This window comes from Rattus norvegicus, chromosome 10 (genome assembly GCF_036323735.1).
Source record: "Rattus norvegicus strain BN/NHsdMcwi chromosome 10, GRCr8, whole genome shotgun sequence".
Classification (NCBI taxonomy): domain Eukaryota; kingdom Metazoa; phylum Chordata; class Mammalia; order Rodentia; family Muridae; genus Rattus; species Rattus norvegicus.
The window spans coordinates 92,477,777-92,621,955 of NC_086028.1; the positions used below are offsets into that span (position 1 = coordinate 92,477,777).

A 144,179-nucleotide genomic window follows, 5' to 3' on the forward strand; every position below is an offset into this window, starting at 1 on the left:
AGCAGCAATAATGACAGAATGTGTGGCCAGGCAGGGCAATGTGTTTCGGAGCCTGAGGGGTGTGTGTGTCAAGAATCAAGGCCAACCTAAGCTACAGGAAACAGTCTCAGAAAAGATGCTGGGTGAGGTGGAACGCACTTTTAACTTCAGCACCTGAGGGGGGAGAAGCAGGTGGATCTCTGAGTTCTAGGACAGCCAGGGCTCCACAGAGAGCCCTGTGCATGGGAGAGCCATGTGTAACATGGTAACTGTTGCCTCTTTGGCCTCAGGCACCGTAGTAAATAAAGCTGAGGGGTTCTATTTTGTGGTTAAGCATTACTAAGGGATTTTCTTTTTCTTTTTTGGTATCTTTTGGTTTGAGAAAAGTTGCATAGAGCCTTTGGCTGGTACTTGCTATGGAAGCCAGATTGGCTCCATACCTTTGGAGCTCCTAGGATGAGCAAAGGGTTTTGCAGGCTCTCTGTAACTGCATCACAAATCCCCAGTTTAAGGTCTTTTAGAGAATTTTCCATAGATGAAATGTGTCCAAATTATTTAATATATTTTTCTTTGGAATGCTAAGTTATGATAGTTTAAGCCTGTAATGCCAGCACTCAGGAGGCAGAGAATAATCAAAGTTATCCTTGGTGAGGCCAGCCTGGGCTACTCAAGACCTTGTTCTAGAAAGGGGTAGCGGAGACATGAATAGTTAAGAATCCTGCTGTTTTTGTCCCAACTGGAGTCCCGTTCCCAGCATCCACACCAGGTAGCTCTCACCAGTCCCTCACCTCTAGGGCACCTCACCCCCTCCTTCCGGCTCCCTTGGGGCACCTGCCTACATACCTCCCTGCAGACACATATACAGGAAAACGAACAGCAGACCCTCAAGTTCAATATACTTGGAGGTCAGGCCACTTGTTGTAGAGAGTGTCTGAATAAAAATAAAAGCCATTTTTCAAGGTTGAATCTGCAAGACAAGGCTAGTGAGGCTTAGTCAAGGTCTGTTAGCCATGGGCTAGGGACAGAAAAGAACCCTGGTGATTCCAGGCTAGCAAAAGGTTGGAGGCATCATTTTTTTTTTTTTTAAACAATATTCACACAGGACCTTGGCTGCAATTTCTAATTTTATAGAAAAATTTAATGAGCAAGTCATTGTTATCTCTAATCCTTTTTCCCATTGATAGATTCCCCTAGCCCCCACCCACTTCATGGATCAGTGCTCCAAAAGCCTGAAGGGCCCCTTTGTGCCTATGTACATACACATTAGTCCCTCAGCTGCCTTCAAGAGGAATTCAACAGCATCTGTCCTTCAAATACAGCTGTGACTTCCAGGAGGGGAAAAGGACGTGTTTTTCCTTTTGGTAGGGAAGGGTCTGTGAGACAACTCCCAGTCCCCTTTTGGTGTAAGACAGCTTTTAAAAACTGTCTCTAGGGGGCTGGGGATTTAGCTCAGCGGTAGAGCGCTTGCCTAGCAAGCGCAAGGCCCTGGTTCGGTCCCCAGCTCCGAAAAAAAGAAAAAGAAATAAAAAAAACAAAAACAAAAAAACCTGTCTCTAGAATGTCAGATGGCATTTTGCAAGGTTCTTCTGAAACTATCTGAATGTATGTGCAAGACTTCTTGCCTGCCATTTTCAGGGCCACCCTCTTGGCTTGTGCACGGTCTCTTCTAGTCTGAAAACACAGCACTGTGTTAGTTGAAATTTAGTTTACACTGGATCAAGGGGTGTGCTCTTCTCAGAATCTCACTCTGTGTACTTAAAAACTCCTCAAATGACTCCAGATGCCAGACCTCTCCTCCCAGTGTCCTTTATGCCCCCACTGCTCTCCCTTAGCTATTACTTCATTCAGGGGAGAACAACACTCCACCACGTTAAAGACACTGCCTGGAAACTTGCCCCCACCAGGAAAAGAGTGAGTTCTGGGGGCTGGAGAGATGGCTCAGCAGTTAAAATCGCTGGCTGCACTTGTTCTTACAGAGGACCTGGGTTCAGTTCCCAGCATCCACACGGTGGCTTAAATCAGTAAACTCCATTTTCAAAGGATCCAGTATTATTTTCTGACCTCCCAAGGACTTTCAGACACACACATGGTGCACATACATACGCACAGGTAAAACACTCATACACGTACAAATAAATAAAACTTACAACAACAAGAACTGTCAACAACAAGTGCTGTCATTCTGAGTGTGCAGCCACCAGGTTGGCTCCCACCAGAACCGCGAGAACCGAGATCTGACCTGACACAGATGGACGGAGACAGGGAAAGAAGTTTTATTTGCAGATCTTAAGAGGGAAGGTTACAAAGAGCAGCAGCACATTGTCAGGGTCCCTACACAGCACTCCAGGCCACGCCAAATAGAAAAAGGTCATTTTGACTGTAGAAAACATCTCCAAAGGATCACAATTTCTTGGACCTAGCATAGCACAGTAAATACAAACCCTGAAGAATTTGCACAGGAGAAAAAAAAGCTTTAGCGCTATTATGAAAATATCTCTTAAGAAATGGCCGGAAATTGTGAGTTTGGAGATGGACACAGGAAATGCTAAAAAATACTTTTAGCCAAAGAAATCTATCAAAGCAAAGAAGTACAACTTACAGGCACAGAGGGTGAGCAGAGACACCCTAGCCACATCACAAATGCTCAGCGGACCATTTGGTCTGCCGAAGCAGACAGCTGAACCCTTTATTGAGTAGCAGAAGTATGTCAAATGAGATTTGTAGAAAAGCAGCTTTTGAAATAAGAATGTACGTTTTCCAAAAATTCCTTCTGAAAGACTAAAACTCTATAGTCTGATAAAATTATAAAATGTCTTTATATGGTGATAGAAATCGCAAAAGTCTTTATACCATTAATTACACAAATAAGAAATTAACATCTTCCTGGTCTCAGAAATCCACACACCCCCCCCCCTTTTTCTGTACAACTTGGCAATGCCAACAGCTTCAGAAAATATAGCAAACATTGAACCAACCAACCATTGTTTCATTAGAAACTGCACAGAATCCAATGTCAAAAACATTACTTTATTTTTTTAGGATGAAATGTCCTATCACGTACAAAAAAATTATTTAGAATTTGCTACAATTTGTTAAAAACATAGCAATCTATTGCCTACAGGTAGGAAAGCTCTTGCTGGAACAAGCTTAAGTGATTAAGCCCATATATACTTAGATATATAAATAGATGGTAAGGACAGGAATACTGGGCCGGGGAGATGCAGAATCCCTTTAAATCATTAGGATGTAGAATTCTTGCATCAGCACAATGCTTACAACATGGGACATTTGTCCTTTTGTAAACTAAAAGGACAGAACAGCCTGTATTTAACTACTTCCACCTTAATAGCTTAAGAAAATCTTTGTGACCATACTGAGCAGCTAAGTCTCTTTAGTTGTAAGCATAGGCTAAAGTGACATTTTATGTACAGAGGGAGGAGCAGGGCTTCGACAGAACCTGTACACCTGAGCCTGTCTTGAGAAAGAACTGCAACTGTTGCCACAGTTTCCTTTGAAGAAACTAAGGGCTGTGGAAGGCTTTGCATAGCAGGGTGACACCAAACAGCACAGAGAAGACTTTTAAGAAAAACAAGAACTAGGTAGATTCTAGAACCCAGCAGGACAAGGCTAATATGGGACTAGTGCAAAATCTAGGAGAACATCCCCGAGGCCGCCTGATCCAATTCCCGCTGTTTTTCACAACACAGCAAGCAGCTCACAGGGGAGGGGGAGAGTACTTGCAGGAGGAGCATGCAGGGTAAGCCTGTCTGCTCTGTCCTCTACCCTGCTCTACTGCAACAAACAGAACCCAAAGGAACCCAGCCAGCAAACACCCTTCATCCCACACAGGGAGCTGCCTGTGACTGGGAATTTGCCTATAATTACAGAAGGGGGGATGAAGGCAACTTGTTCCGTGGCATACTCCGGTTACTACAGGTATGACCAAGTGATGCAGGGGGCCAGCTCCCTAGAGATTTCCTCTGATGTGGTGACAAGGGACTTAGGAAAGGAAGGGCCTCTGCTATTCTGGAAAAATCCAGGTCTGCCTGTCATTCCTGGTCCACCCCTTCCCCTGTCCCCACAAAGGCTTACAGGGAATCATAGCGCACATTCAAAGAGACCTCTGTCTGTGGGAGAAAAATTATCTCCATTTATTTCGATTCATATACATCCATAGTTGAATTTTAATACAAAAAGAAAAAAATTAGAATCTGACAAATGTTTACAAACAAGATACCTTCAAATAGATTTTGCTCATTTAGCCTGGTGCGGAGTAAATGACAATTTGTACTGGTGTATTCAAGGCAACGGAGTCTCAAGTCCAGGACCACTTAGCCCAACCTTCCTGCAAGCTTCATTTGTGTCTCCCGTGACCAATAAGCTCATTGCTGATTCCCAGTTGTGTGTGCACGTGTGTCCATAGCAGCTCCTTTCATAGAAAGAAAAGACACCTAGAGGTCGCCTTGGACTTCACCTATGGAATCATGATAGGACATAGGGTGGATACACGGAACCAGGGCTGGATTTTTATAAGAAAAAATAATTAGCTGACAAATGAGGGCAGCAATAAAAAAGCGTCTTTTTTGCAACAATAAATAAATACAGTCAGAAAGTTTTCTGTGAGACTCTAAACAGCTTCTTCACTGAAGAGCAGATGTGGCATCCCACGGGGTTACATTTGACCCCATAGTATCTTTTTTTTTCTTGCTTTTTCTTTTTTTTTTTTTTTCAATAAACAAAGCTTCCTGCTTCTGCCACAACAGTAAAGCCATTTGCTCTCGACAAGACAACGGTGCCGTTGACTTTGCTTTTCCTTTGTCCGTTGGACAAAATTGGCCAAGAACACAACTGGACTGTTGTGACCAATATGAAGGAGGCTACGGTCAAGTCTTGTCAGGGTAGCCTGACTGAAAACATCTGGCGCTTTAATTTAAATAGTTCAGAGCGCCAGACTTGCTGTGTCTAGCTTAGGTGACACGCTGAGTCCTAAGGAGCTGTAGACTGCAGCTTGTTGTTATGAGACCTACAGAATACAGAAAAAAGGGGACAATTAAGCACCCTTCGTTTGTGAAGCAATGACACTTTGTGTGGATGCCAAGGCCAGCCTGGGGGAGCAGCCGTGCTCTCTCCCTCATCCTTGGCAAGCAAATAGAAGAAAGTTAACATTTAAGAAATCTTTAAACTATAGTAGTAAAACTTTTCACTGTACAGTAAACATGGTAGCTCACTGGAAAAAGCCAATGTTTAAAAATATATGTATATATGTGAATATATATTGTTTATTAAGATTACACCATTTTCAACACATGGGACAAATAAGTCATTTACAGAAGCGTCGCTGCAGTGAAGGGTGTGCCTGTCTATTTACAACGGTGCAGACAACAGAAAGCCCCACCAGAAGACAACGGTAATATTAACATCACATTTCTGTCCAGGTCCAGAAAGTCTTCCTCTTTTCACAGCTTTATTCACAACTTCCGAAGGAACCAAGTTACTATACAGGTAGCAGGACTAACTCAGGACTCTATCCCGCAGTGCGGGAAGTACGACATCCTCGGCATTCACAATTCTTTAAACGTTGTCCAACGTGGCTGCCAGAATAAAACTCTTATGTATCTATATATCTGTATTTAACATTAAAAAATTATATTAACTAGTTTCAACTTTTGGGAGGGGGATTTTGAATTAGGCAATCACGTGGTACAATAAAGTGACCCCAACATCCAGTTCTGATTCCAGTTAAAAATTCAGACTAAAGATATCACAATCTGCAAGAAAAGAAAGAACACGGATGGTATAAATGATGAATCAGAACAAAGTCATGAGAATAATGTGCACACAATCTCGGAGATCACAAATCAAAAATGGGAGGTGTGGTCAGGGTAACTGCAGGACTGGAGGAGGGCTTAAGGATCACTTCACTACGCCAGCCTCAACCAGGAGAGCACGAAACTCTTCACACTGAATGCATGGAGCACAACTGAGGCAGCTTCTAAAGTCAGCTCTGATGTCTGTAAATGCACACCAAGGCTTTCCCATACAGAGAGCCATGGGAAACTTGTTGGCATGAGGTGGTCCCTTACTCCTGGAGGTCAATGTTACCATGTGAGCTTACCGAAGCCCTGGGTTTGATATCAGACACACTCGTGCGCGCGCACACACACACACCTCTCACATACCTCTCACACACACCACACAAGGCATACCCCACCTCACACCCCCCCCACATACCCCCACACACATACACACACACACACACACAGACACACACAGACACAGACACACACACACCCCTCTCTCTCACACACCCCAGTATGTTGCTAAGCCTTTGTATCTTCTTCAAACCCTTTGGATTTGCTACAAGCTCCAGAACTGCCTTTTCCCTCCCTCGACATCCCCTTTGGGAGTCTGCCTACACATTTGGCAGCTCAGGTGGGACTCAGAGCACCCAGCCTTTCCAAGTTTTCAAAGGCACTTTTGAAAGTTTGATCAGAGGACTAACTGCACAGGGTGATGGGAAAGCACCCTCGTTAGGGAGCTGTGGCCCTGCACTGCTCCCTGGGCCTGGACCAAAATCTCTCTTTTCCCTCTTCCGCACAGCTGCACTTCCTCAGGGCTATCTCAGCAACTGTGTTTGTTTTGGCCAAGGAGAAATGAGCTCACTTCCCCACTCCCCCTGCTTTCCTCTTTGAGCCCTTTTATTTCCCTGGAACTTGCGGGTCTGTCTGCGGTACCTCCTCGGGCTGGCTTGGGAGCTGAAGCCTGTTCTCTGCAACCCCTCAGCATTTGTTGAGAGAGGGGAGTCTTACCCTCACTGTTCTCTCTCTAGGCTCACAGTGTACTCTTTTGGACTCTGACAATCACCTAACAGCCGAACCCCTTTCTCTCCCTAGGTACTGCTGTCTTGGCATATTCTATTGCTGTCCTCTGGCTGGACACCTGCTATGTATACTGCCTTTGTAAATGTCCCCTAGGTCTTAGATATTCTGTTGCTGGGACCTCCTGTTTCCTGGACCAAAGGCCTTTTGCTTTTTGAGACAAGGTCTCACTCTGTAGCTGAGATTAAAGATGTGTGCTACCAAGGGAGGAGCTGCCATGCACCAAAGGCCTTTCTGCTAGTGCATGTGGTAAGCCGTGAAGGCCCTTTCCTAACACCACTAAGTGTCCTGCTCTCACTCTGAACTGTCTTAATGTCTGCACACATGTAAGCTGGCACCATGTTTCCTGAAGAACTGGGATGTCGTCTCCCTGTCTACCAAGGTCGGTCATTCGTCTAGCCCTTGCTACTCACAGGTGTACTGTTCTACCTTCTGGAAGCTTCTTTTAGCTTTAGCTCTTGGAAACTTCACGGCACAGTGTGTATGGTGCTTGCTTTCCACCTGCCCCCTTGCCTTGGCAAACTGATCAGCGCTGTCTCTCTACAAGGATGCAAACTGCAGAGCGGAGGCTTCCTCACTCCCCAGCATCCCCATGGCAGCACTGAGGGTTCCTGATGGCCGGACTCACTGACCAGTGGTCCTGCACAGTCACTTCCCGACAGTGATCTTTTGGTAATGTCCTGTCTTGTCTGCTCTTCTGGACTTTTCACCAAGTACCAGGCACAGTAATGATTTTCATGATGTAAACACTCATCCCATACGGTTTTCTTTCCCAATCTTTCTACCTTAGTGAGGCATTGCTTTGTCTCCATAACCTGTTCACCAGGATGCAGAAGACAGTCTCTTGGGTCATGCTTCAGGGGGGGTGTTGTCTATAAAAAGTTCTTGTTCTTTCTGGGCTTTACTTTGCTGCTCCACCCTGGACCTTTCCTTGCTGATGCAGGCTTTCCTGCAGGCTGTCCCCAGGTATCAGCTATCTTCAGCAGAAGGGGTAACAGACTGGGTGTCCACATGGCCGGTACTATGATGCAGCCAGAGCTAACTGATGGGCTGCTGCTTCTCTGAATGTGAGTGCCAGCTACTCTTGCTTTAGAAGGAGTTTTTTAGTGTTCCGAGTGAGATTCTGGGAATGATTCATTCTTTATCGGGAATGCTGGCCTGCCCACTGTAGTAAGGCAAGCAGACTCTGGCTTCCATGTGCTAGATGCCAGTCCTGCCTCCAACACAGATCCAAGGATCTTAAGTCACTTTTCTCTGTGGTCTTCTATTAAACTTTGGGATTATCATATGTGACGTTCTCTGCGATTAGGTTTGCACTGGACTCATAAACTGATCCTTTGCTCCCATCTGCCAACTACTGATAGACTTCAATGTACTCTTTTATTTTTCTTTTTTTCTTTTTTCTGGAGCTGGGGACCGAAGCCAGGGCCTTGCGCTCTACCACTGAGCTAAATCCCCAACCACCAATGTACTCTTTATTACTTTATATAGACCTTACTATGCACATTCCTACACTGTGTCTAAAATACAGCTCTTGCAATGGGAGAAGAAAGACAAAACAGACTCAAGACTTTGCTCAGAGGGAGATTATGAGGCAGGATACTGTGCCAGTGCGTTCACCCGGCCTTGAGAAGCTTGAGCATGCTAATGCTGTCCTTGAGCTTCACCCTGGGCTCATGACACCAACTCTAATATTCGGTATTGAATCTTTTAAGAATAACTTAGATGATGCATAGAGGCCCAGGTCCCCAGCACATCCAAGGTCTCTATGACCTGACCGTCTAGGACTGACTGAGCAGGTGGGGATGTGGGTATGGTGAATGATGACCCTCATGGCTACAGAACAGAACAGTGATGGGGGAACCTGAGAGGCACCAAGCTCTACAAGAGGAAGAACTTCATGGGCTTGAGATGGGGGCTGAGGCTGAGAAACAGAAGGGAATGAAGGTCACAATAACAAAATCTCATGCAGAGTTGCTCAATGTTTTTATGGTTTAAAAAAACTGAGGACTTAAAAAAAAAAAAAAAAAAAAACTGAGGACTTACAGTCTACACGGCCTAGAAAAACACCTAGAAAAGCAGCATTTGATGATTTCTAAGATGCAGCACAAGTAACCCCAGGAGTATGCAAAGCCCTCTTGCTAGATTTCTCCTTGGGGGGGCTCCAGGAGAGCAGCATGAGTCCAGGAGAATCATCATGAGTCCTGCAAACAGACTCTGTGGACAGCATTTCACATAATGACTTCATTTTAACCACATTACTAGACATAGGCCTTTCTCAATACTCTGTCTGCTCCCATCCTGAAGGGTAGATCACAATGCCATAATCTTTCTTGTTTGTTTGTTGTGACAGGGTCTCACTATGAAGACCAGTTTGGCCTGGAACTCTCTAAGCAGACCAGGCTGGTCTCAAACTCACCAACTCTTCTGACGGCCTCCTCTAGGATTAAAGGTGTGCACTCCCACGTCTGGTGTAGTACTACAGCCTTGACTTTGTAGGTACAGTAAATCTTATGGAACAAACTCACTGTGGACACTTCACTGGCCGGCCTTCGGTAGGAGAGTATAGAGTTTGGAGAGTAACGTGGTTCAGGATCCTGAACACCCGTGCTTACCTGCTGGCCTTGAATCCTTTTAGTTTCTGTACAAAGAATGATTCAAGAACTTCTGCACACTGGTAAAAAGGGGAATCACTGGGATTGTAGTAACGGCAGTTATCAAAAATTTTGGTCATATCTGCCACGAACTCTGTCAGCTTTTCATAATACCGTTTTTGTATTCTTTCTTCCATGGTGGCAAGGTCTTAAAAACACAAAACATAAAATATTTTTGAAGTTTTAAGGTTTTCCCAATGTGATCATGTCCCGCAGCTCTCATGAACTCAACATATATTTACATTGAGTCTTTTTAATACTGCTACTCCACGTCTGGAGGCCAGTTTGCTGTTCATGAGGAATATTCTGCTTTTGGTTCTAAGACAGTAATCCTGCTGCTGCTAAGAAGGCTTTTTCATATTTAATAAAGTACACAGAGCAATGGCCATTCATTCAACCGCTTACAGTAAAGAAATCATGCCAACTGGCTCTATGTATAGGGAAGTAGCCTTGGTTTGCTTTGACAGACAGGTTTTCTCTTTATAGCTCTGGCTATCCTAGAACTCATTCTGTAGACCAGGCTGGCCTGGAACTCAGAGATCTGCCTGCCTCTGTGTTCCAGATGCTGGGATTAAAGGGATGCACCAGCACGCCCAGAAGGAACTGTCTTTCTCTTTAAAATAGCAAACACAAATGAGTAGGCAGACTAAGGAAAACTACAATTCAGAACCATGAGCACAGCCACCTCTGGACATAACCAGCAGAGTGGCATCAGGACCTTTAGTAAGACCGTGCTACTTGCCTCGAAGCAAACCACCATTTTTGTTTGTTTCCAAGACAGGGCTTCACTGTGTAGCCCTGGCTGTCCTGGAATTCACTCTGTAGACTAGGCTGGCTTCAAAGTCAGAGCTCCACCTTCCTCTGCCTCCTGAGTGCTGAGCAACCCACCATTTTAAAGTTACTCCATACCATGTAGATATGCATATTTATGAACTTTTAGTAAATACACAACTGTGTCTAGGAATGGCGGACACCAATAATCCCAGCACCCAAGAGGATGAGGCAGGAAGATTATATGTTCTGGGGCAGCCAGGACTACAGAGCGTGACCCTATTTCCAAACAATAAGAAGGGAGTGGGGGATGACTAGAATATAATGTTTATTGACACTGTGTTCCTAGTGTTAACAAAGGGAACGAAGCACCTTGACTCTTTGATAAAGGTAGGACAGTGGCTCACGCCTGTCAGCCAAGCATGCTGGGAACTGATGAGCATTGCTTGGGGTGGGAGAAGGCCAAGCTGGACTACAGAATAAAATCTGTCTCAAAAACCTCCAGATGAAAATAATTTAAAAAGTTGAGGTTGGCTAATAAATTAAGAAATGTTCACCTTCTCAGATACCGTGTATGTACGTGTACTGAGCAGGAGCCGTAGGGAGAAGGGAGGCAGATCCTTTGATGCGACCCACCATGAATCTGGGTGCTGAGAACTGAAGCCCAGTCTGCTGGCAGAGCACCGGCTGTCCTACCTGCCCGGCCACCTCTCCAGCTCCAGTAACTCCAACTTGTAGACAACAAAGCTGAAGAGACTGACCCATCGCTATCCTGGGCCAACACTGTCCTGCCAGCTACCTGCTCGGCCCTCAGATGGCTCTAATGGACTCTTCCCTTCCATCCCTCTATCCTCTCCTCTTTAAGAATATTTTGCTGGCTTTAAAGATACAACCCCTCTATCAGCTAAAGGGAGGTTTTGTTGCTTTAGTTTTGAAACTTCTGCAGCTGGTACATTATTCTGAAATAATATATCATATAATATAATATAACATAATGTAATATAATAATATCAGGTTGCTGCCCATCCTCATGCCATCAGTGATAGCTGCTCTCCTAATGCTTTCTCTCCACTGCCGGCGCGGGGTCTGCTATGCGTCAGGCTGGGCTCGCTGACTGCATTCACTGCACAGCTACACAGCTCTCTACTCACACAGCATCTGACACAGAGGCTCCTAGGCCGACAGCCAGTTCATTCCCAGTGTTTGGCCATCACAAACATACATACACTTGTCTCCACATTAAGCTGCTGGCTCAAAGGCATGCGTATGTAAATTTAATAGATTTTCTGAGGTGGTGGCTTTCCTCCAACCCCAGCACTTGGGAGTGCAATTCAGGGCTGAGCCAGCCTGGACTAAGAGTACCTATGAAACCCAGCTTCAAAAGACACTTCAAGTGAGCATCCAGAGTGACCGAGAGTTATACTGCTGCCTGCACTTGCAAGATACTGTCAGCAGCTTCACGGATGATAGAACATCGACGAGACTTCTCCTGAAATGTGTCTTCCTATTCAGTTTAAGCACTTACCCATTGGCTCTTTAATAACACCATAATAATCTGGTGCATCATTGGGATCTACCGGTTCAAGGAAAGGCCACGCCATCTTATGGGCCTACAACAGAGAACAAGTATCACAGCTGTCAGTGGAAGCACTAACACACACACACACACACACGCACGCACGCACACGCACGCGCACGCACACCTATATATGTATGTCATATTATATGCAACATATACACTGCTACTATTCAGCTGCCCCACTGGATCTACAAACCTTTAAAATTCAAGTGAGCTTTACACTGGAGAAGTGAAACTGTCCACACAAGGTGGCTTGGGGGAGAGTCACAGATTTCCTTAAATGAGCACAATTTACAGTCAAAACCCTCCAAAGTAGCTCTGAGGCCCTTGGTGACGGGAGTGGGCCACCAGCAGGAGGGGCCCGAAGCCCACACGCTGGTTTCTATGTGATGACTGCCAGCTGTGGGAGGCTGGCACACCATCCCTTCAGCACGCTGGGTGCTCTCCCTGCTGGGTAATGAGGTGGTAGAGATGGATGTTAAACAGCACTCGGCCAGGCACCGACTGGGGACTCCTTCCCAGCTCTCCTGACTATGACTATGGAGACAGCAGAGATTTATTATAACGTCCTATCTCGACACCCATCTCTAAGACTCCCAATCTTCCCCATTCTTTCATTTTTAGTGAGAAAATAATCAGACTTGAGTCAAACGGCTTTCTCATGCCTATGTGATGTGGTTTTCACTGAAGTGAAAGCAAATGGTGAACACCCTCGTCAGTGTCAGACGGGCAACAGCAGAGGTGGCACCTTTAGTAAGCTTTGTGTCACCGGCACCTGCAAAAAGTGCACTTTGTCCAGCCCCTCAGTCGGGGGGCAGGGAGACAGCCAAGTGTGCTCACTGGAGAATGGGACCTTCAAACCTGTGTCCACAATGAGGCAGGCTTGGCTTTGTGGTCAGATGCAGCAGTCAGCAGCCTCTCACCTGTAAGGAGCGCAGCACCCTCTTCAAGCCCTCATAATCCTTCTCTGTGAGTGGTGTGAGCACTGTCATGGCGTCCTCTGTTGACTGGCACTGTGGACAGACATACTCGTCGATGAGCTCTGCCTCACTTTGCAGAATGCCAACACAGCGCCCATGGAACCAATTCTGACACCGGTCACAGCCGATATAAAATCTGCAAGATCCAAGATGGAGACGTGAGGCTAAAGGACTGGTTGCTTCTTCTCAGACTTCACTTTACCCATCATGCAACTGGACACAGGCTAACCCTTGGGGCATAAGATAATTTTAGCAGTATGGTTGTTTTACTACTCTTCAGAGTGACATCCCAATGTGTTAACCAGGTACTTTAGATGTTAAGAACAGTTGTAAACATGTTAAAAAGTACTGTGTGCTAATGGGGAACCAATCTGAAGCAAAGTGTGAAATGTTTGATTGATTTTAAAGCTCAAATAAGGCCCCAAACATCTTTCGACTAGTGTCACATCAGATGAGCACTGAAAATCAGTGAGCTAGTAACCGCCCCAGCTCTTCCCAAAGGGTGCGTCTCTAGTTCTACAGGGCACCCCTCAGACACACGGGCTGTTTTCCTTACGTTACTTTGTGACATTGGAGAGTCAAATCTACCGTCATAACCACAGTTCCCCCAGGGCAACTCAATCATTCACTAGGAAGCAACATACATTTCGAAGGAGAGGGAAAGAGGGAAAGAAGAAAACCGGAAAGGTTTGTCACGTAGGTGTATAGACACAGCAGAGAAGCAGACCCTGCTTTTCATTAGTAGGTAGTGACCAATCGAGCAATGCGGCTTCCTGAATTGTCAAACAGATGCTCTTATCAACTCACTGTGACTCATCATAAGGTGTCCTGCAGATACAGTACAATTCCTCACTGCTGCCCTCTTGTGCCCGCTTACAATCATTACAGATGTACACATCCATTTTCTTAGCCTCCTTCTCTGTGATGCCAACACAGTCTCCATGATACCAGTTAGTACAAAGGTCACAGCCAATATAGAACCTAAAAGCATTCACAACGGAAATGACACTGTAGTTGTCATTCTGAGCTGCATGGTGTGTAAATCTGTCTTCTCTACCCTGACTCGCTTTCTTACAGGATAATATATGAGTCAATGAGTCAGCTAAACACTCTGAATGCAACCAGTCTACCAGTGGCAAACACAGCATCTGACCCTGTACCAAGGGTGGACACATCAGCACTCACATCCATTTCAGCAAACACACTGTTTAGTGAATATGGGTCTTAAAAACATACTGGAACTTGAAAAAAAAATTAACAACACACAGATGGTAATGGCTTCCTTTTAATGAATGTGTGTGAAACTGTAACAGGCACAGAAACCAAAGCCAAAGAATCAAAGACTTACATCTGTCAAACCTATTCTACAGAAGCCATTTCAATACCAGGGCTATTTCTTAGATAGGTTTGAAAATGTATCTCACAAACTTAAATTGGAAACAAAGCAGAGTGGAAACACCAAGGAGAAGTTACGTACAGGAGCATGCAGGCCAGCCAGGGGAGAGGACAAATGCTCACACGTGATATGGAGGAGACTAGGAGAGGTCCATGTATGTAGTCATTCCTGGTGACAGAGCTTGGCGAGGGGAGTGTGTGAGGGGGTAGGGAAGAGCCCAGGCTTTGACACAGGGTCCTGGGAAAAGCCCAGCAGCTCCCTAAATTATCTCTGTCCCTGCCGGTGGGAGCTGTGCAGGCCTGCGTCCCTCACAGGCAACCAGGCTGGCCTTGCCACCACTGGTAATCTTTCATTCTACCAAGCTGTTTCTGGTGATTTAACCTAGGGGAATGCTTCATGACCGTGAGGGAGTGAGTAGTACACAGTGATGTGCTTCAACCTATTCCAAGGGACCCTCTCTTTTGAACTGTGAGGCCCACACTCCCTGCCTCAGGTGAGGACCTGTTGACATATTTTAAATGTTGCCTCTTTAAGGTGCTATGTACGCTGGAAGGAACTTCAGAACCCGAGTTTCCAATTTTTAATAACTTTCCTTAGAAGCTATCGGCTCAATGCTCACACCAGGCCTGTTTGGTAGGGGGCGGTGAATGAACCTGCTGTGTGGAAATGTCAATGGAAAACCGAAAAAAAAAAAGTGAACCAGCCATAAAATCACGGGCAGCCTCCACAGAACGAGCACATGTGTGTGTGCGCCTCATTTTAAGCAATGTCAGGATCCCAAGAAGGTTGCGCCAAGGTTTGTGTTAGCAGCTCACAGCTGACCTATTAGAAAGTTCCCCGTCGTCCTTGGTGTGACACCTGTGTTTCAGGAGTCCTCTAAGGTATTTTACTTAAAGTGAGGCACACGGACTTGTATAGACTAGGGGGAGAAATTAGTTCACAGGGTACCACTCTTTCCATGATGGATAACCACTGATGATGGAGGGACACACAGTAGACGTGAAGATGGCTACACTCTGCGGAGCTGGCTCGACAGGGAGCATGTCTCCCAGCAGAGTGTCCGGCTGACCATTTGTAAACTGATGGTGATTGAGGACCCATGGAGTGGTCTCCACATGCACAGACAGTAAGAATTCCTGACTCTCTTTTTTAAAAGTACAGTTAAAAACTTTTTGGTCCTGTAAAATGATACTGTGACTTGGCAGCTTACAAACACTGCCCTACATCTGCATGTTCCAAACAGAAGTTAAAGACATCACTGAATAATGTAATGACAAAAGGGGGGGGGGGGGAGAAAACCAAGAAAGTATATTTATGGACTAACATCTCTAAATATCTCATTTATGTCACCAAATATAAGTCATGACTGTCAAAAGCAGCTTCCAATTGCCACGCTCATCAGGTTTTGAGTGTGAAACTCACGAAAAAAGGAACACTTCATGGATTTTGTTTTTGGCTTTTGATTCTAAATAGTGTAAACATAGACAATACTAACTTGCAACTTCTTTCTTTTCTTTTTTCTTTTTTTTAAACAGGGAACTGATGATGCCTCCTTGGGCCATCCATTTTAGGACAGACTCTGGGCTTTGGCCATCATAGAAAGGAGACCAAGGAGAGCTGGGATGGTGCCTCTGCAAGACGCAGTGCTGGCAGAAAGGAGCGAGTCTACAAAGAGCTTTGGGAAAGCAGAGAGGCCACAGCAAGCTTGTTTTTGACAGGAAAGGATATGAGGACAAGCAAGACCCGTGAGCATGTGGAACAGCACCCTTACTGCACTGATGCTAAGCCCAGCCTCACACTGGCTCGCCCTCTCCCCGTGCTGCCAACTGCTCACACTACTACTAAGCAGGGGGAGGCACGTACTTGGACTCATCGTATGGCGTCTTGCAGATGCAGTATAGCCTGGTATCCTTCTTGGCCTCCTTTGAGGTGGTGGAGATCATCTTCTTCTTCTTGGACTTAGAGTCCTTCTCCTCCTCTCGCTTCCTCTTCTGGGAAGTGACAGGCAGTGGGGCAGTGGGGTGGCCTGCAGGTGGCAGACTGTGTGTGGAGGGAGGCGGAGAAGGAGGAGCTGGAGGGGCTGCCGGTGCTGGTGCTGGTGCTGGCACTGGTGCTGGCACTGAGGGTGTGGGCCCTGCGGCAGCATTGGCCTGTACCACCTGTGCCATCTCTCTCTCTCGTTTCATTTTCAGGTCTCTCTTCAGCTCTTCCTGTGGTCAATCGAGGACAAACAAATGATCACCAGGGTTACATGGTGGAGCCACTTGGACAGGCTGGACATTACCTCCATTGCCAAATAGCTCTTTTTGTTTGTTTTGCTTTTCAAGACAGGGTTTCTCTGTGCAGCCCTGGCTGTCCTTGAACTCAGAGATCTGCCTGGTTCTGCCTGGTTCTGGACAGCAGTGAACAGAAAAAAGAGATAGATTGTCCTTGTTTACCACACTTTGTTTAGAATTAAGATAGGAAACCCAGGCAACAAAATATATTATTTTCTAACTGGGTTCGCAGTCCCAGCACTCAAGAGGTGGAAACAGTTGGATCAGAAGTTAAAGGTCTGCTCTGTAGCACAGTGAGTGTAGGCCTGGCTTACTTGGGACCCTATCTCAAAACAACACCCCCTCACACCCAACAAGCAACCCATCAAAAAGATACTATTTTCTCTATACATTGGGGTATACACTGAGATCGTGGGCTTGTGGGAGGGTTCAGTGGGCACAAGTGCTTGTGACTGACTCCTGAGTTCAATGAGCAGAGCACACAACAAGGCAGACGGAGGTAGGAGCTCATCAGCAGTCCCGGCGTCCTACAGAGGTGAGAGGAGAGGCAGACGCACCAGGGTCTATGGACACACGCACGCACATTTTCTAGAGTATAGTTAACTCTATTTCCCCTTAAAACAAGCAAAAGAAGCCAGGTGTAGTGGCACACAACTTTAACACTAGCACTTGGGAAGCAGAGCTAGAAGTGAGTTCAAGGCCAGCCTGGTCTGTGTAGTACCATGATTTTTTTTTTTTTTAAGATTTATTTATTTATTATATATAAGTACACTGTAGCTGTCTTCAAATACACCAGAAGAAGGCATCAGATCTCTTTACAGATGGTTGTGAGCCACCATGTGGTTGCTGGGAATTGAACTCATGACCTGTGGAAGAGCAGTCTTAGTCGGGTGCTCTTAACTGCTGAGCCAGATCTCCAGCCCGCCATGATTCTTTTTTTTTTTTTTGGTTCTTTTTTTTCGGAGCTGGGGACCGAACCCAGGGCCTTGTGCTTCCTAGGCAAGCGTTCTACCACTGAGCTAAATTCCCAACCCGCCCGCCATGATTCTTGATTGGTAGTTTACAACCCCTTTTCACAGGGGTTGCATATCAGACTTTTACATTATGATTTACAACAGTAGTAAGATTACAGTTATGAAGTAGCAACAAAAATAATATTATGTTTAGGGATCACCACAATATGAGGAACTGTATTAAAGGGTCACAGCATTGGGAAGGTTGAGAACTACTGAGTTCCAAGACAATCAGGTACACAGTGAGACCTATCTCTAAACCAAACTAACCCAACCAGCCAGCCACCCAGCTAGCCAGCCAGCCAGCCAGCCAGCCAGCCAACCAACCAACCAAACAACCAAACAACCAGCCAGCCAACCAAACAAACAACCAACCAACCAACCAACCAAAACCAAAAGGATTGTTGGCTCAGTATGAATCTCTTGTGAATTCAAGGCCAGCCTGGTCTACACAGAGAGTTCCAGGAGGAGCCAGGACTACATAGAGAAAACTTGTCTCAAAAAATCCAAAGGAGGGGCTGGAGAGATGGCTCAGTGGTTCAGAGCACTGACTGCTCTTCCAGAGGTCCCGAGTTCAATTCCCAGCAACCACATTAGTGGCTCAAAACCATCTGTAAAGAAATCCAATGCCCTCTTCTGGTGTGACTGAAGACAGCAACAGCGTATTCATATACATAAAATAAATATTAAAAACAAAACAAAACGGGCTGGAGAGATAGCTCAGCAGTTAAGAGCACGGACTGCTCTTCCAGAGGTCCTGAGTTCAAATCCCAGCAACCACATGGTGGCTCATAACCATCTGTAATGGGATCCCATGCCCTCTTCTGGTGTGTCTGAAGACAGCTACAGTGCACTCATACATAAAATAAATTAAAAAAAAAGAAAAGAAAACAGCGTTGGCACAAACAAAACAAAGCAAAACAGGAGAAAGCTGCCCAGTGAGAGCCTGCGCTCACCGAGTCCCGTGAGGGCAATGTGTCCGACTACTTGTCTCAGTTGTTGCTGCTTTACCTCTGTCTTGATGGACTTAAATAGAGCAGGCTCCTTCTTCCCAAACAAACACACAAACGTCCTCTGACTGACCTCAGAGTTGTACTTAGTTAGAGTCACTCTTAAAAGTCTAATCCACCTTGTCTCACAAGAACAGCAGCACTAATCTTACAGTCCTTCCTGGGCACGGTGGCACCGGCCTGCAATCCTAGCATTCACGGGGCTGAGGTAGGAGACCAAGGAGCATGAGGCCAGTCCTAGACTAAGCAGAGATCCCATCTGAAATAGACCTAAAGGCAGCTTTATGTAGATATTTGTAAAAAGATAAAAGGAAAAAAAGGGCAAACCATACTAAGAACTGCGATCCAAAATCTCAAAAACAGCAACTGTGGTTTTTTCCTCAGTATTTTTGTATTTTCTGTTTTTCATTTAAATTTTGACATTTCAATTGTATATGTTTTTATTTTTTTGAGACATGATCTCACTACGTAGACCTAGCTATCCTGAAACGTGTTCTGTAGACCAGGCTTGTCCTTGAACTAGGAGATCCAAGTGCCTTTGCCCTTGAGTGTTGGGGTTAAAGGTGTGTACTGGCACTGCGCTGGCCCTGAACAGTCTTTTTTTTTTTTTTTTAAAGATTTATTTATTTATTTATTATATATAAGTACACTGTGGCTGTCTTCAGATACACCAGAAGAGGGCATCAGATCTCTTTACAGATGGTTGTGAGCCACCATGTGGTTGCTGGGAATTGAACTCATGACCTCTGGAAGAGCGGTCGGGCACTCTTAACCGCTGAGCCATCTCTCCAGCCCCCAACCCTGAACAGTCTTAATGTCAAGATTCCAGGCTATGTAATGTTGTTTGTTGGTCTGATAGGTATTTTCTTAAACCGTACAAGGTATCATCCTACGGATGCTATCAATACCCTGCTTCCTTTTTCAGAAAGCTGTGCAAATATGCATGACTGGATTAGCAGTGCCTACTGGGCGACTTTTAGGTTAGGAAAAATTGTCTTCATAAGCAGGCGCTTGTTTCCCTACATTGGTATACACCGTCGTCTTCACTCAGCACAGAAGACAGGTCAGGCCTCTGCACTGGATGTCAGAAGACAGAAAGAGCCACGCAACTCAAAAGCCATGCATGTCCTCTACTCTCCAAGCTACAAGTGCAAATGTACATCTAGAAAGCAAGTTGGGATTTTAGGCTTAAGCAGCGATGGAGGGGAAGGTGTGTGAGGTTCTGGGCCCACCTGCACTTGCATCTGTAGCTCTTTGTCCAGGAGCGCTCTCTTTTTCAGGATCTCGGCCTTGAGCTGCTCCTTGTGTTTGAACAGCAGAGCAGAGAGCTTGCTGGCATTCTGTTTGCTCCGCTTCTGCTCCACACTCTCCTCCCGCTTGCGCTTCTTGGCCGCCTGCTTTTCTTCTTTATCTATCTTATCCAGAATATACTTCATCACCTGGTTACAGACAATCATTCTAGAGAAAAACACACAACCTCTGTAACGCTGTCTATTCCACCCAGAAAAGTAAGGCACGATTTGTCTACACCCCTAGATGATGTGCAAACTGAGTGCAGAATTTCAAGGAGCAACGGACTGTGAGCCACTCCTGGCACTAACTTGGGTGAGACCAAAGCGAAAGCGGACTCTCCTACCTTTGATTTTCTTCTCTTTCCGCTGGAGTCATGGTCTTTTTCTGTTTTAAATGCTCTATCACAGCGTTATGCTTCATCACCACCTTGAGAAGAGATAAATCCATAAATGCACATTTTATAATAAATACAGGTAAGTTAGCACACAGCAAGAAATAACAACACACGCTGATGTTTGAACTGGTGAGGGAAGGCTAACTAATATAACCAGAACAGAAGGTGCTAGGTGGTCCTAGGGCCTCATCATGCACCAAATACTGAATTAAGCCAAGCTCAACATTGCTTGTTCTCTGTGATACACTGAATATAGGGATAGTTTTTCAAATAAATATCAAGACACAAAGAAACTGACCAAGTTGTCTGAGATTAAACAGTAAATAACACAGCCCCAGATTTCACTGTCACCCACTGTGCTAGCATCAAGACTTTCAAGAGTGCCCTGCCCCATACAGAGATCTGGAAGACAGGTATCCCAGGTTACAGCGCAAATATTACAAGAGCTGGGATTTGAACGTATCAGAGGACTTACGTTCATAAGTATTAACTTACACCTTCACACTTACATACATGGCAGGATCTGGTCCTAACACTCCCATGTGGCTATAATGAGAGGAGTTTTAACTTGGATACAGCTCAGGGAGCAAACAGCAGTTCAGCGCTCAGTACCTCTGGCCTAGTGCTGACCGAGGCACATGGCTGCTGACAGAATTATCCTCAGTAAGACCGCAGGTCACCAACTTCGATTTGGCAGAGCTCTAATGGTCTGAAGTGACTTACTGCACCCAGACACCACTCCAGGATGCCCCTGCTACACCACAACACCTTACATGGAACTACCAACAAACATCTGATTTAAGACATTTTTACAAAGGTGTGGCAAGTCAATGCAAATGAATTGTCTGCCCACAATTTGCTTAGTCGATAGGCAAATGAAGGACTGACACTTGCAAATCAAATGACTTCAAGTGAATAGCTACACTGTGGTGGGAGCCTTAGCACTCAGTTTTCTACCAGGGAAATGTGGTTTCTCATAAGCACTGATGCCACATGTCCAACAAGAAGTCCCAGGCCAGGCCCGGCAAGCAGTGTTTCTGCTCTTCCAAGGTCACCCACCAGTGACTGTGTATCATTACGGAAGCCTAACACAACCAAACCACTAAGTCTACTGCACAGCACAGTAATTCACGCTACTGAACATGCTGCTTTGACTTAATGACTTTACCTGTTTCTGAATGATTTCACTTTGGTTAGAAGCTTGGAGGGTGTGCTCACGCTCCATTTCTATCTGCTGCTTCTTCTTCTGCTGCTGATCCCTGAGTTGCTGAACCCTTTGCAACTGCTCTCGCACACTGGCTGCCTGCACTGTGAGCACACTCTGAGCGTGCTGGGCCTGCGCAGCACTGTTCTGCTGAACGTGAACGGGCAACTGCAGTTTGATCTGCTGGGGCGCACCACCTTGCTGAGCCTGTATCTGAGCCACAACCTGCGACTGGATCTGAGAGAGAACCTGGACTTGCTGGAGCTGAGGCACAGCGATGACTTGGGGCTGTGGCTGCTGTGTTTGTGGCTGAGGACGGGATGGGGATGGAACAGTAACCTGATTTAATGTCTGTCCTGATGAAAGAGTTTGAGTTGAAGACTGTACCTGGGGCTGTGACTGTGGCTGGCCTTGGGAAGGTGCCTGCAGAGATGTGGGGGGCGGAATTGGAATCGGCTGTGAGGCTGTAGTCTGAACCTGGGGTTGCTGTCCAGGAGTCACTTGGGATGGAGTTGATGGACGTATTCGAGTCAGTGGTGGGCTCTGGACACGAACTGGAGACTGTCCTTGTACACTGCTCTGAGGCTGACACTGTGTTGCAACCAGGGGTTTAGATGACTGTGCTTGGGAGGGCTGTGTTTCAGAAGGGACATGGGACGAGGCAGCTGGCTGGGTCTGGACTTCAGGCTGAGCTGGGGGCTGGGGCTGGGGCTGGGGCTGTGCTGCAGGCTGAGCAGGCTGTGGCTGGGCTTCTGCAGGACTCACACTTGATGACTGAGTTGGTGCCAGGGTTGTGGCTGGTTGTACCTGGGTCTGGGGAGATAATTTACTCTGTTTTTGTTCACCTGAGCCTGTAAAAAAGAAAGACAAAATGGTTTCTGGATGTGAGACTGGGAGACTATGGTGAAAGAAGACTCTGAAGGGAATTTCCTCAACTGAGGAGCTGGGACGTCCCTGATGTCCTCTGTGTGTGTCAGCTGGGCGCTCAGGAGCACCTGTCAAGGGTCACTCTTCCGCTAGGACATGGAAACGAGCACTGAGAGCTTGGAGAAGGCTTACAAAGAGGTCTGGGCCTGCAGCTCTCAAGCACCGTTCTCTCTAAGGAGCCCTCATCTTCATGGCTCCACCAAGGCTGGAGCAGGAGAGCAGGCACAGGGACCACGGCATCCGTTACTCTGTTCCTCCCGCCTTTCTATTATTTTTGCTTTGTGTTGATTGGGAAGTGAGTCTAGGAATAAGGCATGAAGCACAGAGGCTGACCACATGGCTGTTATGCTGGCTGGAGGCCGCATACCCGGCCCTGTGTGAACCCAGCATCAAGTGCAGAGCCAGCATGTCTACCTGTAGCTGTTGCATTAGTGCTGCTGCTGCTGCTGCTGCTGCTGACGGCCGTGACTGGTGTTGACAGTGGGGTAAAGAGGAAACGCTGAACGGTGCCATTCGGCATCGCGGCCTGCATGAGCTGCTGCCCTGGCCCTGGGAGGACCGTCATCCCCTGAGGTATCAGCTGCAACTGTCCAGTAGTCTGACCTTGTCCTTGAATCACTACTGTCAAACCTTGGTTGCCGCCCTGTGGGAAAAGCAGACAACACGGAACATGCAGTGTTCAAATCACAAATCACAAAGCTGAATGAAATCATTTATGTTACATCCTCACCGCGAGAACCCCAGGGGCAAAACTCACTCCTACTTTCACGTCTGGATATAGGTTAGAGCCATCATGTTCAGGTCAAAACTCTAATTTCAATCAATTGACTAAATTTTAGGAGTTTGGGTCTCACTGGTATCCCAGGATAACCTGGAACGCACCGTTGACTTAAGCCATTACTCCTGATTCTTACTTTAAGCCACTTTTATTTATTAATGTTATTTTATACTTTTCAAACATCTTTACATGTAGTCTCACTCCAGTCTCACACAGATTCAGTGCTTAGCAGAGCAAATCTTACCCTATGCCCTAATCACTCGTTCTCAATGACTCAGAAGCAGCAAGGTGTGCATACATGTAAAGGTAGCCTGACCCAACATATTAACACCCGCCTCAAAAAAACCAAGGGCTGGGACAGTGTCTCTGCAGCCGAGAGCCAACCTGCAATTCTCATGGCCCTAAACCCAACTCTCGGAGCCACAGAAAGAAAAAATCCCCTAGCTTAAAGGTGCTGAAAACTGAGCAGGTGTTCTGGGGTCTGCGTTTGTTCCCGTGCAGTATGAACACGTCAAATGTCCTATGCACTGTTAAGTGTTCCAAACGGCTGAATCCAGGTCTTTTCTCTGGGAAGGCATGCTACTGCCCAGTTGTGTTTCTTCACGGATCAGAAACAGAATGTGAGAACACAAGAGTCAGGGGAACTAGAAACCAGGGTTCTACATGTACAGACTGTTTAAAGCCTAGTGCTCAAGCACAGGGTTAGGAAGGAGACAGCTCTCCATGCTAGGAAGGCTGCACTTGGCTCCATAACCTCTGCCTTCCTTCCTATAGCATTCTGTGGGTGACCAAAACTCCACAAATGCCAGGTTTAAGTAACTGTTACAAGCAGCGTGGTGATGACTATGCTGTACCCAAGAATGGGATGTGCTCTGCTGAAGTTCTTTTCCCAGAGGACATGGCTGTCCTCACGGTTTAAACATTGTATCTCTTAAGAATATTACTTCCTAGATCACTGAGCCTCCCACAACAGAAGCAACATCCATGGGCTAGAGAGTTAGCTCAGTGTTAGAGCACTTATTCTTGTGAGGACCCAAGTTCAATTCCCAGCACCTACACAGTGGCTCACAACTGCTTGAAACTCCAGTCACGGACAATTCCATGTCCCTTCCATCAGCAACAGGCATGCACATACATGCAAGCGAAACACTACCACATATGAAATAATAAACCTTAGAAAGAAGCAACATTCATTTAAAATCAATGGGAACGGCCCCTTTGGGTAAAATGAAGCAGGTCCCCTATAGGGGGGTGGGGATGGCGGCATGCCTTTGTTTTGCCAGTTTCTGAAGCCTATACACACACAACCAAATTGTATATTCTTGTTTTAAAATCCCAACTGCAGGGTTTGAGAGATGGCTCAGTAGTTCAGTGCACTGGCTGATCTTCCAGAGGTCCTGAGTTCAATTCCCAGCACCTATATGATAGTTTACAACCATCTATAATGGGATCTGATGTCCTCTTCTAGTGTATCTGAAGATAGCAAGTGTAATCATATACATAAAATAAAACAAAAACGGGGGGGGGGGGGGAGGATGGGGAGGGGAACACCGATAAAGAAGGGGAGGGGGGAGGGGATGTTTGCCCGGAAACCGGGAAAGGGAATAACACTCAAAATGTATATAAGAAATACTCAAGTTCCGGGGACTAAGCCACTACCTAGAGACTATACATGGACTGACCCTGGACTCTGACCTCATAGGTAGCAATGAATATCCTAGTAAGAGCACCAGTGGAAGGGGAAGCCCTGGGTCCTGCTAAGACTGAACCCCCAGTGAACTAGACTGTTGGGGGGAGGGCGGCAATGGGGGGAGGGTTGGGAGGGGAACACCCATAAGGAAGGGGAGGGGGGAGGGGGATGTTTGCCCGGAAACCAAAGAATTATTATTACGTATTAAATAAATTAAAAAAAAAAAGAAAAAAAAATTTCATTAAGTTGAACCTTTAAAATTATTTAACATAAGGTTGTTCCATATTAGGAATCAATAACTTAATCTTTTATCAACAGGAAAATGACTTAGAGTAAAAAAATACAACATATACATATTGGGAAGTGTTTGGTTCTAATAATGCCATGTTTCAAGCTACAAATGTTTGAAATTGAAAGCCGGTCAATGATACTATGTTTTCTTAAGTATTGAATAAATACTACAATAAAAACAATTCACAAAAAGTAAAAAAAAAAAAAAAAAAGAAATACTCAAGTTAATAAATAAATAAATAAATAAAAAAGCCCCTTCTGTGAAGCTGTAGTTAGCTCATTTCCGTCCTGCAGTAACTACCACACAGACATTTGGTCACTCTAAGTTACTGATTCTCACAAACCATGCTGCTGAGTATCTGTTCCAGTGCACACCGTCACTCACACCAATCCCTCAAGCACACACACGCAATCCTGCACAGCATCAAGACTGCGAGAAATGGCTTAACTAACGGGGTTACACGTCAGCTAGATGAGCCAAAGCCTCCCCAGTGACCCTGGGTAACTCTTCCTTGATGAACATTCAGTTTAGACCAACCTCTTAGGTAAATGGCTATTATACAGACTTTCCTCACGGTCCAGTGGGATTTTCTGAGTTTTGATCACTTAAATTTCTTCCTCCTTCTTCAAGCTCAGTTGATCTTTTTACTCCTGGCTTCTTCCCTTTCAGGGATGCGTTTACATGTGCACTTTGCTGGAAACTGAACGAACTGCCTCACGTGTGCTAGGCAAATTCTCACCATTGAGCTACATATACTCCCAGCCCTGGACTTATCTTTTTTTTTCTCTCTTTTCTTTTTTTTCGGAGCTGGGGACCGAACCCAGGGCCTTGTGCTTGCTAGGCAAGCGCTCTACCACTGAGCCAAATCCCCAACCCCTGGACTTATCTTTTGTTGATTTGTACTAATTAAAAAAAAATACTTAGTGTGTGTGTGACTGGATGGGGGTTACCCACACATAGGTCAGGTGAGAACCTCAGGGTCCAGTCTTTGCCTATCAACTTGTCTGAGAGAGGGCTGCTACTGCTCTCTGCTGGCCAATGCACTTCTGGAGCCGGTCTCTGCACTATTGTGTGGCTTTTGAGGGTTCTCCAAGTCCCAACGAGCTTTACCGCCTGAGCCTCTTCCCTGCCCCTTGCTAAGTATCTGCAACCTTTGGGTGACAGCTCCAGCTGGGCATACTTTCTGGGTAACATCTGTGGTTGGGTGTGCTGTTTTCTTATTTTGACCATCCTCACTATAGTAGCTTCATAAACTGGAGTTCAAGTCTGCTTCATTCTATTTCTCAGTGAGATTCAACTTAGAGGCTGTGTAGCTCTAACACTTCATTTGGAGTCTCACTACGGTAAGTCTCACTAGGTTGCCCTAGATGGCTCTGAACTCATTCTGTACTTTAATCAGGTGTATATTACCTGCTATTTATTCTGTTGCAGGTTCTGGAGCAGCTGAGACTTCTCAGGTATGAGGCTAGGTGCAGCTGGGACCCCTGTCCGCCTCTGTTGTCCTAACAACTGAATCCAGGACCATGCACATACCAGGCAAGGTTTGTACCAACTGAGTTGTATCTGAGGCTCTGGGGTTTTTATTTTTCATGAAACTCCATTTATAAATTTAATTAGGTAATTAACAGTTCTTGCAACAGGGTACATCCCTTTGTAGCCCAAGCTGTTTTGGAACTTGCAAGCTTCCTAGCACTCGCTCCTGAGTGTATATGGTCAGCAGTTTCTGTGTGTTTAGACAGTTATGGGGCTGGGCAGCCCAGCAGGGAGCACTTGTTTAGAATCTGAAAGACTTTTGTTTTGACCCCAACACAAGGGAGGGAGGGAAAGAGAAAAAGGGTTAAAGAAAAGAAAGTAGTTAGGAGTGGTGACAGGAGCTTTAGGAGACAGAGGCAGGTAGATTGCTGGGAATTCAAGAATATACTGGTTTGTTTATACAGTAAGTTCCAGGACACTGCAGAGCGACCCTGTCTCAGGAGAGACAAAAGTGAGAAGTGGGCCCATTGTCTCTGTAATGCAAAAATAAGAAAAATGAATGAATGAATGAAAGAACAAATGAACTGATGGATGGGGACATATTTCTTCTGGTAGAGAGTCTGCCTAGCAGGCACAGCCTCGGGTCCAACCCACAGCATCTTATAAACCGGGTAGGTATGCGGGCAAACACCTCTAGCTCCTCAAGTACACAGCTCTATCAGAGGATATATGAAACCTTGTCTCAAAATAAAATAACGAGGGGCTGGGGATTTAGCTCAGTGGTAGAGCGCTTACCTAGGAAGCGCAAGGCCCTGGGTTCGGTCCCCAGCTCCGAAAAAAGGAACCAAAAAAAAAATAAAATAAAATAACGAGAGAATGAAGAGAAGAACACTGAATTTACCACCAGGAATGAGGCACAAGGCACTGCTCCAAGTTCATGGTTTCCAGTGTGTGGCCAAGCAGGCTGGTATTCCTGACAGAAGCGCTAGTCTCTCCTCAGTAGTCTGCAAGGTTAGCATCAACATGACAGCCCACTCACAGACCGGCAACAGAGACCACGACTGAAGTGTATCAGAAGCGCTGCAGGAAGCCTCTTTGGTTGTTTTGGCCTTCTTGGGAAAGGGTCTGGCACAGCCCAGGCTGGCCTTGAACTTGCCAGGTTTCTGTTCCCAAGTGCTGGGATTAGGGGCACATGCCAGCACACAGGATTTATGCAGTGATGCAGATCCAACCCAGAGCTCTGTGGTATTACATAAGCACTCCACAGCCATGCTGTATCTCTGGTGTCTTCTTGGTTTGCTTTTAGCATGTGTGTATACAGTGTATGTGCTTGCTCATGTGTGCACACATGAAGGTCAGAGGATGACACTGGGTGTCTTCCTCTTACCACCTTATTTTTTAACATTTATTTATTTCCATGTATGTCTGCCAGCTTGCCTGAGTTTATGAGCACCATGTATGTGCAAAAGAGCACTTGGAAAGCAGAAGAGGGTACTAGAGCCCTAGATCTGTGAGGAAGCTGGAAATGAGCCTGTGTCCACCTCTCCTGGAGCAGGAAGCACTCCTAACACCTGAGCCATCTCTCTAGCCTGTTCCACCTCATGTGAAAAGACAGAGTCAGCTGAATGTGGAGCTCATCATGTCTGCTACCCTGGCTGGACAGTGAGCTCCCAAGACCCACTTTAAACGTTAATTTTTACCTTTAAGTTGTACAGACATGTATCTTTGCACATGTATGGAGGTGCTCACAGAGCTCAGAAGGTATCAAATCCCTGAAGATGGAGTTACTACTGGAAGCCACAACTGACCTGGGAGCCGGAAACTGAGCTTGGGTCCTCTGAAGTACGTGCTCTTTGCTGCTGAGCCATTTCCAGCCCTCGCAGCTGACTTTTTTGTGGGTGGTGGGGATGGAGCCCAGCACATAAGCTAATACTCCCGCTCTGTCGCCACAGAGAGCTATTGCTCTGCACTCCATCCTGTGATTCCCAGCAAGGGCCACAAACAGTAGACTTTTGAGAGCTTTGGGTTTTGATAGGAAAAGACTAGCCAACAATATGGAACGATATAAGTGATCAGTTTAATGCATTCAGAACCTGCTTTGCTTTTTTTCCTATGAAAATTGCCCAATGAACAACATTTTGGTAATTAAAAGGCTTATCCCTTTCATTAGTACAACATCTAACCCGAGGAATCTCAAGGCCAGACATTATGCTGTCATTAGTAAGTTCAACTCCAGGAGGCAGATGCACCCGGTGTGCATGGAAGTCAGAATGGGGTGTGGATCCCTTGAACCTGAGTTACAGGTTGCTGTAGGTGCCTGGAGCTCAACCGAGATCCTTGGCAGGAGCCACCAATGCTTGAACCTTTGAGCCATCTCCTCAGCCCCAACCAGCCATTCCTTAAAGTAGGTAGACTTCACATTTTACCTCAGATCAAATGTAAACTTCAGGAAAAATAAGGCTACCTCTCCAGTTTAAAGCCAAGTTACTTACGTGGCCCTGCGTTAACTGGGTGAGCTGAGCCATGGTGAGCTTCACTTGCCCTTGCTGAGGACGAGGGCTGTGTGGGGCTGAAGGCTGCAGAGTGCCAGCCGCTGCTCCTGGAGTTAAGCCCTTTTGCACAGGTGCTGAAGAAGCCGTACTGGAAGCAGAAATGGCAGTGGAAACAGGCTGTCCCCGGATGATTTGAGTGACCACTTGTTGGGGTGCACCTACACAAACAACAGATAACAACAAGACAGCCCCATCACTCACACACCACTAGCACGCACTTTGGACTAAGATAGTTTGACACCTCAGATGAATGCAGTTCATTTCAACCTTCCAATAGACATTTGAATATCAATAACCCAAGATGAGTTCAAACACAGGACCATAGCCAGTCCTACTAACTTTATATAGAGTTAAAAAATGACAGGCCAGGCCAGGCTGTGTGGCTTGTGCCTACAATCCCAGCACTCAGGAGACAGAAGCAGGCAGATCTCTGTGAATTCAAGGCCACTTTGGTCAACACAGTGAGTTCTAGGACAGTTGGGGCTACATAGAGACCCTATCTTGAAACAAAAATCTGTTCTTTAGGCTGTAAAAGTTCTCAAGTGCAATGGCCTTTGGCAACTATTTGTGTGTTTGCTTGGGGACAATGGTCTGAGGTTTGCAGGCCTCGTGCCATGAGGAAAGTTTGCTTTATTGCTTTTTCCCTGCCTATTCGCTCCACATGACCCACCAGACTTACTTGTGAGTGCTTGAGGAGCTCAGGGCCATGCCCTGTGTACCACAGCTTGGGGATTTAACATTTTAGCACATGGTACTGCTAACTAGCAGAAACACCGCAAAGAGACCGGTCCTGGGGGCTGCAGAGAGAGCTTTGTGACTAAGAGGACGTGCTGTTCTTGTAGAGGATCCCAGCACCCCTATGGTGGCTCACAACTGTCTGTTACTCCAACTCCAGGGATGCACCTCAGTGAGCACCATCCGTGCACATGATGCAGAAACATTGATTCAGTCAAAGCACTCATACAGGTACAGTGAAATAAACCTAAAAAGCCTGGTTCAGGTCAGTTACATGAAAGTCACTGAGATAATCCAATACACACATGTTCTCTTTCAACTATCACTAACTGTACATTCAGCCACGTGTCTTTCACTGATGAGCCTCCTCTGTTTTTGGATTTTTCCCTCAATCTTTTTATCTTCAACTGCCCCACACTCCCATCCCCACGCCAGGGTCCAAAGACAGGGCCTTACTCACACACACAAAAAAAGATCTACCATCAAATGCCAGGCCCAAGTCATAGTCTTTGACATTTACTATGGTGGTTTGAACCAGCTTCCATTATCTGTGATTGAGGGTCTGGCACTGCCTTTGTAACTCACACGATGTAAGTGCTGCGCTGCACTGCTCTATGCTGCTCTGCTCTGCTCTGCTCTGCGCTGCACTGCTCTGTTCTGCGCTGCTCTGCTCTGCTCTGCGCTGTTCTGCTCTGCTCTCTGAAATGCTCTGCACTGCACTGCTCTGCTCTGCTCTGCTCTGCTCTGCACTGCACTGCTCTGCTCTGCTCTCTGCACTGCTCTGCTCTGCACTGCTCTGCTCTGCACTGCTTTGCTCTGCTCTGCACTGCACTGCTCTGCACTGCTCTGCTCTGCTCTGCTCTGCTCTGCTCTGCTCTGCTCTATGCTGCTCTGCTCTGCGCTGCTCTGTGCTGCTCTTCAATGTCTGAATGCTATGCTTTACGTTTATTAGTGGTCTGGTTCACTCATGCTGTAAGCAAACTTGAATTTACTTTGTCTATCTTTTTCAGGGAAAAGGACATACACTATCTGTGATCCCACCATGGATTAGAAATTTAGGGTGTCATGTGTTGTAATTCAAATCGGCATTCTCTAACACAGAGAGGCACGCCACAGCTGCCTAGCTGTGCTGTCCAGGCCCTGAAGCAGTTCTATCGCGTGCGTGCGTGAGTACCTGGCTGCATCGTCACTGGTGTTCGGATGACCGCCTTCCCTAGTGCTGGCTGCTGGAGTGGCGCTCTAATCACAGTCATGCCAGGGCGGATCTGAGGCCCTGTGATCACCTGTGCAGGAGCAAAGGACAAGGAATTAAACCCATTCAGCAGCGCAGCAGCGCTCACTCTTACTGCCAGTGCTTGGGAGACAGAGGCAGGCAGATGTCTCAGTTTGAGGCCAGCCTGGTCTACAGAGTGAGTTCCAAGACCACCAGGGCTCCACAGAGACACCCTGTCTCAAAACAAAAACAAAACAAACAACAACAATGACAACAAAAGAATGAAAACTGCTTTGAAATTAGAACTCCAGGGTTTCTCTCCTAAAGCCATGGCTGTCCTGGAACTTACAAAGATCCACTTGCCTCTGCCTGCCCACTGTTACATTTGAAATTGCATTCGGTGTTGGTATAAAGGTGGAATTTTTAAGCCAGAAACTTGAGAGGCTGAGTTCTAGAACCTGGAGACTATAATAAGTAAACAAAAATTCAATATCCTTTCACAGTTTAAGAAGCAACAGTGAGCACATGACTTCAGTTTTATAATTAGAGCCAGAACATTTTGACTTTAAGTTTTCCCATGAAGCTAGTGCCAAAGAAGTGTTTTATCTCATATGTGCACATACTGGTTGGCATACAGTATATTCCAATGTTTCTTTCTGATCAGAAAGAACCCAGATGAACTAAAGCACAGGTGGGAGGGGCTACCAGACTGACAGGAAGAGTGGCATATTCCTGTGCTGTTCATCAAGTCACACACAATCTAATCTAGGGAATATTGGCAAATATCAATTACTTACAAACAATACCAATATACAACTAAACACATGCCAAATTAACGCATCATGTATAATTTTGGTTTATTAAAAGTATAAAAAATTGGGTTGGGGATTTAGCTCAGTGCGCAAGGCCCTGGGTTCGGTCCCCAACTCTGAAAAAAAATATATAAAAAATTATCTAAATCTAAATACTTCACAGATGAAATCATAATAAAGGAAGATGAGGTGAACTGGTATTGGAAGAGGCCACTAGTATGTCACTTTGACAACAATATTCCTCAGCAGAGAAATCCTGTGGTAAATCGTGAATGCTTACCTGTGAAGTGGTAGTGGTTCCCGCGGAGGCTGAGGTATTGGGCCTAATTGTGACGGTTGCAGTCCTGGGCTGGAATGAAGTAAAGGTTTGCTGGCTTGGACCTGCGGTCGATGGAATGATACCCAGGACCTTCTGCTGTACCTGGACCACACCTTCAAGAGAGATGAAGACATGAACCACACTAGCCCTCAAGGAAAGGCGTGAGGTGCTGCTGGTGTCTGAGGAGGAACTACGTGTGGTGGGTTGCAGAGTGGGCTACACAGAATGTGACACCTGACGACTGAACCAGTGAGGAGGAGATGGAGGATGGCGACAGCATGATCTGGCGGAGGTGAACTCAGACTGCGCGGTTGCTTCCCTTACCTCCTTGTGTTGCCGGCACATTTACAGCGACAATCTTGCTGTTTGCAGGAAGTGGCAGTTTGGTAATTACTTTTCCTGCCATAGTGACGGGACTGCCTGTAATGTGGAGCGTCTGACCTGTGCTGGCAATGGTGGTAGCGGAGGTGGCAGCTGTGCTGGTGGCTAATGGGTATAAGACATTTAATAAGCTTTAGACTTTAAATAACCAGCAGCGCAGTGGCTTCTAGGAAGGGCACCGATGCACGAAATATGGCGCACTCTGTATTTAACAGAAACATTCCTCCTGCTCCAAGTGCGCTCGCTCACTCCCTCGCTCGCTCGCTATGTGGATACTGAAGGTGAGGACTGCACAAAGAGCAGCTCCGACAAATGACCGTCCAGCCTGCCTGTGCAAGCCACTCTCTCGGGAAAGAAGGTTAGAAATGCTTTTCCCCACCCAGAATAAAAGCAATACTCCATTCATCCCTGTTCTACCTGAGTTGGACTGGCCTTGCTTCACCCATGTGGCAAAAGTCTGGTGGAAGTTCTTGTTTTGCTGGAATGTGACTGTGGCAGGAGAGCCAACTTTTGTGGCCAGCACCATCTTTGTTCCAGGGGTGACCGAGCCACTTAAGGGAGCCACCATCACCTTCTGAGCTGGAGAGACAGTGCTGCTTGTGCTGTTTGTTGGGGACGTGGTAGACGCTGCGATGACTGCAGGCTTCTGCTGCTCCAAACGTTTCTGAGAGTCAAGGAGAGGAAATGTGAACCCCAGTTCTCCACGGCAAACCCCATTCTGCGGGATTTCCTAGATGTTCAACTTTCAAAAGGAAAACACCCCTGTCGAAAGTTACCCCAGATCCTTTATGAAGGCTCTATTCCCAGAGTCTACATCATTAGAAATTGATCATAAATAAGAAATTTAAACGATCAAAATGTTCCATACAATACCCAATGTTCAGAGTGAGAACGGCATGGGACATCTTACTGGAGACAGGACACCTATGACTCAGACAGAGCAGGGACAAAGGGGTGGCTCTGACTCATGGCAGTACGAGCTTAGATTGTCCAACCATAAACAGCAAGATAGTACTTTTTATTATTACTACTCAGGTCAGCAAACTCATCATCAAGCTAAATGGAAAATTCTAAGTAGTTTAGACTTTGTTACTGTTATTTATAGTCAGGGTCTCACTCTGTAACCCAAATTGGCCTGGAACTAATGCCGTGTGGTCTTAAATGTGGAGCAATCCTTCTGCTTCAGTTTCCTGAGTACTGGAAATACTTCGTGTTCTATGTAATTAAAAGGTACTTTAACTGCTTTGTACAGAAGGGGGAAATCTCATCATCAGACACCGGGTTACTAGGGATACAACTCAGTTGGTAGAGTGCTTGCCCGGCATGCACAAGGCCCTGGGGTCATTATTCTGCACTGCAAAAAATAAAAATGAAAATAAATAAATTCCTTTAATCCCAACACTGCTGGGCAGAGGGAGGCAGTTCTTTGTAAGTCTGAGGGCAGCTCTGTGTATAGAGTTCTGGGACAGCTGGGACTACACAAAGAACCACTGTGCCAAACAAAACAGGTACAAAAGACAACTTGCACGTTTCAAATTAAAGAGCGCTGGGATTTATCCACAGAGGTCAAATAAGCCACAACCAGGCTTCCGCACGTCAAGCATTAGGTAAGACTGGGTGCCTGAGCGGTATACCTCATGTCACCAAGTCAGTTAGCTGGAAGAAAGTCAGGCTCAGAGAGGCGACAGGATGTGCAAGGGGCCCAAGGACACAGCGTTTGCTCACGAGGACGCCTGAGATGCAGAGCAAGACTGTGTCTCAAAACCACAAAGAAGAGCTGGACATGGTGGCTCATGCCTGTAACTGAAGTACATGGGAGACAGAGGCAGGAGGACTACCATGAGTTTGAGGCCAGCTTGCCCTACACACTGAGGTATGGGAGAGCCTGAGCTACTGCGAGACATTGTTCCGGACTCCACTGAACCTAAATCCCAGGGCATCACCTCCCTCTGCAATCAGCCATTCTGCTTGGACTGCTTTTGCAGACAGCCCATATACATAAAGAGAGTTTGAAGTATTGCTTATCAATGCTTATTTTCAAAAGAGAAGCAGCTTTGTTCTGCACACTTAGAGCCATCATCTGATCCAATTAGTTCAGAGGGAAATAGAAGCAAAGAAACAGAACACATAATCACAGTATTTCACAAGGAGAAAACGCATTAAGAATGTGAAGAACTTGAAAACAAATGAAGAGGCGCTACATTGGGCTGCGCTGCAGAGGTGACAAAACACAGCATAAAGATGAAGGACAGGACAACTAGCCAGTTGCTATAGGAACAGATGCTTATGATTTTCTGTGCATTTCCAATAGGGCTATTTCCCCAAATTTCAAGTGAATAGAAAGATGCATACTAAATTGAAAGACATGTCAGTTTGAAAAACGTCCCTTATAAAACCCTGACACCTAAAAAATAAGTGTTTTTAAAATATATGCAGCTTGGGCTGGAGATATGCTCAGTACAGGGCTGCCCTTAAAGGGGCCAGGGCTTGTTCTCAGAGTGGTACAGTCATCTGTAACTCCAGTTCCAGGCATCTCACTCCCTCTTCTAGACATCAGGACCAGGAATGCACCATCGTGCACAGAGACAAGCAGGAAAAACACCCATACCTACAAACAAATGTTTAACTATGCCAACAGTTCTGTTTTTAAAACCCCATGCTACTTTATCTATGTTCTCTAGATTTACACTTTCAGGAGAAGCAAGTGCTACAATCTGATTCTTGGATACAGTACACTGGTCACCATATGGGATGCTGAAAATCCAGCAAACGACTTTGTGAGCATTGATTCCAATCAAGCCAGAGCCTGGGCGAAGTTTACTTCTTCACAGGCTGCACTGGAGGAAAGAGCCTTTAGAAAGGACGCAGGGACTGTAAGAGCAATCGCCAGGACTCAGCACCTGCAATGGTGTGCTCGGTTTGCAGAACCGCAGGTTCACGTATCACTGAGATTCTTTCAAAAAGGAGACATGAGGTACACTTTAAATATTCCATGTGAATACATAATCCCGGGCTTCTCCTTGGCCACAAAGGCCGATGTGCTGTGCAGTGCCTCCCCTGAGAGAAGCCTGCTGTCTACTGACCTTCGTCTGCTGCTCCACGGCTTGAGCCTTTTCTTTCTCCACTCTGTAGGGAAAAGGAGAACTCATCAGCATCTGTTTACAAATGACACCTGGCTGACTCAGCAACACAGAGGCGGGGACTATTTCTCTTTTTAAGGAAAGTTTAAGATAACTTAAAAATAACAAATATAGGGGCTGGGGATTTAGCTCAGTGGTAGAGCGCTTACCTAGGAAGCGCAAGGCCCTGGGTTCAGTCCCCAGCTCCGAAAAAAAAGAACAAAAAAAAAAAAAAAAAAAAAAAAAAAACAAATATAAAACACTAACACACTAAAATTAAGAAACGAGGCTTAAATCAACTACCCAGAGCTAACACATAGAATCAAAGGGTAGAGGAAAACAATGAGAATGAGTGGCGGGAACTACGCTGTGACAGGGGCTAACCATTACCTCTCAGCAAAAGCCCTGATCTCCCAGAGCTCCAGCTCCTCCTCGGCCACCCAGCTTTCAATGACGACAGGGCCTGTTTGCTTGGGTGTCTCCGGTCTCTTTGGCCGCAGGGCACTTGATCGAAGGCCTTTCCGCTGAGGTGTGGGTGTTTCTAGTGAAAGAAATCAGATCGTTTTCAGCAATATTGTTCCTATGGAGTTCTTCTGACATCTATTTCATGAGGCATGGTGGTTGGCAAATGACATCTTTTAATTTGAGATACATATCCCAGGATGCCACCACCAGCCAAACTTTTCGCTTTAAAGTGCCAGATATTGCCAAATCCTTGAGACCACACAGGCCAGACGGTCTACACTGCACGTCTGGACCGCAGTGCCCAAGTGCCAGCAGCACCCACAGATGGCTCCGTGCACTGACTGGCTGCTCCCCCAGAGGACCCAGGCTCAATTTCCAGCACCCACATGGGAGCCACCACTGTCTGTTACTTCAGTTCCAGGGGATCTGACACCTTCACACAGACATACATACAGGCAAAACACCAGTCCACATAAAGATGATTAAATCATCTTTTAAAAGCATGAGTGGAAAACCAAACTCTGTGAACTGCATGCAGCCATGTTCCGATGAAACCACTTGTGAGAGCCGAACAGTGGTCACGGCTCCTCAGACATGGCAGACTAATCCTGGGGAAGGCATGTAAGCCTCACACGACCTTCCTCTCTGTCTGGAACTCTGTTCCCTATCCTCTCTCCACATGTGAGTAAGAGCAATTCACTGCTGAGACTGTAACAATTTCTGTCAAGGGTTTAGCATGTTGGCATTTTTTTAGCTGTGACCCTGGGGAAGAGAGTAGCAAGCTCCTGGCAATAACCCTCTCCAGAGATAACATGAGGCTGCTCTTCCTTGCCTCTCAAGGAAGCAAGGCTGGTAACCATGTAGGTGCTGGGAACTGAAGCAGGTCCTCTGCAAGAGAGAGCAATAAGCACTCGTAACTGCTGGGCCATCTCTCTCGCCCTTAGTCCACTTTTTGAAGAAGTCTCACTCTGTAGGTCTGTAGGCCAGGCTAGTCCAGGACTCACAGCAATCTCCTGTCCTGGAGGTTGTCAATACAGGAGCAGTATGTACCGTCAGGTAGGTAGCCAAACCTCCATAAATAGAACACGAGAGGCCAGCAACGATGCGTTTTCTTCTACCTCTTACCTTTTGGTGCTTCTGGAACTCCAATGGGGCAAATGATCTTCCTGATACAATACTCAGACCGGATGCCATAGGGACCCACGTCGCGCCTCTTAATTATCTCTGTGGTGGTGATTTCAGTTTCAGATGTTTCTGTGGGAACACGATTTACACACTGTTAAGAACCACCTGAAATATGAGGAAACCTAGAAGACGTACCACTTGGTGCTTTGTTAGAGGCGTGAGTCTGAAATGACCTGGGTTATTATAACCAGAGCATCACTGCTTGATGACAGCGGCCGAGTGTCTCTGGTCCTCCAGCGGCTTCTCTCGGGTGGTGTTTGTCCTTCAGTGATGGCTCCCACTGTGCTGCTAAGGCGGGTCATTCCTTTCCTTTCTGACACAAGGGTTTCACTCTATAGCCTAAGGTGGCCTAGAACTCAGTGGCGCCCAGAAAGGCAGCAAATTTGTGGCAACCCTTCTGCCTCAGCATAAGTAGCAGGAAGAAAAAAAATTAAGTGGAAAAAACCAATGATATACTGTCCAAGTTTATTTCCAGAAGCAGCACCTAATCAAAGCAAGGCCTGAGGGGGGCTCCAGGGCTCAGGACTGTCCGGTGACTGGCTGAGCGACTGCTTTGGGTAACGACCATCGTGTGAACATTTAGGTGAGTGTACGTGTGCTGACTGACCTATCATCTGAACCTTGATTTTATGGCACCCAGAAAACTTAAGGGTAAACTTCTATAAAATAAGGTAAGTATCTAATAAATTCAGTGAGCAGCACATGATTTTATTTTATTGCACTGCTAGGGGTCAAACCCAGAGCCTTGCATATGCTAGGCAAGTGCTACAGCCATAGACCCAGACCCACTTTAAGTTTCTTGGGTTGGTTTTTTTTTGGAGACAGTTCTTCTAGCTGGTCTTGAGCTGAGCAGCCCAAGCGGGTCATGAATTAGATCCTCTTGCCTCAGCCTCCTAAGGAGATGGCATTGTAAACCTGTGCGGCCAGGTCTGGCTACCTTTTTGGCTACCCAATCTCATATAATCTTAGTTGGCCCTTTTTGGACCATTCATTCTCCCGCTTCCTGCCCCTCGGTATGAATGTTTCAAGCATGCACCACCAGAACCAGGTTACACAACACAACGCAGGTCCTCATGCATGAGATATGTATGCACTTCAGCCTGCAACTAAGCTACATCCTTAGCCTGCATCTTTAAACTTAAAAGTGCAATTCCCTTACCTGTCCGTGTAGACCCTCCTCCTGGCGGAGCCTTGGCTGCCATGTCATCCCATCTCAAACTGGCCCACAGTAACCGTAGCATCAGGCTCACTCCTGCTAAGGACTTTACCGTTTGAAGTCTATACCTGAAAGGACAGCCCAGATCAACTACATACAAACACACAGCTTTCACACTCTCTTCGCTTCCTCTCTGAACCTGTAGGACATGTTTCTGGCACTGACTGGGACCTCAGTACCTGTGACTTGTAGACTCAGGCATTACAGCCTTTAAAGTAACACCTTTGGGTTTCCAGGATAATGTGCTCTTAACAATTTTAAATCATTGAGACTCATTTCCAATGCCACAGAAATAAAATGTAAGGTATTTTATCTTAAGACTGAAAAGACAACTTATAAAGATCTTTATATTATTCTATAAAATATCTGCATGAAAAATACAGGAAAAAACAAAACAAGTAACCATGTTACTAAATTTGATAGGAGCCTTGAAGAAAAATCATGATAAAATAGTTTTTGCTAAAACAAAACAAAAACCTAAAAATGTTTATATTTTCTCAAAGAGTAAAACAAAACTAAAACACTCTGCAGAACCTTTTCTAATTGAACAGAATTCTGAGGTTCAAGGTAGCTTTTCCAAACATGAACCCCTGCTCATAAGTACAGCAAATACTGTGAGCGTAGCAATGCTAGCTAAGTTTGGCGCCTGTGAAGAAATCCATTACCAGAAGCGTCCATTCCCGCATCAGCTACTCAAATGAAAAGAAGGGACCCTGGACTCGTGTTCTCCCTTAAGCAACTGTAAAGTTGCTGAACATATCTTTCTTTTTTGCACCAACACTAAAAATGCATCTGAAAGTTAGTTTACTCAATTTCAATGAATATTTTATCCGCAAACGGAATTCACTGTGACATCTCTTTGCAGCGGCCAGCAGCTGTCAATTCCTATTAACACCTTCATAATTACATTTCCCTTTGGATATTTTCACATTACATGACATGAACACATTGGCTGAATGCAGTACAGAGGAAGCTTATCTAATGAAAATCGTTCCCTCCACTATCAGACAGAAGAAACCCGGGACAATTCTGCACGGGAATGGTAATGCTTTCTGTTACTATCATGTGAGGAAATGAACGGTTGCAGCACCCCTGTCAATTCCTAGCTCTACCTGGGAAACGTTTGCCTCGCCTTAATATCCCAAGCCTCCTTGACCCTGGACAGAGTCTTTAAAGTAGTGGCAAGAAGTTGAATAGTGTAGGGATAACCCAAGAGGGAGAAAGTGTCTGTCACTTTCAGGCCACACCCACAGAGAGTCTTGTGGAAGTCTGGTATGGCAGAAGGAGAACAAGCTTTGCTTTTCTTCTTTTCTTTTTCCCCAAGACAGGGCTTCTCCATGTAGCCCTGACTGTTCTGAATTTGTAGACCAGGCTGGCCTCAAACTCACATAGATCTGCCTGCCTCTGCCTCCCCGTGCTGGGACTAAAGGCGCGCACTACCACCTCTGGCAAGAGCAAGTACTTCTTATTCTCTCTTCCTCCTCTACTTGTTCTCTAGGGTCAAACAATAGCTTCAAATCCCCTCTCTGCCTGCCTTGCCTCACACATAAGACCCTCTTACCCACACTGCACTGAGGACAGAACCCAGAGTCCTAACAGTGATCGATACCCCCCAAAGCAACCCTATTTAAAATGCAGGCAATATCAGTGGATAAACACATCTCACTAGTTATCAGTCTGCTGATTCATTCACTACTCATTCATACAAACAATGGAGTGAGTCAATGTGTCAAGACTGTGAAGGAAGCTGAGATACAGAGATGTGTGGTAGAATCCACCTGCTAAGAGCTGTAAGAAAGGAAAGTACTTAGGTCTGCCATAGGCTAAAGCACGTGGTAATCAGATGACAGCACGTTTGGCTGACTGAAGGCAAGGGACACACATGTGTACACACACACACACACACACACACACACACACACACACACACACGAGAAGGAGCTAAGTGTGCAAAACCACACCACACACTTCTGGCATGCTACATCCTGTTATTATGGCTAGAGGGAGGGGGGTGGGTACAAATGGCAATGCCTGGAGAAGAAAGCCATGCCAAGGGGAAGGCAGAGGAGACTAGATACTACGGCTTCCTGCTCTCTTTGGGTTCCTCAGATGACTGCCACTCTCCTCCCTTCCCTGCAGTAGTCAGCAAGTCCCTCAATCACTCAGAATAGTCCCAGCAGAGGCAGGCACGTTAGCAGGACCCCTCCAGCAGCATTATGGAGAAGAACCACCAGTTGAAAAAGACAGTGACACGGAGTCATGCCAGGAAAACAAAGAGAAGGAACAGTTATGCACAGAGGTCAAAATTTATTGTACAAGTGTTAACTTTCCTATCGTGCTCAGCTTTAACATTACATCTGAAACTATGCATCATACATGCAGCTGGGCATCCGTGTAGTCTTAACTACTTATGAGGCTGAGGTGAGAGGGCAGGAATTTGAGACCAGCCTGGGCTGCAGAGCGAGACCCACAAGAACTATCCCTCAACAAATAAATAAGTAAACACAGAAGATTCAAGGGTTAGTATAAAAACAGACTTTACAAGAATCACTTTTGTGACAAAGTTTTTGTAAGTGCCCTAAAATCAAGAATAACACACATTTTTACTCATGATTCCATTTATCAGAAGCAATAGATGCTTATTTCAACTTTGACAACTAAGAATGACCAGGAAGGAATTTCTTTCCGTTATAAAATGAGACTGACAAGCAAACAGATGCGATGCCTGTCAGCATGCATCGGACATTGAAGTCAAGGTGGCGACACTGCAGCCATGCACAGGGCTCTGGTGCCCAGGCTCTGAGCAGTGTCCCCCAGCAGAACCACCTCTCACTTCAGAACACAGGGAGCAGAAAGGCCAGCCCCCTGCCTGCGGGGATCTTAGCTCAGCCACTTGTACGTACACAGTAACTTTTCCAGTGGGAAAGAAGTTACCTGCAGGGCTGTCAAGGATGCACTTTGGGCCGCTCTCAGTGAAGAAAGCGGAAAAGTGCAGAGCCATCCTACAACTCCATGAACTGCAATGAAGAGATCCTGGGTTCCCTGCAGGATTCTGCAAATCCTTCATTGCAGGCCCTGCAGAGAAAGTGTACTTTTCAGCTGTCTCTAGTGCATGTGCATGGGGTGACGACATCTTACTTCAAACCAACGACGAGGCATAAAATGAGCTCAGACAAACAACGAGAGAGAGGTCACTGGACTGAATGACTCCTTAGGGAAAACTGGCACTTACACTGGTTGTGTGGCCCTGGCTGACCCTAGCTAGCTGACGTAGTATGAAGGACATAAAGAAGGATGATGTTAACAGAAGCTGGAAATACTATGGCACTGAAAGGAAGTCTGGCACCACAGACAAAGGAAGTGCGCCACATCGTGTTGGAACGGTCGCGTAAAACCAACGGCAGCCAAAGCGCCCTGCCCACAGGCCCTGTTCCTCCTGCTTTGCTCATCCACTCAACCGGGGGGGAAAGATAGAGATGGGGGCATGAAAGGGACAGCACATGGACACACGTGTGAAATGCAAACAGCATATAAAGTGCTGGGCTGGGGTCTGGAAGACTTGGCCTCTATGGCCATGGGCAAATCACTACACCATAGACAATTTCTGAGCCCCCTTCCTAGTAACCAATGACTAACGACTATCTAACTAACACAGAGGGCCCAGAGCATTCTAAGTAAAATTAATTCTAAATAAGACATTCCTAAGGAAATGATAGTTTATCTTTCTGTCATAAATAACCAAGAACTCTAACACATACAAATAAATGTCACTAGGAAGGTCTAACATGATGGGCCTTATGAATTTACAGGCACGCTTTTTATGAATCCCGGGAAGTAATAACCCAATTCTGTGGTTGTCACGGTGCAGAGCAAACAGCATGCAGAAACTGGAAAGTTAGACTGTAGAGTAAGCTTGGCCTGTTCCTGTGGTCTCATGCATGCTAACGAATCCTTTACATTTTTGGCAAGTCCGTGGCTGTGGGTAAATTAGTCCCACGTACTGGCGGAGCTAGCAGCTTTCTGTATCTCATCTCATCACTAGCCCTGGCCGTTACAGATGTGAGCCCTATCTTCTGGCATCTCATTTTACTTAAAACAAACGCTTTAAAAAGCACCTCCCCTGCCCCGACAGCAACATTCTGAGGTACATACCTCCACGTGATGCCAAAGGTTGGTCTGGGAGAAGGGTATGGCCAGATATCCAAGGCGGGCTTTGCATTATAATTAAAGCACGGGACTTCCCGGATGCCTCCTTTTCTGGCCAGCTTTTTCAAGTCATCATTAGGCAACACGAATATGCTCTTTTTGCTGCTCTTGGTAACGAACTTCCTATAGGACGGCAGGGCTGTCCCTGAACGGGTCTTCTTGGGTCTTGAGAACTTCATGAGCTTTACTCGGTCTCTTGTGGAGTATTCTCTGCTCACTGTCATAGACGTCACCAGTGTGCTTCCTGCAGTGCTCAGGGAGTCTGTCACTGTTGTGGTGACCACGGTTTTACTCTGCTCCTTTACAGAGACGGTATCCACATCGCTGTCTGGGGACGGTGTGGAGAGCTTTGTCACAGTGGTGGTGGTAGTTGTGACAGTGGATCTGGCACAGTTTTCTGTGGAAGAAACCACAGTTTGCTTGTCCCCTTTTGCTACCTTAATGACAGTTTTTGATTCTGTGGCAACAGTGGATGTCATTGTGGTGACTTCTGTGATGACCGTCTTTCTTTGGGATTCTCCATTGACATTCTCATCTTTGCTGGAAGGTAGACCGTTTTCATCCATGACGTCTTTACCGAGGTTAGAGTCCTCTCCAGTAGTAATGGGAGACGGGGTAACTTTCTTAACCTCTGGACCTTCAGTTTCCATATCTTCTACCTGATTAAGTGAGTTCCGATCTGGACAAGGGGCTGGGGGTATGATTACCTGGGTACTGGCAGAGTCTTTGGTGGATGGTAGGGTATGGAGGCCATCTTGGTGATTACCTTTGGCATCTGAAGAACTCAGTGAATACGAGTTGGTTTCTGAAGTGTTTTGTTCACTGAACTCTTCCATAATGATGTCGCCGTTAACAAACGGCTTCACAGCAGATTCCTTCCCAGCCAGTGACTTGATATTTCCAGGGATGACTTTATTGATATTATTGACCTTTGGTTCAACGGCACCACTCATGACTTTACCATCAGAGACATCCTTCATGCCCGGTCCCTTCAGATACCCCTTAGCTTTACTATCTTTGCCATTTATTTGAAATTTATTTGCTTTCTGTCCTCTCTTTTCAGACTCTCGGGCTTCACTGTTCTTTCTGTCAGCGCTGTGTCTTAGGCTAACTTGGTCGGCACATCTGTTAACTGCTCTCTCCTCTGGCTTTTGATGCTGGCCCAGTTTCTTACCATTTGCTTCAGTTACCTTACCCTGTAGTCTGTTGTCACAATTTTCAGTGGACTTAGAAACTAACTGACATTTTGTCGGCTCCGTACTTTCCATGCCTTGGTCTGGAGTTATGAACCGTTTAGAGGTGGTGTCATTGCTATTCTGAACAACCATATCTTCTTCACTGCTGTCCCGCATATACATAGTACCAGAGTTATTTTCCAAAGTGCTATTATATTCAGAGTCACCACCTAGTCTCCCATCCAAGTCCATTGCTTTCGGGAAAGCCCGGGCATCTCTGTCACGGGGACTTTTAGGGACTGGTGCAGGTAAAGTACTCTTGGAAGAAGATGACACAGCAGTGCTACAATCGTCCTGTGGGAGCGGCTTCTTGCTCTTACAGATCAGAGTGCTACCCTCATCTGCACTGGTTGGTTTAGAGTCATCAGTCAAAGAGTCAGTCACTTTTGTTTTTGTCTGACTTAGTTCCAGTCCCTTACTGGTAGCTTCAGAGATCCTGGCATCTAGGTCGCTTTCAACAGAGTTCTGCCCCTGACAGGCTGGCCCCGGACTCTGAATGGAGACATCATCTAATACTTGACCTTTTGGATCAGGTTTGCCCGTGCTGAGACTAGGAGGACTGATGCCAAGAACCAAGGGATCACTCTGTGAGGCCCCCAGCCCCAAGTCCGCAGTGCCAGCCTGACTGGGAGTGGACCTCTGCTCCTGTCTAAGCAAGTCACCCTGGTGCCCTTCGTCTGCTTTTGTGGATACCGGAGGCTCAGAGGAGCTTTTTACAGCACCTGTGGGGGGCTTGCCTGCCCCTTTCACCCCACTCTCCAGCTTTAGCTTCTCAAGGCGCTGTTTCTCTTCCAGTGTAAATTGTCTAATCCTCCGTTCCAGAAGCCCGTCCAGCTTAGAGGACTTCGTTTTCTTTTTGTAACTAGTCCTTAGGTGGAAGCCCTCACTGACATTGACCACATCTACCTGTGCACTCTCCTCACTGTTCATATGTGACTCTGTTTTCACACTGTCATCGATCTCCATTGGTTCTTCCTTGAAGGGTTTGTCATTATCAGGATCTAAAAGTTCTTTTACATCTGTGAATTAAAGACATTAATAAAAATGTGATTTTTGGGGTTGGGGATTTAGCTCAGTGGTAGAGCGCTTGCCTAGCAAGCGCAAGGCCCTGGGTTCAGTCCCCAGCTCCTAAAAAAAGAATAAAAAAAAAAAAAAATGTGATTTTTTACTCTGAAATGAATTCATGAAGACTTTTTATTTCTAGAAGTATCTACTTTTTGTTATTTTCATACTTATAATATAGATCATGGTCACTGCTAAACTTTAAATGGGGCTAAAAAAAATAGATACATTTCAAATACTGGATAATTCTGAGTTTTGGTTCCTAAAATGATGGGATTTTACAGTGAGGGCTGACAGCCTATGACAGGCTACTGAGTACATTATGCCTATGATACAGTCAGTAATCAACTGTGCTGACCTTGAGGTGTGTCACCCACACTGGGGAAGCAGAGGCAAGAATAGCATGAGTTTGACATCCTGGGCTGTACAGTAAACCAATCTAAACAAACAAACAGTGAATTGTCTCTATCTTATTGAGACTCTTGTCTCAGTTGAACCCAGAGCTCACTAATAGACCTAGCCCATCTAGCTAGCAAGGCTCTGGTGTCAAGGCAGGCCACCAAATCTCAACTGGAATGCACATGCATTCTGAGAATATAGAGTCCCGGTCTTCATATTTAAACATCATCAGTCACACGATCCAGTGTGCCATCTCTCTAGTTTGCTTATGTGCTTTTAAAAAAAAAAAAAAAAAGGTTTAAACCATGTTTATTTCCATATCTCACTGGCCCTGAAGTTTCTCAAAAGCTTAGATATGGTTCCCACAAGACCTAGCAGTCCCACTTCATGGAGAAGTGGAAACCTGTTTCTCCATGGTTCTATACTCGGAGACCTCTACCGTATGAGGCTCTGAGTTTGATCCCTGGAACCCACAAAACAAATAAATGGACTGAATGTTTTTCCCAGCATCCAAGAGAACAAGCAGGAATCTCTGTATGTTTCAGGCCTTTCAGAGTTAACACACATACACTAAAGTCTAAAAATTTAGAGTTAATATTCCTAACAGCTAGAAAGCAGAAAGGTGGGCTAGAGAGATGGCTCAGCGGTTAAGAGCACTGACTGCTCTTCCAGAGGTCCTGAGTTCAAATCCCAGCAACCACATGGTGGCTCACAACCATCTGTATTGAGATCTGATGCCCTCTGCTGTGTCTGAAGACAGCTACAATGTACTCAATACAGAAGATAAATAAAATCTTAAAAAAGAAAGAAAGAAAGAAAGCAAGCAAGCAGAAAGGCTGGATTATTAACTGGTCAATGACCGGACAGATGAACTGTGGCTCCAACACAGTGGAGTGCTCTATGGAATACGCTATCATGTGGGTAAACCTTGAAAACATCATGTTGGATAAAGGTAGGCAACAGACTGTCTAATTTCACTGAACTGAACTGTCTAAAACAGAGAAATCCAGAGAACAGACCAATGGTGGGACAGAAAGCAACTTCCTTTAGCATGATGGAAATGCTGTCATTTGTCATAAATGCTGCCAAGTCCGTGAACATCTACAGTCCTTGCAGCTTGGCACGGTGAACTACGCTGTTTTAAAAGAGAGGTTGTGGAGCTTGCCGGTGGGAACCTGTCCCCGGCACTCATCACCCTGCTCTGCCTCCTGCCCCTGCTTACCGTGCTCCTCCTTCTCAGGCAACTTAGACAGCTCCATTGTGCCTGCCGTGGCCCCAGCTGTGGAGTCTGCGTCTCTCGCCTCACCTTTCTCAGAGTCACATTCTGTCTTCATTTTTTTTGGACTTCGTGGACTTTTTCTTTTATCTGACTCATCCTTATTTTCATCCATATTATTTTTGACTAAAAAAGAATCACATATATAGCCACGGATATTCACAATATTAGAATTTTTAAGATTATTAATTTATTTGTCTTTGGGCCTGTATACATATGTGTGCTCAGGTAACTCTTCGTGGTGAGAAGAGACAACCAAAGACCTACAGCCAAGGCTTTGAGCTCCTGAGGGTGGGAGCTAGGAACTAAACCATGGGATCTACAAGCTACTCTTAACGTCTGAGCCACACTACTTGTGTTTTGAAAATAATATTGCAATTACACAGCTGAATATTTTTAAACATTTTCTCCCATTTTTCTTTAACTAACATCTATCTATCAACGCCTTATGAATAGAGGTAACTGGAAAATCCCTAGAGCTCCTGGGCTGGAGAACTGGCTCAGCTGGCTAAGGGCCCCTGTGAGTTTTGCAGAGGAATCACTCATAACTAACAGTGGCTAAAAGCCCTTTTTAACTCCAAGGCCAGGAGACTCAATGCCCCTTTTCTGCTCTCTGTGGGTACTAGGTACGAACATGTAGTGCAAATATACACACGAAGGCAAACACTCATACATATAAAATATAAATAATCTTAAATTTAAATAAACTAGAACATATAACTAGTAAACCAAAACAGTAATTTTCCACATACTATTAAAAACTTCCTAAGAGGGGCTGGGGATTTAGCTCAGTGGTAGAGCGCTTACCTAGGAAGCGCAAGGCCCTGTGTTCGGTCCCCAGCTCCGAAAAAAAGAACAAAAAAAAAAAAAACTTCCTAAGAATATATTTATCTAAAATAAGGTCATTTTACTATGAAATCAAAGGAGGGGTCTTATTAAAAATAAATAAATATCCCACTGGGTCACTGGGTGGTGGTGGACACCTTTAATGCCCAGCACTGGGAAGGCAGAGGCAGGTGAATCTTTGTGAGTTTGGGGCCAGTCTGGTCTACAGAGCAAGTTCTAGGACAGCCAGGGCTACACAAAGAAACTATTTTGATTGCCTAGCAAGCACAAGGTCCTGGGTTCAGTCCCCAGCTCCAAAAAAAAAAAAAAAAAAAAAAAAAAAAAAAAAAAAAAAAAGAAACTATTTTGAAAAAAACAAAAACAAAGATTCCCCAAACCATGAGAATTGGAAACATTAAAGATTCTGCATTAGCTGTGTATGTTACAACAGTACAACAGTTGCTCACTAACCTCCTTCCAAGGGCTTCCTGTAGTTTACATTCGTGTTGCCTGGTAACTTGGGAAGGAACCTGTAAACGTGTGTCTTGCTAATCCAGCTCCAGCCGCCGTACCCTGTCACCCTGTACTCCTCGCCTTTCTGTTTCCACACCTGGTCAGAACGGATGAAGGACAACTGTTAAACACATGGGAGTATGAGAAGCGTCTGTCAAACGCAGGCTAAGGATCGGGCACACTAGGCCAGAGGGATGGCAGAACAGGGAAGGACAAACAGGCACAATATGCCTGCCCTCACAGACCCACAGGATGGAAGTGGAGAACCAAGTCCTACAAATTATGCCGTGTCCTGCGTGCATTTGTGCGTGTCTGTGTCCCTCACACACGTATACACACTCACATAAATAAAATTACAATAAAAGATTTGTACAAATCAATTAAATTTACCAAATAATTATATTTTTAGTAGCAATCTAAAGGTTTGTTAAAGAATTTAACTTTCCTATTAATTTAACAAGTTTTTTTATTTTATTTTTTTTTTTTTTTGGTTCTTTTTTTCGGACCTGGGGACCGAACCCAGGGCCTTGCACTTCCTAGGCAAGCGCTCTACCACTGAGCTAAATCCCCAACCCCACAAGATTTTATTTTTATTACTAATTTCAACCAATCAGTCTCAAATTCTGAGAAAGCCATGTATACACGTGCTCACAGCACCCCAGTAATTCATGATCCCGACAAAGCAGGACAGTGACTGCGTCCAGAATCCCGAATGCGCCCTGATGGAGCCCAGTGACAGTTACCTGGTGTCTCACTGGAAACGTGTATTTTACCCACGTGGCCTGCTGCATCGTCTCCTCCTCCTCCTGCTTCTTCTCCTTTTTTTTAACTTTCTCCTTTTCTTCCCTTTCAATTGATGTCATCCTATGTAACCTGAGAATACGCAGATTAAAAACTAATCACATTTAATTTTGAAAAATAAACAAAAAAAGATGAAAATTTGGAAGAGAATGGAGTGCTTAGTTACAACCCTACATCTAAGCCGCTCCCAACGGAGAGAAACAAGCAGCTGTATCTATCATTCTCTATCATTCTCTGAGAGATCAACCAAGATGTATCATTCCCACAAAACAAAGAAGGAGCGGCCTTTCCAAGCACCTCACCAAAGAGACGCCAGCTGCAGTCTTGTAAAGACCCACGCATAAGCCAACACTTACGGTCTGTAGGGCCCACTATAAACAGAATTCACACCGCACAAGCAGCAAGATGTGACTTTTAACCAGACAATACAGAGACTTGGAGAGCTCTCCTGCCGGGCAGAGACACCACCAACCACAAAGCCAACCCACGGCCTCATACCTTCTTTGACCTTGAGCATCAAACTTATAAACTTCGAGCCAAACTGGGAGGGAGACAATACAGTCCCACGCTAATGAAAGAAGTCACCATTGTCTGTCTGCTAGCCTTTCACATCTATCTCCTGTACAGTGCCTGTCTGGGTAGCTGTACAACTTCTCACTTGTCCTGGACTATGGGTCCTTCCCCTTATAGGAGGTCTTGCCAATTGAGGAAAGTTTCCATTTGTGGTGCAAATGTTTCCCTCAGCTCGACATCTCTCTTTTGAGTTTGATTATGTAATGGTTTTCAACTCAGAATTTTAAATACGTATGTTCAATTTCCTTTTCTATGGCACCTGGGTTTTACATATTTAAAAGAAAAGCATCAGACAGAAATATAAACAAATCCATGCTTTGCCCTTCTTCTATAAGCATTGTGGGTTTGTTTGTTCACTCCAGTTTTCCAGGTCTCTTCCCTGAACCATGTCCTCTCTGTTAGTGATGTGGTGTTGTTCAGCTGGGCTTCCATGTGCTCAGGCCGATTTAAGGACACCCTGAGAGCCCCGTTCTGCTTCTTTGGATTTTATATTTGTTGAGACATGATTTATGTAGCTATATGTAGCTCAGGCTAGCCTCAACCTCAATTGTCTAACCTCTACTACATAAAGATGAAATTAAAGGTGTGTGTACCTCAATTTAATACCTATTCTTTAAAGGAATATTTGCACTATTTAATGTGTAGATATGAGAGCCTGCATGAGTTTATATATACTTCATGTTTGTAGGAACCCATGGAAGTCAGAAAAATACATCAGATCCCCTGGAACTGGAGTTATAGACAGTTAGTTACAACATGAGTGCTGGGAACTGAACTCAGGTCTCAGGTCTTCCAAAGAGAAAGCAGTGCTCGTAACCACCGAGCCATCTCTCAAACACTGTTTTAGTGCTGGTTATTTCCTGAGACATGATCTCATGGATCCAGCTGTGGGCTAAGACTGCCCTGGAACTCCTGACCCACCTGGCTGGCCTCCATGCCCGGAGCACTGGGATTGAAAGCAAGTGCCACTGTGCCTGGCTTGTTACTTTCTGAGATTGGATCTCACCAAGCTCAGACCCTCAGACCCAAGGCTTTGACAACTTGTCTGTGTGCACATGTGTATGTGGAATGTGAGTGCCTGTGTGTACGTAAAGGGTGAGCTCTCAGATGCTCACAGCTGGTCAGGTACAGAAAGCAAGTGTCTGTGGATTGTTCAGTCACAAATGGAACAACTGCATCACCTCATTTCCTCTAAGACGCAGGGCCTATCTCAAAAATGCTTTTCACTTATGACTCAAGGGGCAAAGACACCGCCAATAGACTTCTCTCCATCTATTGATACCCATGGCACGCACAGATACACACACACACACACACACACACACACACACACAATTTAAAACAACAAAACCATATTTGGTCTCTTCACATCTCTATTACAGTTCTGCATCCTATGAATTACTGTGAACCAGGAAGAGACAGTCTTTACTGTGGACTCTCAGGCGTTTCCATGATTACTAATGGTCTACCATTTCTGAAGTATTCAATATCCACCACTCCCAAGGCTTAGAATTCACTCACCTGGTGTGTCCTAAAGACTCCCGCCATATCGGCAGCATCACAACCGGCTTAACTGCACATTCCAAAATTGCGAGAGCCAATGCAAACTCTCTGGGTTTACTACACATCTGAACGGCCTTGATCCAATTAGCCCTGTGTTTTAGAAGGAAGAAATCACTTCACTCAGTTGTTCTTAAGATTTTTATGCACCAGGAGCAGCACCAGGCATCACTCAGTCCTCCCAATTCCTCGACCTACAACATTCTTTAACTTTGGTCTCCACTTGACTCTAGGGATAAAATTCCAACACCTAAAGTTACTCAGATGTGAGTACAGCATCGGTACCTCTGACACACACATCTTCAGTTTCCTGCCCATTGTGACTTCACTGAACTCACTGGTAATAACATGTTAAGGGGCACGCCTATAAGGATCAATTTATAGGTATCAGCACATTTAAAGCAGTAAATTAATGTCAGTGTCCTTTACCTGTGGGAAGCCCAATTGGGGTGAAGAAAGGATGAAGGGATGTTGCTCTCCAGCTGCGTGATGGTGAGTCTCAGTGTGGAGATGGTGAGGACTTTGGACCCGTGAACAGACCCATTCCATTTGAACTCCCCCGCTGGAGTGAGACAGAATTTATGTGCAAGGTGCCTCCTCTTGTCATGGTCTTCCCTGTGCTGGTGCTTGTTGAGAGCAAATGAATTGGTAGAGTACTGATTGTGGTAGACGCGGTACTTCCCTTCCTGACCCAGCTTAAAATAATTGTTGATGTTCCCTTTCATGACCACCTCCTTTTTGGTGCTCAGCCGTGACACCTCTCCTTGGGAGTTAACCACCAGCACCTGAGGAGGAAAATAAGCATCATTATTTGTGTCAAGGATGCAAATTTTTTCTGGCCAACTGTCTTTCAATAATTGTAATCAATCATTCCAAATAGGCAACATCTTATGACTAAATGAACTTGAAATGCTAAATTTGGGGGAAGTAGGGCATTATAAAAAAGAGGGCTGGAGAGATGGCTCAGCGGTTAAGAGCACCTGACTGCTCTTCCAGAGGTCATGAGTTCAATTCCCAGCAACCACATGATGGCTCACAACCATCTGTAATGAAATCTGATGCCCTCTTCTGGTGTGTCTGAAGACAGCTACAGTGTACTTATATATAATAAATAAATAAATCTTTATAAATAAGTAGATAAATAAAAAAGGAAGGAAAAAAGAAAGAAAGAAAGAAAGAAAGAAAGGAAGAAGCAGCTACATTAAAGGTTGGAGGGGGCTTGGGTGGCCCCAACACTCAGAGGGCTGAGGTGGGAGGACCAGGAACTCAAGCCTAGCCCGAGCTACAGGGCAAAACTGTCTCAGGGTAGGGAATACAAGGGCCTGTGAAATAGCTTGGTGGGTACAGGTACTGGACATGAGTCCAGTGACCAACTGTAATCCCTAGATAACACAAGAAGGTGGAAAGAGAGAACTAACTCCACAAAGTTGTCTGGATAGCCCTCATAAATCTGGGCACTTGTGTGCATGCCCACATACTCATAAAATGTAAGTTAAACAAATAAAAACAAGGCAGGCGGCAGTGATGGTGCTCACCTTTAAGGCCAGCACTTGGGAGGCAGAGGTCCATGCATCTGAGTTGAGGCTAGCCTGGTCAGCTAGGGCTACACAGTAAAACAGTAACTTAAAAAGCAAAACAAAAACTCACAAAGGAGAAATGTATGCAATAAAGCTGAGTCTGTAATGTAATCTGCTCGCTGAATTTCTAATAAATGGACTAAATTTGGGTGTATAAACGTATTTACCATATTACAAGCCTAGCAACTGTGCTCTTGGTACTCACCACAGGAAAGAAAATTCATTCAAAGCTAGATTTATAAATTTCTTTTTTATCTATTTTAAAGATTTAAGGGTGCAGTCCACATGTGTGTCTGCCTGTGTGAACTGACGTGAGTGCATGTGCCCTTGGAGGCCACAGGCATTGGGTCCCTTGGCTGGAGCTTGGAGGTACCCATTGGAAGAACAGTCAGTCTTTCCAGGCCCTCTCTCCAAAGCACAACTATGACCCTTCACAGCGCACAGAATTTTGTTTTAATCAGAACACACCTCTTTGCCCTCCTTAAACAATTTATTTGCTTCATGGGCCGCAGCTGCCACCTGCTGACTCTTCAGCTGACTGAGTTTGCTCTCCGGGTTCCTCAGTCTGGTGATGATGCGAGTGGACCCGGACGTTCCTTTCCCAGTTCCAGGGGACTCAGAAACTTCTCCATTGGACTTGTCCAATCTGAAATCACCTATTATCAAATGAGAAGGCCACGAAGTAATGTGGACAGGAAGTAGGTAAGAACGCTTCACTCACCCAATACTATATGCCACCTATATTTAAAGTCCAAGAAGTAGGCAGATGACATCCTTTCACGGGCAAAGCAAATGTTATCAATACTTCAATGGTTTCCTCCACAGAAAACACCAAAAGTGAAAATACCATGACTTGTTTATTATTTTACTGAGACAGTGGAACTGGCTTTGAAACTCATCAACTGGAAAAGAGGGGCCTCCAGAAACTTGCAAATAACAAATGTTAACAACTCAAACACATACAAAATTGTTGCCTTGCATATCTAATACAATATGATTTGTATGTTAAAAGGAGAGTTAATTTTAGAAAGATTCCCCACTGAACTTCCCATAAATAGTAATAGTCTTGAATTTTAAAGGTAAGTGACAACGGAATTTTTCTCTGGAGAAGCTACACAACTATCTATGGAAACTCATTACGACAATTATTCTTTTTTTTTTTTTTTTTTTTTTTTTGTTCTTTTTTTCGGAGCTGGGGACCGAACCCAGGGCCTTGCGCTTCCTAGGTAAGCGCTCTACCACTGAGCTAAATCCCCAGCCCCACGACAATTATTCTTTTAACATAATAAGAATCTCTTAACATCTGCTTTTGATGGTGGAAGACTAAAATGCCCAGAAGCAGTTTCTGCTCTCTACATGCACATATCTCATGTCGGATATTGAACGTACCCCAGCCATTCATCACAATACACTTCCCATCAGCCAGAAAATTGAACAAGGCCTGATTTTTAATTTAAAGCTTAAAAAAAGAAATCAAACAGTACAGCATTAATAAATCAAAGGACAGGAATTTACCACACTATACAGACGGTGGTGTTTTAGGCAAGTAGAGACAGATGCAAATGGGTTGTTTACCCTTGGTAGGCTCAGTGTGTCCCTTCCCTACAATAGGAGCAGGGTGACAGGTCACAAGTCCCCTGTGGGTACAGCACCCAGACAGAACTGAACAGAGTACGTCCCCCATCCCACGAAGTGACTCTCCCAACCAGGCATCACACTAGGCTGTGTTATGTTTTGGGTTTTTTTTTATTCTTTTTTTCGGAGCTGGGGACCGAACCCAGGGCCTTGTGCTTGCTAGGCAAGTGCTCTACCACTGAGCTAAATCCCCAACCCCTGTGTTATGGTTTTTAAACCTGGTTTCTCCTCCCGGCTCATCTCCCTTGTCCTTTCTCTCGGAGGCTTCAACATGCTAGGCCTCGACTGAATCCCCAGTGTAGGACTCAGCCTTCTCTGTTAGTGAGGGTGTAAATTAGAGGCTGGTAACTTACATCTCTACAGTAGAAAAACCCCAGGAAATGTCAGGAAACGATAAGCCCCAATACCCCAAAGCAGAAGAGAAAATTCTGAGGAAGAGGATGATAACCGTACTTAGCTTCCTGACCCTGACAATGCACCTGAAGCTGTAAACAGTCCTTGATGTTCCTGTCAACTCCTCATAAAATTCCATTTATGCTTTAAGCATGGTAGAGTTCTGTCGACAGCAATAAATCCTAAATAATACAGAAAGTATTTTTAAGTCTTTATGTACAAAATATACCACTGATTGAATCACGCTAGAGCAGAGGGTAAACATCTTGCCGAGCCAGCCAGCCAGCCAGCCAGTCATCCTGGGTACTGTCATCTTCTCCTGGACTCTGTGTGTGTCCGAGCTGAACTCTTGGGACCACTTATAACATCCTATAATAGCTTTCTGAATGCTGTCTGGGTTTAGGCTGGACTTCCTAAAAACAGAGGAATAGCAAGGGTGTTTTGAACAAGGCTCCTCGTGTACAGCCACAATACAGTGCTGCTCAAAACTAACCCCTGCATTTACTAGTTTAGTAGGAATAAAAGCAAGGAGCAACTTCATCTGGAGGGGTCAGAGTTGAAGATACAGGAGGGGAGAGGCCTTCACAGAGGGAACACACATCACCCAAGGGCCACATTGCTACCATTAACATGTCAATCTCTGCAGTCAGCTTGGTGCCTGTTCTATTGCAGCCTCTCTGGCAAGCATAGGCAAAGCGCAGAGGCTACTGACCCACCAAACAAAATGAGGAAGTAGAAGGGCTCATGTCTACAGACCCGAGGCTAGTTAGTAAGCATTAGGTAATAGTTGGAATTTCTAAAAATCTACAAGGAGAAGTCATTTTGACATATTGACTCTGACACTGCCACACTGGTATATATGACCATTTACCCAATAGCAATTCCCAATAGTCCATACTGTGTATAGCAGCAGAACTAGGTTGCCAAAGCAGAATGGCCCCTAGAAGAACCTTTCACACACGCTTCTCATTTCTTACCCACTGTCATCGTCCCAAGTCTACCAAAGAAGACCCTCCGCTATCTGGACTACATTAACTGTGGAACTCACACTCCCCTTGGGTTACAAGCGTAAGACCAGCCACAGCCAAAGCTGCCCAACATAATGCACAGCACAGAGACCCGAGCTTCCGGCCTAGACACAACTACGGTGATCGGATGCAGTTGCGGGCCAAGAGTTCTGGAAGTCCTCAGGTGAGCGTGAGCCTTATGCACCATATTAGATGGAGGTACTGTGAGCTAGGTATTTGGGAACAGACATGAGGGACCATGCTGTGTTGACTACTGAAGGGTGGAAGTGCAGCACCTGCTGGGTCCTATCTCTGAAGTAGCCCTGCTCTCTGTGAAGGCATTCCTACCCCATCTCAATCATATAGCCTTGCTGGAGCCATCAAGCCCTGGCCACGGAGGTGGACCAATATGATCCAAGATAAGCCACTCGAATTCCTTCCTCAAAGACTTTTGATATGGAGCGGGAGGAGGGCCTTTGCCTTTGGGCCACAGACCTTGGAAAGGCATGAAAACAAATTGCTGGTGCCACCTTACCTGCCACTTGGAAAGGTGTATTAGGAGAGAAGGAAATTATCACACAAAGATAAGTCAGTTCAAAAAGAAGGGCAAGGTAGAGAAAGGGAGAAAGGCTGGAGTAGAGGGTGGGAAAAAGACAGAAACAGTTGTTTATACCACTGGGCCCACTTACACCTCAAGAGTGCTTGGGCTTCTCAGTTATACAAGCTAATTAAATTCCCTCTACATTTACACTATTGGATGATGTCCTAGTGACTTCCATTAAAAAAAAAAAACAAAAAACAAAAACCCTATATCATGTATCAAGTTATACTCAAGACAAACTTAGAACAGTGCCACAAACTTGTAATGAGAAATTACTATAACTCTATGTATTATTTCTGAGGTTGTCCTCCTTAATAAGACACAACGTAATATACAGAGAAACCCTGCAGAAAAAGATGAATATAAACTTAACAACATAAAAATGTAAACATTTCGGACAGTAGAGAATTGAACACAAGAAAATAATATATAAACACTTATTTAAAGCAGATATTAATGACCACAATACATGAAGCAATCTTAAATATCCAAATTCCTATGGAAAAAAGTGAGCAGAAACAGGAATCATCAAAACACAGGCTATTAAACACATAAAAAGAAGCAACCGCATTTATAAGCAGGGATATACAAAGTTTCCCATGAAATACTTTCTTCCCACTGGCAAAAAGAGAAATGGTGTTAAACACAGGTGTGCAAACAGGGAAACATTCAAGTCTGGAGCTGAGCAGAGCTCCTCCCCTGTTGGTTGTCGAGTTATTAGCAGTACCCACTGTCTGTGAAAGGTGCCTACCATTTGACCAGCCAGTCATTTCATTCACTGCTTTCTACAGCGCCAGAGCACTTGCAGAATACACAGAGAGGTGTGGGGCTGGCAGGAAGAAACGCCATGGTGATAACCAAATATCATGCAGCAGCTAAAAAAATATGTTTATTTTTTTCCTCCAACATGAAAAGGCCCTACCACGTGTCACTGTGTGGAAAAACAGAAAGCCAAAACAAGATGGAGAAACACATGCAGAATGATCCCATTTATGTATTCAAAACAAACAAACAAAAAAAGCCAAAAAAAATTGTAAGCATACACATATGAATGTAATAGAAAATACAAAATACTGATGGTGATTCAGGAGGGTAAAAAGGTTTCTATTTTTCTCCTCTTACAGGATTTTATTTATGTGAAACAAAAGCAGTGAGCTCATGTTAATTAAAAACAACAAGAACAAAAAAAAACACACACACACACAAAAAAAAAAAAACCCCACAAAACACTAATTCTTCCCAACCTACTAAACGTTAGTTTAAAAAATTGAAAATGTTTGAAGAAAAAAAGAAAAAAGAAAAAAACCTCCTTGAATGGATGAGAGCACTCTTACCTATCTCTTCTTGAACAGAGACAGGTGTATGGGAGTCCCTTTCTCCAATGTCAGGATCATCCGCTGCCTTAGCAGAGTCACTCTGGGAGGAAGTGAGCTCGCTGCTGCTGCTGCTGCTGCTGCAGTTCTCCAGATTAGGCTGGCTGGAGGCAGTGGTGGCACTAGTGTTACTGCTGTCACATGTCTTGTGAGAGTCTTCTAGAAAAATAAAATACCTGATTTTTACTCTGAAAACCACAGCAACAGCTAAATGTCAGAAAAGCATTTAATGGCTGTAGGTGATGCTCAGGGTCCGAAAGCGAAGCCGACCGTGGCGGGATACTGAAATGCACTGTTAGTCCCTCAGTCCGGCACCTCATGGGCTCTTTCTCACCATCCAGTACAAGGCACACACGACCGTTCAATATTCTAGAGCTGAAGGAAAAGCAACCAACACAGCTACTGCACACAGTGCAGAGCAAGCACATGGGATATGGAAGGAGTGGTTTGCTGAGAAAAACACCCAAAGCATGAAGCGTATAGTTTTACATTTCTAAAGTTTTCAAATGTCTCTATTAAGAAATAGAATTGGAGAGGATTCTGTAGCAATAAGGTCTTCCGTCTAAGCGTGGTCACCTGTTCTGGGTGATTTTACAGCGTTACCAGTACACAGAAATTAGTACTAGAAAAAAACGAAAGCCACGGGCATTCAGAAAGTCCCTGTCTGCATTCCTCGTTGTCACTGAAAAGGTACTCTCCCTAACACTAAGTAATGACGGATGGATGGACAGATGGACAGATGGATGGACGGACACTGCCCAGTGAAGAACAAGCAGATGATGCCCACAGGAAGTGGTTTAGATCTGACGGCACCCAGTATGATGGCTACCATAGCATAAACAATACAGGAGATGTAGCTGCCTTTAAACACATAGAAATATGTCCATTAGCTCAACCAAGAGAAATGCAAGCTACGGCTCTGCAGAGGGCGCTGTGCTCACACCTGGGATCCCTAAGGCAGGGAGACTACAGAGAATGACACCAACTTAGGCTCAAATAAACAGCTAAGCACAATAGCAGGGGGCCTAAAAGAAAGGACATCAGTGCTACCTGCTACTCTACTTGCCAAGTTCCAGGCATGCGGTAAATAAATTAATGCTGTCTTTCAAAATACCCCACCCCCACCTTTCAGTCCAGCCTGCTTCCGTCTGAGCCACAGGAAACATTCTGGATCGCTGACTGCTCCTTATGGTGGTTGCCACATCTGTTCACTTTAACTGGGTGCAGTTTTAGATTTTAAATTTTCATATTAAGCCTGGGAAGACGGCTCAGCTGGTAAGACGCTTTCTGTCTCCTGACCTCCAGAAGTCCTGTAAGCTGTTCTGTGCCCTCTACTAAGATGCCGTGGCACACCGTAAGTAAACAAATGAATATATAAATAAATTTCAGGGGCTGGAGAGATGGCTCAGTGGTTAAGAGCACCGACTGCTCTTCCAGAGGTCCTGAGTTCAAATCCCAGCAACCACATGGTGGCTTACAACCATCTGTAATGAGATCTGATGCCCCTTTCTGGTGTGTCTGAAGACAGCTACACTGTACTTAATAAATAAATAAATCTTTAAAAAATAAATAAATAAATAAATAAATTTCAACCGAGAATCTTTCTAGCACTGAGGCTGCAGACACAGCTCAGAGCTTTAGAGCACTCACTGCTCTTCCAGAGGACCTGAGTTCAGTTCCCAACACCCACATCAGGTGGCTCACAACTGCCTCCAACTCTGGCTTCAGGAAGCATGTGTGCTCATCAGGCATACATGAGACATTTACTAGTGTCAAACTGGTACTGGGGCTGTAACTCAGCAGTAGAGGGCTTGCCTCTTGACCATGGGCGCTGGGTCCCACATCCAGTACCTTCTGAAATTAGTCAGTTACAAAGGTGACACAACAGCAAAAACAAATTGTAAGCTCCAACTATAGCAGTGTGGAGGAAAACGCAAGCACTGACAGCAAACCCAGGAGAAAGCCGGCATGGAAGGCCTTCAGAAGCACAGGGGTAAAAAGCAAAGGAGACCAAAGGGAGGAAACAAGAAAGGTCAGGAGTTCATAAGCTACTGAAAGCATGCAGTAGCTGGGTGTGGAGACCAGAGGAAGGTGCTGCAGTCGGTTCTCTCCTGTAATTCTATGTGACTTTCGCAGACTGAACTCACATGGTCAGCCTTGCCCAACAAGAGCCTCTGAGCCATCTCACCAGCCCCAACATGATCTGAGACAAGCTTCTCACTGGCCATTCTTCCCAGTACTGAGATTATCCACCATTACGACAGACTTACATAGGTTCTAGGGTAAGACCTCAGGATCAATGGCTGAATTATCTCCCCGGCCTGAGAGCACCGTTATTGTTTAAAGTGTATGTGCAGACATGTATGTGCCACAGCATACATGTGGAGTACATGACAACCCTCAGAGGCTGGCTATTGCTTTCTGCCGTGGGTTCCCAGGCCTGAACTTAGCCTTGTACGGACAGTACTTTTACACTGAGCCATGTCGCCACTCCCTAAGATGATTTTTATGACGAAACAATAATCTCATTTCTAGAGACGGACAGGGACAGCAGAGGAAATGTACGCCAGTCTCACTCGTGAGAGAGTGTAAAGTCCCAGCCAAAGTACTAAAATTACGACACAGTAATGTATGCAAAAAATAATCACAGCCACGCCGCAGTTAATCACGGACCATGAGACTGGAACACTCAAACAATACAGGAATTTTTGCTTTAGTAAAGACGGCCTTAAAGGGGAAAGATCTGCGCCAACAAACAAAAAGTACACAAAGGACAGACACTTCATAAAAGAGGAAAACCAAACGACCTGTGCACATACGCACACAGATGCAGACACACACATACACACACACACACACAGATGCAGACTCACACACATACACATAGACACACACACATATAGACACACAGATGCAGACACACACACAGATATACATAGACACACACACACAGTCACACATACACACAGACGCAGACACACACACACATACATACACAGACGCACACATACACACATATACACAGACAGACACACACTCACATACATACACAGACACAAAGACACATATACACATACACATAGACACACAGACAGACACACACTCAAACATACATATAGACACATAAATATACACAAACACACACTCATACACATATACACAGACGCACACACACACATACACACAGATGCAGATGCACACACACACTCACACACAGATACACACACATATACACAGATGCAGACACACACACACACACACACACACTCACTTGCATGCACATGCACACACATACATTCTATGTCTTCAATAGCCTGCTAACTACAGGTACAAACCACAATACAATAGCCCCACATGCCATCTGGAAGGTTCCCCTATACTCCTGTCCCAAAGGGGAAGAACAGATGACAGTGTTGATGCCACTAGCTGGCAATGATGACCTGCAGCCAGAGCTCTCTCTCACACTGTGAGGGAAACTTCAGAGACTTACTACAGTGTGTGTCGACCTGCTACAGGTATGTATGGAGGCAAATACATACTACATTAAAGACCAGGAAATCCACGATGAGGTTTATGCCTCTAGAAATACAGGTGCATATGTAAAAGATAGATAGAGGAATAACCATAATAGTATTGTTCATGAAGGCCCCCACTGGAAACTTAAAAACTATCATTGGAAGCTGGAGAGATGGCACAGCAGACAAGTGTGCTTGTTCTTGCAGAGGATCCAGGACTGGTTCTCACCGCTCACACACTGGCAAACAGCCTGTAACTCCAGCTCCAGAGGATCTAACACTGTCTTCCAGCCTGTTATTTCACAAGGCACACACTATACATACATACTGGGAAGCACTCACAGATACACAGCAGAGTACATAAACGGTTAGGTGAGCATCAGTGTATGAAAAGGATAAACGAACCATGCTACGTATACATAGTGGGGTGACAGGAAAAGATGATGGATGCTCTACCCGTCACTGGATATTTTAGTTCTTACTGGTATCTTATTAAGTATAAAAGAATTTTTAAAATGAGATACCAGATAAAAATGGAGACTCATACCCTTCATCCTAGCTCTTGGGAAGCAGAGGTGAACAGCTATCTCTGAATTCAAGACCAGCCTGGTCTACACACAAGTTCCAGGCCAGTGAAGACGATACACTCAGACCTTGTCTTGAAGGAAAACAAACAAATTTTAAAAAACAGACATTAAAAATTATACATTGAGGTCTGGAGAGATGGCTCAGTGGTTAAGAGCACTGACTGTTTTTCCAGAGGTCCTGAGTTCAATTCCCAGCAACCACACGGTTGCTCACTACCATCTGTAATGGGATCTGATGCCCTCTTCTGATGTGTCTGAAGACAGCTACAGTGTACTTATATAGAATAAATAAATCTTTTTAAAAATGGTACATTGAAAGGCCAGGCAGTGGTTGTGCAGGCCTTTGATTACAGCACTCAAGAGGCAGGGGCAGGTCTCTGAGTTTGAGGGCAGCCTGATCTACAGAGTAAGTTCCAGGACAAGCAGGACTACATATAAGAATCCTGCCTCAAAATAAAAATTAATAATAAAAAAAAAAAAACACACATACACAGTATCATGATTCACTTCCCCCCCTTTTCTCTCTTTTTAAAGCAAAATCAGAGACTGAAAAGGTGGTTTAGCAGTTAAGAACACTTGCCTATAGTTTTAGATTTTTTTCAAATCCTTCTTTTAATAACAGTTCTTAAATGCTTTACCTTCCCTTCTAGGCTACTGCCCACCAGAGGTAGTGAAAAAGAAAGGCTATTAGGACACAGGGGAAGTGGACCTGTTCAGAAATTGTTCTTTGCAACAAATCCCATATGTGCTGTCAGGAAATCAACGGTTCAGTTCACAGGATTCAGCAGTGGCCGCTTGATCCACTTGCAAATGCTGCACGAATACACCAGCAGTCCAGGTCAGCAGTGGCAAGTCAGCAAACACAAACCAGCAGCGGTGGCCCGGCCTGACCTAACAGAAACGGCTAGGCCTCAGCAGCATGGGCATGAGTCAGCAGGAGGAAAACAAGACCACCCGAGACTGCAGAGGTTCTGGGCTGTGCCTCTCTCAGTGAGGTGAAGGTAGTGAAGATCAGTGAAGACTCCAGACCAAGAAGCACTGCAAAGCCAGCCGTCAAGTCACTTCACCATGGGTACTCTACACTCCCTCCAAACATCACTCCTCCCTCAGCATGTGAGTCTCATCAGCTGACATCACTCTGCCAACCATCCCAAGTCCACAGAAGCAGCAAGAAGCCCCCCAGCGCACCACCAGAAGGTTTTTGGTGCGTTTGCTCTCTATGGAGTCATGACAAACAGAGCTCAACAACACAATGCAAGGAGAACCAATACATGCATGTAGTTGGCAAAGAATCCTTCACTGTGTGTCCAAACCATACATTTCCATTTCACTTGCCCCTCTTGCAGAGGTCTCAAGTTCAATTCCCACACCTGCATGGTGGCTCACAACCAACTCCAGTTCCAGGGATCTGCTATTCTCCTCTGACCTCCTCCAGCACTAGGTGCCTGATATACATAGATAAACATGCAGCAAACACTCAGATACTCATACATATGAAAGACAATCTAAAAATTATAAAAACAAAAGGACAAAAGTGGCACTGGTGGTCTTAGAGACACCCGTCTGTCTCTCCGGTGGGTAGGTGCGCCTGCTGGCTCCCTGTGTGCTCACTCATTTACGAGTTCAAGAAAATTTAACTGACCCAGAGTCTCTCTCCACCTAGTCTGACAGTATTATTGTATCAAAAGGCTTTATTCAGTAAATATTGTGTCTAAACATATTCTGCAAGTCTGAGAAAGAGACAAGTGAGGTGCTCCACACCGTGGGTGCTACTTCTAATCTGTTGGGCAACTCTCCCACCTCAGACCCCAACAGCCAGCTGACCCACGGAGGTGAGGACAGTGACTGGTTTGGTTCAGGGCATCACAGAGTACACCTCACCCTCCCCAGGCACAGAAGAGTAACAGCCACTTGCCGGATAACAGGAGCTGGAAGCAGAGCAGTGGGAGAGCAGAGCATCCCCCTCATGGCTAGAATGGTCGTTACAGCTATCTGAGACTCACCAGAGTGCAGTCTACTGTGGCCAGGGTTGTGTATTTAGACTACTGAGTCTAAAACTTATTACAATATTAACTGCTTGATAAAAACAAAACGCGGGCTGGCAAGATGGCTTAGAAGGGAAAGGTGCTTGCGGCCGAGGCTGTCCTTGAATCTCTACATCTGCTATTACATAGGCACACGCATACACGTGCATACACGTGTTTGCCCATACCCGCCCACACAAGACAAATCGTGTAATATAACAGCATGCAAAGGCTAGAATCCAAGGATCTAAGTGATCAAACTCAATCAAGTCTGGTTTAAAAACAGGTCAATTAGGTCAGATTTACATTAAGTATTGATCAATCTAAAAGAACGATAATTATATTTAAAAAGTAATAAACATGGAAGGTTTTTTTTACATTATTTCAGCAATAATGCTCCACCTTCCAACTTTTAATCCCGAATATATAAACTGAGAATAAAACTGACCAAAGCCTAGAACTCAGTCAACTCTAGAACCAAAACTATGGACCTGCGTTTCTCCAGCCCCTTGAGAAAACAGTCCCTGGGAAATTCTACCCTCTCACTGACAACTTGTCTTCTAAACAATTCTAATTTTAACGAAGTTAATATTCAGTCAAAATCTTCCACTCCAGTCTCTCCTTACATGAGTAGATTACGCAGATCTCGAGTCTAATCTCTATGGCCTCCCCAGTGAGCGCCCCAAACAGCAGCTGCCAAGTCTACAGTTTCCTTTCTGTGTTTTGACACAGGGTCTCCCTAAGTAGCCCTGCCCAGCTTAACGCTCACTATGCAGGGCCCTGAGTTCCTGACTGCCTCAGCAGCACCAACTACATATGGCTGACTGCTGGGGTTCATGTGAAGCCTATGCCTGACCTAAGCTTTCCCTGCGGTTTTCAGCAACTCTCAAAGCTGGTTGCCAAAAACCCTTCCCATTCCAATCAGAAACATGGAGGCCCTTCAAAGCCGAGTGGCACTGGTTTAGGGCAGAAGCAGACCTAGGCTGCACACCTTTTCCACACAACAGTGTTTCCAACACACCAGTCAGATCCCAGTATCACTAACACAGCAATACCACACTCAACCCTGCAAACGGGAGTCTTAATATATTCACAAAGAGGATTCCCTTCCACCATGACTTTGAGATTTTTGATGCTCACTTTCAATCATCTGAACTAGATATGTAGGATTATGCATGCTGCTACGATAAAAATACCACTGGACTTTTTGAAAAGCAAAAGGTCATAATCACATTCTTAGTATATATAACTTACTCCAAGTAAAATTTCAACATTAAAAAGGTTAAAATTGGAATTATTGGTTAACATATCAATGCGCCTTGCAAAAATGTTGGTGATGATGGATTATCTACTAATTATGATCTGACATGTAGCACTACATGAGCATGCAAACAGAAAATTAATGTGTTAGTATAACCAGAGCCACAAGGGCCAGGTCACTCAACATGGAGACACACATTACTATGTGAGTAACTCAAATCAAAGTCTCGGTCAGGATGGTCTGGTGACCAGGCACACAAAACCTTCCAATACACACAAGCATGAGGGCTGAGAGGGAGTTCCAGGCACTAATCGCAAGGTATCTGCCAAACATCGGGTGTTAGGTGACAGTTTAGCAATCGGGAGTGGCACTGTGAGCAAGCGGCATGGATGGATGCAGACCGTCAGGTTCTAGGTGACATGCAGCTTTGACTGCAAAGGGAAGGGTCCCCCATTACAGAGGCATTGATATGCTGCCCTCTGTACCTGGTACATCCGGGGGGAGCTCAGATGCCACCTTCTTCTCTGCCGTGCTGCTATCATGGGTTTCTGAGAGCCAGCCCTCGGGGCTCCTCCCCTCACAGGGAGTCTCCTCTGAAGAAGCATTTCTTGTGTTGTCACCAAGATTTGCTGGTACAGAGTTACCTTTATCCCCAACTTCTGTTGGCTCTACAGCAAAACGCACAACAAAACTTTAAAGGTATGCTTTACGATTGACTTTGGACAAGCGGCCACATTCAACCAACTAAAAAACCATCAATCACCAAAAAAAAACCTGCTTCTAAATACATAAAATAGCCAATTCTTTTTAAAAAAAAAAAACAAACTGTTTCTCTTTGACGGCCATTTTAAAGCAAGTCAGACTCTGGAAGAGCTTTGTAACGGGTCATCCAAAAATAAAGAGTAAGATACTAAGAATGTTTTAGAATTAATTTTTTAAAAGAACACATTTTAACATATACCATATATAATCTGATATAAAATAGTAACTTTTCATCAATAAATTTCACAGGATGTCAACTTCCAACTTCTTAGAATATAAGTATTATATTATTGCAAATCCGTCAATATATAAACTCATTTCCACAGATGTGATTACAACAGATTCTCTTAAATATCTTTGGGAATCAAAAATAGCCATTTGCAGTAAAAATTCCCACTTTCATTTGGCAAGTAAAATTGAAGCATTAACAAAATATTTCTCTGAACCAAGTAATTCTTTTACCCTCAGGTTTTCCTTGCCCGGGCTCTTCCTCCAGGACTTTGCCGTCAGCGTCCTTGTCTGGGGACTGGTCCTCCGACTCCTCCCTGCTCTTCTCAGCACCTTTGGAGCTGTCGTTCTCACCCTCATTCTTGTCTTTTTCTGTATCTTCTGGGTTCTGATCACAGTCAATATCTTCCCCTCTTTTGATTCTTAAGGAGTCCAAAATTTCCTCTGTAACAAACAACAAATGTAATTGTTTTCTTTCATAACTAAATATAAAATTACTAACAAATGACACTTATGAATTTTAATGTCTGCTGGGCTTAATGGTGCACCCAGGGCTGGAGGCAGGTGGAACCTTTGACTACAAAGCCAGCATTACCAACATAGCACAACATAGCATGTTCCAGGACAGCCAAGGGCTACATAGTGAGACTTTGTTCCAAAAGAAGGGGAGCGGTGTTAATATCCATATTTTTAAGTCTTTAAGAAAGAAAACTACAGGGGCTGGAGACATGGTTCAGTGGTTAAGAGCACTGGCTGCTCTTCCAGAGGTCCTGAGTTCAATTCCCAGCAACCACATGGTGGCTCACAGCCATCTTTAATGGGATCCAATGCCCTCTTCTGGTGTGTCCGAAGAAAGTGAAGAAATTTATTTATAAGAAGGAAAGAAAGAAAGAGAGAGAGAGAGAGAGAGAGAGAGAGAGAGAAAGAAAGAAAGAAAACAAACTACACCAGCTAGAAGACTTGAATTCAGTTCTCAGCACTCATGTCAAGAGACTCTCAGATCTCCTGTAACTCCAGCAGATCTAATGCCATATTCTGGTCTCCAGAGGCAACCACGTACACACACAGATAACCACACACGCGCGCACACAAATAAATAAATATTTTTAAGATCTTTAAGGCTACATGCAGTGGCAGAGACCTTTAATTTCAGCACTCGGAAAAGAGAGGCCAAGTAGATAAGCTATGAGTTCCAGGCCAGCCAGGGCCACACAGTGAGACCTAACCTAAAGTGTGTGTGGGGGATGGGGGAGCACACAAAATAAAACATATTTCATTTACAATTAATTTAACTCGGTGAGCTTTACTTTTTAAAAATAAATGCTAGTAATAAAAATCAACTTTCTTTGTGAAGATGAGATGGCAAAGGCAGAGCGCAGCGATCACACCTACAACCCAGGCACATCTGGACTACATATACAGCAATCAATATACAGCCCCAGTGAAAGCCAGTGAGGGGCTTAAAATTGAAACTGGATGTATATATCACTGTCACATCGGCCATGAGCAAACACTCCAAACTGACATAGACTCAGTCTATACAAGAATCAAAAACCGACCTGCAACCCAATAAAGACCTGAGGTGAATCTGCTCCCTGATCCTGAGTAAGCTCCCTAGATCTGCAAACCTCTACTTTCCCAGTATAAAATGAGCAGAGCCCATATGGAAACACTTCTTTCTGAAGCTCTGTAACTTTTCTGAAAGCCACTAGGGCCCAGCTAAGGGTGCCCTCTTTCAACGTGGGCAGGGTGCCACCATGGCATGGTACCAGCATAAGAGAAACAACTATGAACACAGGGACACTAACCAGACTCCTTAGTTTTTAATAAAATAAATTCTCAGAAATGAGTTCTTGTTACAAGGCCCAAACTGGGCTGAAATTTGTAATTCACCTGCCTCAGGATCCTGAGTGGCTGGGATATGCTACCATACCCACAAAATTAAGCATCTTTTCTTGTTAGTTTGTCTGGTTGTTTGCTTGAGGTGGGATTGTCATGAGGCTCAGACTGGACTCAAATTCAGTGCTGTATCTGAGGCTGGTCTTGCAGGGGTCAGAGGGTGGTGACACACGCCTTTAATTCTAGTACTTGAGAGGCAGAGGCAAGAGGATCTCTGTGAGTTTGAGGACAGCCTGGTCTACAGAGCAAGTTCCAGGACAGCCAGGACCACACACAGAAAACAAAAACAAACAAAACAGAACATCACTTTATCTTACATGTGTGTGTTGACCTGTATGTCTTTATATGGGCTACATGTTTGCTTGCTGTCTTTGGAGGCCAGGAGAAAGCGTTAGAGCTGGAGTTATGAATAGTTGTAAACTGCTACGTGTTCTGAGAATTGAACCTGGGTTCTCTGCAAGAACATGCGCTCTAACAGCTGAGCCATCCTCTAGCCCCTAGCCTTGTACTCAACAAGTGCTAAGACCACAGGCATGCACACCACCTCATTCTCTAATACCATTAACTTACTGCTTGAGCTGTCTCAGCTTTGACCTTTGAGAGCTTTTTCTAAGTTCCTTGTCCTCTTCATGTGTCTTATCCATACACCAGTTCAACTCATCCTTACAATCCAACTTTTTGATTTTCTGAGACAGAGTCTGTGCAGCCCTAGCTGTCCTGAACTCCCTCTGTAGACCACAGTGGCCTAAACCTCAGAGATCCACCTGCTTCTGCCTCCTGGGTGCTGGGTTTAAAGGTGTGTGTTACTCTACCTGGCTCACTTTTGGTTCTTTTATGGTGAGAGAATGTTTGGAAGCTAACAATCTGGGTCCCATAACACGGGGAATGTCTGCACGTTCCAATACGTGCACGTGAGACTGGGTGTGTCCTCTAGAGAATCCATTTAAAGCAGCTTCCTCGTGGGGATAAAGGGAAGCCTGCCATTGCTGTGTGAAGTCTACACAGACAAGAACACAGCGTTCCCCTTGTGGATCTGCAGCCCTTGTCTCTGTCCCTCCCTCAGCAGTCCCCAACTTCATCTTGGTTGTCTTTCTTAAACTATAGTTATCAGGCCCATTTTTCCAGAATTAGAAAACTGCAAGAGACTGAGGGTGAGCCTCAGTAATGCTCGTGTAGCCTGTGAGCCCTAACATTAGCGAGACAAGCAATACAAAACGCCTTCTGAGGGGTTGTCTACAACAAGATGCACTAAATGCTGAGGACACAGGAAACAAGACCTGTGTCCACTTGACTGTGTGGGTGGGAGTAATCTGGTGGAAATAAAGTGTTCTCTACAGTTGTCTACAGTGAGGAAGGGATGCAGTGAGGACACAATGAGCTAAGTGAGGTGGACACCCTTCATAGTCAATACCCTGACAGCTGACACTGGAAGACCATGATGAGTTCAAGGCCAACCTGGGCTATACAATAACTGGAACTCAGCCCGAGTTACACAGACCTGTCACTAAACAAACAAGAACTATATGACTTGTGGGTCTAGGGGGTACCATCGGTGACTGAGGCAAGGAGCAAACACTAACACACAGCATCCTGATTTGCTAGCCTCACTGAGGGAAACCGTGAGCTAGAGAATCGGAACAAAGCACCAGGCATAAACTTGGACATTTCCAAGCTTGTCTCCAGTACGACAAGAGCTCAAGAAGGACTGGCCTCACCGTTAGCTGCCGCTAGGAAGGACTTGTTGCTTCCACGAGCCTTGTTGGTCAGGTCTTCAGTTACGTCCATGTGCTGCTGCATCTCCTCCCGAATGTCTTCTAGAACTCTGCACAGCTCTGCTTCCCAGTAATCTTTGTCTAGACAGTCTATTAATTCTGCAAGCTGGACCTTTGTGCTGTAGTACCAAACTTTCTTTTCATTTTCATTTTCTGTGTCTTCTTCTCTGTTGTGAAATCAGGGAAGAAATATATCAGACACAAGATCACTCACCCAACAAACATCTACCCACCAGGTTCAACCGTGTAATGCGCAGACTGTGCTGACGCCCACTCACTGTTCATCTATTCAAACCCAAATAACCTCCAATAACTTGGACTTCTGTACCCACGACTCCTAGATCAAAATAATGTTCTGCATTAATGAATAGAGAGGTTACTTGCAAATACCTAAACATAAAACAAAAACATGACTCCAGAGTCATGGTCAGAGAGTTCTGCAAAGAACAGCCCAGCCCTCAGGCATCTCTACTGTACCAGCTTCGTGAGTGAGAATCTTAACCCCTGAGTCTTAGGAAGTCTTACAGCTTGGGACGCCACACAAGCAGAGAGCACACCCACACACTGTTACACAGGCTAAACTAAGCCTGGGCTTTGTAAGAATCCCCCTTAATTCAGCAATGTTCTCTCTCTCTCTCTCTCTCTCTCTCTCTCTCACACACACACACACACACACACTCACACACACACACTCACACACACACACTCACACACACACACAATCTAAGAATATGAATCAGTGTGGAATGGTCAAGGCCTGGGTTCTAATCTGAACATTACCAACTGGAAAAGATCTGGCTCTGAATGGGCTTGGTCCCTTGAGATAAATGGCATGGCCATGACAAGTTCCCTCCAAGCCACTTATGTCCCTCACTTGTACAGTGAGGACACTGGCCATCAGGCCACGGCAAGATGTGGAGGTCTTAAACAAGAGCCTCTATGAGTAGGAGCATCATTAGTGATTGACACACACACACAACATTATTAAGGCAGTGAAAATTTAGAGGAATTCCACGAATGTGTTACTCAGTGATTCTGAAGGAATATATTAATCATGTATTAATTACCAAACATTTAGGGAAAAAAATTCACACAGTATTTTTCCTTTTTTGGCATCTGTACAAGCACAGGTGCAGGCACTCCACTCCATGTGTGAGTGCAGGTCAGAGGTGAATGTCAGGTATCCTGCTCCATATACCTTGTCTAAGGAAACGAGCTCTCAGCTGGACCTGGAACCCAGTGATCCTGTCACCGCCCACATTACACAGGCTACAGCATGGGTCTTGGGTACTGGGATCTGAGCTCAGAGCCTCAGGCTTGTTCAACAAGTGCTCTTCCACACTGAGCCATCTCCCCGGCTCTCACCCACACTTATTTTTCTTTTGGTTTTTATTTGTCATAAATATAAAACTTACAAAAACATTTTTAGGGTTGGGGATTTAGCTCAGTGGTAGAGCACTTGCCTAGCAAGCGCAAGGCCCTGGGTTCAGTCCCCAACTCAGAAAAAAAGAAAACAAACAAACAAACAAAAACATTTTTTAAAAACTCTGCTCTACATGTCATTCTAATAGATACTTCTAAGTTCATTCTCTTGCTCCCTCCCTCCCTCCCTTCCTTCCAGTGAGCTCTGGTGAAGTTTCATGAAAGAAAAACTCCCCGCTCTACTTCCCCCGTCTGCTCTGGCAATGCCTCTAATATCAGGATCACCTGAGTCAGCGGTAGACGGTGTGCACACTCAGTGTAAGCATTTCTCACACGCTTAACCCCCATCAATACGGCTGTCATGGAAGAGATGGGCGACAGTTTTGGCCAACACGGCATAGTATTCTATTTCAGTCAAGCTGGGCACTTGTTGGCAAGGACAACCAAGCCTGTCTGATTGTCTTCGAAGAATGTTTGTCCCAAAACATAACTTTCCACTTTTCACAACAAGTAAGTCTACAACTGATCAGCTCTGGAGACCTTTTCATCTTCTTTGCAGCCACCATCTTCCTGCCTGAAGTGCAGGACAGCCGTCAACCAAGAGCAGCCGCCAGCCAGGTGACCGGGAGTAAGACTGAGTTCTTATGACTGGTATGGAAACGATCGTATTACTCTCATTTCCAAAGCTAACGATGCCAGTCTTCTCAGCAAAAAGACTGATTAAAAGTCCCTAAACACCATGCTGTGTGAAATACTGACAGTTTCAAGTGCTTAGTGAGTTCTGACCTAAGTTATAGATAATCTCACCTTTTATTTTCTAAAGTCTCAGTCTTACAGCTTTCTTGTTATAAAGTTAGCTCATGCTCTCTTTCATTCTCTCTCTCAGTCTCTCTCTCTCCCCCCTTCCACCTTCCTCCTTCCCCTTCTCCTTCCTTTCCTCTTCCCCTCCCTGCCCTGTGACCTGACTGGCCTTGAATTCCCTGTCTCACTTCCCAGGTGCTGGAATTAGAGCCATGCAGCACTGCCTGGCTTATGACCCTCTGAGGACAGAACCCAGGGCTTCCTTCATGACAAGCATGCAGGCCCTTTACCAACTGAGTTACACCCGTGTAGTTCTTTTCTTTAACTGTTACATTCTTCTTTATTCAGAAACATGGTCATACATCACATGATGGCATTTCAAGTCCACGGATGGAACCCAGACAGTAGAGGTCCTATACAAATATGCAGCCAGTGGCACTAGCTTAAGTTCATTCTATAAGGTTCACGCTACTGAAGACAAGCTTACCTGTGATGCTTTTCTCAGAATATATCCCCACTGACAGGTAGTATGTGACTTGCAGCTCCACATTTCAAGTGAACGTAAGCGCATGCACTGTTTATGCTGAGGACCTGCCAGCACCTCCACCAGATGGCTCACAACTGCCTGGGACTCCTCCAATTCCAGGGGATCATCTAATGGCCCCCATGCTGGTCTCCATGGACACCACACTTCTGTGCACATATCCATACACAGATACACACACAAATACACACACATACACATATGCCACACTTGCACCTGTGAAGGCCAGAAGACAGCATTGCATCCCTGGAGCTGGAGTGACAGGAGTCTGAGCCCCTAGCATGAGCTGGCAGCAAGCTCTAAACCAATGTGCCCTCTCTCCAGCTCCCCATTCTGTCAACTTCCTCAAGCAACCCACAAACTACTGAAAGGTTCCCTAACAGCTAAAGGATATGTGGATCTATTCTGGTCTCTGAGGAATTTCTCTACAACAAACTCATTGCTTCAGGCACAAGTCCATTCTGCACTCAGTTGCTTTTAGTAAGTTTTTACTTATAATGAAATGACTCAAACCTGTAGTAACTTCACCAATTCGCTGACTCTGCTGCTAGCAGGATGTGGGTTATACGTAACACCTCCCCCGTGCACGTCCTTCAATCTGCTCACAGCATCCATCCTTCTCATTTCTCTTCTCAGGCACGGATGTCACACACCTACACCCCGCCTCACCCGAGTACTCTACATTCCTCACTCCCTGTTAACACCACTCTAAAAATGGGGTGGCAACTACCTCTGACTCTGCTCATCAAAAGCACATACTCCTCACACTGACGGCTTTTTTTCTGGAAGTAGAATAAACTCGTTACAAACACAGTAGTGAAATAGTAAGCACAAGGCTGAGGCTGTCAGAACAAGTCACCTTCCCTACAGATGTTCCGGGGTCATTACAGGTCATCTAAGCATCGCCTCTGTCCTAACTGCCAGCGCGACAGCCACCTCTCTCCTGTACAAATGCACGCTGACCATTATGACTATCTGGGATTGGAGGAAGCTTTGGTTCTCCAAGGCCTGCGAGTTCTCCCGGGTCACTGGAACTGAACTGGTCCAGCTGCCCCAAGAGTGCTCACTGCCAAGTGTCCCCACTGTTTCACAGGGTGACAGGAGAAGACAGAGTAGGAAGGGAAACCTTCTTGCCTAAGTACAACTGTGAGCAAATGGGCATACTACAGGTGTACGCTTTACAGCTGGACTCGAACTGCCCAGACTGAGTGGACTGAGACTCCGGAGCCAACGGTGAGTCTGAAAGTGACTCACAGGAAGTGCCAACAAAGTCACAGAAGAGTAAGAGCCCTGTCATGGGCTCAATACTGGCCTCCAAATCCAGGCCCACCTAACCTTGATTGGGAGAAGTATTTACCTACAGGGTTTGAAATGAAATCACCCAGACTCCACTGACCTCACAGAGGAAAGGAGGCGGAGCAGGAAACATAACTAGAGTATCTGCCAGGTCTGTGCAAGACCTAGAGAGGACAAGGAGGCTCCCTGAGCCTTCAGAAGAGCCTGGCTTCTGGACTCCAAGCCGTTTGATAAAGTCCTGTTTCTGGTGCTTTGCCAAAGCAGCCACAGCAGATGCCCGCATCTCAGTACCAAGAAGTAGAGTGCAGCTGCAGACAGCCTAAGAGATGGAAGACGGATGCTAAAGAAAATCTTAGGAGCTTGATTGAAGTAAAGGAAGTCAGCCAAGGAGACAGGGCTGTCTTCCCCACAGCCTTGCTGGTACCGTTAGACCTGACTTCTAGTCTTCAGAACTGACTTCATTCCCACTAGAGGTCTGTCATGGTGACCCTCCTCTAACAGAACCAACAGGGCAGCAACTACTGATGACCAGCACTGCCAGGTCAGGAGCACTTGACCTACAGTCTCACCATCTTGATTCCTTCCTGGTCTACCACAGGTCATGTGATCTTGGGAAAGAACCGGCCCCCCTCTGCCTTCCCCACAGAGAACACTGACAGTCCTTGGAACAATGTACTTCGGTAGGGTTACAGTGTGTAAGGGGTGGGAGGTGGGGCAGAGATGGCTCAGAAGTTAACAGCCCATTCTGTCCTAGCAGAGATCTGAGCTTGTTTCCCAGCACCCACGGTAGATGGATCACAACTGTCTATAAATCTAGCTCCAGGCATTCAGACACCTCCGGCTTCCATGGGTGCCTGCAGGCAGGCAGGCAAGCAGGCAGGCAGGCAGGCAGGCAGGCAGGCAGGCAGGCAGACAACACACACACACACACCCCCACTTAAAAAATAAAGGGCTGGAGAGATGGTTCAGTGGTTAAGAGCACTGACTGTTTTTGCAGAGGACCCCAGTTTCATCTCTAGAACACTCACGGTAGCTCATAGCCACCTGCAATTCCAGTACTAGGGGATCCAACATCCTCGTCAAACCTCCAAAGGTATCAAGCACACACAAAGTACACTCACAAATACAGGGAAAACACCCACACACATAAAACAATTAAATCCTTTAAAAAAAAATGCACATACTACCAACCAATGAGTACACATGCCTATGAATTTCATGAAGTCACTGTTTTTTATAGCTGAGTAGCACTCCATTGTATAAATGTACCATTTTCTGTATCCATTCCTCTATTGAAGGGCATCTGGGTTCTTTCTAGCTTCCAGCTATCATAAATAAGGCTGCTATGAACATAGTGGAGCATCTTTTGGGTATAGAATCGTGCCCACATCTGGCAGGTCCACATCTGCACTTTGCCAGTCTATAAGCAGGGCCGTGCCTGTGCTCATCTACATCATCCACAGGGCCTGAGGGTCGGCCTTCAGCACCACAACTGTGCTGTTTTTACAGATGGGGCAGATTTCCTAAGCACTTCAGGATGTGAGAGGAGGAGTTCAGGGGCAGAGAGGGTTCTGAGAAGGCAAGGCACAAATGAACAGAGATCTGAAGGACAGTTGGTTTTAGGTGGTGAGAAGGGCGCTGAATGTGTGAACCTGGGCTACAGGGTACATGCTGATAACAGGAAAGGGTTACTTAGCTTAGAGAAAAGGAAAAACATCATAAAAATGTTTTGATCATCAGTCACTCACTGTATAGTGACAAGCCTGTAGTATCAAGACTGGGGGCAGAGTGGGGTAGGGGTGAGGTCAGAAGTTCAAGGTCATCTTCAGCCTTATACAGATTCAAGGCCAACCTCAGGAGAGAAAGACAATGTTTCAGAGCTGGAGAGATAGCTGATCGGTTAAGAGCACTGACTGCTCTCCAGGACCCACGTTCAATTCCCAGCATCCACATGGCAGCTCACAACTGTCTAACTCCAGTTCCAGAGGATCTGGCAACTCATGCTCATGCACATGCAAGACAAAATGCAATGCACACAAAAATAAATAAAATAAATAGAGAAGCTGTCTCAAAGAAAAGTGTTAAAAAGATGACTTCAGGGTGTGGGAGACATGGCTCAGTGGTTAAGAGCACTACCTGCTCTTCCACAGGATACAGGTTCAGTTCCTAGCACCTCCATGGCGGCCTTCTGTAACTATAGTCCCAGGCAATCTGATGCTTCACATCCGGCATACAAGCAGTATATAGATATACATGCAGGTAAGATACCCATACACATAAAATAAAATTAAAAAAAAAAAAAAAAAAAAAAACAAAGACGACCAGCTAACTGGGAGTGTAGGTAGACGGTTAAGTTTCCTAGAGCCTCGTCTGGACACAGCATCTGCTGGCACAAGTCCATACGGTTGTTCCCTCGTTACACGTGTCACTAACCTATACAAGTAACATTTTAATGCTCACTAAATAAAGGCAGTGATGGGGATTTCCTATGAATTGCTAAGACTGGAATTAAAATACAGGGCCTCCGAGAGTCAACATTTTAGATTTCTAAGCTTCCAGGGAAAAACTCAACTTACAGAGGGTTGACTGAAGTTTACTTGGCTCTGAAACCTTCCCAAGCTTGCATATATACTCCACCACAAAGGACGCTTAGCCTGAAAGCATTTTAATCTAACTTCCATAAATGATGCAAAGGTTTTTAGATTTACTTCTAATTATTGACATAGACACTTGGTATCATACCACTATGATGTTTAAAGATCCCTTACTGATGTTACACAAAAAAATACCCAAAACATCAGGGCATTAAAACTTACTGTATTTCAGGTTGGTGGTGCTGGAATCTTAACCCCAGCATTTGGAAGGCAGAGGCAGGCTGATCTCTGTGAGCTCCAGGGCAGCCTGGGGTACCTAAGGAAAACCGTGTTTCAAAACCACAAAACGAGAGCTGAGAAGACAACTGGGAAGGCTGAGAGCACTGGCTGCGCTTACGAAGGACCAGGGTCCCCTCCCCAGCATCCACATGGAAGCTCGTCCGGATCGAACAACTTTTCCAGCCTATTCAGACACCGGGCACACATGACAAACACACATACAGGCCAACACCCATACACATAAGAAAGAAATGAATCTATTTTTTTTCAAAACAAAATACCAAAAGAGAAACCCATGTATGTTTGAGTGATCATGTTTATGTTCGATGCACTTTCCTATACACCAAGAAATCAGATATTAGAGCTGATAGAAACCAATGTTATAAAACATTCTTTCCAAGCTAAAGTTAAGTGAATGAATTTGCTATTCCACTAAGAGACTATTTATTTAAGTTCACCAACTGATTAATCCACAAGTACTTAAGGTGTAAGTCCTTCAGCCACTTGATTTCCATAGTTCATGCACATTCACCTTCAAACTGATGAGACCTCTCCGTTGACAAGCTTTCATCAGACATGCTCTCCCCAGTTATATGCATTTGTTTTGTCTTTTTTTATATTTTTAAAATATGTGTGTGTGTTTTGTCTGAATGTCTTTATACCATGTGCATGCAGTACCAAAAGAGGCCAGAAGAGGGCGTCAGACACCTTGGAACTAGCGACAGGCAGTTAGCAGCAGGGTGGGCGCTGGTCCTCTGAAGAGTAGTCATTGCTGGCACCTTAACTGCTGAGCCACCATCTCTGCCCCACAACATAGGTTTTAAAAGCTAAAGCAACTCAAACTGCAGACCTTCAAAGTGACTGTTTAGAAGCTAGACTGCAGCACACAATAAAGTTAGAAACATTTCTTTTTGAAACTATTTTTAATTTTAACTTTCTGTGTGTGAGAAAGAGAACTCAAGTGTGTGTGTGCGTGTGTTTGAGTGTGCGTTTTCAGTGTCTGGACCCCAAAGGTATCTGCTCCCTGGAGCTGCAGTTACAGGCAGTAGTGAGCTGCCAGCCAGCATGGGTACACTTTAACTACTATTAGAAACATTCTTACAAACAACTTCAGGTCCCACCTGCAAACAGCTATATATAGGGTTGAGAGCAAGTTATTTAATTTCCCTTAGCTTTAATGTCACCATCTATAAATTACAGACAAGTATAAAAACCTATACTACAGCACTGTTGTAAAGATTAATTAAAGAACTGTATAAAAATGCTCCGGACACCCAGTGTGAGGTATATTAGGTACTATTTTTACCTAGGTAATTAGATACTATTCGCAGGTTTCTAAAGCTAGAAAGACAACCTAGACCAGACAGACCAAAGACATCAAGGTGCACGTACACGTGCACCAAACACCTTTGGTCTCCACGTAGAAAGAACAGCTCAAGAAAGACAGAGGCTATGGGAACCAACATCTAAGAGGCCAAGGAAGAGGCTGGCGAGAGACCCAATGCCCCAACCAGTCAGGGCAAAGAACCATTAGATGTTCTCTAATGCTCCCTGCACATGAAGGAGTGAGAGAGAAGGTGCTTATAAAGAAGTTATGCTAAAGAATACTTGGCTCATAACCCATTGTGAGCTGAGGCAGGAGAATCTCAAGTTCCAACCAGCCTGCCATAAACAGCTATTATAGCTTGCTTCAAAACAAAACAAAACAACCAAAACCAACTTTTTTAAAGACATAAATTCAGGATAGAGGAAAGACAATTAAAAAAGCTGAAAGCATGTGGTCATATGATCACTGCCAATGTGAAAAGCCAGAAAGCCCAAGCCCAGCGGCTGTGACTCCTCACTCCACACTCTCAGCAGGGATTTGGGGGTGGGGTGGGGGGCTGTCTATGAAACAGACCTAGCTACAGGTCTGGTCTCTAGAGAATAGAGTAGAGCTGAAATTCTCTGCATCAAAAGCCTCCATCCTGGTGTGAACAAATTCAGAACTGAGGCTTTCAGTGACTTAAGAAATGCTTCAAGCAGGGGTTGGGGATTTAGCTCAGTGGTAGAGCGCTTGCCTAGGAAGCGCAAGGCCCTGGGTTCGGTCCCCAGCTCTGGGAAAAAAAAAAAAAAAAAAAAAACATAAGAAATGCTTCAAGCACAATACATGCAGCCTGCTTCTAAGTGCACCCTGCCGACCAGGCCTGTGTGCTCCAAGCAGGATACCAGAAAAGGCGCGTTCAGTTCCCCTGACCAGCTGCAGCAGATGGAGCCAAGGACGGCGCGGGACTCCCTAACAGTCTGGGATGTTGAGCTGAGCCATTTCTCCCACCTCCCTGAGATGGCCCACCCACACACGCGCTTAGTGCCTCCAATTAGCAGGTAGTTCCACAGTATTAACCAGCAGCTTAAAACTGAGATGCGCAGACATCTGAGGTTAAAGACCAAAACAAATAATGGCAGAAGCAGCTTAGAGGAGTTAACCACGCAGCCTCAGAGTAAGGAAACAACTGGAAATACACCCAGAACCTGGGCATGGCACTGCACACCGGCGACCCCAGCACTCAGGAGCCTAAAACCAGCCTAGACCTTCCTACAGCAGCTCAAAACCAAAGGACTCACTGTGAGTGGTGCCTCACTGTGTAGCCCAGCACTTTCGAGGCTAAGAAGGGAAGACTCCTGTGAATTTAAAGGCAGCTGTGCTACAGAGACCCTGGCTCGAGGGAAAAAAAGTTAAAATAATACCCTCAGAAAAGTAAACATGATATTCATAAAATAAAATCAGAACAAGGTCTTTACCTTTACAAATAATAACAGGACAAAAGAACTCTTTAAAGATATGAGGCTGCAGGGCCACAGAGACTGAACCACCAGCCAGAGAGCATGCATGGGACCGACATGCATGGGTCCTCATGTGGGCCCACTAACTGCAGGGGCAGGGGCTGTCTCTGACTCCACTGCCTGCCTTTCGAGCCCTTCCCCTCCTGGGCTGCCTTGTCCAGTCTCAGTAGTAGAAGATGCACCTAGTCCTACTCTAAGTCCAACAAAGTGGGCTGATATCCACGGGAGACCTCCTCTTCTCTGAAGAGAAAGGAATGGGGTCTGGGGGGAGGGAAGGTGAAGCACTGGGGAGAGGAGAGGGGAAGCTTCCACTGTGATGTAGGGTAAATACATTAATTGCTTAAAAAAAAAAAGGCTGCAGAAATGGCTCAGCAATTAAGAGCATAAACTGTTTTTGTGGGATTTTTGTTTTGATGGGAGTTTTTGTTTTGATGGTTTTTTTAGATACAAACTCCCTATGTAGCCCTGGCAGACTCAGAGTCACATAGATCTGCCTGCCATTGCCTCCCCGGTGCTGAGATTAAAGGGATGCACCACCACACCTGGCCTTTTACTTGAGGAGTGGGGTAGACTCTTTTTTTTTTTTTTCCGGAGCTGGGGACCCCAGGGCCTTGCGCTTCCTAGGCAAGCGCTCTACCACTGAGCTAAATCCCCAACCCCAAGGGTAGACTCTTCTTGCTGAGGTCCTAAGTTCAATTCCCAGCACTCACACAGCAGCTAACCATCTGTGAATTCAGTTGCAGGATCCAAGCCCTCTTCTGGCCTCTGCGGGTACCAGGTACATGCATATTGCAGACAAGCACTTGATAGATAGATATACAGACAGACAGAAAAACAGAAAGAAAGACAAGACAGGCAGACAGGCAGATTCAATAAATGGATGTGTGTGGGGTTGGGGATTTAGCTCAGTGGTAGAGCGCTTGCCTAGGAAGCGCAAGGCCCTGGGTTCGGTCCCCAGCTCTGGAAAAAAAAAGAACCAAATAAATAAATGAATAAATAAATAAATGGATGGATGGATGTGAAAGTATGGGGAACGGCCAGACAACTCAGTGATTAAAAGCACTGGCTACTCTTTTTTTTTTTTTTTCTTTTCTTTTCTTTTTTTTCGGAGCTGGGGACCGAACCCAGGGCCTTGCGCTCTATTGCTGAGCTAAATCCCCAACCCCAGCACTGGCTACTCCTGAAGAGGACCCAGGAATGGTTCCTAACAAGGTGGCTCGCACCTTCTGTTAACTCCAGTTCTAGGAGCACCCATGCTGGCCTCTGCAGGCACTGCAGGTGTATTTTGCACAGGCACACATGCAGGCAAAAAAGCTAAATGCATGGTAGCAGCTAAGAAAAAGTAAATAGTAGGGTTTAGAGATCAGTATAAAACAAAACAAAACAAAACAAAACAAAACAAACAAAACCTAAGAGAGGCAGAAGCAATCAGATCTCTGAGTCCAAGGCCAGCTTGTTCTACACAGTAAGTTTCAGGCCAGCCAGAACTAATACACACATGCATGCACACACATAACACTCATGCACACGCACATGCATGCACATACCCCTCAAAGGAAAACAGGAAAGAAAGAAAAATGAAGGCAAAATTCCCCCGATGTCCAATAAAGTGAGGGCACATGACAAGCTCAGAAGGACTCGGGAGAAGGAGGCTGGCACACTCTCAGTGCCACAGGACCAACTACCAGGATGAATGCCAAGCAAATGCTCAATGGTGACAACAGACTGTGCAAGTACCTATCTTATCACTGCACACCTACACAACGCTAGAGAGACTTCACAGGCTTCCAGCAAAGTAAACCAATAAGTTACACAGCAAAGCAAGAGTCGGATCTCAGAGGGCATCACTGATGGAGCCACACTGCCCTCCAGCCCACACTGAAGTTCACACATCACAGAGTTTTTTCCTTGGCCTGGAAGACAGCCTCAAAACGCAAAAGCTCACAATACCAAGTGGTCCATCGTCTACCAAGGTCCAGAGAATACTCAATACTGAGCACGATCTCAACACTGCCTGATGTCCTGAGGAGGCTAAGTACAGCTGGCCCCAGCTGGCCCCTGATGCCAGCAGCTTCTTTTGCACATCTGTTCACTGTTGTTGTACTGGGACTGAACACACGCTAGACAAACACTCTGCTCTAATGCTAAGCTACAACCACAGCCTCTTATCTTACTCTGACACGAGGCCGGTCTAATCTACCCAGGCTAGCCTTGAAACTCACTCTGTAGAGCAAAGCAGGCCTTGAACTTGTGATCCCCCTGCCCCACAGGCCTAATTCCAAATTGGTTCTTGAAACCCCATGACTCAGATCTCCTGGGGAACTGCAACTGAATAAATGCCCAGTCTCAGGCAAGTTTGCTCCTGCTGCCAGGAGGTAAACAGGTGAAAAAGAGGCTGAAGTCCTACAGCAAGTAAGGTGCACGGCTCCAGGATGCCATATTAGTGCCCACACCCCTTCCGTCTCCAAAGTCTTTAACTACAATTCCTTATAAACCACGGGTATTGCACATCAACATGGGTACCGCTCTATCATACCAACCATGAAGAAAAAGGCTTCCCTCTAAATATATACAAAAATTAAGGCCAAATTTACTTACATTATAAGTCTTCGGTTTAAAAACCAGTATTTCCTACGGCTTCTGTCATACCCAATAGGTTCATGTCGAACATATGGTTTATTCTTTTGGACTTCAGCAACACAGTCAGTCACACCAGGCACCTTGTGTGCTACACAGACTTCACACTGCCACTCGTCCTCTGGCACCTCTTCAAGAGGTGGCTTCACGCATTCTAAATGGTACACAGCTGAGCACGTCTCACAGCAGAGCAAATCTCCCAGTTTGTGACAGACCCTACAATGGTCGTCATACTGGATTACCCCTTCAGACATCAGCTCCTCACGAGCGATATTAGTCGTAAGGAACTGATCGACTAGGAACTGCAGGACTTTGATTTTGCTCTCCACTGGTCCATACGGATAGTCCTCTGCCTCCTGGTAAGGAAGGACATGGTGATACTCCTTATCACTCTCACAGTAGACCCTCAGGACCTCCGGCCATGTCATCCCGTCGATGAAATACAGGGTAGAATTCACACTGTCTTTCAGATCCGCAGGGCCGAAGGTGGTGTTAGACGTGTCCTCTTCACGAAGAACTGCTTTCAGAAGCGCCACATGCATCTCCGCCATGAGTGTGCACTGCTCTTGGCTCACGAGAGCTGCACAGAAGTCCTCAAAGCAAAAAGGGGACAACCTTAAAACGTTGCCAAAGTTCCGCACAACCTCATAAATGGCAATGACATTCATTATATGCTCATTAGGCACCATTAAATCCTCAGAGGACTTCGGAAATTCAAGGGGTGGGATGTCCTTTTCTTCTAATATTGGAGAGCGAGGCCGATGTACTCTTGGTTTTCGCCTACCTGTAAATAAGGACAAGACATCATCACAGGTTACTATGGTGCCTTGCTCCCACAAACACACAGTCAGCTTTTCTACAACATCCTAGTCAAATTAACACCGGGGTTATTATAGGGTATAGCTTAGTGGTGGGCATTTACCTAGTGTGCCTAGGTCTTGGGCTCAGCCCCAGAATTATGACATAGCAAAACTAACATCAGCTGGGTGTCCAGGCACATGCTGCCTTTAATCCTAGCACTAAGGAGACAGAGGCGGGTAAATCTATGAGTTCCAGGCCAGCCTGGTCTAAATAGTGACATAGTATTTCAGTAGTAGTAGTAGTAGTAGTAGTAGTGGTGGTGGTGGTGGTGGTGGTGGTGGTGGTGGTGGTGGTGGTGGTGGTGGTGGTAGCGCGGCAGCGGCGGCGGCAGCTTGGAGCTATACCGATGGAATTACAAGTGTAATCTTAATACAATGATTTAGTTCTGATTGTTATGTCTACAAAAAAAATCTAAATGCAAAGTTTCTCATTCAATTCTTTTATTTATCTATTATTTAATTGTCTGGTTGTTTCTCTGTGCAGCTCTAGCTGTCCTAGAACTGAAACTAAAGGTATGTGCCACCACTCCTGGCTTCCCATTCAATTCTAAACCAGAAGTGAAAAAAAAGTTAAAGTATAGTCAATTACCTCTTAATTACCTAAGAATTAACTGTCAATAACTGGTCTTTTTTAATGTGTTGGTGAGAACTTGAAAAAATAGCTCTCTATATGGCACAGCACTGGAGTGTAGTGGAGAGCACAGCTCACACTATCAGCCAGATTCCTCTCCACTAACAGACAGTCCAGGGTGCCCACTTGGCCAGAAGACCTGGTAAAGGACAAGGAGTCGGTGTGCACAGGCTCAGGAGAGGCAGGAAAAAGAGGCAGACAAGCAGGGAAGTTCCAGCACTGAGGAGAACAGTGTCTTGTCTGGGAAACCAAGAAAGCACTGTGATTTTTAACCAACCAAGTAAGTATACACAGGCCATGCATCCATCCATGCATCCATGCATCCATCCATCCATCCATCCATCCATCCATCCATCCAACCATCTTGCACACTATCTACCAACCGACACATAGAGAACATGTACTAGATTTAGCTGTCTGTCTATGTACAAACACACGTTCTAGGTACACACAGACCACATACTAAATCCATCTATATATACATACACCCAGAAACTTGTCTGTAACATTCTCACATACAGCATTTAAGCCTCTAAACAAGTCTGAGGTAAGATAGCCAGCCTGCTTTGTGCCTTCTTTACAAGCAAGAGAGGGCTCAGTGTGTAGACACTTTTCAAAGGAGCCTGGGGAAAACTCTCAAATTGTCCTTTGACTTCAAAGTGCACACACTGTGCCACGCCCCCACTCCAATCACATATACATACATTCAATAATAAACTTGTGCTTAAAAAGAAAGACTTAGTGAAAAGAACAAGTTATTCCTAAACTGCTTCTATTACCATAATCTCTGGTATCTGTAGAATGTAAGTTTCTCATTTTCAAAAGTAACCCTAATGGGTTCAATTAAATTCATTCCTATGTAACTAAGTTTTATTAACCATGGCACCTTCCCTGGGTTTCTACCTGCAAACCACAGTGGTACACAGAACTAGAGAAAAACAAGCACCAAAGACTACAAACAGAAACCACTCATAATGTCCAAGACATAGACCTAAGCTCTGGGGAAGAAGATAACCACTCAGCCATTACTTTCTGTGAAAGACGTCAGTCACACTGTTGGCCAGACAAGGTTGCAGAACAAACACAGTGAGAAGGAAAGGCAGCTCCCCAACCCCAACACACCTCACAAGGATGACAACGATAGGGACAGAAATCCACATGGCACTGATGCCACTTTACAGAACCAGTCTGCTAGTTAACCATCAGTGTGAGCTCGTCCGTCTACCTCATATCTCCAACCCATGACTCGGGACTCATCGCTCCCATGTAAGTTACCAAACCAAAGGAATGACTTATGGAACAAGTTCCTATGTTTCTCAGCTGCTTACTGAACATGGCTGTAAAAAAGATCCTGAAGGGGACTGGCTCAGAGGTTAAGAGCACTGGCTGCTCTTCCCAAGGACACAGGTTCAATTCCTAGCACCCACATGGTGGCTCACAACCATCTGTAACTCCAGTTCCAGGGGATCTGAAACCTTCTTTCTGGACTCTGTGGGCACCAGCCATATACATGGTGCATAGACATACATGCAAACACCACATACATAAAATAAATAAATAAAGTCCCAGAAGCAGAAATGAAGCCCTTGAAGTGGAGCTGAGAAGGCTCTTTGTGTGAAGGCATTTGCGGCCAGTCTGGTGACCTGAGTCCCATCCCCAGGATCTACATGCTGGGACTTTCCTATGGTTTCTTCTGCTCTTCTTATGTCCTCTGGTCTTCAAACAATGTACACACAACTGAGAGATATACAGACAGGCAACTGAAGTTTCTTCAAGTCTCTGTAGCCCTGATCAGCAGGGCAAGGCGGGAGAAAAGGCTAAGGAAAGACCAACCTTCGCTCAGACAATTAACGTTTTCACTTGCAAAATTATAGGAATGCAGGAATCTGCCACTTAGAGTGTAACTCCAAAGACAGAGAGGAAAGCTTCAACTCTTCACCTATCAAGAGTGAACCTAGGGATAAAGAACTCTGCCAGGGAGGGAATGGGTGGGATCTTCCATTCCACAAAACTGTTTCCTTTCTCTTTCAAAATGGAGACTTTTAAGACCCTATTTTAAAGAGATTTAAATAAACCCTTCAGGACTGTATAGGACCCAGCTTTCTCCCCTACCCAGGAAAAAACAGATCATCCTAACCCACAATGAAATTTACATATGGCCTGCCTTTGTTTGCCAGCTTTCTATAAATTCTGAATAAGCCACAGGCACTGTGGAAAAAGGTATTAGATTTCCCTCCCCTCCTCCATTTGGTAGCTTCTGTGGAGTACAGGGGAACTCAGGCAGTAGGTTTGACAGCTTAAGGATCCAGGTATCGCCTACTATGCTTATACACATACTGAACAACGTGAACGTGCCTCCCAGCCCTAACAAAAAAGGGGCTCACATGGTTGAGACAAGGTCTCTCTTGATACAGTCCAGGCTGCCTGGAACTGTGTAGATCATGCTGGCCTTGAATTCACAGAGATCTACCTGCTTCTGCTTTCTAAGTAAGTCACCACTCCTGACTTGGGTTCAATTTTTTTTTTCCCCAAGACAGACAGTGTTCCTCTGTGTAGCCATGCCTGTCCTGGAACTCTATAGACCCACCTGGCCTCGAACTTAGAGACATCTACCTGCCAAGGAATGTGCCACCATGCCTGGCTGTGTTCATGTTTTTTAAAGAATGTGGTAAAGTAAAGAAATTCCCTTTGCCTCCTGAATCTCTCCCACAGATGGATATACTCATATACGACGAGATACAAAAGCACTCATTCAACAGACTGTGATTATTTTTTCTTTTTAGCCTCAATATGCACCAACAACTCAGTCAATTATGAAGTGTGCACATGCTGAAATGAACCAGCTCGAAACGCTGTCTGTTCAGTGGTGGAGTCCTTACCTGTATACAGTGCTTAAAAAAAAAACAAAGAAAGAAAAGAGAGGTGCAGAAGTAAGTTTTTCCCTGGCTTTGGTCTGGGTTGGAACTCGGGGTCCCCTGCTGCTTTCCTTTACCCCAATGCTTTTCTTTACTTTATTGCTCAGGGAGGAAGCAGCCTCTGCAACAACAATGAGCTCAGGGCTCAAAGGGAGTTACTTCTGGGAAGAGCAGGGAATCAAAAAAGATGACCCAATTTTTAGCAATTTTTATGTATCTAAGTACACTGTAGTTGTCTTCAGACACACCAGAAGGGGTCATCAGATCCCATTACAGATGGTTGTGAGCCACCATGTGATTGCTGGGAACTGAACTCAGGACCTCTGGTAGGGTAGTCAGTGTTCATAACTGCTGAGTCATCTCTCCAGCCCCAATTTTTAGCACTTATATTCTAAGATGTCACACTCATTTTTGTATTGTTTGTCAGCTCACAGGTAATCCCTGCACTTGGAAGGCTTGGGTAAAAGAGCATGCAGCTCTCTTGAAGCCAACCTTTTCTCAAAAAAAAGAAGAGGTTGGGAGAAGAGGGGGAGAGAATGAGTCAGGAATGTTGCTGCTAATGACTAAGCATGAGCTTCTGTAAATACTGTGCTGTGGTGGTGTGCACCTGTGATCTGGACTGGAACATGCCTGGAGTAGCAGCACACGCCTTTAACGCCCACACTCGGTAGGCATGGTCTAAATAGTGAAGAAGTTCAGGATAACTAAGGAAACTAGGTTTCCACCTGCTGGATTTCAAACCCAGCACCCCTAACCCTATTAGTACACAAGCAATCCCCACCCTCCTCTGTATTCCTTTTCTCACATGTGTGTGCTCCCAACGCCCCCCCCCCCGTCTGTCTATGTGTGTGTGTGTCCTCTGTCCCTTGTTCCCACCCCCACCACTCACATCTACATTCTGATTTCTCTCGTCCTGTACTTTGGGGCCAGTGAACCTGTTCCCAGTAAACTTATTTTTACACTTTTAATTCAGATTGACTCGCTTATTTTGTCGACAGAGAACCTGCTACCACTTGACTCCTTCGCATGTAAAGTTGCCTTCAAACACTCCCTAAAACCGTAGGGAGAAGCAACAAAATCACCCAGGCCAGCCTGGCTACAGTGTGGAACACTACTGCACAGAACCCTAGGGAAAAGAAGTTTGGACTCTGTATTTTCCCCCTCTGCTCGGTTCATTCTGAGTTACAGCCAACGTTTGACAACTGCTAGAGGAGCAAGCAGAAAGGAGGGAAACTAAGGAGGAAAAGCAAAAGGCTGCCTCAGGAGGAATCAATAGAAGAGACCTTGCAAAGAAAGATAGCCCTTGAGAGGACAGAGCCACAGACAGCACTCTGGAGCTCCAGTGCTAAGGGATGGAACTGCAGAGCGCAGACTACTCCCACAGTTTTTATTTTATTAATCCTGAAGGACTATCTGTGGCCTTTTCCAGCTTCTAGATTTCTTAGATTTTTTTATTCTAAGTATGGGAAGAAAATGGAGGGATACCCCCTGTGTGACATCTGAGGGGAGGTGTCAATCCTGGAGCAGCACGAGGGGAGTGCATTTCCTGCACACTGGTGCTCCCTAATCAACAAACTCTAATTCTTTTCCATTATTTTATGTGTATGGCTGTTTTGCCTGTAAACACATTTGTGCACCACATTCATGCCTGCTGCCTCCAGAAGAGGGTGTTGGATGTTGGATGTCCTGGAACTGGAGTTACAGACAGGTGTGAGTCACCATGAGGAAGCTGAGGATTGAAGCCGGGTCCCCTGCAAGAGCAGCCAGTGCTCTTAGCCACTGCTGAAACAAAGGCTTTCACGGGTTGTTACACATGCAAGCTATGAATGATGTAATTTTAAAAAATTGAGATCTACTTAACACTTAACAGTCATCTTTAAAAATTTAAGACACAACTGGTTGTGGTAGCACCCGCCTTTAATCCCGGCACTCAGGAGGCAGAACCAGGAAGGTTTCTGTGAACTTGAGACTAGCTTAGTCTTCATATAGAGTCCTAGGCCAGCCAGGGCTACATAAAGAGGCACTGTCTCAGGGGGAAAAAAAAGACAAAGACTGGGCTGGAGATGGCTCAGTGGTTAAGAGCACTGGCTGCTCTTCCAGAGGTCCTGAGTTCAATTCCCAGCAACCACATGGTAGCTCACAACCATCTGTAATGAGATCTGATGCCCTCTTATGGTGTGTCTGAAGACCTCTGGAAGAGCAGTCAATGCTCTTAACCACTGAGCCATCTCTCCAGCCCAGTAGGACACATCTTTAATCCCAACACTTGAGAGGCAGAGGCAGAGGCAGGCAGCTCTCTGAATTCAGTTCGAGGCCAGCCTGGTCTAAAGAGTGCATTCCAAGGATAGACAGAGCTATACAAAGAAACCCTGTGTTGGGAAAAAACAAAAAAACAAAAAACAAAAAACAAACAAACAAAAAAAAACCAAACAAGCAAAATCTGTCAAAACTGACACGAAGACATGTAATCATCAGCTCTTAAACACCTACCCATGGCTGGGGATTTAGCTCAGTGGTAGAGTGCTTGCCTAGCAAGCGCAAGGCCCTGGGTTCGGTCCCCAGCTCCGAAAAAAAGAACCAAAAAAATAAAAAAAAAAAAAACCTACCCCTAACAAGACACATGCCCAAATGCTGATGCACACTGAATGCATGTGTGTTACACATGCTAAGAGAAAACTGGAAATAACCTACAGAGGTTCATGGGTTGGAAGTAAACAAAGAAACAGGAAACACTAATATGAATTTAAAATGTTAAAAAAAAAAAAAGCCGAGGGCTGGAGAGATGGCTCAGCGGTTAAGAGCACCCGACTGCTCTTCCAGAGGTCCTGAGTTCAATTCCCAGCAACCACATGGTGGCTCACAACCATCTGTAAGGAGACCCGATGCCCTCTTCTGGTGTGTCTGAGGACAGCTACAGTGAACTTATATATAATAAATGAATAAATAAATCTTAAAAAAAAAAAAAAAAGCCGAGTGTGACATTGTGATATGTGCCCTTTAATCCCAGGATTAAAGGCAGAGGCAGGCAGGTGGAGCTCTGTAAGTCTGAGGTAAGTGAGACCTTGCCTCAAATAAGCATGTCTGATGGAGGAAGAGAGCCAGCCATCAAGCATGTGCTTAGTATATACAGGAGGCCGTGTGTTCCAATCCACAACACACTGCCCAGAAGACCAAATGAATCAGGTCAGGGCTATTAACAGATAAGTAACAATTTTTTTAAAAGCTGAAAAAGTTAACATCAATACATGGCCATCCATGTTAATATAAAAACATAAACACACGTACACAAACACATACACAAGTATAAACAGTGACAGGAAAAACATACGCCAACTTCACAAGAATGTTTTTACCTCAGAGAAGCAAAAAGAGGAAAATCTGTAATTTACTTCATCTTTAAAGTTAACAAAGGGCACTGGAGAGGCGGCCCGGCTGTTTAGAGGACTGGCTGTTCTTCCAGAGGACCCAGGTTCAATTCCTGGCACCCACGTAGCAGCTCACAGCTGTAACTCCAGTTCCAGGGGATCTAACACCCTCAACAGACATATATGAAGGCAAACCACCAATGCACATAAAAATATAAATAACTAATGAAATGCCAGCATTGCCAGTATTTATTAGATTTGGAAGTGTGGGCATAAGCCTACAGTACCAGTTCTCAGGAGGCAGAAGCGAGAGGATCCTGTGAGCTACAGAGTGACAGGGCCTAAGGGCCTAAACCCAGGGGTAGAGCACCTACATGGCAAACACAAGGGCGTTTGGCTTAATTCCCAGCGCATGCACTCATATGCACTCACATGCACACATATGCACACATATGCGTGAGCACACACACATCCATACTCTCACAAGTGCGTACAGACATCGGAATGCAATTTGGGGATGTTTGTCCTTCTACTATGTAGATTCCAGGGATCTAACTCATGTCATCGGGCTTGACAGCGAGTGCTTTTACCCACAGAATCATGTCCCGGACTCACTCAAAACTGCTTTTGTAAGAGACAACTAAATATAAGTAGCAAACGCCATCAAGTATCAATAAAGATAAAAAGTGCTTCCTGTCTTCACGTACATTCAAGGACCCTATACACGTGTAACCCTATGACCCTTGCCCCTGTCTCCACTTAAGCTTCCCAAGACATGGCAGAATCACAGCTCAAACTATTCAGGCCATTAAGGACAAGATGCCAAACAGGAAAAGACTATCTCCAACGTTACCAAGGTTCACCCAGAAATGCTGAGCCAACATTCAAATGCATACCTGAAATTACAACAAGTATACTTTTGAAATGTGTTATTCTGGGATGGCAAGATAGCTGGATGGGTAGGTGAAGGTACTTGCCACCAAGACTGATGACCACAGTCAAGACGCCTAACGAGAACCACAGGGGAAAAGAGGCTGACTCTGACATGCTGCATTCTGATCTCACACTTGAGATATCACACACACACAAACACACACACACACACCCCTCTCTCTCTCACATACATACATACATACACACACACACAAACACACACACACATTAATGTTTAAAAACTCTAAACCCAAAACCACAATTTTAAAATGTCATTAACTACTTCCTTGAGAGTTGAACATGGCCATGTTAGTTGTTTCTTCAAACAAATTTGTGTGTGGTGTGCATGTACCAGCAGGGAGAAGGAGAAAAGAAATCCTACACCAATAAATATGTGTGTTTCTGAACTTCTTTTTAGGTTCCATAAGTGAATACAGTGCCATCAGACCGGGCAGGAAGCAATGTGAGCGCGCAAGCACCCGGCAGGAAGCTGCACCTGGATGCGCACGCGCAGAAGCTGCATCTGCTGCCGAGTACTATGGTGTGGGCCATTTGGCTGGACTGTCTCTCGAGGGTATCATCACAGGACGTAGCAGTGGCCAGGGAGAAGCCTAACAGGAACTTTCCTAGCAGATTTAAGGAGCAACTTCAACACCAGGCCATAAAAGAACCCAAGACAACAAGGAATGAGAAGGATTACTACTTTGAGAGATCTGAGAGGTTTCTATGTAGGATTCCCTGGGACACCTAGTAGTTCACAACTTAGTTTACACAGCAACTTTTACAACACAAGACATCTGAGTTATCAAGTCAACTTTTCAACAAAGTATGAATTGTGTGTGTGTGTGTGTGTGTGTGTGTGTGTGTGTGTGTGTGTGTGTGTGTAAGTAACAGCTTTATTTTATCAAGACTTGATGAAGTTTGTGCCAGATTTTCTTTTTTTTTTTTTTTTTGGTTCTTTTTTTTGGAGCTGGGGATCGAACCCAGGGCCTTGCGCTTCCTAGGCAAGCGCTCTACCACTGAGCTAAATCCCCAACCCCCTGTGCCAGATTTTCTAACACTGTTAACTGGCTGCCTCTCCCCTGACCACCCAGAACCATTAGTAATTTGTAAGCATCCTAAAGATGACCCCAAAGTCTGACTGCACACCATCATCTCAATAAACAATGCTCGGCCAACAGCCTCAAAGAAGGGGAACCATAGCCAGACAACTAAGGCCACAAGCATCACAAGACTGGGGCAAACAAAAGGCCAGAGACAGAGAGAAGTGTTAAGTAAACTGTCACTGACCCCACAGAGGTAGTAAGAACTTCCTGCAGCCAATGACAGCAAGGATCCAAATGGCTCTTGATCACGTGCAAAGTACCTACTACCACCAGATTTTACATCATTTTATTGAATTTCCATTTAAACAGCTACCACATTAAATAGCTTAGAGCTGGAAAGTGAAAGGGGCCCACTACAAACTAGAAGCTTGAGTCAGGCACTGGAGAGATCCTCTGTGCCTAGAGGTGATGAGAGCACTGAACTCAGTGCTTTACACACTCCAGGGAAGAGCTCGACCAACAAGCAACAGCCCGGCTCTACCACGTGGGGAGGGGGGAGGGGAGAAGAGAGAAGAGCAGGGGAGGGAAGGGAAGAGATTATAGGGAAAAGGTTAAGAGGACCTCAGTTTAATTCTCACATTCACCTATGTGACTACAAGATCTGACAGCCTCCACCAGGCATGCATAGACATACATGTAGACAAAGCATGCATATACATAAAGTTAAAAAGCAAAACACACCTTTGTGGCTAACTGCAGGGTCTAGGAGAGAGTAGTGAGTAAATGGCACTTGCCAATTAAGCCTGATGACTCAAGTTCAAACCCCCAAGACACATGGTACAAGGAGAAAGCCAACTCCTACAAGTTGTCCAGTTGCACACACACACACACAAAACAAACAAATGTGATTTTAAACATGTAAACTGGCTGGGTAGTGGTGCACACCTTTAATCCCAGAACCCAGCAAACAGAGCCAGGTGGATCTTTGAGTTAAAGTCAGCCTGGTCTACAGATTGGGGACAGCCAAGGCTACACAGAGAAACCTTGCCTTGAAAAACAGAAAGAGGGCTGGAGAGATGGCTTAGTGGTTAAGAGCACTGACTGCTCTTCCAGAGGTCCTGAGTTCAAATCCTAGCAATCACATGGTGGCTCACAATCATCTGTAATGGGATCTGATGTCCCCTTCTGGTGTGTCTGAAGACAGCTACAGTGTACTTCTATACAATAAATAAATAAATCTTTTTTTAAAAGAGAGAAAGAGAGAGAGAGAGAGGAAGCAAGCAAGAAGCAAGCAAGCAAGGGTTGGGAATTATCTCAGTAGAGTGCTTGCCCCTACACACACACACACACACAGAGAGAGAGAGAGAGAGAGAGAGAGAGAGAGAGGGGGGGGGGGGGGAAGCAAGCAAGAAGCAAGCAAGCAAAGGGTTGGGAATTATCTCAGTAGAGTGTTTGCCCCTACACAGACCTAGGGTCACCCTAACAGCACCAGAGAAAAAGAATAGAAAAAGTTGACTACCTGGGGCTGGGGATTTAGCTCAGTGGTAGAGCGCTTACCTAGGAAGCGCAAGGCCCTGGGTTCGGTCCCCAGCTCCGAAAAAAAAAGAACCAAAAAAAAAAAAAAAAAAGAAAAAGTTGACTACCAACTGGGTGGCTGGTACCAGTCTCCCAGCACTCAGAACACTTAAGACAGAAAGACCATGAGAGGAAGAGCATCCTGAGCAATGAGAAAGCCCCTGTCAGTAAAACAAAAATCCTACAACTGAATCTGCATGACAAGAAACATTACAACAGCAGGTCAAAATCATACTGACACATGTATGTAGACACCATAATGAAACCCACTGCTTTATACAGCGACTTCAAAAAAAGAGGGGTCTCACTATGTAAACCTGGCAGTCTGGAACTCACTGTTCCAGGTTCTCAGGTAGGCTTCAAACTCAGAGAGATCCACCTACCTCCACCTCTAGGTATATACACCCAAAAGAAATTAAGATATATGCCAGACAAACACACATCACATAAATTCCAGTGAATTCTTGATAACCAAATGGAACTAATTCAAATGCCCATGAAATAAACAGGCAACACTGATAAACACATACAAAACACTCTATCATTTAAATACTGCATGGTATAAAATATGAGTTTCTAAACATAATGCTAAAGTTGGGTGTTGGTGCACATGCCTTTTAATTCCAACATTAGGGAGGCAGAGGCAGGCTGGTGTCTGTGAGTTTGAGGGCAGCTTGGTGTACAGATCGAGTGCCAGGATAGCCAGGGCCACAGAGAAACCCACCCAATCCTAGAAAAAAAAATGCAAAATGAAAAAGGCCATATAATACAGGATTGCATCTTTTTGCTTTATGACATAATTTCATAGGTAGTCCAGGCTGGCTTTGAACTCACACTCTTCCTGCATGATATATGCTTCCCTGGTCAAAGCCAGCCTGAGGTACATCAGGAATGAATCTTGCCTCAGGGAGTTGTGGGGTGGGGAGATAGGATTAGGGCTGGTGCTCAGAGAAGACATTTACCCAGCATTTGTTAAAAAAGAAAACCTAAAATAGTTCATAAGCATTGCTTAAAATCATTCATCAAATTAGTCAAGGCCCATTAAATGATAGTTATTACTATTACTGAGTACCATTAGGGAATCAAAAAAATATTTAAATGCTGCAGCAAAAACAAACAAAAATAACATCAGACATAGACTAGCAAAGAAAACAAGATAGCTCCACAGATAAAAGGTACTTGCAGCCACACCTGATGATCTAAGGATGAGATTCAATTCCTGAACTTACATGCAAGCTGTCCTCTGACCCTAATACAACTATCACCGCTGACCCCGTGCAAAATAAAGAAATGTAAAACAACACAAATAATTTAATAATGCATTTTCTTCCCTTCCTTCTGATATCTCTACTTCCACCTCCCAAGTAATAGGATTTTGTTTGTTTGTTTGTTTGAGACACGGTTTCACTATGTAGCGTGGCTGTCCCAAACTCACTCAGTAGACCAGGCTGCCTCTAACTCACAGAGATCTGCCTGCCTCTCCCTCCTGGATTAAAGGCAGTGCCACTAAGCCTGGCTTCCTAGGATAAAGGCCATCACCCCTAGCTTCCTTTTTCTTTTCTGTACCCAGGCTAGCCTTGAACTCATGATCCTCCTACCTCAGCCTTCAAGTGCAGTGTAGGGAGTGGCGGGAACCCTGAGTGAATGTGTATGGTGACAGGTTCTGCCTGTGAAGGACTCCAAGACCAACAGACTCACAGGAAATTAGCAAAGCCATATGAAGCCATATGAAGCCACTCGTGAAGAATAGCAGAGCTCTCAAATAGAAGTATTTCTAAAGATTGATCAGTTTATCGGAAGAATAGCAAATCCATCTCCTCCACAGGAGATTCAGTCTGAGGTGCTGACATGTCCCATGTGGGCTGGTAACCCCTCTCCTTCCAGGTTGCCTCAGCTGCAAATCCCCACCCAATCCCAGCTTCATTGTGCTTATGTCTGTGTGTATCTACTCCTCACTCCCTTGTGGCCCCTGGCCTGGGCTCCAAGAACCAAGCAGGAGCAGCACTGCGATTATGGGCTTGCCCCTGGGTGCTGGGCATCATTCTTCCCAGGTTATTTCAGTCCCGCACTGGCTGTGGTAGCTCACACTTATCCTAGCAGTAGGGAGGCTGAGGCGGGCACACTGCTGTGAGTTCCAGGCCGGAACTGGGCTACAAAATGGACTCTGTCTCAAAACAATAGTAATGGAGGCTGGTGTGGGAGCTCGGGAGCCATCCCTGTTGTTAGAGGACCCACATTCAGTTCTCAGTGCCCACATGGAGGCTCCTAATCATCCATATTGCCAGTTCCAGGATCTAATGTCTTCTACCTACCTAGGCACCAGTCATGCACAATATATACATGCAGGCAAACACTCAAACACCTAAGTAAATCTTTTTTTAAAAAAATTACAAGACTGCAGAGATGGCTCAGCGGTTAAGAGCACTGACTGCTCTTCCAGAGGTCCTGAGTTCAATTCCCAGCACCACACGGTGGCTCGCAACCATCTGTAATGAAATCTGATGCTCTCTTCTGGTGTGTCTGAAGACAGTGACAGTGTACTCACACACATAATCTTTTTAAAAAATTACAAAAGCCAAACAGCAAAACAAAACTACCAAATAGCTAGGTGTAGTGGCCCATGTATGGCCTTTAGTCCCAGCACTGGGGAGACAAAGGCAGGGAGTAGAAACATGTGGATCTCTGTGAGTTCAAGGCCAGCCTGGTCTATGCAGTTCCAGGACAGCCAGGACTACATAGTGAGACCTGGTCTGGGTGGAAGTGGGAGGGACTCAAAGAACAGAAATCTGCCTCCTACGGAATCTCTTCAAATAACCAAAAACATTCTTAAAAATTAAAATGTGGGGGTTGGGGATTTAGCTCAGTGGTAGAGCACTTGCCTAGCAAGCGCAAGGCCCTGGGTTCGGTCCCCAGCTCCAAAAAAATAAATAAATAAATAAAATGTGGTCACTGTTAAGATGATAGAGTTAAGAGGACGCAATTCTCTCTCTCTTTTTTTTCTTTTCTTTTTTTTCAGAGCTGGGGACCGAACCCAGGGCCTTGCGCTTGCTAGGCAAGCGCTCTACCACTGAGCTAAATCCCCAACCTCTAAGAGGACGCAATTCTCAATATCAACATGGTCTCTTGCATCTATAACACCAGCCTCATGGGACCTGATGCACTCCCTCTTCTGGCTTCTGAGGGCACCCAGCACTCATATGATGGGCAGACAAATGCCCCCGTGCATACAATAAATATTTTTTTCGTTATAAAGCTGAGATTTTAACTACTCTAAACAGATGAAGAAAATGGACCAAGATGAGCAAGAGGAATCCAAACAGTAAGTCCCAACAAGGATTATAGGTCTAAGCAGAGTGGACCAAGTTGTTCCTGGTCTCTCACCAGATCACTGTATCCATGCATTCTACAGCTTATCAATCTGTGACACCCCTGAAAGTTAGAGCCAGGAAAACAGGGTCTCAGGAATGAGAAACCACAGCCTAACAAAAGGAACCAAAGCTCCTTTCTGCAACCTCCGAGATTGCTCCAACCAGAGCAACCTCCTAGACTCTGCTGCACTTGCCCCATTTCCCAGTGTGCCTGCGGCAGGGAGCAGAGGAGCAGGTGAGTCTGAAGCACAGACAAGCCTACCTACTGTCACACATAGGACATGCCTCACTGATACTCACAGATCATGTCACCTGACTGTAGTAACTCTCCTGGCCCTCACTTTCTTTAATTCTCAGGTTTAACCTCCACAGGCGCTGATGGTCAAAACCGGTCTCCTCTCATCTCTGACCACACAGCCTCCCTCCTCACAGAGGCATTGCTGGTGCTTGCTTACTTTCTTATGGGTCTTCTTCACTATGGGAAACCCCTGGATTGAGCCACCATGCAGCACTACAAGATCCATCCAGAGCCCACTGGCTAGCTCACTTTCCTCTTAGCCACCCTCTGAATCCTGGATAACAAGTCTAGCTCGTCACTGAGACCATACCCTGCTGTTCCCAGACCTGACAGATTCCAGGAACCAGAATGAAGCATTAACACAGATCTGGGTGAGACAGAGAAGGCTTCAGTCCACCTTTCAGGTGCACCTCAGTGCAGGGGAGGCTCACAGCACATCCCTGGGACCTAATGTATGGTAGGAGGCCAAGCTTCCACGTGGGGTACTGCTGATGAGAACAGCACACCTCTACTCAGTGTTCCAGGTCGGGAATAATGCTTGGGATCCCCCAACTGCCCAATCCTTAATTCTGCAGGCAAGAAAGAAAGAAAGCGCATGGCCACAGCCGCTTCCCCAGGGAACTGCCGCCCAGGGTATCAAATGCAGCTTCACAGTGACTTCCAATTCACTCCAGCTCTTGCTAAACATCACTGGCCTCTGCCCACACTTGACTATCAATGCTGAGATCATCCTGCTCCCTCCCCCTCCTCCCTCCTTACAAGCCGGTCCAGGAAGCTCCTGCCCACACCAACCAGCCCCCAAGCCAGAGTGTAGATGCTGCCTTCCATATTCTCTAAGTCTCCACTTGGTACCTTCCTTGAAGCAATATGGAATTGTGTGTGTGTTCTGAAAGACAGTTTGGTGTCTCTGAGGAGGAAACACCGCCAGGAGTGCTACTCTCTACTTCTGGGGGACCCACAGCTCAGTCAGAGGATCTCTGCCACCAACCTCTGCTCTCATAATCCTTAGAGGACACAAACCATTAAGGCTCCCAGGACACCAGGATTTTGTTTTTGAGGTGTAAGATACCAAATTTTAAAATCATAGCTTAAATTCCCAGAAGTCTCAAACATAACATAAATCTTTTTCATTTTTATCAGAAATGCTGAGTTTCAAAGTGCTGTCAGAACTCTACCCAATGTCTACTGGAAATGCACTTTCTGAGCAGCACAGAGGGTTCATGCCTGCAATTTCAGCACTGTAGAGGCTGAGAGAGAAGGATCAACACAAGTTCAAGGCCAGCCTGGTCACACAGTGGGTTCACTCTAGGCCAGCCAGGGATACATAGTGAGATCCTTTTTGAAAAGGAAGGAAAAAACTCATTATTTTGTTTGTCTTGGTAGTGTACACTACTTGGTAAGCTAAGGCAGACAGACTGTCAAATTCAAGGCAACTTAAGAAGATCCTACCTTTAAAAAACAAACAGGCTAGGGGATGGGGATTTAGCTCAGTGGTAGAGTGCTTACCTAGGAAGCGCAAGGCCCTGGGTTCGGTCCCCAGCTCCGAAAAAAAGAACCAAAAAAAAAAAAAAAACAGGCTGGGCACATAGAATATAGAACGCTCGCCTACTTAGGTTCAAGCCCAAGTACACAAGACAGGTGAGGGGTGGAGAGGTAGAACTGATTTCCCTACATAATCCTTCTCAATATACCAGGAAATAATGCCCACCAGATATTAACTCTTTGAGAGTTTTCCAGGTTTATTTATTTACATGAATGAGTGTTTTAGCAGCATGTATGTGATGCTCACCCTGTGGGTGCCTGGGCCTTAGGAAGTCAGAAGAGGACATTTGTTGGGTGTTCCCTGGAACTGTTGTAAGCCACCCTGTGGGCACTGGCAATGGAACCTGGGACTTCTGCAGGAGGAACAAATGTACTAAGCACTGGGCCAGACCTCAGGTCCCCTTCCTCAAACTTTTACCAATAGGTAGGTAGGTAGGCAGATAGATAGATAAGATAGACAGATAGACAGATAGACAGATAGACAGACAGACAGACAGACAGATAAAATTAGTCAACCAAATGCATCTAACTCAAGCAAACGAGACAGTTTCAAGTTTGCATTGATTGATCACCAACATCAACCAGTAGTGGCTGCCCTGTGGGAAAAAGGCTTTTTTCCTCCACAAAAAGAAAGAAATCATCAGTGTGTTGGCATGCACCTTAATTCCAGTTCTTGACAGGCTGAGGCAGGAGGATAGCAGTGAGTTCAGGCCAGCCTTGAATAAGTTGTTGTCACAAAGGAAAAAATTCCTCAATAAAATAAACTGTTAAAGCCAGGAGTGGTAGAACTTGCCTTTACTTACTCCCTGTACTTGGGAGGTGGAAGCAGAGGCTGAGACAGGGGGATATCTCTGAGTTTGAGGCCAGCTTGGTCTGGTCTACAGAGCAAGTTCCAGGACAGCCAGGGCTACACAGAGAAGCCTTGACTGGAGTGCACAAGCACACACAAATTAATACTTAAGTAATGAGCTCTTTAAGTACGGGACTGTAATAATATGTGTGTGCTAGTTAGTTTTATGTCAATTGACACAAACGGGAGCCATCTGAGAGGATGACTGAGGGAGCTTCAATTGAGAAAATGCCTCCAGAAAACCCAGCTGTAAGCAACAAAAAGGCAGAACATTTTCTTAATTAGTGATCTGGAAGGGGGTCGGGGTAGCCACTCGGGGTCTGTGAGTGGTGCCATCCCTGGCTGGTGCTCCTGGGTCCAGGTTCCAGCCAGGTCTGTGTTCCTGCCTTGGCTTCCCTCAATGGGCTGTGATTTAGGATATGTGAGCCAAGGAAACTCTTCATTCCCCAAGATGCTTTTGGTCTTAGTGTTTCGTCACAGCAACAGCAACACTAAGACGGTCTGCACCAAGGTCTGCACCAACGGTTACATTATCTCAGAGTACTCAAAAAACAGGTCAATGATAAGTGTGAAACTAGGAACTTATTTTTTAAGTATCTTATTTAATAGTATCTACTTGTATACTAGACAGATAAAGGTACTTGGTTCAACAGTGACCCCAGCTGTGTAAGTCACTATGTAGCTAAAGATGACTGTGAAGATCCTCCTGTCTCCACATCTGCAGTGCTGGGATTAGAGGCATGCCCTACCAAACCCAGCTTATAGGCTGGAAATGGAAGCCAGGGCTTCATGCATGCTAAGCAAGCATGTACCAGACGAACTACATCCACAGCTTATACCAGGGATTTAATATGCCAGTAATACTCAAGCCAGTGTTCTAAACCAAATAATCAAATTATTCTACATTACCCAAAACACATTCCTCTTTAGCCTTGATTGTACAATATACAACCCTCATCCCCCAGGCCAGGGATGGCACCACCCACAGTGGGCTTTCCCCTCCCCCCTTTCCAGATCACTAATTAAGAAAATGTTCTGCCTCTTTGGACCCGCTTTTCTTTTGAGACAGGGTCTCTCTGTATAGTCCTGGCTGTTTCGGAGATCATTATGTAGACCAGACTACAGACTATACTCAACTTATAATACGATCCTCCTGCTTCTGCCTCCAGAGTTCTGGGTCTAAAGGCGTGTACCACCACACCCAGCTGGACCTGCTCTAAACTGTATCTTTTTTTTTCTTCTTTGGCTTTTTGAGACAAGGTTTCTCTCTGTGGCCCTGACTGTCCTGGAGCAGCTTAAGTGTACCTCAACCCACACTTTACAAACATACACACATGGACTTAAAGTCTCCTCCCAAAAGGACCAACAATAAAACTAATGACACAATATCCCTGGCTTCAACAATGCAGCAGCAGCACTCCCACTGTGGATACTCACTGAAAACAAGTGGACAGACTCTAGAAGTCAAAAACACAAAGTGTAACATCCTTTTACCATCATCTGAAGAAGTAATTTGTTTCAAAAGACCAAACACTCAAGTTAATAAAGCCAATAAAAAAAGGAAAGGACCTGGCAGGCTACATAAAAGAGCGGTTTAAAGCAGTAGACTCTGGAAGCAGAGATCCTCGCCCTTAGCACCTGCTGCTCTTCCAGAGGACCTGAGCTTGATTCCCAGCACCCATGTCAGATGGCTCACGGACCACCTGAAACTCCAGCTCCAAGAGATCTGACACCTCACCTCTGGTCCCTGCAGACACCTATACCACGCGCACATACTCTCATTCACATAGACATACGCATAATTTTCAAAAATAACAATAAAAATACATCCTTTTAATAGTCCTTTTTTTTTTAAGTATACTGTCTACTGTTAGAAAGAGTTACTGGTTGAAGTGTTTATCCAAATCTAATTACACCAACTTGAGTGTCTGAAAACCTGAACATTTAAGTTATGGCACCTACTAGAGAATTATCAAATTTCTCCCCTAACAACAAGTTATCCAATCAGACTTTTTATACATATCTGCAGTGTGTGTGTCTGTTAGGAGTTACAGAATGTTTAAGGGTAAAACTTACTCCTGAAGTTATTAATCCACATAATCATAGGACAAGTGTACACAGAGGTAGACGATAAGTGTCATCAGAAGAAAAATGGCATTGAAGTATCCTAAGTATACAAGCTTGCCAAGTACTCTAGAGACAGAGAGGCAGGTGGATCTCTGTGAGTTCAAAGCCAGCCTGATCTATCTATATAGTGAGTACTAGAACAGCCAGGGCTATGTAGAGACCCTGTCTCTCAAAACAAAACAAAACAAAATAAAAACCTATTTACAAAAAAAAATTTCCCAAATTTTACATGGTTGTTTAAAAAGGATCTTTAACCACAAATTGCAATTTAATTCAGCATTTTAATGGCCTTCAACTGATCGGTACTATTGGCCAGGTCTTCAAGGAGTTAAAAGTTAGCTTAACTGCCCAGCCAAAATGCCTGAGTCCTAACCCAAAAACTAACTTCCCCCACTGCTGTGGGCAGTCTTCAGTTCGATTCTGAGCTCTTGATACAGATGCCCAACATGTTGTTTCTTACAGTAAAAACCTATAAAAGACACTCTAAACTAAGTAAGCAAGAAATTAAACTTGCTAAAAAATGGCCTCCCGGGCTGGAGAGATGGTTCAGTGGTTAAGAGCACTGACTGCTCTTCCTAAGGTCCTGAGTTCAAATCCCAGCAACCACATGGTGGCTCATAACCATCTGTAATGGGATCTGATGCCCTCTTCTGATGTGTCTGAAGACAGCTACAGTGTACTTATATACAATAAATAAATCTTTATTAAAAAAAAAAAGATAGCCTCCCTCCAAGCCCATAAAATAGGCAACCTTCTTACAGTCAGGCAAAAGAAATTGGCTTTTTTCACTTGGTGTTAACCAATCTAATCTGGCTTAATTCTCATACTTGCAGCAGTTAGGAACTTATAAAAAACGAAAACACTTACATTTAAGCACTCCTAGTACCCTCATCGTCCCTGAAAACAGTAAGACAGACTCTCCTAGAAAGACCCTATGTCCTCATTTACTCTGCAAATGTCCTTACAATTAGACCTTAATTTTATGAATCCTGGTTAATAGAGACATAAAAAAAAAAAAGCCTGACAGTCTGTTGCTACAAGTTAAGGACCACCCCCCCCCAGTCCCATAACTATTCATTTAATACAAAGGAGCAATTGCATGTGTGTCTTTTACTTGAACAAGACACACATCTCAGGGCCAACCTCAAGAAATAATGCGAAAAAACATCCGAGAATTCACCACTACTGATGAAACCCACTGCTGATCCAGGTAGGGCTTTTTCCTCAGAAACAGAACAGCAAGAAAAAGTCCTGTCAGGTTCAAGCTGACACTTCTAGACCGTGACTTCAAAAAGTTCATCTTTGGCAATTGCGCCTAGATGATCAACCACACATCTTCGGCAACAGGTGCCACGAAACTGCATCTCCCACGCAAAGCCAAGATCAAACTGGTTAGGACACACGGCCCCCGTGGTGTTAAACTTTTATTTGGAACTTAACCAAAGTAATTTTAAATCGGAAGGATTGACAAATTTGGTTTGGTCTAGTTCTCTGCTTTGCTCTTCAATCAGCCATTTACCAGCAACTGTTGCACGCGACCACGAGGGCTCACTCGAAGAACACAAACAAGCGCTCAGGACCCCAGGAAGCTCCCTGCTCACCGAAAAACAACCCTTCCCCCAAAACAGTTACCAAACTATATAACTAGGGGATAGGAAAGGAAGCACGTCTATGTGTGCTGCCACGATCTAAATTCTCACTTTTAAGGACCAGGTCATTTTTCTTTCAAATCTACAACAAAACGTATTAGACATGCAACGGTTTGCAAAGCAGGAGGCTTCTTTCATTGCAAAATAAATAAATAAAACACTCATACCAAAACAAGGAGAGAAAGACGAGCTCAATGGATACGTGTGTGCCAAAGTTTCAATCCTGACTGGTGGAGACACCGCACTTGGCACAAATTTTGAAGAGGAAAGAGAGGGAGGGGGGGAGAAGAAGAGCGAACGAGTGTGTGGCCTGCAAACTGCAACAATGCAATCTCCATTTTGAACAATGCGCCTCTTTCCTCTTGCAAATCTAGTTTTGTTTTGTCTTTTTCTTTTTTTTTTTTTTGTCACTAGACGCGCCGTGGCCTCCGCGTGGGGGACAGGCCGGGAGTGGGGGGAGCTAGGAAGCAGGATGCACTGCACTCGAGAGGGAGCAAGCCAGGGGGAGGGGAGGAGGTGGGGAAGGAGTCTCCAGGCGGCCTGGGTGGGTACCTGGAGTGCTGCTGTATGTACTATGGCTCCTGAAGCTGCTCTCCGTGCAGTAACTAGCGTCGTCGTCGTCGTCTTCCATCTCCTCCGGATAATCGGAGTCATCGTCGTCTTCTTCCATGTCATCTTCCTCGTCGTCCTCGGAATCCTGGGTCTCCTCGGCGTCGCCATCCTCCTCCTCCTCTTCGTCCTCCTCCGAGACCATGTCCTCCTCCTCATCGTCGTCCTCGCTCTCGTGGTCATCGTACACCACTTTGTTGACGGCACGGCGGGCCGAGGTGGTCCGGGCCAGGTGGCCGCCCCCGCCCCCCGTCCTGCCGCCCCCGCCTCCTCGGCCCCCCCGGCCCGGGCCGCTGGCGCTGCTGGCGGAGGCCGGCGGCGGCGGTGGCTGCTTCCTGCGGCCGCCCCCCCTGGGCGAGCTCAGCCGGGTCTTGGGCGCCACCTCAGCCTGGGCGGCGGCCCACCTGCCCCGACTGCTGCCGCGGTGCCGCGAGCGCAGCCCCCCGATGGGTCCGGAGGCGGGCGGCGGCGGCGGCGGCGGTGGTGGTGGCGGTGGTGGCGGCGGCGGCGGCGGCGGGGCCGGGGCGCAGCGCTCCGCAGCAGGAGCCGCGGGCTGCTTGGGCGGCCTGCCCCGCCGGCCCCTCATGTCGGAGCCGCGGCTTGAGGGGGGGGGAGCGGAAGGGGTGGGGGAGGGGCGCCGGGGGGCGCCGGGGCCGAGGGGGAGGGGAGGGCGCCGGGGCCCGGGCGGGAGGGGCGCGGCCCGGCAGCGGCGGGGTGGAGAGAGAAGGCTCAGTCCGAATTGCCGGGGCCCCGCTCCGGATCGCCTGCAGCCGCCATCTTGTTTCTTCCCTCTCGCTCGGTGACTGGGGGAACCGACAGCGGCCGCAGGCCCGGAGCGCGGTCACGTGAGCTGCGCCGCCCGACGAGCCTGGGACAGAGCGAGGCAGCGCGGCGGCCGCTAGGGGGAGCGCGGGAGCGGCGCGGCGGGGGCCGGGAGGCCCCGGAGCGCCCCTGCGCGGCTGGACGGCGGCGGCGCAGGGGCGAGATGGGTGGCGTGGGGTGTCTGTCCCCCCAGTCTGGTGTCTCCTCCTGAGAGACGACCCCCCCACCAACTGGAGCTCAGGGAGACCTCGATGCGTGTCTGTCCAAATCCGGGCCGGAAAACGAGCTTCCCCCAAGTCACTGGTTCTTTTGGGGAAATTGATGCAGAAAAAGCGGAGAGGGGGTTCTCGCGGGGAGGCGCGTCCTAGAGACTGAGGACAGTGGCCACGCAAAGCCACCCACTCAGGGACAGGAGCTGGAGATAAGTCAGTCCCAATACAGAACTCCCAAAGGCTTAGATCTAGAGGGGCCTGAAGTTGTTCCAGGATTGCACGCCTGGAGCCACACCCCCAGGGTGGTTTCACTGACTTTCCTGGAGTCCCCACCCTACCAGCCAGGGTTAAATTCCAGAGCATGGTTCCTTGCGGGCCTCCAGGCACCTTTCCCACTTCCCAGCTAGGAACTTCCACGCCTCAGCCAGAACTTGTGATAGGAAGGATGGTGTCCTGTCTATAATTGGCTTCTCAAAGTTATGTGTTTGTGTTACCTGGAAATAATGTCTACTTGACAAACTACCAGTCTTGGTTTGGCCTAGGGAGCTAGTCACCAAGATAAAATTCCAGACACATGCACCAAATGTCGCCAAATTGAGGTGGCTCAAGACAGTGTTCTCGGTGTGGCCTCTGGAAAGAAAAGAAAGGTTTTAGGAACCTATATGAGTGCTTATTGATAGATGTGAGTACCAAAAAAGTGATTTGAAGAAAAATAGTTAATATGATTCAGCCCACCAAATGGCTAATTACAATATGGTTCAGTGAATAAACCTGAAAATTGAAAACCAAGTATTAGGGTAGGAGAGATGGCTCAGTGGTTAAGAGGACTGCCTGCTCTTCCAGCGCTCCTGAGTTCAGATCCCAGCAACCATGTGGTGGTTCATAGCCATCTGTTATGAGATCTGATGCCCTCTTCTGGTGTGTCTGAAAACAGCTGTAGTGTACTCGCATACATGAAATAATAAATAAACCTTTTTTTTTTTTTAAAAAAAAAGCAAGTACTAATTGCCTACTAATTTATCACTGATTCACTTTACTTGGGTTGATCTCTGAGAGTGGTACCAAAGTAAAGAAAGTGAGCCCTATGAATTCTTTGGTAAACAAAGGCTAAAGTTTTGTTCAAAGACTACAGCTATAGGAATGCAGGCCCCAAATAGGCAGGTCTTCAGATCTTCCTTGATGATAGTGGATGTTTTATTTTATTAGGACAGGGTCTTGCTGTGCAGCCCTGGCTGGCCTAGAACTCACTATGTAGACCAGGCTGCCCTCCAGCTGGTAGAGATTCACCTGCCTCTGCCTCCTGAGTGCTGTGCAAAGGTGTACGGCACCACACACTGCGATGGTGGGTTTTTACCACAGACTCTCACTGTGAACTCCAGGCTGGCCTCAAACTTGTGATCCTCCTGCTTCAGCCTCACAAACTCTGGAATTACAGACAGGTCCCTCCATGCCTGTTCCAATCTTCTCTATTTTTCAAGAGAATATGAAGATTTTTATCTGAAACATGTTTGTATGTTTGATTTTAAATAGAGTGATCTAACCAGGCATCAAACTGGGCTGTGGGTTGACACATGTGACGCCATGAATGTGTGTGTGTGGACAGAGAGCAAACAGGACAGCTCATGGGTAAAGGTCCTTGCCATCACACCTTTTGATCTGGAGGGTATTATGGCAAACCTTTAATCCCAGCACTCAAGAGGAAAAGGGTGACATAGAGAGATCCTGTCTCAAAAATAAAAGTAAAAGAGAGATCCAGCTCCCAAAAGTTTCTCTCTGACTTCTACATACAAGCTGTGACACACATGCCCACACCCATACACAAATAAATAGTTAAGTGCCAAAAGATTTTTTTAAAGATAATAGAGACATATCTTTAAATGTTGACTTGTTTTGAGACAGGGTATCATGCTGGCCTCAAACTGGCTATGTAGCTGAGCCTGTCCTTTAACTCCTGACCCTTCTCTCTCTACCTCACAGGCATATGACACCAGGTATAGCTTTTTCTTTCTATTATTTTGTTTTGTTTTGTTTTGTTTTTTTCTTTTTTCTTTTTTTCGGAGTGAACCCAGGGCCTTGTGGTTGCTAGGCAAGCGCTCTACCACTGAGCTAAATCCCCAACCCCTGTTTTGTTTTTTTAAAAATTTATTCATTTATTATATATAAGTACACTGTAGCTGTCTTCAGACACACCAGAAGAGGGCATCAGATCTCTTTACAGATGGTTGTGAGCCACCAGGTGATTGCTGGGAATTGAACTCAGGACCTCTGGAACAGTAGTCGAGTGCTCTTAACTGCTGAGCCATCTCTCCAGCCCCCTTTGTTTTGTTTTTTGAAGCAGTGTCACTATGTAGTACAAGCTGGAGTGAAGCTACTATTCCTCCTGCCTTACCCTCCTCAATGTTGGGCATAGATATGTGCCAGTGTTGGGTTTCGGTTTGCTTGCTTGCTTGTTTACTTGCTTGCATTTTTCTGTTTGTTTGTCTTTTTACTCACCACACAGTACTGTTCTGTCTGACGCAAATTCCTGGCCTTAAACGGTCCTCTGACCTCAGCATCATGAGCTTCCAGACTAGTAGCCTGCACTGAATAGAACAAAGACCTGGCAGATTGATCCAAACATATGCTTTCTGGTTACAGCCCAACTTTGTAACCCGTGACCTATACTGTGTAGAATACAGTTTCCCTGCATACTGTAAGGAATATATATATATTTTTTTTCTGATATATATTTATATATGTATAATTTCACATATATATTGGAAAAATGAGAGATGTTTTTGGCATTACATATACCTTTTTAGTTGCCAGCCTTGGAAAAGTGACTCTGGATCATTTAATCAGGAAAGGAATTCTTTTCTTTTTTTTTTTTTTAAGTACACTGTAGCTGTCTTCAGACACACCAGAAGAGGGCATCAGATCCCATTACAGATGGTTGTGAGCCACCATGGGTTGCTGGGAATTGAACTCAGGACCTCTGGAAGAGCAGTCAGTGTTCTTAACTGCTGAGCCATCTCTCCAGCCCCAGGAAAAGCATTCTTAAGAAGGATGCAGAGAACTTTAGAATTGTGGGTTCTGAGTCTAAAAAGAATCCAACCTCTGAAGCCATTGCTTTCCATCTAAGGACCCTAATGTTCCAGAGAAAAAGGAGGCCACTCTTCTAAATCTGAGTCCCAGCACAAAGAAAGCTAAGCACTTTTGGTCAGTGGCATAGAAGATAAAGTTAGTGGATTTCATGCCAGGTCATTATGAGGTCAGGTTCTTAGGCATGTGCTACAATGTATAAGGCACTGTTGTGGCTGTGAGTGACTCAGGGCTGGAGAGACAGCCCAGTGAATAAAAACACTTGCTACTCTTACAAAAGACCAGAGTTCAGTTCCCAACACCCACAGCAGGTGGCTCACAACCACCTAAGCCCTAGTCAGGGGATTTAAGTCTTCTAGCTTGCACTCAGATGCATATACATACATATAGATGTGAAAACACAAATCTTTTTTTTTAAGTTGCCAGGCATGGTGCCTCATGCCCTTCATATCAGCACTCTGGAGGCAGAGGGAGACAGATCTCTGTGATTTCAAGAATACACAGTGAGTTTTGAGCCAGCCAGTGCTACACAGTGGGTCTCCCTCTTAAGACAGAAATTTAAGGTTGGAGAGACCACTCAGATGTTAAGAGCTCTTGCTGCAGCTAGGAGGTGGTGGCAAATCCCAGCACTCAGGAGGCAGAAGCAGGCATCTTTGAGTTCAAGGCTAGCCTGGTCTACAGAGTGAGTTCCAGGGCAGCCAGGGTTACAGAGAAAACCACTGCCTGTAACTCCACCTCCAGGAAACCTTCTTCTGGCCTCTACAGACATGGACACATTAAAAAATAAAGTTAAAATTTAAAAGGAATGCCTTTTTTATTAAAGTGTATGTGAGTGTTTTCCTGCATGTATGTTTGCACTTCAAATGCATATGCAGGCAATACCCAATGAAGATAAGAAAGGGGTGTTGGGGTTGGGGATTTAGCTCAGCGGTAGAGCGCTTGCTAGGCAAGCGCAAGGCCCTGGTTCGGTCACCAGCTCCGGAAAAAAAAAAAAAGAAAGGGGTATGGGATCCCTTGGGATTATAGTTCCATACAGTTCTTAACTACCAATGTGGGTGCTGAGAATTGAACCCAGGTCCTGTGGAAGAGCAACTACTTAATACTTTGGCCTGTTGAGCCATCTCTCCAGCTCGTGTACACCTTTAAGCCCAACACCTAGGTAAAGAAAGAAAGAGTTAAAAGAAAGAAGTCACCAAATCATTGAACTAGACAGTTGGTCTATGGCTGGTGGGAGGAAACCTTCACAAACTATATTGTAATGATTTCTTCTAATGCCAACTCAGCATAGGCAACAGGTGAGTTCTAGAAACAAACCCAGGGCCTGATTGTTACTTTGTGTTACTTTGTTCATGACCTCAGATCCACAGGTCAGCCTTGGTTCCCTCTTCCCTCTTGTAGCACAAGTTGGTATTACAGTCGCTGTGAAGTCAAGGATGACCTTGAATACCTGATCCTGCTGCCTCCACCTCTGAGAGCTGAGATTACAGGTGTGAGTCACCATGCCCAGTTTATGTGTTGCTGGGGATGGGAGCCAGGGCTTCCTGCATAGGACACAAGTATTCTACCCATCAAACTTCATCTTTGGCCCCATGGGTACAAATGGTCTGCTTGCTTGCTTTGTGGGTGGGTGGGTTTTTCAAGACAGAGTTTCTCTGTATAGCCTAGGCTGTTCTGGAACTCACTCTGTCCACTCACTTATTAAAGCTTCCTCCTTCTCCACACTGAAACCATATTTAATGTTTTTTTTTGGGGGGGGGGTATGTGTTTGTGCGTGTGTGCATGCATGTGTGTGTTTTGCCTGTGTGAATGTCTGTATACCATACCTGCAGAAACCAGAAGAGTATTGGATCCCCTTCAATTGGAGTTAAATACTTGTGAGCCACCGTGTGGATGCTGGGAATCAAATCCTGGTCCTGTGAAAAGAGCAACCAGTGTTTTTATTTTCCCATTAATTAATTTATTTATTCACTTTATATCCCAATAGCAGCACCTACTACCAGCAACCAGTGTTAACTTCAGTACCTTGATAAGTTGTTTTGGTTTTTTTGAAACAATTTCTTTGTGTAAAAGTCCTGGCTAACTGGAACTCACTTTGTAGTTTTGGCCTCAAACTACCTCTCTGCCTCCTTTCTGTTGGTGTTAAAGACATGCATCATCTCGACCTTGCCAGATAAGTTGTTTGCTTTTTGTTTTTGTTTTTGGTTTTTTTTCTTTTTCTTTTTTTTTTTTTTTTCCGGAGCTGGGGACCGAACCCTGTTTTTGTTTTTTGTTTTTTGTTTTTTAGATTTACTTATTTATTATATCTAAGTACACTGTAGCCGTCTTCAGACACACCAGAAGAGGGCATCAGGTCCCATTACAGATGGTTGTGAGCCACCATGTAGTTGCTGGGATTTGAACTCAGGACTTACTGGAAGAGCAGTCAGTGCTCTTAACCACTGAGCCATCTCTCCAGCCCCAGATAAGTATTCTTTTTTTTTTTTTTTTTTTTTGGTTCTTTTTTTCGGAGCTGGGGACCGAACCCAGGGCCTTGCGCTTCCTAGGTAAGCGCTCTACCACTGAGCTAAATCCCCAGCCCCACCAGATAAGTATTCTTATAAGACACAAATGCGGGGTTGGGGATTTAGCTCAGCAGTAGAGCACTTGCCTAGCAAGCGCAAGGCCCTGGGTTCGGTCCCCAGCTGCGAAAAAAAGAATAAAAAAAAAAAAAAAAAAAAGACACAAATGCTTTCACATTCTAGGTTCATTCCTTGTTTTTCCCATGCATCCTTTCTTACACTCGTAAGTTCATGGTCTTGTGACTACCCGGAGTCTTTCTTATGGCAAATGGAACCAGAAGAACACAGCACACGATTTGTGTGCTGGGAAGGATTTCTTCCAGCCTGTCTGTTAAGATCTTGTAAAGGGGGCTGGAAAGAAGGCTCAACAGGTAAGAATGCTTCCTGCTCTTGCAGATGAATCCAGATGAGTCTAGTTCCAAAGACCAATCCTGGGCACCTCACTGCTGCTTTTAACTCTAGCTCCTGGAGAGATCTGATGCCCTCTTCTGGCCTTTATAGGCGCACACACAGAGCTTATATCCACACAAACACATATACAGATAAGCTTTTTTTTCTTCTTTCTTTTTTTTTTTTTTTCGGAGCTGGGGACCGAACCCAGGGCCTTGCGCTTTCTAGGCAAGCGCTCTACCACTGAGCTAAATCCCCAACCCCGGATAAGCTTTTTTTTAAATCACCTTCTCCTCCTTAGTCACCTGCTCATGGGAAATTCTCCATAAGGCTGTGGCTATGAGTTGAGGGAGTGGCAGTGACAAGGAGTAAAACAGCTTGGATGGGGTTGCACCTTTCTTTGCTTCTCAGGGACATGTTCAGGCCTGTTCTTTTATACCCAGGCTCTCGGGGAAGGGAGTAGTCACTTCGTGGCTGAGTGGAACACATACTCAGCTTGGAACCAACTGCACAGTTGCGTGAATACCAGACTTTCAAGCTATGTTAGGATCCAGGAAAAGAGCAGTCTGCAAGCAAAGAGAGCAAGGCTTCGTCCCCTAACTGCATCCAGACATTCCTTTTGAGACCTGCAGCAGGCTCTGTACTACCTCTCTACACATAGCTGTGTGTGGAATGTTGGGTAACTAAGTAACGGGGTCCAGTCGTCAGAGTTCCTTATGCTGTGCTGCGCTCCTGCTGAACACCCTCTGATCTACACTGTGGTTCAACATTAGGAGGCCTCAGATCACTCCGAAGATGCAATAAATGAGCACATAGAGATAGGATTCTTGAAAAAAAATGTATTTATTTCATATATGAGTACATCGTCGCTGTCTTCAGACACACCAGAAGAGGGCATCGGATCCCATTACAGATGGTTGGGAGCCACCATGTGGTTGCTGGGAATTGAACTCAGGACCTTGGGAAGAGCAGTCAGTGCTCTTAACCACTGAGCCATCTCTCCAGCCAATTAATTTATTAATTAATTAATTTATTTAGTGTACATGTACTTTGCCTACATAGATGCCTGTATGCATGCCTGACACTGCTGGGGACAATATAGGGCTTTGAATCCTCTGCAACTGGAGTTGCAGTTTTAAGCCACTGAGTGAGTGCTTAGAATTGAACTTGAGGGTCTGGAGAGATGGCTCAGAGGTTAAGAGCACTGACTGTTCTTCCAGAGGTTCTGAGTTCAATTCCCAGCAACCACATGGTGGCTCACAACCATCTGTAATGGGATCCGATGCCCTCTTCTGGTGTGTCTGAAGACAGCTGTACTCACGTACATTAAATAAATAAATCTTTAAAAAAGAAAAAGAAAATACGTTCTAAAAAAATAATTAAACCTGGGTCCTCTGGGAGGAGAGCCAGTGCTCTTTTTTCTTTTTTTTCTCTCTCTCTTTTTCGGAGCTGGGGACCGAACCCAGGGCCTTGCGCTTGCTAGGCAAGGGCTCTACCACTGAGCTAAATCCCCAACCTGAGCCAGTGCTCTTAACTATTGTACAATCTAGCCAGCCCCAAGACATGGTCTTTATAAATCCAAGGAGACAGTCAGGTGGTGGTGCCTCGTGTCTTGAATTCCAGCTCCTGAGAAGGCAGAGTCAGGAAGCTCTATGAGTTTAAGGCCAGCTTCATCTACAGAACAAGTTCTAGGATGGCTAGGGACATACAAATAAAAGCCTTGGGGGTTGAAGGGAAAAGATGTTGGAAGCAGCCAGATAGCTCAATGGGGAAAGACAATTGATGCAAAACTATGGTGATCCGAGCTGCGGGGTTGAAAGAAAGAACTGGCTATTGTTCTGTAAAGTGAGCCAGTGATGGTGCATACTTTAATACCAGCAGGGCAGAGGCATCTGCTCTATAGAGGGAGTTCCGGTCAACCTGGGACACACAGAGAAAACCAGTCTCAAGTAATCAAAGACAAGGGGCTGGAGAGATGGCTCAACAGTTAAGAGTACCAGCTGCTCTCCCAGAGGACCTGAGTTCAATTCCCAGCAACCTCGTGGTGGTTCATGCCCATCTATAATAAACTCTGATGACCGCTGCTGGACATGCAGATAGAGTACGATAGATAAGTAGGTCTTTTCCCCCTTCCAGGCAAGTGCTCTACCACTGAGCTAAATCCCCAACCCCATAAGTAGATCTTTTTAAAAACTTTAAAAACAAAAAGGGCTTCTGTCGTGAGTGGCACACGCAGGGCAACTCGATTGCTCTGTGTGCGGAATCGACATCAAGAGATTTCGGAAGCATAATTTTTTGGTACTTGGGCAGCTGGTGATCGTTGGTCCCGGCGCCTGCGCGCTTGTGAAAATAAAGGTTTTCTTTAATAGTTTAAAAAAAAAAAAACTTTAAAAACAAAACTAAAGAGAAAAACTGAAAAGTTGTAACCCCTAATGCCTTTAATCTCAGCATGGATGAGCTAAAGGCAGGCAGAGCTCTGTGACATCCAGGCTAGCCTGATCTACATAGAGAGCTCCAGAGCTACATAGTGAGTCTTTCAAAAAAAAAAAAAAAGATAAATACAGACTGATGGTCAGATAGACTAATTGAACCATTATTTATTTATTTAATTTTTTCTGTTTTGGGGTTTTTTTTTGTTTTGTTTTGTTTTGTTTTTGTTTTTGTTTTGTTTTGTTTTGTTTTGTTTTTTGAGACAAGGTTTCTCTGTATAGTCCTGGCTGTCCTGGAATTCACTCTGTAGACCAGGCTGGCCTCAAATTCAGAGGTCTACCTGCCTCTCCCACATGAGAACTGGAATTAAAGGTACGCGCCACCACCACCCGGCTAATGGAACCATTTTACAAGATTTAGCTTTTATTGTTATTTTTAATTATGTGCATGTGTTTACACAATGGGTATATGTTCTTGTGAGTGCTGGTGCCCTGGAAGCCAGAGGCATCAGATCCTCCTGGGATTGAAAAGAAACAGTTATCAGCCACCCAACTTGGGTGCTAGAGATGGAAAGCAGCACATACTCCTTTTTTTTTTTTTTTTTTTTTCTTTTTTCTTTTTTTTCCGGAGCTGGGGACCGAACCCAGGGCCTTGCGCTCGCTAGGCAAGCGCTCTAGCTCGCTAGGCAAGCGCTCTACCACTGAGCTAAATCCCCAACCCCAGCACATACTCTTGTTAACCCCTGAGGCATCTCAGTGCTGAGTTAGACCATTACAGTAGAGAATGTGGGGGTGGGGAGGAACACCTCAAGAGTAACCACCTGCATTTCAGGACCTGCATGAAGGGGAAGTGGCTGGGGGAATGGCTCAGCGGTAGTGTTTGCCCAGCGTCAGAGACTAAGAAGAGGAAGAAGGCTGGGGATGCAGCTCCGTTGGTGAAGAGCCTGCCCAGTATACACAAAGCATGGTTCAGTCCCAGCACCACAGGAATCAGGCGCGGTATCAGGCAGACACCTGCCAATCCTGGCGCTGGGGAGGTGGAGACAGAAGGATCTGGAAGGTCAAAGTCATGTTCCGTTACACAGCAAGTTTGAGACTAGTCTGGATTACATGAGGCTCTATCTCAAAAGGACAAAAACAAAACTTACAAACCCCAAATCCTTCACTTCCTTCGGTGTTTTGGGCCACGGAGCTGGCCTTCCTTTGTGGATTCGTTGTTTCCTCCAGTGGCCATCCTGGTGCCTCTGTCCTGTTTCTAGATCGCTGTGTTCCCTTGTCCACTGTCAGGACTGCTTCAGTCACCACATAACATGCTCACGTTTCCTGAACCAGCACCTCTCATCCCACCCCGCGCTCCTCCAAGTTTGATTTGTTTTCTTTGCTCTCACAGGGATAAGAAAGGTTCCCTGATTCAAACCACTGCACCCAGCTCCCTCAGTTCTCTGAGCAATACGCCAGCGCCCGTCTACATGAGGAATCTAGTTTGGCTTCATCTGAGAATACAAAACCCCACTCAAGCAGCTACGAATTGTCCGGTACGGGGCTTGGTGTGTGACACAGTGACTTCCTCACTCCAGTTTTACTAAGGACTTTCTCAGTTGAGTGCCAGGTCCTGAGTTTCAGGAAACTGCTCAGTCCCTGGTGAACCAAGTGGATGGATCACATTACTAGAGAGGCTTTGCAAGAGTAAAGGTTTAAGGAGTTGGGGATTTAGCTCAGTGGTAGAGCGCTTGCCTAGCAAGCACAAGGCCCTGGGTTCGGTCCCCAGCTCTGAAAAAAAAGAAAAGAAAAAAAAAAAAAAAGAGTAAAGGTTTAAGAGTGACCCTGGGGGTTGGGGATTTAGCTCAGCGGTAAAGCCCTTGCCTAGGGAGCGCAAGGCCCTGGGTTCGGTCCCCAGCTCCGAAAAAAAAAAAAAAGAGTGACCCTGAACATCGAGGGCAGGCGTGTGTGTGTGTGTGTGTGTGTGTGTGTGTGTGTGTGTGTGTGTGTGTATGCGTGCATGCATGCACGCCAACTTGGATGCTAGGAATCAAACTGAGGTCCTATCTCTGTGCTAACTTTGCCCACTGAGCTATCTGCCCAATCACAAACACAGACATTTGACAAATATTTGGAAGCTCTCAAGGCCTTTGCAGAAGACTGTATGAACAGGTGGGGGCAGTGAAGCAGTGAAATTTGGGTAGAAGGTTAACGTGACCTCATCTAAACCCATGGGCTGGAGAGGCCCAGGGTCTCTTGTGGTTTATTTACATAGCCAAGAGTACAGCAGACACCTGATTTCCCCCAGTAATTTGTTTATGTGCCTCTACCAAACACCTTTATAATTTAATAGTCGCCTAGAATCCCATCAAGATTTTTGCCAGACGCGGTGACTTACATGTGTAATCAGAACTCTAGAGGTTGAACAGAAAAGTCATTGCAAGTTTAAGGCTGCCCTGGGCTATGCAAGAATTTGAGGACAGTGTGGGTGTGCTGGCTAGTTTTCTGTCAATCTGACACAAATTGGAATCATCAAAGAGGAGGGAATGTTGAGTTGAGAAAATGCCCCAGAAGAGTAGGTTGTAGGAGAGCTTGTAGGGCACTTTCTTAACTAGTGATCAATGGGGGAGGGCCCCGGCCCATTGTAGGTGATGCCATCCCTGGGCTGCTGGCCCCAGGGTCTATAAGAAAGCAGGCTGAGGGGTTGGGGTTGGGGATTTAGCTCAGTGGTAGAGCGCTTGCCTAGCAAGTGCAAGGCCCTGGGTTCGGTCCCCAGCTCCGAAAAAAGAAAAAAGAAAAGAAGAAGAAGAAAAAAGAAGAAGAAAAAAAGGAAGAAAGAAAGAAAGAAAGAAAGAAAGAGAGAGAGAAAGAAAGCAAGCAAGCAAGCAGGCTGAGCAAGCCAGTAAGCACCGCTCCTCCGTGGCCTCTGTCTGCATCAGCTGCTGCCTCCAGGTTCCAGCCAGGTCTGTGTTCCTGCCTTGGCTTCCCTCAATGGGCTGTGATTTAGGATATGTGAGCCAAGGAAACTCTTCATTCCCCAAGATGCTTTTGGTTTTAGTGTTTCGTCACAGCAACACTAAGACACCAGATACAGAAGAAGAACCTACCTCTCCTATCTCACAAAATGCTTGTGGTAGAAGGTTTATCTTTTTTTGTTTCCGTTTTTGTTTGTTTGTTTGTTTGTTTGTTTTTCCAGACCTGCCTCTGCCTCCTGAGTGCTGGGATTAAAGGCATACTCTACCTCCCACGTCCCCACCCTCAGCTCTTTTTTGTCTTTCTTCAATGTTGGGGCTTGAACACTGAACCTTGCCCATGCTTCACCAGTGAAGTATGGTGGTTCACACCTGTAATCCCAGCGCTGGGAAGGCTGCAGCAAGAGTTCTAGGCCAGCTGAGGCCCTTAATTCAAAAGCAAACCAAGTAGCTCAGATTTCTGAGCCGTGTCTCCAGCCCCAGGGCAGGCTTCTTGACTTTATTTTTCTCCTGTAGGAAGTTGAAAACTGGACTGATTTGAAGAGTAAATAAAAGAGAGCAGAGAAAGAAGCCAGAAGGGTCCTGGAAACCTAGTGGCCATTTACCAAGCTTAGTGGAATCTTAGTAACAATTACTAGAATAGTTGGGTTTTGCGTGTTTGTTTTAGGAGACCTCAGAAAACCAATGGAGGCAGCAAGGACTAGACTCATCCCCACAGCCACTGCAGAAGGACATGATTTCTCAGCGCTTTCACAACTAGGTTTCTCTTCAGCTGAGAAGTAAAAAAATAAGTCAGGCAGTGGTGGCACACGCTTTTTTTTTTTTTTTTTTTCCGAGCTGGGGACCGAACTCAGGGCCTTGCGATTGCTAGGCAAGCGCTCTACCACTGAGCTAAATCCCCATCCGGTGGCACACGCTTTTAATCCCAGCACTTGGGAGGCAGAGGCAGGAGAGTGATCTAATACAGAGTGAGTTCCAGGACAGCCAGGACAGACAGAGAACCCTGTCTCAGAGATAGATAGCTATCTAAATAGATAGATAATAAATAGATAGATTGATTTTTTTTTTAAAAGCAAGCCAAAAAAAAAAAAAAACCCAACAAAACAAAAAAAGAAGTAAAAATTTTAAAATAGAATTTAAGGACTGCAGAGCTGGTTCTCTGGTTACCTAATGACTAGAATATTACTGCTCGTTTAGAGGACCTGCTTTCCACTCCCAGCATCCACGATAGGAGGTTTACAAACGTAACTCCAGTCCCAGCATTTGCACAAACCTATGCACAGATGTGCACACATAATTTAAAGCAAATCTTAAACCAGGCATGCTAGTACATGTCTTTAATCCCAGAATTCAGGAGGCAGAGGTAGGAAAATCTCTCTGAGTTTGAAGCCAACCTGGTCTACATAGTGAGTTCCAGGACAGCTGGGGCTAAATAGAGATATTTTGTCTCAAACATGAAAAAAATAAATAAATAAAATTACATCTTACAAAAAGAGAATTTATTGAGACTGATTGGGCTGGAAAGCTAGCCCAGAGTTAAGAATACTTGCTGCTCTTCCAAAAGACTGGCATTTCTAACTCCAGTTCTCAGGAATCTGACACCCTCTTCTGACCTCCAAGGGCACCAGGCATGCAAACAAAACTCTAATACGTATAAAATAAAAACCCAAGAGCAGTGATGGCACAAGCCTTTAATCCTAGCTCTCAGGAAGGAGGCAGAGTCAGGTGGATCTCTGTGAGTTCCAGGACAGCCAGGGCTACACAGAGAAACACTGTCTTGAAAAACTAAAAAATAGTAAATAAATAAATGAATAAATAAATAAATAAATAGCAATGATCTACAAATCATGAAGGAGGAGGAGCAAAAATGAAAGTGTTGTGCTAGGGAAATGTTAGTGATCCCCAAAAAACACAGACAGAAGCTGATCTGATGCAACTAACAGCAGGGTTATTCTATTCGAGCTAGCTTGGGGCCCCCTCCCACAATGCACCCCCATCACACAGGATGGTTTTGGTGATGGGAGAGCCCCAGATGTCTATTGGGGCAAGGCTTTATAGTAAGCAGCAAGCAGAGGTAAGTGTGCACGCATCTGATTGGAAAGCTACTGTGGCCTCTAACATAATTAACATAATTGGCTGGTGCTAGGAGTCATAGTCATAAACTTAATTTCTGTCCCCTCTGCATTGGTGGTTGTGAGACAGTGGCTGGGCTTGTAACCTGGGGTGCAGGTTTGTTGGGGGAATAACCTGGACACGCTGGTCTTGTTGAAGGTGTTACCTGGACACACTGGTCTTGTTGGGGATTAGCCTAGAGACTGGGGCTAGGCTCAGGTTTTGTTGGGGGGCAACTTGGAAACTAATGCTAGGTACCAGCCTGTTAGTTTACCTGAGTTCAAACTTGGGTCAGGTTCTCTAAAATGAAGTCTGAACTTAAAAGATCTGGCCTCTCAGTCGTGGCTACCACCAGACACAAAAGGCTTCATATGTGGGATTCCATAGAGAGCTGTTCAGTTCACACAAAATATCCAGAACTCATGGCAACGGAGGACGAATACACTGTTAAGACGGGAGAAGGGGCTGGAGAGATGGCTCAGCAGCTACGAGCACTGGCTGCTCTTCCAGAGGTCCTGAGTTCAATTCTCAGCACCCACGACTGTCTGTAACCCTGGTTCTAGGTGCTCTGACATCATCTTTTGGCACCTCCAGTGGTACACAGACATGCATTCAGGCAAAATACCATACACATACAGTGATAATAATAAATAAATAAAAAAAAAGAAAAACCCGAGAGAGACAGGGAAGGGTCAGGGAGACTCAGGGCAGAGGCGGTGGTGAGTCCCAGCTCACCTTTTTTTTTATTTTTATTTTTTTGGTTCTTTTTTTCGGAGCTGGGGACCGAACCCAGGGCCTTGCGCTTCCTAGGCAAGGGCTCTACCACTGAGCTAAATCCCCAGCCCCCCAGCTCACCTTTTGTGCGGGTGAGAATGGTCCTTAATGCTGAGTTACCTCGTCAGTATACTAAGCGCCCACTGAATCACATGCCCGTTTAGGGTGAATTTTGGTTGGGAGTGTGGCTCAGTGGTTGCACGTGAAGACTCTTGCCTTCTCCCAGCTCTGCATTTTGTGCTATGCCAATTAGAAGTAAATAAAGAATAATTACAAAAATAAATGCGGGCCACAGAGTTGCCTTAGTTGGTGCACTGGCTTCGTTCTGTTGCTATGAGAAACCACTAGGACCAAAAGCAACTTGAGGAAGAAAGTTTATGTGGCTCAAGTTTCCAGAAGGAAAGTCTACATATTCTAAAAAGCCTCCAGAACTGTGAACTGGCTAGACCTTTATTCTTTATAAATTACTCGGCCTGTGGCCTTTGGTTATAGCAGCAGAGAGTGGAAACACACCGTCCTTTCCACCTGAGTCATCTTCCTCCCTTAAGAATTGTTTAAGAGCTTTGAGTAATATTTCTTTTTGTTTGTTTTTCGAGACAGGGTTTCTCTTTGTAGCCATGGCTGTCCTGGAACTCACTCTGTAGACCAGGCTGGCCTCAGACTCAGAGATCTACCTGCCTCTGTCTCCCAAGTGTTGAGATTCAAAGTATGCATGTGCCACCATCTCCAACAGACTAAAACAAACTTTCTTACACTTATTTATTGTGTGTATGTGTCTGAGTATGATTTCGCCACAGTGCGCTTGGTGGAGGTCAGAAAATGACTCGCAGGAATTGGTTATCTCCTTCTACCCATCCAGGTCTTGGGGATCAAACTCAAGTCATCAGGCTTGGCAATAGATTCCTGCTGAGCCATCTCCTAAAAGCTGCACCCGCCTTCCCCAAATACACCTCCTTTTGGATAATGAAATCACAAGTTAAGAAATATCAATTAGGTCGATTCCTCTGTCTCCTGTGTGAGATACGTGTCGACCCGGGATCCCGCTAAGACCTGGGATCTCGTTAATAAAGCTACCTCTTGCTGTTACATCAAGAATGGCTCCTCGTGATTCCTGGGGGCACCCCACCCTGCGATCGGAGCGAGAGACGTGGTTCCCCGTTTAGGGGTACGCTCTTTCATTTGGGGGCTCGTCCGGGATCGGAGCGTGACCCCCCGGAACCCCGAATGCCCCTTGGAGAAAGCGCACCGGGGGACGCCCCAATCGCGCAGGTTCTGGGACGCGTGAGAGACGTTCCACGAGCCGAATTTTGTCGGGAGGACCCGGCAACGGACAGTCAAAAAGATCTGACTGTGACTTGACTTCGGAGGTTGCGTTCGGCTGCCTATTTGAGTATAGGCATGGACAAGTGTGCTTAGATGTGTTAGTGTCTGTTGTCTGTATTCTATTCCTATGTTTGGTATCCCAGAAGCAGCTAAGGTTAAGCTGAAGTTTGGGCCAGGTACTGAAGGTACCAGGCATCTGTGGAAATTGATTATAGGATGCTTTGTCTTGGTAAAAAAAAAAAAAAAAAAAAAAAAAAAAGAAATATCAATTAGGGGGCTGGGAATTTAGCTCAGTGGTAGAGCGCTTGCCTAGGAAGCGCAAGGCCCTGGGTTCGGTCCCCAGCTCCGAAAAAAAAAAAAAAAGAACCAAAAGAAATATCAATTAGTAAAGTGTTGGCCTTACAGGCATGAGGGTCTCCCAGCACCAGAACCTGCAATTAAAATCAGAGAGGCCAGTGCTGGCGGGGGGAACTTGCTATGTTTTTGTTTTTTTTTTTTTAATCTTTTTATTTTCTTTGAGAAAAGATCTCAGACAGTCCAAGCTGGCTTCCATCTTGCCATGTTGCCAGCACATGCTTTGAACCTGATCTTCCTGCCTGTTTCCTGAGTGCAGTCAGGACAGGTGTGTGCAGCCACAGCCCACGAGTTTTCTTCTGACTGGGTTTCCATCATACTGAGCAGCTCCTTTTGGCCTTTTTTGTTTTCTGGGCAGAGCTGGCTAACAGAGTATGAAGTGGGCATGCATTTTGAAAATGCCACTTAGTCTTTCTAATGGGTCCTTCACAGGGTGCAATAGGGGAACTATTTTTGTTTCCTGCTTAACTAAAGCCACCTCCAATCATTTTGGCCATTTCATTATCACCTGAGTCGTCCAATTGTCACTTTCTCAGCCAGGAAGACGTCCAGCTGACATCTCAAGGAAACCAGGATTTTATTAAGTAGTTATTGGCATTACTACTGTGAATACTTTAGGTGATCATAAAATGAATGTTTTGTTTTAGGGGAGGGAAGGTGAGGAAGGAAATGAGCTACTCGTGTACCGGCTGGTGCTGGGGGCACAGGATTCTCTTTCTTTTCTAAAACAAATAGGAAGCTGGGGGGCCAGGGAGGAACAGAGACTTCCTTTGCTGTGAATGCTATGTCCATGCGGTTGCGAGGGATCTGCTTCGCCCTGCTGAGTGAGTTCCTCAACAGTCCACATCACACCACACACATAGCAGACACATAACACACCAGGTACACACTACACACAGACACATATACATGCAAACCACACACCATATACATACCATGGCAGGCACACACAACACAACAGACATACATGCAAACCACACATTACACACATCCCACACCAGGTACACCAGGTACATACTATACACAGATACACAGACATATACAAACCACGCATCACACACATATCACAACAGGTTCATACTCTTCTACACTCACTACATACATGCTACACACAGAGAAGTCATATTCCCTGACCCTCCTACATGTGTCCCACATACATACACACTACAACGTATGCCATGCTCGTACTACACAGACACAGCACACATGTATCATACCTCATACATATACCAACAAACATGCAACACGTACCACATCACACACCTAGCAATACACACCCTACCCTACATACTCTGAAAGCCACACACACACACAAACACACACATTTCCATAGATAGACCATTGACACACCACATACTCTCCGTACCAAGAACATTACACATTCCCACATAGACATACTCTACCATACACATGCACACATCATACACACGACTCCCTATATGCAACTCTCCTACTCCGTCTCTCCTCCCCTACCCCCACATACATACAATATAGCACATATATGATATATATATGTATATCATAACACATAAACCATAGTCATACTTTACCACCCTCCTGCATACATACATGTGCATGCAAGTACACACAAAGTAAATTGCCCTACAGACCAGGCATGGCCAGGCTGGACCTAATGTAAAACACACATATACCATACAACACACATATCACACCAGACAAATATCTCCCAACACATACCACACCAGGCATGAACCACACACAATAAATAATATTGCCAAAGTATAGAAAACTCTCCTGGGGGGGTTGGGGATTTAGCTCAGTGGTAGAGCGCTTGCCTAGCAAGTGCAAGGCCCTGGGTTCAGTCCCCAGCTCCAAAAAAAAGAAAAAGGAAAAAAAAAAAAGAAAAAAGAAAGCTCTCCCGGGGCCTCAGAGGTGAGGATCGATCTCGCAAGGCTGGCTTTCAGACCCACGTCCGCCTGTTTGTCCAGATAGAGTCTCTTGTTTAGAGCAGTGAGCAGGAATGAATGAAAGTAATTCCTCAGATAGCCTGAAGCCTTTCCGCCTAGCTGACCACTCTGCTACTCGAGGCTCCGTGTAACTGAGAGGTTGCTGCAGGGCACAGGGTGACAATAAAGTGACTGGGTATCCTGGCTCCTGCCCTGCCTGCAGCCCTTCTACTGAACGTAGCCTGGAAACACTCAGGGCACACTTGTATCCGATAGGATGTGTTCTTGTCGTTGGTGGTGTTGTTTGGTATTGAGGCAGGTTCTCACTATGTAGCCCTGGTTGGATTAAAAGCATGTGCCGCCACCAAGCCTTGTTGCTCTCACACTAGCTATGTTTTTAAGGATGGTCCTGAACCCAAGGGTCTCATGGCTTCATGTGCTAGGGGATTACAGGCCTGCAGCACCACATGGGGTTGGAGTGTAGTTATTTAAACCCGTGTTGTTTTGGATGTGAGGCAACGGGAATTTAAAATAAAATTTAAGGTGACTTTTGAGCCCTTCGCGGGGCTGACAACGCTGTTAGGCATGAGCACTGTCATGCTTTCTTCCAAGAGCTGAAAGGAATCCAATCTCCACTTCGGGGACATCCTCATTCTTTCTCAGTCTTTTCCAGGTCAACGGCAGGAGCGCCACCTTCAGGCCAATCTTTAGAAGTGCAATTTTCTGAGGCCCTTGTTTTCGGGCAGCATCACCAAACACTTCGGTGGGGGGGTCTGTGCTCCTTGGGCTGGGAAAGACCCTCTCCCATTCATTCTATAATCAAGGGCATCTCTGGGATTGAAAGTCTGGGAAGACGGGTTGGGGATTTAGCTCAGTGGTAGAGCACTTGCCTAGCAAGCTCAAGGCCCTGGGTTCGGTCCCCAGCTCCGGGGGTGAAAAAAAAAGTTTGGGAAGGCTAGTGGTAGCATAGACTTTCTCTACATTGGTGATTGTGGGGTGAGGGGAAAAGGTGGTAGACACAAGGGCTTTATGAGCTTGAAGCTAGCCTGAGCTAACATAGCAAGATCCTATTCTGAGTAAGCAAATAAACAACACGCATTTTTTAAAAGATGTATTTATTTAGATGAATACACTGTAGCTAGTGTGTTTGACACACCAGAAGAGGGGCATCAGATCCCTTTACAGATGGTTGTGAGCCACCATGTGGTTGCTGGGAATTGAACTCAGGACCTCTGGAAGAGCAGTCAGTGCTCTTAACCTCTGAGCCATTTCTCCAGCCCCAACAACGCGCATTTTTAAAGAGTCGGGGTGCTCCATCCCCTATCTTTTCCACTGTGTTCACTCCAAGTGATCTTAAGAAACAGATGAGTCCCTTCTGTAACATCTTCCCTAATGTGTGTTTAATTTCAGGAATAAACTGCTTGTTTTCTCTTCTCATATTTTGAGATGGAGTCTTGCTACTCAGAGTGCTCTCAAAATTCTGGAGCTCAGCTGACCCTCGAGCCTCAGCCTCCTAAGGGCTGGGATTGCAGGTATGATATATATCAATACACCTATCAATCTATATCAATCTATCTCTGTCTATATCTATATCTATATTTATATCTATATCCATATCCATATCTATATTTATATCTATATCTATATATTAAGACAGAGTGTCTTGTGGACCAGAATGGCGTTGATGAAACTACATTGTACCTAAAGATGACCTCAAACTTCTAATCCTTCTGTGTCTACTTTCCAAGTGGGATTACAGGTGTACAGCATCACTCCATGTCCATGAAGAACTGGGCCCTGGGTATGCGAGTGAGATTCTCTACCAATCGGGCTACAGTCTCAGGCTCTGGCTACAATTCTTTCTTCCTTTCTATCTTTTTTCCTTTCTTTCTTTCTTTTTTTATTTTATGTATGTGAGTACACTGTAGCTGTCTTCACACACACCAGAAGAGGGCATCAGATCTCATTACAGAGGGTTGTAAGCCACCATGTGGTTGCTGGGACTTGAACTCAGGACCTCTGAAGAGCAGTCAGTGCTCTTAACCGCTGAACCATCTCTCCAGCCCAAAATGTGTATCCCAGGCTGGCCTCGAACTCCAGATCCTCCTGCCTCTGCTTCCTTCAGCAAACCCTACCGGTCTGTGCCACCAGTGCCGGCCTGGCTATAATTCTTTATTTCTAACTTTTCCTTTGTGTCCCCCAAGTCAGCCTAGTCTTACATCCTTTAAGGCAGGTCTGCTGGTCTCTCATGAAGTTCCAACCTAGTGACTTCTACACAACTGGAGGCCAAGAACTCATGGCTCCTAACTCCAATGATTTAGTGATAAAGACAGGATAGCCAGAGACTTATGCAGTCTTCAAGGAGGGGAGAACATTGTCCTCTGACAGCCACCGTTGCACCTGGGACTCAACTCACCTCCTCACGGCCTTCAGCCTTCAATATTTCCTATCTTTTAGTAGCTGTACATGGTGGCACATGCCTTAATCCCAGCACTCAGGAGGCAGAGGCAGCCAGATCTCTGAGTTCCAGGCCAGGCTAGTCTACAGAGTGAGCTTCAGGACAGCCTGGGCTACACAGAGAAACCCTGTCTCAAAAAGCAAACAACAACCAAAAAAAAAAAAAAAACCTTTCGTACACAGACACAATGTATCTTAATCTTACCCATTCCCATTTTACCCACCCCCCACACACACCTTCCCAACACATCTCCCATCATCCTCTCCTCTCTTCTCCTCCCTCCTCTGAGTTCAGTGAGTGCTACTTGCTGGAATGTAACTGGTCTTGCTGACTTGGTCTTGTGCAGGCCACCACAACTGGGGTGAGTTCGTGAGCGCCGTGGTCCTGTCGTGTCTGGAACACAGCGCCCCTTCCAAATCCGGCTCCTACGTTCTTTCTACCCTTCCTTCCACGATGCTCCCTAACCCTTGAGGAAACACATTTGATCCACATTTCCAGCTTAGCTGCCACAGCTATTTGTCAGATACTCCATGAAAGAGGTTGGGATGGCTGCTGATGACAGGAAAGCCCCCACCGAAAGCACTATGACCTTTGCAGCCATGGCAGATTTACTAGGGCTGGCCTGAGCCATTCTCCACAGCCATCATCACTACCCCCTCCCCTATCAACACCCTCACCATCATCATCATCACCACCACCACCATCATCATCATCATTATCATGAGATCCTCCTCCATGGGAACATTAAACACACAGCTTGGGAACCTGGACCCAGTGCCAGGGTGGAGCAGGACACTGCTCAACCTGCCACCAAGGATCATCCGAGACCTTGAACTTGACTTAGATGGCCCTGTGCCCTGGAGAGAACTAAAAGCTACCAACTTTTTTTTTTTTTTTTTTTTTTTGTGGTTCTTTTTTTCAGAGCTGGGGACCGAACCCAGGGCCTTGTGCTTCCTAGGCAAGCGCTCTACCACTGAGCTAAATCCCCAGCCCCCAACTTTTCTTTTTAATTATCCTCCTCCTCCTTAACGTTTTGAGAGGTCTCTCACCTGTAACCAGCCCCAGGCTTACCTTTTAAAGGTGCTTTCACCTGAAATTCCTTCCCAGCCTCTCTCCCCTCGTGGTAGGTACTGATGTTCTGACAGATATCAATGCTTCTGCAGTCCTGGGGTGCAGCCTTGACAACATAGGTGGGCATGCAAGTCTAGATGCCTGAAAAACCCGCTGTCTCAGCTGGGCAGTGGTCACGCATGCACTTGGGAGGCAAGGGCAGGCAGATCTCTGAGTTCAAGACCAGCCTGGGGCTAGGGAGATGGCTCAGCGGTTAAGAGCACTGACTGCTCTTCCAGAGGTCCTGAGTTCAATTCCCAGCAACCACATGGTGGCTCACAACCATCTGTAATGGGATCTGATGCCTTCTTCTGATGTGTCTGAAGACAGCGACAGTGTACTCATATACATAAAAAAAATAAATATTTAAAAAAAAATGGGGGGTTGGGGATTTAGCTCAGTGGTAGAGCGCTTGCCTAGGAAGCGCAAGGCCCTGGGTTCGGTCTCCAGCTCCGATAAAAAAGAACCAAAAAAAAAAGACTGGTCTGCAGTGCAAGTTCCAGGATGTCCGGGACTGCACAGAGAAACCCTGTCTCAAAACAACAACAACAACAACAACAACAACAACAACAACGAAACAAACACAGAGAAACGAGCTGGGCCTGGGAAATGAATGCATGGTAAGGGAAGGCAGTATCCGGTACGCCCCAAGTGCAAGTGTAGGCCAAGTGCAAGTGTAGGGGTGGGGCTTGCCACTCTTTTTTTTTTTTTTTTAAGATTTATTTATTTTATGTACAGCATTCTGCCTGCATATGTGACTGCAGGCCAGAAGAGGGCATCAGATCTCATTACAGATGGTTGTGAGCCACCATGTGGTTGCTGGGAATTGAACTCATGACCTCTGGAAGAGCAGTCAGTGCTCTTAACCGCTGAGCCATCTCTCCAGCCCCGGGGCTTGCCACTCTTAACCAGTCTTGTCTCTGGCCCAGGCATCTGGAACCCAGCATCCTCCGTCTGAGCTTTCTAAGTCCCTAGGCTAAAGCTGAGCAGGATCTACAAGATCTGCCTGCAGAGCAAATTGTTTTAGGAACAGGACCAAAGGCGAGGTTGTGTCTTTCACGTTGTCCACTTGGCAGAGTGTGTTTGATGAGACAGAGAGAGAGAGAGAGAGAGAGAGAGAGAGAGAGAGAGAGAGAGAGAGAGAGAGAAAGAGAGCGCACTTGCTTCCAGTTCCACCTACACATGAAAACGGCACAGCCTCAGTCTCTGGGTCTGTCTGTGGCATGGTTACTTTTCTTTTCTCTTTTTTTGTTTTTGCTTTGTTTTGCTTCTTTGTTTTGAGCAGGGTTTCTCTGTGTAGCACTGGCTGACACGGAGCTCCCAGTATACATGAGTCCAACTCTATAGATAGCTGAGGCCACAGGGATCCACCTGTCTCTGCTGGGATTAAAGCAGAACCAGCCAGCCTTGGTTCTTTGCCAAGACTCTCCCTGAAGGCAGGCTGTCCCACCCCTGCCTTCTGATATGAGACTTAAGCTCAGAATGTGATTAAGGTGGGGTACTTTCAGGCATGTGTCAGACAGATGACAAGATAGAACTTCATATCTCTATAGTAGTGGGCATCGCTGAAAGTGGCCATGCCAAAAGGCATAACCAACACTTCCAGGTCATCAGAATAGGTTGAAAGCTCAGGAGAAGAGCTGGGCATGGTGGCGCATGTCTTCTGTCCCAACACATCAGGAGGCAGAGGCAGGAGGATCTCTGTTAGTTCGAGGTCAGCCTGGTCTACAGAGGAGTTCCGGGATGGCCAGGGCCCCACAGGGAAATTCTGTCTCAGAAAAACAAAACAAAACAAACAAATGACAGAGAGAGAGAGAGAGAGAGAGAGAGAGAGAGAGAGAGAGAGAGAGGGGAAGAAAAAAGAAAGGAAGAAGGAAATGGCATGCTTCAGGTCAGATGATACAAGGAAGGTTTGATAAGTGGAGTCTTTACTTTGAGATAATCTAGTACCTCTGTAGCTGGTCACAGTTTCCCTGAGGACATCAGGAGAGAGATCTGGGGCCTGAACTGGGCACCTGAAGGACACTGACTATGCCTAAAGGCCAGCGCCCAGTTTATGAAGATGATTGGTCAGAGATCAGGAGCCAGGAAGGGCACAGTGAAAGAGCAGAGACACTGTCTGCTTTAGTAAACACAGCGTTAGACTCCAAAGCTGGACTAACAGATGCACTAAAAACATCTATGTGTGGGTAGATGGGTTTGCAGGGGAGGTGGGCCGAGAAGCTGGAACTTTAAGACCAAATCCATGGGTTTTTTGTTTGTTTGTTTGTTTGTGTTTCTTAAGATTTATTTCATGTATCTGAGTACACTGTCACTAGACACTAGACACTAGATGGTTGTGAGCCACCATGTGGTTGCTGGGAATTGAACTCAGGACCTCTGGAAGAGCAGTCGGTGCTCTTAACCCCTGAGCCATCTCTCCAGCCGGATCAAATCCGTGTTAGCCAGACACTTCTGGTTTCTAGTCTCAGCAGGCACATATGTGACCATAGAGCTGGGTCAGAGCGCCTGAGCCAACTACACGCAAGTTCCCCGAAACTGCAGTGAATTGTCACTCCATCAGATGGATTCAGGTGATGTGGGTGTGAACGTCTGACAGGAAGCAGGGTGTGGTGCCATACAGCTTTAGTCCCTGGGGGACAGAGGCAGGCAGATCTCTGTGAGTTTGAGGCTAGACTTTTCTACAAAGAGAGTTCTAGACCCAGACGTAGATACAGTGAGATCTTGTCTCAAAAACAAAAACAAAAAAGTTGGAGAGATGGTTCCTCAGTGGTTAAGGGCATTGGTGGCAGTGGTGTGCACCTTTATTCCCAGCACTCAGGAGGCAAAGGCAGGCAGATTTCTGTGAGTTCAAGGCCAGCCAGGTCTACAGAGCAAGTTAGGGCTACACAGAGAAACTTGTCTCAGAAAAACAAAAAGTAAAACTAAACCAAACTAAAACCCCCAACCAAACAAAAACCTGTAACCCAGGGGTTGGGGATTTAGCTCAGTGGTAGGGCGCTTGCTAGGCCCTGGGTTCGGTCCCCAGCTCCGAAAAAAAAGAAAAAAGAAGAAAAAAAAAAAAAAAAAAAAACCCTGTAACCCCTGTCCCAGAGGGAGCTGACACCCTCTTCTGGTCTCCACAGGCACTGCATATATATGGTTGCAGGGACATATATACTCATGTGCATGAAATAAAAAAGATGAAAAGTTTTTTAAAAGAGGTGGGAGCTAGAAAGAGTGCACAGCGATTGGTCAATCGCCCTCTTCTGGCCTGTCTGGGCACTGCATGCACATTGTGTCTAATTACACGTGCTGGCCAAACATCAACGACCATAAAATAACAAACAAATCTCAAGAAGGAAGGAAGGAAAGAAGGAAGGAAGGAAAGACGGACTAACAAGACAAGGTGTGATACCGAGAGGGAATAGGAGGGACTATCACAGTCCAAGAAGCTACAGCCTTTGACTATTACTTCTAGTTTTGCAACTGGACAGGATGCAATACGCAGGTGGCAACAGCAGGGGGTGCTACTGGCCGTTCTATGTGTGATCAAGTTGACCAAGACAAAGGGTGTAACTATGCAGTTGTTTTTTTGTTTTTTGTTTTTGTTCTTGTTTTTCTGAGACAGGGTTTCTCTGTGTAGCCCTGGCTGTCCTGGAACTCTTTCTGTAGTCCAGCCTGGCCTTATATCCTCTTACCTCTGCCTCTGGCTCCTTAGTGCATGGGAGTAAATGCATGTGCCACCACATCTGGCTTTAGTTTATTTTATTGGGGAACTTTTCCTTTTGTCACAACTCCATATGCCAGCTGGCCTTTACCTCCCACACTTGGGAGACAGAGGGAGGAACATCTCTATAAGTTCTAGAATAGCCTGGTCTACCTGTCTCAAGAAAGTAAGAGAAAATATTTTTTTTTCTTTTTTCTTTCTTTTTTTTTTTTTTTTTTTTTTTTTCGGAGCTGGGGACCAAACCCAGGGCCTTGTGCTCGCTAGGCAAGAGCTCTACGGCTGAGCTAAATCCCCAACCCCGAGAAAATATTTTTAAAAAGTAACCTGTGGGGCTGGAGAGATGGCTCAGGGGTTAAGAGCACTGACTGCTTTTCCAGAGGTCCTGAGTTCAATTCCCAGCAACCACATGGTGGTTCACAACCACCTGTAATGGGATCTGATGACTTCTTATGATGTGTCTGAAGACAGCTACAGTATACTCATATAAAGGAGATAAGCAAATAAAATTTAAAAAGTAACCTGTTACTTTTTTTTTGTTAAAATAACTTCTTACACTTTTCCATTTTAACGTGCCCCCCCTTTCACCTGAGAAAATTTTATGCAAACCATGTATACATGAATTTAAATTAGGTATCTAGCTAGGTGTATAAGTTGATTTTGGTTCTCAACATATTTAAAATTTATTTTTAATTTATTATTTTAAAAATGTGTGTGTGTGTGTGTGTGTGTGTGTGTGTGTGTGTGTGTGCCTGAGTGAGTTTGCTTGCACCATGAGTATGAAGGTGCTTGTAGAATCTGGAAGACAGCAGGGGGTCTCCTGAAACTCGAGTTGCAGGTGTTTGGTGGAACTGTCTGGGAAGGCTTGGGGGTGTGGTCTTGTTGGAGGAGGTGTGTCACTGAGGAGGGGCCTAAAGGTGTCAAAAGCCCAGCCAGCACCCTGGCTGCCTGTCAGCTGTCATGCAGTCAACAATAATATCCTCAGACTCTAACCTTCTGGAATTGTGAGTCTTAAAATTAAACGTTTTCTTTTTTATAAGTTCCCTTGGCCATAGTGTTTTACATGGCCATAGAAAAGTAACTAAGACAATTGATAATAAATCATAAATACATTTATTTTATTTTTTGAGATAGGGTCTCACTATGTAGCCCTAACTGGCCTCAAACTCACAGAGATCTGCCTGCCTCAGTGCCCCAAGGATTAAAGGATTTAAAGGCACTTAACATGAAACACTTTTGTGCCAGTAAAATGGCTTAGCAGGTAAATGGATCTGTTGCCAAATCCAACAAACTGAATCGTACCCCTGGAATCCACATGATGGAAGGAGAGAAACCACCAACTGCAAGAAAAGACAATGGAAGTTGCCCTCTGACCTCCATGTGGTTGCCGTAGCACACATATAAACCCTCTGCCCATACACCATAAATAAACAAATAAAATTAAATTAAGCATACTTTCCTTTTTGGTTGTGAGCCTAGTCTTTAAACGTTGGATCATCTCTCCAGCCCTAAATTAAGCATTTGAACACAATATGAGATGATATAATCATACAGTAATTTGATACTCATGTGCTGAGGAACAATGGTGGGGGGGGAAGTCTTTGATACCTGAACTTAAACCATTCTGTTTCTACGAGAGGAAGGAAGCTTTGTGTATGCAGTAGAAACATTACAATTTGTTGATAATTCAAATCTGAGCCGAGGCGCTCAATCAGGAAGCATTCATCTGAATTTGTGGAGAGTTTTACCTTGGTGGGAGCAGGATACTAGGCAATGCCTATAAGGTTCCCAATGACAACCCGAAGTTCTATTCCACTAAAATTCAGCCAGGGGAACCAATGTACTTATTAGGGTTGCTCACAGAGTGCAAGTGGGGGGTTATGGGTAGGGAGACCAGAAAGCAGCAAGCAACACTGGAAGGTCTGTTCCCAGCCTGGATAATGGCTCTCCCACGACTGTGTACATAAAGTCACCTCCCAAAGTCTGTCCCCATCTATATAAGCTAGTCCATGTGTAGTTAGGGCAGAATTGCATATGATTATCTGGGAGCAGGGACTTTACACTCCAGGTGTGGGTGTGGCTTCCTTTTATGAAGGAGGGACAACAGGCAACAAGCCCGGTGATCTTTTGCAAGCTTCGCTGATCACCTGAAGACATCACCAGTCTGACCCTGTGTTGTGTGGCATTAGGCATGCAAGTTATAACATGCACATGCTGTGTTTAGACTCAAGGCTGCAGTGAAGGCCTGAGAGGCCACACAGGTGAATGCACTGCCCAAAATACCTCCCATTCGTCATGTGACTTCTTAGTTCTCTGCAGGGACTGGAGAGAGAACTGAGGAGTCAGGAGCACCTGTTGCTCTTTTTTTTTTTTTTTTTTTTTTTAGAATTATTTATTTTATGTATGTGAGTACACTGTAGCTATCTTCAGACACACCAGAAGAGGACCTCAGATCCCATTACAGATGGTTGTGAGCACCATGTGGTTGCTGGGAATTGAACTCAGGACCTCTGGAAGAGCAGGCAGTGCTCTTAACCACTGAGCCATCTCTCCAGCCCTGGTTTAGTTTTTTGATTCAGGGCTTCTCTGTGGAGCCCTGGCTGTCCTGGAACTCACTCTGTAGACTAGGCTGTCCTCACACTCAGAGATCCAGAGATCTGCCTGACTGCTTCCCAAGTGCTGGGATCAAAAGTGTGTGCTGCTACCACTTTTTTAATCTTTTAAAATTAAGTAATTAACTTTACATCCCAAGCACAGTTTCCCCTTCCTCCCCTCCTCCCAGTTCTCCACCCTCCCACCCCCATCCACTCCTCCTTTCTTGTCAGAAAAGGGGGGCTTTCCATGAATATCAACCAGCCTTGGCACATCAAGTTGTATAACACCAGATGCGTCTTTTTTGAGTTAACCGAGGCAGCTCAGTAGGGGAAAAGAGTCTCAAAGGCAGGCAACAGAATCAGAGACAGCCTCTGCTCTGGCTGTTGGAGTCTTACATGAAGACCAAGTTACACAACTACATGTGTGCGGAGGTCCTACAGAATGTTGAGTTCAGCAAAGGGGTTTTGCCCCACTGGAGGGGGTGGGGGGAGACAGACCATATACCACAACTTTTGAGCCGAATTTGAAGCAAGCTTTATTAAATACTGACCAGGATGAAAGACACTGGGTCAGGTCCTTATTCAAGATTCCCAGACTATAGTGTCAAATTACATTAGCCAGGGGCTTACAAAGGCAAAACTCTCAAGGCAGGGTACTTCCCATCTTCATCCAATCAAGGGCAAGCATACATCTGACATACTTCCTGCCTATGCACCGCCCACCTACGTGAGATCAATAATTTCCTGTGCAGTTAGGGCAGCTAAGCTTGTTTACAGAAACGAAAACAAGAGTATTGCTATCCTAAACGAACAATCTCCCCTTGGGCAGTGGGGCTTACACAGTAGAGGCATTCAATTTATCGGTCTCTTTTTTTTTTTTTTTTTTTTTTTTTGAGCTGGGGACCGAACCCAGGGCTTTGCGCTTCCTAGGTAAGCGCTCTACCACTGAGCTAAATCCCCAGCCCCAATTTATCGGTCTCTTAAACACAATAATTAAAACTTAAAAATGGGGTTGGGGATTTAGCTCAGTGGTAGAGCGCTTGCCTAGGAAGCACAAGGCCCTGGGTTCGGTCCCCAGCTCCGAAAAAAAGAGAAAAGAAAAAAAAATATATAAAAAAAATTAAAACACAGCCAGGCAGTGGTGGTGGTGCACATCTTCAATCCGAGCACTCAGGAGGCAGAGGCAGAGGCAGGGGGATCTCTTGAGTTTGAGGCCAGTCTGGTCTACAGTGGTGGTGGTGCACATCTTCAATCCCAGCACTCAGGAGGCAGAGGCAGAGGCAGGGGGATCTCTTGAGTTTGAGGCCAGTCTGGTCTACAGAGTGAGTTCCAGGACAGCCAGGGCTACACAGAGAAACCCTGTCTCAAAAAAGAACAGCAACCCGAGTCGTAGACGGTCGTGAGCTGCCATGTGGGCACTGTGAGGTAATCCTGGGTCCTCTGGAAGAGCCGTCAGTGCTCTTAACCACTGAGCCAGCGCTTCTGGCACAATCAGTAGCACATCTCTTGACCAAGAGTAAAGCTTTGGGGTTGGGGATTTAGCTCAGTGGTAGAGTGCTTGCCTAGGAAGCACAAGGCCCTGGGTTCGGTCCCCAGCTCCAGAAAAAAAAAGAAAAAGAAAAAAAAATTAAGGGTAAAGCTTTGCCTTGTCTAAACACTTCGATTGGAGTGGTGGTCACTGTCTTTGCAACCCAGAACTTACTGTCCTCCCTCCTCCCTTCAGGAGGGTGCCATTACAGCCATAGAGGGACCTATCCTATTTAACCCAGAACAGCCCGTCCCTGGCTCCCAAAGGCCATGGCCAGTTCACAAAGCAAAGTATCTTTATATTCTATCTCCCAGGGTCTTTAAAGTCTTAAGAGTTTTGACTTCTTATACATCGGAGCCCAAGCCCTCTCCTGAGATTCAGTGCAAATTGTTAATTTTGGGCACCTTCAAAACGACATTAGCTCAGTGGTAGAGCGCTTGCCTAGGAAGCGCAAGGCCCTGGGTTCGGTCCCCAGCTCCGGAAAAAAAAAAAAAGAAGCTTAAAAAAAACCGACATTTCAAAAAAGCCGTGTAACACAAAGATTCAGCGACACAGAGTAAGAATTATCGTTTCCACAGAGGGGAACAAGGGAAGAGCAAAGACGGTGCTCAGGAAAGCAAGACCTGCCGGGGGTGGGTGGGTGGGGGGGGAGGACCTGATTCATGCTGTGAACACCACAGGTTCAGGTGACCCAATCCTACATCCTTCCTGTCTGCAGCCTGCATGGCTTCCCTCTTGGATTGGCCAGCTTGATACCTGTGGCTTTCCTTGGCAGATGTTCCGTATCCCTGGCATCCGTATTGTCCTATGGTTTCCACTGTGACCATGGTGTTTCTGGGGGATGTGGGTAGGCATTCTCCCCTGGAGGGGAAACTTCAGGTTCTTTGGAAAGTTGGTTATGTCAAATGACGTGTTGCTGGGGCACACAGGTGAGAGGATGTCTTGCTAAATTGAACATAGGAAAGACTGTTTTCCTGAAGCAGACACAGGTGAAAGGATGTTTGGCTGTAGCAGACAGGTGAGCAGACACGTGATGAAGGAGCTTAAACATTGCCCCACAGACAGTGGGAGACAAGCATTGAGATTTGGTTTGCTCAAAACATTCTTCGCATGTATTGGTTTGCCTTACATACATAGTGTTGTTGAATTTAGCTTGTGATAACACTGTCATTGAGAGAAACTCACCCAAGAACTGCTTGTGAGGGTCCTGTGGCAGTTTGCTGCTTCTGCTGCCTCTCTGTAGACTGGTTGACAAGCCTGGTGGCTTCTTCAGGACTGAACCACAGTCGCTGGTTCATGCCTGGTGTCTGTCTGCCTAGAGGGCTGGTCTGCAGTTGCTGAGTTGTATTCAGTGTTTGCTTCGGGTCTGAACTGTTGAGAAAGATTAAGCTCGTCCCCAAAAAACTATTGCTGAACAGGTCCACTTCCCCCACATTCTAATATCTTTTCTCTTCCACTGCCTCTGCTGGGTGGTGGGCTAGAGGCAAGGTTGAACCCTAAAAGTAGGTTGCAAAAATTTGATGCCTATACTACTCATCTGGTTACAGATTGCCTGGCTTCATAGGTTTTCCTTTGAAATTTAGGCTGAACCCGTGGGTTTGCACGCACACATGCCAAGATTAATTTTAAGATAAAGTAAATAAAATGATTTTAAGACTACCTGTTGGGGGGCTGGAGAGATGGCTTAGTGGTTAAGAGCACTGACTGCTCTTCCAGAGGTCCTGAGTTCAATTCCCAGCAACCACACCGTGGCTCACAACCATCTGTAAAGGGATCTGATGCCCTCTTCTGGTGTGTCTGAAGACAGCTACAGTGTGCTCATATAAATAAAATTAAATTAAAAAAAAAAAAAGAAAGTGAATCTTCAAGCTTTAAGAAATGTTTTTTTGGGGGTTGGGGATTTAGCTCAGTGGTAGAGCGCTTGCCTAGCAAGCGCAAGGCCCTGGGTTCAGTCCCCAGCTCCGAAAAAAAGAAGAAATGTTTTTTTTTCCTTTGTTGTGGGTCTGAATGATGTGTGCATGTGTGCACGTGTGTATGCGTGCCACAGTGCTCGGTAGAGGTCAGATGGCTTTGGGTGTCTTCACATCTTCCACTGTTTGAAGCAGCATCTCTTTGTTGGTTGGTGCATATGGGAGATGAGCAGCCCTGTGAGCTGTCCTCCAAGGGTTCTCCTGATTCTTCCTCTCTTCCCCAGAGAGGAGCACTGGGATGTGTATGTGTTCTACCACACCGAGATTTATGTGGGTTCTGGGGACTTGAACTCGGATCCTCAAGCTTGTGTGCTAAGTACCTTAGCCTCTGTACCATTACTCTGGCCACAAATATGAAGGTCAAAAGATCCTTCTTGCTACACCTGTTTGGGCAAAGTGGTTAACAGAGGCAGTCCTCCATTCTGTTTGCTTATGATGCAAAGAAGGGTCTAGAGACCCTTTATCTCCACACCAACTGCGGTAGCTCCCGGCATCCACTACAAACATAATGAGCTAAGGGGCCGTGCTCCTGAGGCTTAGCCTGCAGGACAGAAGCAGACAGATTCCTTCCCTTCTTTCTTCCTGCCCCTCTCATGCCATCCTGGGTTTTGTCAGTACATACCCTATCCTGAGAGAGAGGAGAGAGAGAGAGAGAGAGAGAGAGAGAGAGAGAGAGAGACAGAGACAGAGAGAGACAGAGACAGAGACACAGAGAGAGAGAGAGACAGAGAGAGACAGAGACAGAGAGAGACAGAGACAGAGAGAGACAGAGAGAGAGAGACAGACACACACACAGAGAGAGAGAGAACTCCCAGGAGTCAGAGGGCAGCTGGAGTGTGGACACGGTCAGGACAACAGCAGGGATGCCTGGCCCCAGGAATAGTGCCAGGTTGGATTTTCTGACTAATGTGGCCTTCCTCGATATACATTCCTTTTCCAAGCTGGAAACTCCAGGGTAGAAGCATCTCTGAATCACTGGGGAGGCCACAGGGGAAGCTGGAAGGTCGAGTGCTTCTGGATTTCCAGGCATTGAGGTAATTTGGATGCTCAACAGACAGAATGAGCCCCCAGTCTCCTCTTGGCCTATCTTGGGGCATCTCGGAAGTGCATTAATGGCTTGGTCACATGATCAGCAAATGCAGAAGCATGGTTTATTCCCAAAGCCAGGCTCTGGGATGAGACTATATGAGTTTTTGTTATCTGTGCTGTAACCTCCTGGGCAGGTGGGAAGAACATGGGGAAAAGACAGGAAAGGCAGGCCACATACAAAAGTGCCAAGTATGAAGGACCCTGCCTTATGGGACTTCAGGATCTTTGTTACCTCAGCTACAAACTGCAAATAATGGTAACACCCAACAAGGGGAAGCTAATTCTGAGGAAGGGAGAGCGAGTATCTGGAAGATACCTTGGTGGGCTCATCTGCATCCAGGGCCTTGAAACCTGAGGCAATGGCTGCTGTACTGAGTCACACCCCAGGCTGGTGTTAGCAGGTGTTCTGCTGCGGTAGCTGAGGTGGCCAGCCTCTTGGGATGGGAGTACAGATGTGTTTCCCTGTTTTTAATTTGAAATCACTGCATCTGTGTGTGCATGTGTCTGTGTGGGTGCATATCTAAGTGCATGTGTGTGCAGAGAACCATCTTGTTTGCTATTTCTTTTTTTTTTAAAGATTTATTCATTTATTATATATAAGTACACTGTAGCTGTCTTCAGACACACCAGAAGAGGGCATCAGATCTCATTACAGATGGTTGTGAGCCACCATGTGGTTGCTGGAAATTGAACTCAGGACCTCTGGAAGAGCAGTCAGGTGCTCTTAACCGCTGAGCCATCTCTCCAGCACTCTTTATTTATTTCTAAGTCCTGGCCACAGCTCTGCCCCAGGAACACAAGAATTATGGCCCAAGGCATAATTCTCTCACCACTGGTTTACTTACTGCACAGCCTCCTGAGCTGCTCGCAGTGGTCGAGCCTCAATGTTCAGGCTGGAATGAAGCTGTTAAAGAGGGCGGGTGGGGGAGCTGATTACTGTGGGGAGGAGAGGCAGTTTCTTCAGTGGTGTAGCCACGGGTCAGATGCCCATAGCTCAACCCCAACGGAGCTCACTGGAATACACACACACACACACACACACACACACACACACACACACACACAGACTAGAAAGCAGAGAGACTAGTTAAAGAGGGAAGAAAGGGGGCTGGAGAGATGGCTCAGCGGTTAAGAGCACCCGACTGCTCTTCCAGAGGTCATGAGTTCAATTCCCAGCAACCACATGGTGGCTCACAACCATCTGTAAAGAGATCTTGTGTATCTGAAGACAGCTACAGTGTACTTATATATAATAAATAAATAAATCTTAAAAAAAAAAAAAGAGGGAAGAAAGGGATCAGCAGGAATGAGAGGGGAAGGAGGGAGAGGGAGCAACTATGAAGTATGTATGGCCAAACAGGGAAGTACCATGACAGCCCATTATTATGTGTGATTGACACATGCTAATAAACACTCACACGCAAAGAGGAGGAGTTCAGTTGCCTAGTGGGTAGCTTTGCAGATAGGTTGAGGCGCAAAAATAAACAGATTGGTGGGTACTGAATTATGTGCTTAAAATAGTTAAGACAGTAAATTTTATATCTATTTTGCCTAACTTTTTAGAAGACAAAGTGGCTCAAAAGTTGCTTCTGGGCCTGGAGAGATGGCTCAGCAGCAAAGAGCACTTGGTGATCTCACAGAGCTCAGGTCTGGTTCCCAGCACCCATGTTAACTCCTATCCCTCTGTAACTTCAGCTCTGGGGCGCCAACACCCTTCTGGCCTCCGTGGGTACCAGGTGTACACAAAGGCAAAACTTCCATACACATAGAAATAAATAATAAAAATTAATTGAAACGGAATTTGCAACAATTATTAAAAAACTGACTGAGGTCAGTTTATTTATTTATTTTTTCTTCCAGAGGTCCTGAGTTCAATTCCCAGCAACCACAACCATCTGATGCTCTTTTCTCGTGGGTCTGAAGAGAGTGACAGTGTACTCACATAAAATAAATAAATCTTAAAAAAAAAATTACTTGGAGCAGTGAGTAGGGGTTGCAATGTAAAAATTCCAAAGAACCCTGGTATGGCTGTTTGCATACATCTGTGGCCCCATGCTTGTGAGGCAGAGGCCCAGAGTTCTAGGGCAGTCTGGGTTACACAGTAAGACTCTCAAAACGAAAACAGAGCCTCTGGAGCTGTCTCCTCAGCTCTGTAGCCCACTTTCCTTCTTGGGAGAGCGTTTCCTTTCTTAATAAAGTATCTGTTTTGGCTTCAAACCACGTGCCCTCCTTTCTGTTGCTATAGTAAACACCGTGATCAAAATCAGCTCAGTGAAGCTGGGCATCGTAGCACACACCTTTGATCCCAGAACTCCGGAGGCAGAGGCAGGAGGATCTCTTGAGTTTGAGACCAGCATAGTCTACAGAGTGAGTTCCGGGACAGCCAATGCTATACAGAGAAACCCTGTTTTGGAAAACAAAACAAAACCAGCTTACATGAGGAAAGGGTTTATTTGGGAAGTGAGGACAGGAACTAAAGGCAGCAACCTGGGTGTAGGAACTGAAGCAGAGACCTGGGAGGAACAATGCTTATTGGCTTGCTTTCTCTGGCTTGCTCCTCCCCTAGCCTGGTGGTTCTCAACCTTCCTGATACTGATACCCTTTAATACAGTCCCTCATGTTGTGGTGACCCCGGACTGTAAAATTCTGTTGCTACTTCATAACTGCAATTTTGCTACTGTTATGAATCAAGATGCAAATATTTTTGGAGATAGAGGCTTGCCAAAGTGGTTCCAAGCCATAGGTTGAGAACTGGAGCTCATTCTGACACCGTGTCTCTGGTGCAATCCTTTGCCCCAGGTCACAAGAGGCTGGACTCAGATGCTTGGCTCAGCCATCTTCAACATGCTTTCCCTGACCTTGGACTTTCTACTTCTCTGCTCTCCGGGCCTAACTTAAAAATGGCTACGACTGGGCAGTGGTGGCACATGCCTTTAACCCCAGCACTTAGAAGCAGAGGCAGGAGAACAGGTGAATCTCTTGAGGTCAGCCTGGTCTACAGGGCGAGTTCCAGGACGGCCAGGGCTACACAGAGTCCCTGTCTTGAGAAACAAACAAAAAGGCTTGTCTATGTAGCTCTAATGCCTTAATCTTTAAGAAATATAAATGGGTTTGGCCTACAGCTCAGTGTGCTAAACTTTGACCTAAATGTTAATGTCTCCAGTATAAATGTCAGAATCGTGATTACTTCAAAGATGGAAAAAGGAGGCCTGAGTTACCACAGAGTAACCAAGCAGAGACATATTCACCTTACGTCATGGGTTTGTCATCAACTACACAGGACCTAGAGCCTCTGGGTACTAGCCTGTGTGCGATCGATCTCCTTAATCAAGTTTATTTTATTTATTTTTTTTTCCGGAGCTGGGGACCAAACCCAGGGCCTTGCACTTGCTAGGCAAGCGCTCTACCACTGAGCTAAATCCCCAACCCCTTAATCAAGTTTATTGATGCTAGAAGACCTTACTTGTGGTCTCATGAGTGGGATCACCCCCTGAGCAAGTCCTTTGGTATCAATGAAGAAAGGGACTGAGCGGCCACACTCCTGTTTCCTGACTGTGGAAACCATGTGACCATCCGCTTCACAGGCCTGCTCATCTCCCCACTGTAACACCAGGCCTTGGGCTGTGAGCTAAAATGGACACCCTTCCGTTTACTTTTGTAAGACAGCAACAGAAAAAGGAACTGAGGCACCCCAGAGGTGGCACATTCATTCCCAAAATAATCTGACCTGTCACAATTACTGAAATTCCAATTTTATTAACTTGTTAGGTTTCTTTTGCCTCTCCCAGAGGTCTCAATGTAGCCATGATGAACTTTGAGTCCTAAGTCTCCTGCCTCCACCTCCCCAGGGCTGGGGCTACAAGAGAACAGCATCGTGCTACTCAGCTCTCTTCTTCTGCATGTTTCCAATGCTCCTGGCAGTGTACATCTCACCCACTCGGGCCTAGCTCTGTATTTCTAACAGTATTTTCAGGACTATCACTCTAAACGCAAATCCGATTGATGCAGTGACTGTCAGCACAGGCTTGGGACAGACTGAGCAAAAGCAGGGCAACACATTTTCCTATTTGATTTTTGTGGTGCTGGGGTGTATGTACACTTAGGGTCTCATGGATGTTAGCCAAACGCTTTACCAGTGAGCCACATCCCCAGCCCTAAGCCTTCTCCTTAAAGGCTGACTAGCAAGTCAGGCATGGTGGTGGACATCTGTAATCCCAGCACTTGAGACATGGAGGCAGGAGGATTTCAAGTTTGAGGTCAGCTGAGGCTACATGTAGGAACCGGTTAATTAGCAAGTGAAACCCTGGCAATCTCACGTCAGACCCCAGCATCCTTTGGAGAGCTTGCTGATTCAGTCAGGCAGGAAACATGGTAGAGTTCTCCTTCAACTTCGCCTAAGTACAATGCCACCAAGAACACGGGGCTTCAGAGACAAACATGGGGATGCTGACTTTGCAGGTGGTCTCTTCTGAAGAGGCAGGGATTTCTCACTCTTTCACCCCGACTTGGGAGGTCTCAGTTAAACACTCAGCAGAACAAGGCGGCTCCAACTTCACATTAGAGCTCCAGTTTCTTTTTTCTTTGAGATGGGGATCGAACTCACTGTGCAGCTAAGGCGTGACCACCATGCTCGCTGTCCAGCAATGCTGGGGAACCAAGCTCAGAGCTTCATGCCTTTGATGTAAACACTCTACCGTGGAGCCATATCCCCAGCTCTCTGCTTTAATGTTAAGTCCTTGAAGCCCTGTCTAGAAAACAAAACAAAACAAAACAAAAGAACCCAAAAAAGATGAACTAAGCCCTTTCCTTCCCTAATTTGCTTTTAGTCAGAATGTCCTTTCTAATAGTTTACTTTTATATTACATAATTCTACGTATGTATTACATGAGTTGTGTCCACAGAGGTCAGCAGAGAGGAAGACTGAGGAGTTTGCTAGGAACTAAACTTTTTTTTTTTTTCTTTTTTTTCGGAGCTGGGGACCGAACCCAGGGTCTTGTGGTTGCTAGGCAAGCGCTCTACCACTGAGCTAAATCCCCAACCCCGGAACTAAACTTTTAAACCCCTGAGCCATTACTCCAGCCCTGGTGTGACTGCAGCAACAGAGACAGACTGGACAGAGCCCACTCAGTGCTGATGCCTGTTTACTGCACTGCTGTGCACCTGTGGTCCTGGGTTTTGTGACTGGAAGGGGAAGGCACAGTACTTGCTTTGAATAATTCAGCCTACCAGGCACTAACTCCACTACATAGAAGCTGAGTTCAAGTGACATCTCTTCTATGTGTATTTATATTTGGTTTTGTTTCTTTCCCTGAGAAAGTGTAACATGTAAGTCAGGCTGGCCTAACCCTCCTGCTTCTGCCTTCTAGTTGGCGAGATTAGTGCGTGCATCCATGCCTGGTTTTGTGACCCACAGAGCCATCCTCAAGTACAACTAAACCACAAGTTACAAAGCACAAACATGAGTCTAATAAACCATTTACAGGGAACTGCATTTGCTTATCTTATTTTCTGGTTTAAATAATTTACAGATTAGGCTGGAGATGGCTTGGTGGTGAAGAGCAAGAAGTGCTCTCTCAGACCTGGTGTCGGTCCCCAGCACTCATGTCAGACGGTTCAGTTCACCGTCAGTTGCAAGACATAGAAGCAGAGACAGGAGGATCCCTGCATTCATGGCCAGCCTAGTCTATTTTGAGTTCCTGGACAGCTAGGGTTACAGTGAACAAACAAACCCAAAGCACTTGACTCACCAGAAGCTGCTGTGACAGAATGGGACATGGCACTTAGCAGGTGGAACACTTTGGCCTCTCCTTCCCCTTTCCTTTCCGAGTCTCTTCCCATGGCTCCTCTCCAGCTCCTCTCTGTCCTGCCCCCATCCCCTGCTGGGAGGAAGTCCCGCCCTATTCTCCCCCATCAGTCATTGGCTCATCAGCTTAGAATTATTAGGATTGTAACCTATGGGGGCAGAGAGATCAGCATCTGAGTTACACAGTACACAGCGATGTTATGCCTACTCTTGTTTCTGAAACGGTTGTGACTCAAGTTTACCTAAAATAAAGGTCTTTCCTAACACTGAGATTCCATATAGAGGGGTTTGTGGATCAGACATTGATTTGTCCTACACTCACACTGTGGGCACTTGTCTATTGTCACTCAGCCTTGGTGAGGAGGGTTTGAGACAGGGCCTCACTGGAACTCTTGCTGTTCTGGAACTCACCATGCAGATGAAGCTGATCTTGAATATATAGAGATTAGTCTGCTTCTATTCCTGAGTGCTAGGATTGAAGATGTGGGTAGTGTTTGTGGGAAACTGGTACTCTCCTTCCCACTTCACATGCCTTCCAGGGAGCAACAGACTTACAGAACTTGCAACCATGTTTACCCACTCAACTCCCTCACCTGCCTCAAAAATACATTTTTTTTTTTTCCCCCGGAGCCGGGGACCGAACCCAGGGCCTGTGCACGCTAGGCAACCGCTCTACCACTGAGCTAAATCCCCAACCCCTCATTTTTTTTTTTTTTTTAAAGAGAGACATTTTCATTACTTGGTAATAAGATTTTATAATTTAAACTGATCTTTACCATATCCTTGTCACAGTTTGTCTGAGACATCACGCTGGAAGGGGGAATTTCTCAACCCCTGAGGGAGGAGAGATGGCAGACGGTGAAAGATGAAGAAATGGCGAGGCAGAACGCACTACGTTGGCTTGGGGTCCTGAGTTCTCCATGAGACAGATGACTGCAATAGCTTCCGACCGACACTCATCCGTTTTAGATCCACTCTTCAGAGATGGCTTGCTTATTTTATTGAAAGAAAAACTATTCAAAATGCACGGTAAGAAACTAGACTTTTATCAGTACACAAATAAGTTTACTTAAAATCAACTCAATTCCATGTTTAAAAAGTTTGTAACATTCTTCCAGTGATGTCTGCAACCCAGAAGTGATGTCTGTGGAACCCGTAGCACTGAGGAATGGTGGT

General features: G+C 45.6%; 2 protein-coding genes, 1 long non-coding RNA gene and 1 other non-coding gene across 27 annotated transcripts in view; 2 read left to right on the top strand and 2 right to left on the bottom strand.

Annotated features, from left to right (window-relative positions):
- Positions 1-2,230: 2,230 nt before the first annotated feature.
- Bptf (bromodomain PHD finger transcription factor) lies at positions 2,231-104,709 on the bottom strand. Of its 21 annotated transcripts, none has more exons than XM_039087415.2 (32): positions 103,776-104,708; positions 82,026-82,848; positions 69,612-69,835; positions 66,232-66,441; positions 65,493-65,675; positions 57,582-57,776; positions 53,080-53,267; positions 51,464-51,819; positions 50,996-51,127; positions 48,844-48,973; positions 48,059-48,197; positions 46,709-46,888; positions 42,737-45,044; positions 38,528-38,652; positions 37,309-37,437; positions 36,109-36,259; positions 35,683-35,725; positions 33,017-33,263; positions 32,543-32,704; positions 32,180-32,331; positions 31,049-31,157; positions 29,080-29,297; positions 22,769-22,997; positions 21,392-22,278; positions 20,173-20,255; positions 19,769-19,994; positions 16,101-16,447; positions 13,649-13,822; positions 12,785-12,977; positions 11,808-11,892; positions 9,473-9,659; positions 4,108-5,002 (listed from the first exon to the last, which is right to left on the bottom strand). In XM_039087415.2, exons 1-32 carry the CDS (start codon positions 104,416-104,418, stop codon positions 4,966-4,968), a joined length of 9,495 nt encoding a protein of 3,164 aa, XP_038943343.1. In that variant the 5' UTR covers positions 104,419-104,708; the 3' UTR covers positions 4,108-4,965.
- On the top strand, positions 71,515-76,900 carry LOC120095194 (uncharacterized). Of its 3 annotated transcripts, none has more exons than XR_010055847.1 (2): positions 71,515-75,990; positions 76,558-76,900. It is a non-coding gene; the product is annotated as an uncharacterized LOC120095194 (long non-coding RNA). The 3 variants fall into 3 exon arrangements; XR_010055846.1 differs by having other exon boundaries at positions 71,515-74,411; XR_010055845.1 differs by having other exon boundaries at positions 73,470-74,272.
- An 8,389-nt stretch (positions 104,710-113,098) lies between the features above and the next one.
- LOC120095432 (U11 spliceosomal RNA) lies at positions 113,099-113,232 on the top strand. Its single transcript, XR_005490904.1, has one exon. It is a non-coding gene; the product is annotated as a U11 spliceosomal RNA (small nuclear RNA).
- Positions 113,233-143,705: 30,473 nt separating this feature from the next.
- Positions 143,706-144,179, bottom strand: part of Nol11 (nucleolar protein 11) — a 19,913-nt gene continuing 19,439 nt past the window's right edge. For both annotated transcript variants that reach the window (NM_001402075.1, NM_001402074.1), the window contains exon 18: positions 143,706-144,179. This exon is cut by the window's right edge and continues 341 nt beyond it. The gene's annotated coding sequence lies outside the window, so the exon portion shown is untranslated.

Bases quoted from the DNA above. Each gene is read 5' to 3' on its own strand.
- Bptf (XM_039087414.2), bottom strand. From the start codon at position 104,418: ATGAGGGGCCGGCGGGGCAGGCCGCCCAAGCAGCCCGCGGCTCCTGCT. The intron at 66,442-69,611 runs GTGAGGCCAGTC...TGTTTGTTACAG, and splicing joins CTTCCTAGCGGCAGCTAACG to AGGAAATTTTGGACTCCTTA. The intron at 20,256-21,391 runs GTAAAGTCATTA...TCTCTTCTCAAG, and splicing joins GTGAAATCATTCAGAAACAG to GTGGTGATGAAGCATAACGC.